Source organism: Molothrus ater, chromosome 2 (assembly GCF_012460135.2).
Source record: "Molothrus ater isolate BHLD 08-10-18 breed brown headed cowbird chromosome 2, BPBGC_Mater_1.1, whole genome shotgun sequence".
NCBI classification, from domain to species: domain Eukaryota; kingdom Metazoa; phylum Chordata; class Aves; order Passeriformes; family Icteridae; genus Molothrus; species Molothrus ater.
In genome coordinates, this window is record NC_050479.2 from 114,882,335 (window position 1) to 115,008,324 (window position 125,990).

At 47.9% G+C, this 125,990-nt stretch overlaps 1 protein-coding gene across 4 annotated transcripts; it reads right to left on the bottom strand.

The window, feature by feature from the left end:
• Nucleotides 1-4,006: 4,006 nt before the first annotated feature.
• On the bottom strand, nucleotides 4,007-105,979 carry GDPD5 (glycerophosphodiester phosphodiesterase domain containing 5). 4 transcript variants are annotated; one of them, XM_054518629.1, is made up of 18 exons: nucleotides 105,795-105,923; nucleotides 63,452-63,626; nucleotides 33,110-33,213; nucleotides 29,626-29,719; nucleotides 29,169-29,228; nucleotides 27,094-27,192; nucleotides 25,850-25,943; nucleotides 23,658-23,803; nucleotides 19,337-19,419; nucleotides 16,367-16,517; nucleotides 15,744-15,962; nucleotides 14,960-15,117; nucleotides 13,066-13,213; nucleotides 12,045-12,127; nucleotides 10,858-10,872; nucleotides 7,562-7,674; nucleotides 6,157-6,277; nucleotides 4,007-6,101 (listed from the first exon to the last, which is right to left on the bottom strand). In XM_054518629.1, the coding sequence occupies exons 2-17, from the start codon at nucleotides 63,566-63,568 to the stop codon at nucleotides 6,171-6,173; spliced, it is 1,791 nt and encodes a 596-aa protein (XP_054374604.1). In that variant the 5' UTR covers nucleotides 63,569-63,626; nucleotides 105,795-105,923; the 3' UTR covers nucleotides 4,007-6,101; nucleotides 6,157-6,170. The 4 variants fall into 4 exon arrangements, with proteins under 4 accessions (XP_054374604.1, XP_036260137.1, XP_036260136.1 ...); XM_036404244.2 differs by adding an exon at nucleotides 66,226-66,308 and having other exon boundaries at nucleotides 4,007-6,277; nucleotides 105,795-105,920; XM_036404243.2 differs by having other exon boundaries at nucleotides 4,007-6,277; nucleotides 105,795-105,979.
• Nucleotides 105,980-125,990: the final 20,011 nt, after the last annotated feature.

Sequence of the window (125,990 nt, forward strand, 5' to 3'; positions counted from 1 at the left end):
TTCTGTTTTTTTGGTTTTTTTTTTTTTTAGCTTAGCTGATGTAAAAACAGTGATGAATTGATGTTATTAATCACTACTGCTGTCCATTCAGATTTGCCATAGATGATAGCATTTCACGTTCCTTTGATCATCTGGGAATGTGAAGCTATTTGTTACAGCTATTTCTTTAAAAGTCTGTGTTTCTTAGTAGTCATGCTATACACAAGTGCAAGAACAACAAATTTTTTCCTCCTTTCTCCTGTTCTGATGGGTATCTATTTATCTGTGTATTTATACACCGAGTAAATTGAGATTTTTTTTTTTCATTTCTTTGCTTGAAATTCTCTGCAAAATTTGAGTTTTAGGTATGCAGACATGCATGATAACATAAAATATCATTTGATACTTGGTAGCAGAATAATCGGTCCCTGCCTTTTGTTCAGGCCACTGTCAATTTGCAGCCTTAGTTTTAGGGGTGGTTTGGGGTTTTCTTGGTGGATTTTTTTTTTTTTTTTTGAGTTTTTGTTTGTTTTTTTAAGGCCACTGAAATGACCATCATGCAAGGGACAAGTCACCCTGGTGCAATGAAAGCAAACAGGAAAAAAAAAAATTAAAGCTACTAAGTCATGTTGCCTATGCTGTTGGTGTTCTCTGACTTAAATACTTTGCTAGGAAGAGAATAATACTGCCTATAAAAAAAAATGTTCAGGAACTAGGATCTGATTTTTCAGGGTCTGGGGTTTTTTTTACTTTTTATTTATGGGCTTTTTTATTACTACAATTTTTTTCTTGCTATTTTCTCTAAGGCAGAAAAATATTAAATTTCCAGATTTTTGTAGCAATAAAAGGTATTGGCACATCTCCTTTATAATATGCTTAGTTTAGGCTGTCTGAGACTCAGCTCCGAAATTAAAAACCACCCTTTGCAAGCTGGTTTTTAGAGAGCTGATGAGTTAAATGAATCACCTGCTGAAGACACCTCATTCTCCTGATCGCCTGCAGCTGGCTCCTGGATAAAATGTGCACCCTAAACACCTGGGGCAGGGTTCAGTTGCTTAAGTATCCAGTCCTCAGTCTGCTTCATTTTCTTTGTTCCTTGCAAGGGCAGTTTGGAGCTGGTAAATCACGTAGGACTGGTAGATCCACACATCTCTGAAGCTGCAGGTAGGAACCCAGATTATGTGGGCAGGGAAAATGGTTTTTGATAAATTTGGGGTTTAAAAATGTTGCCAAAATAAGGCAGGAGCTTCTTTCCTCAGTGGAATCTGAAAAGGTGCAAAGTTTAATTCATTTTCTGCTGGGATTCTTCTAGGCTGACCTGAAAGGAAAGGCTTAAGGACTAAGAGGGAATTAAATTTTCTAAACTGTCTGGATTTCTCCATCCCACCTTTCTGTGTCTTTTTAATTCCATTTTTTATTCCTGCTATGACTATTTTTTATTTCTTACTCATTTTCTTAGTCCTTCCTCCCTCCTGTACCTCTCCTAAAGCTGCATTTCAGGGTCCACCTCAATTTCTTCACTCACTTCTGATTTCAATTCACTTCAATTTATTTTCTCTCTTACTTGGGTGCTAAGGGTCTAAATTATATGCAGAAAGAAAGCAAATATATCATATTGTGAAACTACATTTTCCTTGATGTCTGTGGACAAAAAACCCCACAAATACTTCATAGAATCATCACAGGATGGTTTGGACTAAAAGGGACCTTAAATATTGAATTATGAGGTTGATGGTGGTGGCTGTTTTGTGGGAGCAATTCTTGGATTTTGGTTGAATTTTGGAGGTGGAATCGAGCTGAGGAGGAAGGTGCAGAACCCCAGGAGTGGTGCCAGTGGAAAGAATCCCCCTCCTGTTTCTTCTGTCCTGGCACAAATTGGGTGACAGAAATTGGGTGACATTGAGCACATTTAGCTGAGCACCAGAGTGGGACTGCAGCTCCTGACCTGCAAGGACAGGGTGACTGTCACTGGCTTGTGATGCAAATTAAAATTCCCCCAACCTAATGAGCAAAGTCCGAGCTCGATCTCTGTCCTGGACATTTATCTGTGCCAGCTGTAGCTCAGCAATTTTCAGTTTGGATTGATTGCAAAGGCATGATGAGTAAGCTGAGAGGGAAAATGCACAGAAGTTTGTTTTGTGTATTTTATGGGCAGTAAGGGAATGCCAGTGTTGGCTTTTTGTTCTACCACGTTTATATATTTATTTATATATATAAAAAATATATAATATATAAATATATTATATATATAAATAAATAAAATAATAAATTTTATTATATATTATATAATAATATATAATATAATAACATAATTATTATAATAATACGTATAATAACATAATAAATAAAATAATATAATAAATATAATAATAATTATATATATTATATATACAATATAATAACGTAATTATTATAATAATGCTTATAATAACATAATAAATAAAATAATATAATAAATATAAAAAGAATATTATAATTAGATATTATAATATTAATAATATATTAATAATGTATTAATATTATAATTATATATTTTATATTATATATATAATTCTATATAAATAAATAATAAATTTAAATATATTTATATATATTTGAATTTGAAATTAAAAATGAATTTATATATATATAAATTCATTTATATATATATATATTAATTTTTAATTTCAAATTTAAATATATATATTTTTTATATATATTTAAAAAAAATATTTAATTCGTTTTAAAAATTATTATTGGGAGCACCTGCTGGATGTTTTAGGGTTGGAAACCGGGATCAGAGACTGAAAAAAAGCGAAGTGCAAAGAGCTGAGAAGGAAGGTGCAAGGCCCCGGGGTGTGGCGTGCTCTTGGAAGGCTGCAAGGAAGGAGAAAGGGAGATGGAGCATCTGTGTGTGTGTCCTGGCACATTTTTGTGTGTGAGGAATGTGCCAGACTCTGAGAATCCAAGTGTTGGTGGGGTGTGTGCAGTTTACAGGTTGTGAAGGAAAGAAAATTGTCCTTTGATTGTGGGGTGAACACAGGTTTGCAAATATAAGGGTTATGAGCAAGCCTTTTGTCCTCGTTTATCTCTGCAAGATGTAGCTGGAAACTTTTCAAGTTATCTCTTGAAAGGCCAGCGACAGCTTTGCATGCTGACACGTTTTACTTGTGTTTTTAGCTGGAAACGATTTGGTTTAGCGATCCCGGGAATATTTTGGGATGTGTAGCTGTAAGGGAGCTGTAAGTGAAGTGCGCAGCACAGCGGAGTGCTCGGATTTATCTTTTAGAAGCTTTTCCATGGGAAGAGCTGCTGGAAGTTGAAGGTTTGAAATCGGAAAAGCCGCAATTCCCGTTCTGCGCGGCGGGGAACGGGACCGGGGGCGGGGTCCGGGAGGGGACCCGGGGATGGCGCCGGCCCGCGGGCGCCGTCTGGCGGACACAGTGCGGCAGTGCAGAGCAGGGCCCTCCGGTGGGCGGCGGTGGAACTGCAGCGCCATTGGGGCTTTAATAAAGAATATTTATTTTATTTTTATTTTATTTTTATATGATTATTGTTTATATTATTATTGCTTTTATTTTTATTGATTTTATTTTTTTATTTGTTTATTTTCACTCGTGTTCACGTTGAGCCTCTCGCTGAACCCAAGAGATAAGCAATTTCTTGCCAATTTCTTGCTCCTACTGACCAACTGAACCCATCCCAAACCCCCTAAATAATTTGGAGGATTTTTTTTCCCCAACTTAGGCAGGGAATTCTTTTTGAGGAAAAAAAAAAAAACAAATTAAAAGATATGGGGTCTAAGGAGAAGAGAGGGGTTCTGCGTTAAATTAAAAAAGCACTGGGATAAGTAAATCTCTGGAATGTCTCATATTCTCTCCCAGCCTGGCTTTTGTGTGATTTGCTCTTGATTCCAACTGCTCCCAGGGGATTTTCAACCTTTGGGGCTAAAATGAGCTGCTGAGCCTGAAAGAAAATAATGGGATAACTCTCTGGATCAGGCAGTGGGAGCCTCTGTGTAGTACTATAACACAAAACAATGACAGACTGGCAGGGGAATACTGACAGTTTATTTCACAGAGCATTGCAGAGTTTATTTTGATCTAGCTCTAGTCTCATCAAAAACGTATCGTCCTCTGGGGTTTTTTTTCCAAAAAAAAGGTAGCAAATATTCAGGACAATAACAGTCAGTGCATTATGCATGAAATTTGGATCTTGTTAAAAAAAAAAAAAAGAAAAAGAAGTTAATTGTGAAAACAACTCTTTGTTGGTTTGCTTTTATCACTTCCAAGCTTTTAAGCATTTAACCTTTCAATAAAGTCATCTCCAAGGATAGAAACAGAACATGCAGGTGATCACCAACAGATGCTGAGGTTTAACAACATCTCTCCCTTGGCAATGACAATCCACCAGGAACGGTTCAATACAGCACCACATCAAAGGGAGAAGCAACTTCGTTCTCAAAATACCTTCAAATCCATCAAAGTCTCACACTTCTGCACAACGAGACACGCTGCATTTCATGGACTTGAGAGTACCATGGAGAAGGACAGTATTTGGGGAAGGTAAGAGGAGGGGCTTATTCCACTTACACACATAAAAACCTGGGGAAGATGCAATTGATTTTGGGTGGTGCTTTTTAAAGCATCAAAATTCACATTGTGATTATCAACATGTTTTTTTTCACATAGTTAAGTTGGCCACTTTTGCCCCCAACTCTTAAGACACTAAGCCCAAACGTCAGGGTTTCAAAATCCCACTGGATTTCAGCTTAAAAGGACAGAGCAGTTCCAAAACAAGAAGAAACTGCTCAGGGCTGTTTCTCTCGTGGCTTTGGGTGTGGAATGTGATGTATATCAGCATTCCCCAGACTGCATTCTCCTCTATTTTTTTTCATTTTTTACCTTTTTTTTTTTGTTATTGTTTACTTTTAACCTCTGGCACAAGATTTTGGGTTAAAGCCTTTTGCATTGGAACCTTGCTGATGGGAGCCTCTGCCTTGAGATCCCACCAGCATCTGCTGCAAGACCATCACTCCTTTGGAGGACACGAGTGTGCAGCTTTAAAGATCCTGCTTTTACAGCAAGGAGCAAAGGTCTCCTTGCAGGAATAAATTACACCCCAGGGCTGCTTTGCCTTCCAGACTATTTACAACTTCTTCACCCAGGGGCATCTCCTCGGCCCAGAGAGGGGGAAGCTCCCAGCGCACCACCACCTCCTCTCCCAGAAGGGAAGCAAGGAGTGACTGCAAATGCCACTTGGAGTGGCAGGCACTTCAGCCAGATCCCAGCAGTGACGGTGCCCATGGCATTGCCTGTCACAAGCCATTGGGGCTCCCAGCAGAGCCCAGCCTGGGGAGAAGAGAGAAAAAGGGGAAAAAAAAATAGAAATCAAGAACTGCTGCCAGCAGAGACCAATCTGCAGCCAATGCCCAGGATTTGCCTTTAAAACTCTGGCAGGACATTCCAAGAAGGCCATTCCCCATGGAGCAGCCAGGCTTTGGGGAAGGAGGATGGGACAAGGAGCAGGTGCCCAAGTGACTGAGCCAGTGCAAGCCCTTCCCTGGCTCTGAACCTCAGCAGGGAAGAGCAGCGAGAATTCCTCTCCCAGGCAATCTTCTCTTCTCCCAACAGCCTCCTGTTGCATCAGAGCTACAATTTCATTGCCCAGGAAAAGGGGAACGGGGGAAGAACAAAAGAAAAGAAACCATAACAAAATCAACACTTCACAAGAACATCACAACATTCAGCTACACAGTCGCTGCACCAGGGGAAGGACTGGATTAGGGAAAGGGGGAGAAATGGGACACAGGTCCAATGTGTTGCTCCCAAACCCCCCCAGGGGGACTCAGGCTCTCACATCAAGATCCAAAAACTTCAGCCATAAGGTTGAGGATTTAATGAACACAGTATTTCCACTCATGCCCTGGAAAAATTACACTCAAAAAAAAAAGACAAAAAATTCAGATTTTCTACATATTTACAAAAACAAGCCCCCCAGCCTCACAACCAGGGAGGTGGAGCAGCCAGTGGTGGGGAGTGGGAGCAGGTTTCTGCCCGAGCAGCAGTTCCTCAGAGGCTCCCATCCCAGGGAGGAAGGCAGGAGAGCACGGCTCTCGCTGCAGGAGCGTGACAGAGCCTCAGGTGGTGGCAGAGCCCTCAGGAGGTGACAGAGCCTCAGGTGGTGACGGAGCCTCAGGTGGTGGCAGAGCCTCAGTTGATGCGCAGCTTGGTGTCCGTGGGTGTCACCAGCTCGTTGGCAAAGCCGTTCTCGGAGCAGAAGGACAGCTCATCTGTGCTCTCCACGCCGTTGTTGATCTCTGGGAAGGGCACAGAAAGCAGGGAGGTCATCCCAGGAGCTTCCCCCTGGATGGGGAACGGAGCTGCTGAGCAGCCATGCAGTCCCAGCACGTGGCATCCCTCGGATCTGCTCTCATTTACAGCCAGTTCTGAACATGCTCTGCCTCCAGTCCGGAGCTCAGCTCTACATTTCAGCCTTTCAAAACCCAGCCAGCACCAGAGCAGAACTGGATCCCCTCTGCCTCCCCCACCCCCTACACCTGATGTCATTGTCACAGGCTGGGCAAGTCACCTGTGGGAGAGTGGTACTTTGAACCTAATCCCTGCCCAGCCTGGAAAAGGACTGGCTCCTCAGTCACTGGTTTCACTGGGAAAAACCTGCACCCACCAGTCTTTTAATGGTGAAACATCCACCCTAAGCAGGAATAATTGCTTCAGAGGCACAAAACTTCATTCTGAACTCCCCACCTCTATGGGTTTTTATGTCTAGGACATGTTAGGGAAGCTTAATTTTGCTGTGCCAAGCTGCTTTCCCTGTCTGGGTTCCCTGGATTTATACCTGATTTTCAGCACCTCTGGCTGACATTTCACACAGTAAGCAATGTTGCCTTTTTGCTCTGTCTGTGCCCAGAGCACTAAACCCTGATCCCTGCTGGGCATCTCCAGACCCTAAATACAAAAAAAGAAAACCCATAACAAAGCTCAGGGGGTGGGGGGATTATATTCACATTCCTTCAAAGGTGAGCTTTCCAGCTTCATGCACCACATTTAACCTTTTAAAGCTAAACATTTCCATCTTTGCTCACAGTTTTGCTATCTTTCTTAGAGGTGGAGTGTGATAGACACATTGCCAATGTGTTCCAACAGAAATAAACTCTGGGAGGAGCATGAGGATATCAGGAATGCCACAACCTCTAATGCCACTGAATTCCAGGTCTAGCCAACCTCATCACCATGTCTATGGTCACATGTGCCATTATCAGTGGGTTTTTTGGCCTCTGACAATGGTGAGTGGAGAAGATGTGGGACAGTGTGAGATGGGAAAACCTGGGAAGCTAAATGCAGGATTTCTGAGCTTATCAGTGCTGGGATGGGCCACAGAATCACAGAACAGTTTGGGCTGGAAAGGACCTTAAGATCATCCCATTCCAACCCCCATGAGCCTCGCCCATATCCCATGAGCGCAGTGCAGCAAGGTCAGCCCAGTCCCCTGACCCACAGCAGGAAAATACCCCTGAATCACGAGCAGCTCCTCCCTCAGTGGGGTGAGAGCTGAGGGAGGCACCCAGCAGCCCCATCCCTACCTGAGAAGATCAGCTTCTCCTTCATGATCTTGACGTCCTGGCTGGAGCGGCGCACGGCGGCGCTGAGCATGATCTGCTCAGGGTTGTAGGTCCTGATGCTGCCCAGGCGCCACCTGCAAGGCAGGAACAGCATCTCAGGGACTGGTTCTGCAGACACAGGAGCACCCTCAGTGCCAGAGACCCTTTGCTCCCTTGCACAGCCCCACGTGGCAGGAGGATGTTCAGAGATGAGTGACCTCAGGCATCTCTAAGCACCTTGAGCACCCTACTTCCACCTGGGAATTAAGCCCATGGATTCACAAATCCATGAACTAATTTCCACAAGGGCTGTAGCTGTCTCACAGCCCTCTCCAGTTGTGCAAAGGAGACAGAGGTGTTTAAACTTTTAGAGGGAGCAGAATAAGAGAACCAGCCAAGTAAAGAAACCACAAATTGATTTCCCTCACTGAGTGCCATGGCCAGGCTTGTGGGAGAAGAGAGCTCAGAGACAATTTAAAGTTTCAAACCTGAGACACAGCAAGGAAATGACCTCAGATTGTGACAGGGGAGGTTTAGATTTGGTATAGGAAATATTTCTGCCCCAAAAAATATTCCTGCCCAGGGCAGTGGCAGAGTGCCCATCTTTGGAGGGATTTAACAGCCACGTGGATGTGGCACTTGGGGACACTGAGAGCAGCCCTGTGGCAGATCCCCAGTAGGAGGGGAAGGTGGGCTGTTGGAATAGGGAAAACATGGCCTGGTGGGCTCAGCCAAGGCAGCTGTTCCCAAGATCCCATCACAAGGGGATGATGTTTAGGCCAGGCTTTCCCAGCCCACAGCCCACTGAGCCATCAGCAAATCCCAGTCTCCCTGCCAGAGCCAGGGATGCCCTGAAACTATTTGATGAAGAAACAGCAGGGATTTAGGGTGGCTTATGAGGTTTCTGATCTGCTGGCACCATCTAGTGGCTCACCCACACAAGCGAAGGTGACAAAACAATCACCTTCTCTTCTATTTCAAACCCCCTAGCCAGCCCCAGGAGCAGAAGATTTGAGGAGCCCACAAATCTCCAGCCTGGGTCTACAGCATCAACCTGACAAATCAACGTCCACAAAGCAGGTTCTGCAATTTTTTCCCCAGGTAAATGCAGCTGGTGTCAGTTTTGTAGGGTTCCCACCTCCTTCCCAAGTCCCAGTGCTTGACACTGGGTGACCTGAATCAGGCTTTGAGCAGGGTACAGATGAAGGCTACACAGAAAAGAAGGGGTGGGATGGCAACACGACACAACTCACAGACCCATGGACACAAGCAATGCAGAGGAAGCACAAGGAGGCAAAAACACTGAAGTATAAAACAATTAATTTTTTTTTTCTCTTCTATCATCATCATCATCTAAACTGAGCCACTCTGACCTGGAAGAACATATTTTTTGCCTTAGTATCCCCTGCAGGCAGATCCCACTAAGACCAATGTGATTGCAAGATCTCCCAGGATAAGACCCTCCTCAAACTCTAAATCAGGACCAAAACACATTGGTGCAAATCTTTTCTTTGCCCACCACAGCAGGATTTTCAGCATCAAGTCACTCTGTGGCCAAAAGTGACCCCTGACCCACAGATCCCAGCTATCCCAGGGAGGACAGGGGTCCCTCTGAGGCACAGAGAGCCCAGCGTCAAACATGTGCAGGGACCAAGGGCTTTTCTCCTGCTGCCCAGAGGAGCAGGCACTGCTCTGTGCTCTCCACCTCCCATGGTGGCTGTGGGCAGAGCCAGGGTGGTAAAACACACACAAGGAGATGATGGCTCCTCTCACAGAGGTGAGCCAGGAAAGGGTCACCCCATCTCTCAGGGGTCCTTTGAAATATCCTCTCAGAAGGGCCACCAGAACATTTAACCAGATGAAACTCCAACCAACACCACGTGAAACACTCTGTGCTGTGCTCAGAAGCCTTGGGGTCTCAGAAAGCTGGTTGAATAGAAAAGAGCACCTCTCCTACCCCCTTGGACTCTGTTGTGATGGCCCAGGTTTGGGACAGCAGCGTGCAAAAAGGCCAGAGAGACAGCAGGAAGGTCCTGTTCTGGGAGGCTGGCGTCAGAGCAGACCAGACGGACACGGGGTGGGAACAGACTAAAAAATACTGGGACAACAACACAGAGACAGCATACACCAGGTTAGGGCCACAGCCAGACCCTGGGGTCTGGGGAGGGGAGATGCTCAATGCCATGGAAAGGGGGAGGAGAGGAAAAATGGGGTTGTTTGGCACTGAGGTGGTAAGATGGAGCAAGCACAGAGCCAAGCCAGCTGCAGAGTCCCCCTCCTGTGCCTGCTCCTGCCTCAAGCCTGCCTCTCCTCATCCATGGGCAAGGGGAGAGAGAAGGGGAGACCACCCGACCTCCCTGCACCCACAGGAGGGCTCAGCCCAGCCCTGGTCTGGGGAGATGCCACAGGACCAGAACACCAGAGCACCTCATGGACACCTGCAGGGGCCAACCCTGACCCCGAGGCAGTGGGTGGGGGCAACCAAATGCTCAGGAGTGCAAGGCCATGGCACAGAGCAGGAGCAATGGAGAAGGGAACATGTGAAGAGCTCGGTCTGACTGGGGAGGGGGCAAAGACTAGTGCAGACAAGAGCCAGCACTTCCCTCCAAAGGGTGGGAATGACTGGTGAGGGAAGGGCCAAAATGAGGAGAAATCTGGGGTTCTGATGGCACCTCAAATCCAGCACCCCAGGCTCAGTTCCCTCCCCTGCTGCAGAGCTCTTTGTTTTCACACTGTATTTCCAGCTTCACTGTGGTGCACCTGGGGGAGATCCCAATTGATGAGCCAAACCTTTCCAGTTATCAGCCCCATTCATTCAGACAAGTGCTACTTTGTATAATTGAATAGATTCCATGATTTTCTTTGGGATAGAGGCTGGTCTCAAACATCTCTGGTAAATACAGGAAGGAAGGGGATATTTTGCATGGGATTATTCCCACAGAGAAAGCATTACACCCTCTGGGAATCTCCCAATTACAGTGTGGCCTCAGAACTGGCCTGTTTTAAAAGGCACTGACTTTGATCATTGTCACAGGAGGTCAGATTGCCTTCAAAACATCCACTGGCTTCAGCATCAGACTTCCCTGTTGCTCATGGCTATGGACTGTGCAATGCTCACACCCTCATGGTCCCCCTCCTGAAGCCAGATGTTGGAAAGCATCAGAAAAGCTGCATCCTGCCCTGACCATCTGCAGTGAAGCCATAGCAGAGAGGGAGAAAGAAAGAGAGAAAGGAAGGTTGAATGAAAAAGAGAAAGAGGAGGAAAGCACCAGAATTACCTGATCATGTGATAGCTGTGAGATGCCAGAATGCAGCAGAGAGAGAAAGAGGAGGAACATGCACAACAGTCAGAGCAGTAAGAAAATAAACAAGGCAAAGAGGCAAAAAAAGGTTAGTCAGAAGTCATCACAGTTGGTATTCCCCCTCTGGAGAGGCTGCCACGTTCCTGTCACTGGGGCTGGAGCAGAAGAGCAGGAGCAGTCCCTACCATGGCTGAGGAGACAGAAGCCATGCAGAGGACAGAGCACAAGCACATCAAAGCCTCTGCTCCCACCCACCCCCTCATCCTTGCATGAAGGAAGCAGCTCTGGTTTGCCCCAAAAAGGACTTGGGGAAAAAAACCAAAACAACCAAACTAAACCAACCAACCAAAAACACACCAAAAAATCAACCAAGACACTGAAGGCCAAATGCCAAGCCCCATTCCCCAGAGCTGAATCACATCAGCAGGTGGTAGTTGGGCAGTTCAGCTCTGATTCGGTTTTGACAAATCCTCACCCTGCTAGCAACTCTTTCATGTGGTGGAGAAACTGCAACAGCAGGGAAAAGGGTCTGTCCTGCACACGGCTCTTGGAAGAGAAAGCCCTTTACTGCAGAAAAGTCCAATTTCTGGAGTAGAGCTTCTCCTTCTTCTTTCTAACTAATTACCTGATTTGATTTGCAGAATCATAACATTTCCCACAGTAACTCCCTGCCTGTGGCAGGGGTGTTGGAACTAAATGATCCTTAAGGTCCCTTCCAACCCAAACCACTGCATGATTCCATAATATTTCTACATCCAAAGAGGAACAAACTGATATAAGACAACTGTAACAGATTCTTTTTGAACACTGTAGTGGTGGAATCTCAAAATCCCTCCCATTTTCTTCTTTTAAAGCATTGTAATGTCTTTGTCAACATTTTTTTCCCTAAAGCATTTACAGTTTCTCTTCCACATTTTTAAGGAGCAAAGAAAGGCATCTGACACTACTGATTTGTGATCTCTCATTCTTAAAAGGTGCATCCAATTCTCCATCCCACCTTGGGAGTGGAATTATTGTTTGCAAGGATTTTTTAATGAATATTTCCCCTGCTATTGCAATCCAAGAACTGAGGCTCAGGGTACTCCTCTCTCCCACCTCCACCCGACAATCTGGACAAAACCACAGGTCAGAAACACACAAGAGCAGAGCTGTAACAAACTTACTTCTGGAATATAAAAACTCCTACAATTACAAGAAATGAAATGAGATCAGACGTGATCCAGATTAGGTGGTACTCGTCTGGAGGCTGCAAGAAAACAGAAAACAGGAGCAGACCTTAAACATTTGGGTTTGTGCAACCACAGGGAGACCACACATGGCTGGAGTTACCACTGAGGAGCAAGAAAAGCACAGAGCTGCAGGGGTTAGGTATAAATCACAATATTTATGACCTTCCTAATGCCAGGCTGTCATCCAAAACTATCAGGGGAAACTGCAAACAGGAACAATTTGAAACTCTCCCTCCTTTTTGTGCGCTGACATTTTCTCAGAGCTCTCTGGGCTGAAAGTTTCCTATCTCAGCTGAACTTCAGGATGAGGGCAAGATGCTGTTTGGGAATCCAAGTCTGGGGGAAAATAGGGAAATATATCCATGTAGGTCCATTTTAAGTGCAGATGGGACCTTTTAGGCACAGCCCCATGCTGTAAATGTGATTTCTGTCCTTTCAGGCACTGGTAGCTCTGGTTCCAGTTGCCAATCTAAGTGGTCATCACACCAGCTGAACCACCATCACTGGGTCTCTGCTTATTGTCCAGCAATGGGGTAACCAGAGATAAATCCTCAATTTGGGATTCAGAACAGGCAAAAAACTCATTTTACAACTTGGCCAAGTCACAGAGGCCTGGTTTGCTGGTTCACCTGTGTGCCTGCTTCTCCTGCAATTCTAAACATCTGCTCAGCAGGTCTGCAAAGGTGCTCTTCCCTCAGAGGAGAACTGGAAAAATCACGTGGGTTAAATAGGGAGTGCAATGCAGTCTTCAAGAATCCCACCCAAAGTGATGGGATTGTGCAAGAGCAAGCTGATGGGATTGTGCAAGAGCAGCACCAATTCATTATCATCTCAGGGCTCAGCTGGACAGAGCAGGAAAACCCTCAATACCAGGCAAACCTCCCTGGAAAACCTCTCACCTCCACACCCTCCCAGTGCATTTCCTGGTGCCAGAGGCTCCCAGGGTGGTGCTTACCATGAGCCAGATGGGGAAAGGCACCTTGCGGAGGAGGTGGGAGCTGTCGGAGGTGACCGAGGGGACGCCGGCGCACCAGAGGATGGAGAACAGCCAGGGCTCGTTCACCGTGTACAGGTTCACACTCAGGTTGGCCATGGTGTAGTCCCTGCCAGGGCACACACAGGGTGACATGCAGGACCCCACCAAACCTCATCTCTTGCCATCATCCCCAGCTGAGTTTATGTGGTTTGAATTGTGGAAAGTAAGAGATTTTAACAGGGCATGGGCACCTTGTGATCAGCCCAAGGGCACTGCAGGGCAATGGTTTGATCCTGACAGCTTTCCTCACCTCTTGGCTGCTGTCTGGCACAGGCCACAGACCATCTCAGATGCTTCCCCAGGAATGATGGACATGGTGTGTTTCTGGAACAACCATCTCATCGTGCTGATGCGAAATTAGCATCTGCCTCAGACGCCTGTAACATTTCGGGGGCAATCTGCTTAATTAAACACTGGCAGACCTGTCTCCAGCATCACCTCCTGCAACTTCCATGCCCTTGGTTTGGGGACAATTGCAGAGCTACAGCTTCCAGTCTCCTGAGGTGATTTTCTAAGCAGCTAAAACTGTCAGCAGCAAACCAAGCACTGGCAATTACCTGGTACCCAGATAATTCACAGAAATTGCTCTGTTTCCTCATCTATGAAGGAGAAGCATCAACAATCTCCCTCACATGGGCAGCACAGATTAATCCCTGCAATTTAACACTGGCAGAACACTTTGAGGTGGAAGGTCACACAGAGCAAGACACGGACATCTCCCAGCTCTCAGCAGGAACAAGGTGCTCCAAAGGGGTGCTCAAGGCAGGGGTGGTTGCAGCAATGCTGCATCCAGGTGCTGGATTTGGGGGAGATTTGAGAGAACTGTGTTAAACCAGGGCTGCAGCAAAATTTGGCTGGGCACACAGAGTTCAAGAATCATTCAGGTGACGGCTCTTATTTTGGAGACAGCTCAGGTGGGCTTGATGGGAGACTGGGACTAAACTGGGATAGATGAGTGAGTGGGCATAGAGCCCTCTCCATGGGACAGAGCAAACAGGAGGAAAAATAAGCAGGGATTATCCTGCAGGTGAAGCACAACCTTGGTTTTAAGGGTGAGGAGCTGGACTGACTGCTGGCAGACAGACACAGCTGGATCACCCCAAACAGGGCCACACTCTCAAACAGCTGCAGGCTCAGCTCTTCCCTACATCAGCTCTAATACCCAGCCAGACAGCTCCTTTGGAGATTTCTCTTCTGCAAACCTGCTTAATTTAAATTTCAAAACCAGAAAAGCCCTACTAGAAACAATCTGCCCTCCCTGGAAAAGGGGGCAAAGCTGGGAGCTAAAACACCACACAGTTCACATACAGGCTCAGGCAGGACAGGAAGCCCTTGCTGTGCCAGGGCCATTACAGAGAAAAGCTGATCAGCCTAAATAGATGATACAGGACAGGAGTTTCTCCTTCTGAAAAGAGAAATTTCTGAAAGCATATCCAGACTTTGGGCTAATCAAAATTCCGTGCTAGCAGCCCTGGAGCAGACAAAGGGCAGCTGTTAATGAGGATGGAGCAGCACTCAGAGGGAACTCAGTGTGAAAGGCTTTCACTTTTCCCAGAACTGTGAGTGCAATAAGAATCAGCCAATTCATACATTTGTATTTCAAAGAAGCTCATCATATCCTGAGACAGCATGTAGAGATGCCAGAGGCAGCTGTGCATTCCCAGAAACAGCCTGGATTCTGGGTGATGGGCAGGGAAAAGCTTGCCCAGCTCAAGCTTCCAAGGGCAAATCCATCTGGAAAGATCCCTGTGTGCAGCCAGAGAGGCTGGGATGCTCAGGAAAGGATGCTGAGGGATGCTGAGGCTGGCAGTACCTGACCTCCTCGTTGGTGACCTTGGTGTAGCGCAGGTTGAGCTTCACGATGCCCTTCTCCCTCAGGCGCTCTGCGTCCAGCTTCAGGCCAGAAGTCTGCTGGAAACCAGGAGCAACCTGCCTGACCAGCTGCCTCTCCGTGTCTGGCAGCCACATCACCTGTGGGGGGAGCAAGAAAGGGCACAGGGTATGGCAAATGTGGTTCCCAAATCTGGGACCACTCCAGCCCAGGGCATGGAATTCCCTGAGCTCACACCATGATTCCAAAACACGTCAAATCAACAGCTCATGCTCAGCTGCAAGAGGTAAAGTGGGTCACGGAATCACAGAGTGGTTTGGGTAGAAAGGGACCTTTAAAGTCATCTCATTCCTTGCCATTCCAACACCTTTCTCTAGCTCCAAGCTCCAAGCAGCCTGGTCTTAGTAACTCAGTGACGCTCATCTACCAAAGCATCAGAGCAGCACAGAAACAGCCACGTGCATTTTCAACAGGGAAGCAAAAACCTGAGGGAGAAATCCCACTTCACATCCCCACATCTACATTTTAATGGTCCTTCTCTTGCTCTTCATCTCTATCTCTGTTGTGGCCTTAGTGGGGACTTAAAAAAAGAGGGAGAACCAGTTTCCTTATACCTAGAGAGAAAGAACCCCTCCTGAGCTGTACCAGGTACTCCATTCCAACCTCTGTGCCCAACACAACTTCCAGTGATGCCCCACTGGAGACACACAAGGATTCATGGAAACCATAAGGATTTTGGAAATTTCCCCAAGCCCACAGAACTCACAGCCTGCTGCCGAATCCCCGATGCCAGGATGGTTTCCAGGGTGATGTTGATGTAAGTGCTGTAGTAGGGATGAGCTGCTGGCAGGTCCTGGAAGTTCAGGATGAGGGATGTGTTGTCCTTGATCACCTCCAGCATATCTTCCAGCTTGCAGACTGACTGGTTGGCAGCCTCCAAGTAGTCAGCCCTTGAGAGAGACCCTGCTGTCCAGAAAGGGTCATTCTGGAAGCAAAGCACATCCCAGGATTACTGCCACAAAGCCCAGGATCCCCCAGTGCAAAGACTTTCTTACTTTTTCTTTGTGGAGATGACTGTCCCAAAATCAAATTTTTAAAAAAAGGGGAACAGTGTATAACAGGCTGTTTTTTCTGTCTTTTTTATAATCACATAAAAAAGTGATTATAACTGGAGGTCTTGAAGTTCTTTGTGGTGTCAGCCAGGCTTGAGGCCCCTTTTTCCAGAAGCGGCACAGAAAGACAACATGGCTTAAACGAAGCCTAAGTTTAGGAGAGACAGAACTAACCATGGTCCAGCTGCACCACACCACCAAGGAGATGGACCTACACCTTTCCCCCTCAAAGAGGAGCTGGGCAGGAGCTGTGATCCCATGGCTCCATGGCACCCACCTGCAGGAACCACTCGCCAGCGTTGAGCTTTTCCAGGTCAGTCCAGTTGAACATGGAGCAGTGCTCGTAGGCGCGCTCTGGGAACACCTCCTCCACGTTGGTTGTCCTCCTGAGAGTCTTGTCATGCATCAGAAAGGGCACCCCATCATAGCTGCAAACACAGACTCTCTTACAGGTGTGGAGGAGAGAAATTCCCCTTCCCACTCCAGCCTCTCTCACATCAAAATCCTTGGGAAGGTCTCAACCAGCCTAGAAAAATCCTCAGCATCCTCAAGAGGAAAAGCTCTCTTAGATACCTGCTGGGTGTTGGCAGTCACTGACACAACACTGTCCATGCCTCCCCACTGTCCACTTCTCCCCATTATCCCCTAGAATATGCAAAACTCAGGTGGCTTCGACAAGAACATCCACCCTGAATGCTCCTCAAAGCTTCTGCAGCTCCCAAAAACATCAGAGGTTTCCCTGGATGCACAGAGACACATAAACACACAGCAGGAAAGAAAGGGAATTTTCAAAGCCTCTTATATCAGGCTTTCAGCAAGATGCAAGGCTCCCAAACTACCAAAAATGCTCTGAAATTGCCTTCTCCAATTGAAAACTGGTTTCATGCTCACATGAGTTAAGTTCATGTTTAAAAAAAGAAAAAAAAAAAAAAAACAAAAAACCCACACCTCTCTGATGAAACTAAGCAGGCAAATGCATGCCCTGGGGTTTTTAAGTCATCTGGATATTACAGAACAATGGTCTGGAAAGCATGAAAAGCTCTTTAAACTGTCTTCCACTCCATTTTCTGTGACCAGATCAGTGGTGGAACCACACAGGGTAGTGACAGTTTTTATCAAAGGCAGGGGAACAGTTGTCTGCACCCAGGAATCAGGACAAACCCACCCTGGCAGCAGTGACATTTTCCAAAGCAAGGAGCCCATGTTCCTAACAGGAGACTCAGAAAGGTCTGAAAAATGATGGGGTGAAATAACAAATCCCATTTGAATTAGGAGATAACCCAAAGCTGTTTCCCAGAGGGAAAATGAAACCCAATTTTAGAGGATGGAGCAAATGTTGCCTCAGCTTTACCACTGAGGCAACATTTGCTCCATCCTCTAAAATTGTGAGAAGTCCCTTCTGACAAAGGTCACTGGCACCTTTATTTGCTATTTCTGGCCTGTGCTGTGCCACCTCCTTCCCCCAGCCCAAAGCAACCCGCTGACACGGCAATCCCACGCTGCTGCAGTCAAAGGGTTTAATAAATACAGTTAAAAATAAAATTAAAAAAAAAAAGACCTGCCAAGAAACTGCAGAATAAAGAGTGTGGAGTGTTTAAAAGTGTCAGGAGATTTCATAGAAGAGCAGAGAACTGCTAAGCCTTAACCACAGAGAAGAAATCCTCTGAGGCACTTGACATTTGCTCTCTCCTTTCCAATCCTTCCCTCCCAGCACCACTCAGGGCCAGCCACAGGGTCTTGGCAGCCCCAGGTTTGAAGCAGGAATTCAGAGACAGCAAGCAGAGCTTCAGAAGAAGAGATGTGGGAGGGGGTGGAAGAGAGAGAGGAACAGGCAGCAATTCTGGACTCCTGCTGCTTGGAGCAAAGCTGGCTTTCCAACTGCTTTGGGATGTGGGATGGGTGTGGAGCAGGATGTGATGGCTCTGAGTGCCTGTCCAAGTTGCTCCATGTCTAGAAGAACATGGCAATATTCCAGGAGGGATGGAGCCATCCAGCCACAGGTACAAAGAGCATCTCCTGAAGGATAAGGACAGCAAGGGGTGTTGTGCTGCAAACCCTCCCTGAGGGTGCTGCCAGCTGCACCAATATCCCACTTCTCAGTCTCAAAATCAATGGAATCCTCTTTTTCTGAAGGCACCTGGGTCTCTTGGAGAAGGCTCAGGAAATTGGGCCATCAAGGGCATTGTTGAAGCCTGGAGTGCTCCTCTGGGATGGCTGCTGAGTGGCAATGGAGAAGGATCTTGGAGCTTTTCCAGCTCTCCTCCTCCCAAAGCTCACCTTTCTCCTTGGCCAGTGTTAATGGATTCAGCCATGTGAGCCAAGTGCTCATCTGGGAGCTGGACACTCAAGTACTTGTCCCCTCACAGCAGCTGATAAACTCATTTTGGAAACAACAAAAATTGTGTAACATACATTCCAATTCATGCTCCATCCTTCCACAGTGACCTGCCACTCACCAGTGGGAAGAAATTCCTTCTGTTTTAAAATAATTTTCTCTCCAAAAAAAAAATGCAAAGTAAAAAGAAAGCAGTTCAAAATAAAACTTCCTTCTAGCAGGCAAAAATATCTGTCCATCAACACAAACCTTCAAAGCAGTCAGGGAAAAAAATAAAATATCTGCTTTGAGTCTTTCTTGTGTTTGTAAGTGGTACTGGGACAAACTGGGAGCAGGAATATTAAGGAACTATCAAACTCCTGGAACAAAGCACAGCTCTGGAAATAACCCTCTCTAAATTCTAATTGGTCTTGGCCACTCAGCTCAACATTTGCCAGCAGGAATGACTTTCTGACAGTCAGCATCCTCCTTCCCTAAAGATTAATGCCAGAGGAAGGGGAGAAGGAAGGGCTTCCTCCTGGTGTATTTTTGGGATGGTTTGTCAAGGTTGGTGAAAACTCTGCTGTGCAAATGAAGTCAAATGGGAATTTCTGCTCTGTCTTCACCTGGGGTATCCCAGGAGAAGTCACATTTAAGCAGTTCTGGCTGTGTTTTACTGGAATTAACCAGGCTCTAAGATAAACTACAGCCTTCTTGCAAATGAAGACAACAAAGAGATCCAGGTTCCCTCATTTGGACAAGCCCACCCTTCACCAGCACCTCAGTGAAATGACCAGCAGCATCTGACAGAGACAGGAGTTACTGGATGAGTTCTCCAGGACAGCTCTTCCCAGTGGGAAAAGCTGCAGTGCCCAGACTCTGGAAATGCTGACCATTCCTGCTTGGATCATCCACAGAGCAGCACTGACCCACCTCAGTACCACATCAGCCTGCACTCCAGACACCTTCTGCTCCACTGCCTTCTGGAAGGACATCAGAGTGTTCTCTGGTGCCAGCTGTCAGGAAAACATTAAAAAAAAATCAATGAGAGATCAGTAGCATGAGGAAAGTTTACAAAGCAGTGTCAGCAAGGATGCTGGGAGAAGGGTTTGGAGGTATCAGGGACCTAAAATGTTATTACTCCACATCTATATGTGCCCAAAAAATCCTGTCTCTTCCATACCACAGAGAACAACTAGATGACACATTCTGTAAGGTACATTTTACTCCCACTTCTGCTCACTCCATAAAGTCATCTGTTAATCTAAAAATCAGAGAGTTTCTCTAATAACAAATGTCCTAGTTAGTTTTACCAACAATTTAAAAAATAGCCTTAGGCCTAGAAAATGTATCCCTGTGGCTATCATAGAAAAGGACTCAGATTTTATTTGAAATTCCTCCCTGTTGAATGGAGCAGATGGTAACAGAATTAGAGCTTGTTTAAAATAAAAATGGTGTGAAGACAGATACTTTGCTGTTCCACAAAAGCAGTACAGTGTAGTTGCTCCCAAAACATCCATGAAACAGCAACAGGCAAACCAGAAAAAAAAAATATTGACAACTACATAAAGAAAACCTGTCAGGTTTCCTGCACTGAATCACATCAAAATAAGGTTATTTTTGAAAAATAAATTACTTTTTTCCCATTTTTTTTTCAGGTTTAGAGCACCTGTAACACCCTGTTTTTCCACCAGCAGGATAAGTTCCATCAGGGCACAATGAGCATTCACATCCCATGATTTACTGCAAAGGGGAATAATTAACAGCAAAGGCCCAGCTGCACCATGCAAGCAAGATACAATAATAAAATAATGTAAATAAGTATAAAAACTGGCTTAAGCACGTAGAGGGGCTGTAAGAGACATTTGTTTTCTGATCACTCACAGGCTCAGGTCAGCAAAGCTTTGGGGTAAAATAAAATAATCAGAGCAAATGTCAGCCCCAACCTTCACCCAGCTCTGGTATCTCAGCACGGGATCCCTCTGGCTCCAGCCACACATCAGCACAAGTTCATTTCTATGTTTGCCCAACAAAGGCAGCACAGAGCCACATTCTCTTCCCAAAGCAGCTCCCAGTCAAAGCCAGACTTGTTTGGGCCAGGACAGAGGCGACAGCCCTGGTGCCCAGCTGGGTCACCCAGGGTCGATCAAAGAGGAGCTCTGCACACATTCCCAGAGCTCTGCACACATTCCCAGAGCTGTCAGCAGAGAGCAGCAGCTACAAGGAGCTGGAGAATCCCAGCCACACTGCCTCACATCACCTTGGGCTGCTGTCACCAGCTTGGGTGTCCCTTCCCAAGGACCCAGGTTTCTGCAGGGTAACCCTGCAATGATCCCAGAAAAACCTCTCCTCCAAAGCAGGCTGGGAGAGCAGGGGTTGTTCAGCCGGGAGAAGAGGAGATTCTGGGAAAACTCAGCCTAAAGGGGCTCTGAGGAGACCTCACTGCAGCCTTGCAGTACTTAAAGGGGGGTTGGAAAAAAGGAGAGCACATTTCACACAGACAGGACACAGGGAATGGCTCCCACTGCCAGACGGTAGGGATGGATGGGATTTTGGGAAGGGATTGTTCCCTGGGAGGGTGGGCAGGCCCTGGCACAGGGTGCCCAGAGCAGCTGTGGCTGCCCCTGGATCCCTGGAAGTGCCCAAGGCCAGGCTGGATTTCCTCCCTGTTGAATGGAGCAACCCTGGGGTAAGGAAGGTGTCCCTGCCCATTCCAGAGCAGAGGAATGAGATGAGCTTTCAGGTCTCTTCCAACCCAAGCCATCCTGTGATTCTGTGATCAGAACCCTTCAGGCAAAGACAGATTTCCCTGTGAGCAGGTGCTGAGTCCCCAGGCTGTCACTCTGACAGGAATAATTGCCCCTCCCAGGGAGTCCATCCCAACCTACCCTCTGCTGAACCTCTGCACAAGGCACCGACACCCGTGACATAACTCAGCAAACATCAACCAGAAAGCCAGGAAAGCAAATTTAACCTTTCCCAACAAGGTCAGAGGCCTATCCCCAGAGATGGCACCACTCTGGAGGCAGGATTGCTCTGTACCAGGGGTTTATAAACCCTGAAATGTGAGGGGTTTTGTGAGAAAGGAAAATCTGAGATACAGCAATTTCCATCCTTCCAGCCTGTCTATTCCTCCAAGAAGGAGGGAGCTGAAGCCCCACATTAAGCACGTTTGAGGCAAAGATGCATCCACGTGGGGCAGCTGTTACAGGAATTAATTGCTGAGATTTCATTGTATTTTCTTAAAAAGGCTTTACAGCTAAACTCCCATAACTAAAAAAAATGTACAACCTTTCTGCTTGTATTTCTCTCTGTATCTCTCCAGGTTTTTTTAAGGCATACCTGCTTTAAAAATATATGCAGCTATGCTATGTGTAAAACCTAAATCCAGGTTTATAACAAGGGATACAACCAATTCCTTAAGGGAAAGAAACGCTGGGGCACAAAGCAATGATTTCCAAACCTCCTCTCTTTTATAAACCATGCCCAGGTACTGAGAGCCAGACAGACCCAGCTCAGGATTTCTAGCAGCTCTTCCTCCTCTCTGTGCTTGGTTTGAGAGACTCATCCCCTGCAAAAATCAGGCTACTATTCATTTCTTCCTGCTGCAGAGACACAGCAAGTCATTTCTAGAAAATTACAGCAAATGAACTCATTTTGGTTATTTTTGTGCTTAGAAATCCATTGCAAATGCATTCAAACAGAGACAGGAGCTTTGGAGACCTTCCTTAAAGAAGATTATGAAACTGTGTTAGAGCAGCACAGCCTGGCTGCAGCTGGACATCACCACATTTGTGTTTTTCCCTTAATTAAAAGGGTTTAAAAAAGAAACTCGTGGCATAATTTGGGAGGTTAATGAAGAAGCCTGGACAGAAGAACCAAATTTTATTCCAAACTAATTGCAGCCACTGCAAACCTCTGGCTGGTCTAGGGGAAAGTGTCCCTGCCCATGGCAAGGGGTTGGAACAAGGTGGTTTTGAAGGTCCCTTTCAGCCCAAACTACCCTGGGATTCTGTGATTATGCACTAAAGGATCTGATCTTTTGTTTCATCAACAAGATTTAAGGGTGTTTTCTTGTCCTTTTGGAAATATAGCCATAATTTTAATTTATTTTTCATTAATTTTTTTTCCTCTTTATCTCTCCTTTCCAGCATTAATCTCCTTGTGAGCCATGAACTGGACCAAAAAAACTCCACAAGGATTAAAGTGATATCTAAGAAATTAAATCTTAGAAAGGAAATCTTATCTAAGCATTTTATTTTGTGTAAAACAATGCCCTTTGGAAGTTCCCTGTGTGGGGTTTAGTGTGGGATCTGCCAGGCCATTGGTGCCCCCATCATGCCGGGTGAGTAACACACCAAGGCAGTCAGAGTTCTGTTTAAAACAGAAAATAAAATAATGTCTTTAATCCCCATATTTTAGAGAGCAACCATAACTAACCCTGCCCATAGCAGGGGCTCAGAACTCAATGATCTTCAAGGTTCCTTCCCACCCAAACCATTCTGGGGTTCTGTGACCCACATTTTCAGTAAATTCCTCAGCTAGACTGAAAGGAAGTGAAAAACCACAAAACAAACCAGAAAAAAAAAACAAAACCAAACCAACAAAACAAAACAACAAAAACCAACCCTACAATGGACAAGAGGATAAACTCATAAGCAAGAGCCATTAGGGATTTAATAACTAGAGGCAGGAGATGAGACCTCATTATTGTACTGCCCACACAAGAAAGCTGAAGCTTGATTTAATGAAAGAGGACCTGACCTGACACAGATTTATTTCCCAGACAAGCCCTTCTCCTGCTCTGGCAGAAGATGTTCATTGTGAGGGTTTGCTGCTATCAATCAGGCCAGCAGTCAGGTTAACTGCTCTTATTTTTAATATGTGTAAAGAAGCTGTGCAGCAAAGCCACTGCTTCTTGATTTCACCTGCACAAGCAGCACAAACCAAAGCTCTTTAGAAGCCTGAAGAAAAAAAAGCCACCCCAAACAGATGGTGGCAATGTTTGGGAAGAGAATGAAGATGGAAAAGAAGATGAAGGGAAGGATTCCACCATTCTATGAAAACCAGCAGCCAAAAGAATGCAGTGGCACAAATCAGCCTTCTGTTTGCACCTCAAACATCTGGGGGGTGACTTGACTCTGGGTTCAAGCCCTGCTTTATTTCCACAGCCATCCCAGGCAGCAGGAGTGCCTCCAAACTGTGTTTGTTGTACCCATCCCTGGAGAGTGGCAGCTCCAGGGTCACTACTCACCATGGGAGCCCCACGGTGCCCCAGGATGGCTGGCTTGGGTGCCAGGGCCTTCTTCTCCATGATGCAGGGCGAGGAGATGGCCAGGGGCACGAGGTAAAGTGCAACTACAACTGCCAGGTATGCAGTGAACATCAGCATCTGGGAGGCTGGGGTGGAGAGAGACACAAAGAGATGGTGAAAATGCTGGTCCTGACCTCCTCACATCACAGCAGCAAAGGCAAGATTCCTCTGTCTTCCTCTACTGATCTACTGTCAGTGTTTAGGAAAAAAAACATTAAAAAAAAAATAAATTCAAGTCCTGAAAGAGGTTTTCACTTCATTTTGTATTGGGGAAACAATAAGTCAAGTGAATTGCTTCAACCTTCAGAAATGTAGCTCAAAATGTTGTTGGCATTTCCACCCTTTGGGTGGGACAGCACCAAATTTTACCCTGCCTGACAAGGGAAATAATTCACCAGTCACACACAGCTAAAAATAAGCCATGGCACCACCTCAGTGCATTTAAAGTTTATATTGGTGGTTCACCAGCACCACCCACTTCAGCCAGGGCAAAGCCATTTCAGCTGCTTCTGCCTTGAGATTTGCACCAGAAAATTGCAATAATGCTTTACTGAGCAAGCTGGAGATGTTTAAACAAATCCCAGGGCTGTGACAGAGCTGCAGTGCTTGGGGCCAGATGAGCAGTTCTGCCTCCCATGCCACCCAAATTCCATTTATCAGTGACTTCCCACCAAGCCCAGACTCCCTGGGAATCTCTGGAAGGTGCTGACAACAGAATCCCCCCTGTGTCCCACAGATGTGTGTTCCTTCTAAAAAACAACAAGCACCTTTGAACACCTGAGATATCTGAAGCCACAGATGTTACAGCAAAATACTTGATTTTTAAAAATTTTTTAAAATTATTATTTATTTTGCAAACTCATGAAGGCTTTGGAACTCAAGGGATAACCTCCAAAAAGAAAAAGGAAAAAAAGAAAAAGAAAAGAAAAAAAAAAAAAGGAAAAAACCCCAAACCACTTAAAACAAATATTTGCAAGGGATGCAAGATAGAGAAGGTGGTGGTTTTTTTATTTTTAGGCCTAGCTCCGCTCCTGGCCACAGCTGATCTGGTTTCACTCATAAATAGGCTCCTTTTTGCTTCCAGCATCTAATAGGCTCATTCACACATGTTCCCACCAGGCAGAAAGTAACTCCAGGAACTCTGCCAGGGATTTTTTCCTCCATCACTCAGGGAGCCCTCCAGGAACTCAGTGACACCTTGCTCAGGGACCTCATGCTGTGTCCTGCACCTTGAAGGTGTCACCAGCACCCAAATCTGCAGGCAGACACAGAATGGGATCCTGACCAGGCTCTGAACATTCATTTTAACCAGAGCAAAAAAAAACCCATAAAAATTTGCTCAGGAAAAAAAAAAAAGCTGAAATGCCACAAAGAAATGGCAAGAATAGGCTTGCACCAAGACCTGCAGCTGTTTCCAAAATATTGAAATCCTGTTTTCCATTAAAAGCGACTGGAGGTTCTCACAGATATTTGGTTTTTCCCTTTAATTTCCAAACCACCATGTCTGCACCAAAAAGCCTGTAAATTCTTCCAGGTACGATAAATTCCATGAATCAAATGAGTCTGAAATAATCTTAAGATCAAGAGATAGCACTGTTTTTTCTTAAAAATATACAAAACAATCCAGGAACAGAAAGAGAGAAGGAAAACAGCTTCCTGGCTTATTGAAATAATTAAAAAAAAAAAAAAAAGGAAAAGGAAAAATGAGAAACAAGGGGGAAAAAGAGAAACAAGGGAGGGAAAAAGAGAAACAAGAGGGGGAACAGAAACAAGGAGGGGGAAAAAGAGAAACAAGGGGGAGAGAAACAAGGAGAAACAAGAGGGGGGAACAGAAACAAGGAGGGGAAAAGAGAAACAAGGGGGGGAAAGAAGAAATAAGGGGGGAAAAAGAGAAACAAGGAGGGGAAAAAGAGAAACAAGGGGGGGAAAAGAGAAACAAGGGGGGGAAAAGAGAAACAAGGGGGGGAAAAGAGAAACAAGGGAAAAAATAAAAAGAAAAAAGGTGGGGGGGAAAGAGAAATAAGGAAGGAAAAAAGAGATACAAGGGGGGAAAAAGAGAGCAGCAAGAGGGGAAAAAAGAGAGCCAAGAGGAGCAGCCACTGCCCACCCTGCAGGGACAAGGAGGTACTCACTGGCTTTCTCTGTCCGTGCAAACTGCCCTGCCACCAACCACGACAGAGCTGTGACAGCTGCCAGGGCTCCTATATGCAAGAAAGGGGCTGTGGCCTGCAGGGCACAAGAACAGGAGAGGAAAATGTGATTAAAAACACCCCAGCACCTTGAAAATGTGTTGTTTTTGCAGGTTCTGTTTTTGCTATTGCTTTCTTCCAAATGCTGACGTTGTCTCTGGCTTTTAGGCTGCTCTGAAGGGAAGGGAGGAAAGCTCTAATCCCCTTTTAGGGGAATTTCTCCCTCAATAACACAGATATTTGGGAAAAGGGCTGCTGGAGGGAGTCCAGAGGAGGCCACAGAGCTCCTGCAAGGGCTGGAGTCCCTCTGCTCTGGAACCAGGCTGGGGAGTTCACCTGGAAAAGGCTCCAGGGACAACTTATTGTGGCCTTTTAGGACTTAAAGGGTAAGAAAATGTGGACAGATTTTATTAGGGTCATTTTATTATGGTTTTAAACTGGAGTAGTCTAGGTTGAGACTAAAAAATTTCAGGATGAGGGTAGGGAGGCCCTGGCCCAGGGTGCCCAGAGCAGCTGTGGCTGCCCCTGAATCCCTGGCAGTGCCCAAGGCCAGGCTGGACAGGGCTGGAGCACCCTGGGCTAGTGGAAGCTGTCCCTGCCCATGGCAGGGGGTGGTACTGGATGGGCTTTAAGGTCCCTTCCCACCCAAACTCTTCTGGAATTCTCTGAACACACAGGACTGTATCAGCAGGGTGCAGCACCATGACACAAAGCTGGAGATGGATCATCTGAGTCGTGCTTCTGCTCTCCAGTTCCCTGCCTAAATCTTAAAAATACCCCAATAAAATGAAACACTTCTGAGAAATGTTAGTCACTTGTGTGAATGCCATTTCCACCCCCTGCATTTGCATAGATTTGCATACTCCCAAATACACGTCAGTGGTCACCTCTTAAGCAAAATGGGGAAAATATTTTCGGATTTCTTTTTTTGAGGAAGAGGTGAAAAAGCAACAGAGAGCAGATCCGTAATAAATTTAATTTGTAGGTATTTTCCTTTCATACTTTTCTTGCCCTGCAAGACACCACAAGTCTTCCTTAAAACAATTTTCTCATTGCCAAGATTTCAATCTGGGCTGTGACAACCATCAAGACAGAGTTTCACCCTACAGAAATACATAAATCCCATGGAATTCAGCTGCACTGGCCCCTTTCCTCCCCCCAGGGAAGCATCCATGCAAACAACTTACCTGCAGTGAAATAAAAACCATCTCCCACTCATCATCCCAAAGCTGTGCTATCGATGACATGGTCACCACAGTAGTTATCAAGGTTGTCACCAGGCCAATCTGCAACAAACCAGGAGGTATTTACAGGCTGGGGACTGTGGCTGTTATAAAAATTAGGTTGGGATATTTATTATAGGTTGGGAAATGGAGAGAGAAAAGCTTTGCATGTAATAAAAGGTCTGAAAAAAGACTCACGGGGAAGGAGGTTGGGCTCATGTGTTGTCATGTTAGAACAGCAGCTGGGGCTGGGGAAGGGACAGTGGTGGCATTGAGGTGACAGACCTCAGCCCCCCAGGACCTCCCCCTCTCATGGGAGCCTTCAGAGGTCTGAGCAAAGCAGTCAAAAACAAAACACGACCTTCATGGTGAAGGTAAAGAGTTCAAACCATGGAAAAGTGACACAGAAATAACTCCAGCTGCAAAGACTGGAAATCTGGGCTGCCTGTCTAAAAATAATTCCCCACTCTCTGCCTGTGTCTGGTATTCAGCCTCTGCTGTTCTGCCAGAGCCAAAGGATGCTGCTGCAGATCCAAAATCTGCAGGGGAGACTTGGCAGAAAACTGATCCTCAGAAATGAATGGATCATGTCAGGTGCACAGGGCTCCTCCAGGACCATTTCAGGTTTAATACCTAGAGCAACAAATAAAATCCCACATTGCCAACATTTACAGAATCCCTTTGGTACATGTAACCAGGATTTCTCTTTCTAGAGCCCTAATTCCCCTTGGTGTGGCCATCCTGTGTGGCACAGAGGTGTCAGGACACAAATCTCCACTCCTCCCTCCAATTTATTGCTTCTTCTCCTGCCCTCACACTCATCTCCCACTTGGCTTACATGCCTCTGCACAGAATTACAGGAGAAAATTGGAAGGATTTGGGTGCTTTGCCCATACCAGCCTTTCCCACACACTCTAATCTATATCTGAAGTTAATTCAGATCTAGATTATAGTTCCAAGAAAAATATTAACTTATTCCAGCCTTGTATCTCAACCTCCTTAGGAAGCTGAGGGAGGTGTGGGGAGGGGAGGAGATAGAGCCACACATCTGAGCTGTGATGAGAAGGTGGCTTCTTGGAAGAAGGGGAGGAAGGGTGGGAATCCAGAGGGTAAAAGTGATCACCAACACATCCCTGTTCTGGACTTACTCATCTAAGCCCACCAACATATCTGAAAAATACCATTTTCCCTGATGAAGAAATATATATCAGACTCAAGAACTGATCATTTATTTTGCAGCAGCAGTCAGACAGTCCCTGCCCCCTCTCTGATTGCATCCTCTTCCTCTGAGGAAGCATAGTTTCTATCATCTCTAAGGGAAAGAAAAAAAGGAAAAGAAAGGAAAAAAGGAAAAGGAAAGGAAAAAGGAAAAGAAAAAGGCAGGGTGGGGAAGTGTCTGCTGTCCCTGTCCTGGGAGGTTCAGGCTCTGATCCTACATCACATGCAGAATTTCAGGAGGAGCTGGGCATTGGCAGATTTAGCAGACTGCCAGCTACAATGGGATCCTGCCAACCCATTTTCTCTTCCTGTACACCTTTCCCCTCCCTTTCTGTGCTCCCAATATCTTTCCTTGTGTTTCACAGCAGTGTTTCTTAAACTGCTTCACACACAAATCCCCTTGGGCCCAGCAAACCTCACCCTGCACACTCTCAGCTTCAACACCTACATCTCCTTCTCCCAAGGCTTTCCCAGCTGGTCCTTCCAAGCACACTCTGAACAGCTTCACCTCTGCTCAGCCCCTCTCCAGGGCTGGGGTCAGCACAGAATGGAGCCCCAGAGAAGCTCCTGGAGCACCTGAACTGGGACTGAATCAGGATGCTCTAAGCACTGGTGTCTCTCCATCTCCACAGCAAGGGCCAAAAGCATTTCACCAAATTCTTTGCCCCCAGGCTCTGATGGCCTCTACTGAGCAGTTTGCACCCATGCACCACAGACATTTCATGCTTTTCCCAAGGACACAGTGACAGAAGTGCTACCCCCTGCCTGCTCCTCAGGCTCCAGCATTCCCGAGATCTGCTCCCCTTGGAGCTGAGATTTACCTTGTGCAGCCAGTGCAGGTTCATCTGCTGTCCCACAGCTATGTGACACAGTGCCAGGATCTGGGAGGGACAAACAGAGTCAGACAGAGGCACATCACCACCCTGAAGGGTTTGAGCATGCAGGGACGGTGCCACCTGGATGGACACCTCCCTGGAGTTCCCAGCACCCTGGGACACAGGGAAACTACTGCCACTTTTGCCCAGAAGTGGAAACTGGGCTATACCATGGGAAACAAAACTGTATTCCTCCTCTGAGGACATGTCTTTTCATCATCTGAGCTCAAAGACCATCAATTTCTCACTTTTGATTTTATGCAACTTCAGGCTAAGAGAAAGAGAAGGTGAGAGAAATCACTTCTCAGAGAAAACTCCTCAACTTGTAGATGGCCTGAGGAGCTCGTGGCCTTTTTAAAGCCAACACACAAAGCTCTAGGAAATGGGATTTCATTCTACTCACCAGTAACATTGTGATGTAGGTAAAGCCAGCAGCAGTTGTTACAAGGATTGGAATGGACCAGTCACTCCAATATCCCATTCGGTTATATAAAAACCTGGGGGAGAAGTGGGAAGGGCAGACTAAGAAGGGATTCAACACCAGAACAGCTCCACTGGGGTTAGACAAGACTTTAGAAAACTTTAGATCTTTCTCTAGAAAAGAGATAGGCAGCAAAAAGCACAAGTGACAACCCAGCGCTTTAATCCCTTATGGAAATTATCTGGATAGAGAGAGGCAGAGAAACCCCAGAACCCTTCTTGCAGCTTCTGACAGTTCAAACCTCACCTGGATTCAAATTTCTCCTCTGGATTTTTAGGAAAAAAAACCAAAACAACATCCCTAAATTGGCTTGGATCAGGGTTGACATTATCTCCATGCAAGCCCTTTGGCACAGCAAGGACATGATGGTTCTGGGGTGGAATTAGCTCATTCAATAAACTGGCTGGGGTTTTTTGGGGGTTTTTTTTGGCCTTTTTGCCTCTTGGTTTTTTTTTTTTTTTTTTTGGTCACAGACAGAAATGCTGCATTATATAAATGCAGGTCAAAGATTCAATCTCTTCCCCAGCACTCAAATCCAGCATCATTCATCAGCCAGAACCTCTGGTCTGTTTGGACAAACTCTGGGGTGATTTTTGGGGCTGTCCTGTGCAGAGCTAGGAGCTGGACTCCATGATATAATTCAGGATATTCTCTGATTCTCATTCTGTCCAGGAGCAAAGCTCCCTGTGGGACCTGGAAAGCAAATCCTTGGGCTCAACAGGCATGGCCCAGGTCCAGGTTCTGCTCAGGGAGTCAAAGAGCACAAACCCAGAGATCTGCAGGGATCCAGACGTGCTGTTAGGAAAAGAGAGGGAAGAAAGGAAGGAGGGCTCCTCTGAAGTCTTTGCTGATGCCACCACCCAGAGCTTCCTTAGCTCTCAGGCCATTTAAGCTTTTGTTCTGATGTCCCTTCAGTGTCCCTCTGAGAGCACCAGGCCTTCTCTTGATGTGCAATGACTGTTTTAAACTGCTGGGTCCATGGTAGCTAAGGAGCAGAGGAGCTTTCTCCAGAACCAAGGAAGAAAACATTTGCTACACAGACTTTAATTTTATGGTCCTGCTCCATGGGGAACAAAGGCAGGGTCACAAATTAGAGCATCCCCCACAACCTGCCTGAGCTAGAGTGAAGCCTTCTGGTGCAGTGCAAACCTCAGACAGTGCAGAGCTGAACTGTAATGCAATCAAGTGTAGACACCAAAAAGGAAAATGCCAAAAGCAATAAATTAAAAAAAAAAAATACTGAAGAGGCACAGAGCACCATCACTTACAAGGACCTCAATGTTAAAAGCCTGAAGCAATACATGCTGGCCCACAGTTTTGCCTTGTCCTCCTAAAACCCATTTCAATCCCAGAACAGCCCTTTGGTCCTTACAAGTTGAAATGACCTAACTGCTGCCCAAGCTGCCCGACACACAGGTAAAAAGATGAAAAACCTCCTCAAGGGTGGCAGAGGCAAAAGACCCTCAGAGATTTGGGTTGAAAAATCTCCTCCTAGAGGGTGGTGCAGAGCTGGAACAAGTCCCAGAGAGGAGGGAAGTCTTCCTCCACTCCCTCTCCACCTGGTGAGACAGGCTGAAGGTGACAGGAGCTAGGAGAGCTGCAGGGATGAACTCTGGAGGGCAGGAAGAGCTCAGCAGCTCCTCACCAATATCACAGCAACTCCTCCTCCCAGCTCCTCTGGAAAACCCTGGCTTGGTGTACTAGCTTGGTGTGCCATGCCCCAAAGAGCCCTTCCTATCCTCTGGGGGAGCTCCCAGCTTTCCAAGAAATCAGTGGAGCAGAGAGGAAGGCAGCAGGAGCAAGCAGCAAAGAAATCTTGTCCAAAAACACCACCCAGAAGTGACAACGACAGAGGAACATCAAAGGTGCTGTTTCTAAACGCCAGGACCTCACTTGTGCCTCATCAGCAACAGGTTCACAGCTCTGCTGGGAAGAAAATGATGCTTTCAAGTCCTTCTCACCCTGTCTGGCCCCAAACTGCTCTGTTTTCATGGAGCCCATGCAGCTGTGCTGGAAGGGAAGGGCCAGGCTCAGCCTGCACGGACCCAGTGGAAATTATTTCTCCCCGTGCCTGGAACTGGCATGGCTGTAATTAAAGCCTCACCCTGTGTTCTCCTCCTCCTACCCAGCCTTTCCACAGCTGTTTTCCAAACCCTGCTCGACCTCTGGTGGCGTGTGGAGCAGGGATCCAGCTGGGGTTACAGCACACACAGAGCACTGAGCCATTCTCAGCACTGAGTGGCAGTGTCTGAAATGCTGTTTGCCATCCACAGAGCCTCTTCCAGACCTGTGCTGCACAAAAGAGAATCCTTTCCCTCTTGGGACGTGCTTCCAGCACCCTGGCTTGCATGGCAGGGACAGGGCTTTGGGCTGCAGGTGACATCTGGATGTGTTAAATCCCAAATGCCTCTTGCATCCAGAGCAGACCTGCACATCTCCCCCCTGTTCCTGCAAGAATATTTGGGGACCCAAAACTTGGCAGCACTGCAGCTGCAGTGTCCATTCCCAGCATTCCCAGGGCTTTCCTTCATTTCTAAAGGAATGCTTTTAGCCCTCTCACAACTTTGAGCTCAGACAGAGCTGGTTTTGCACTGGAGCAATCACATCCTTTACTGAGGGTACAAACTGAAGAAGAGGAGGGCTCCAAAATACCACTTTAAAAAAGGCATTTTTATCATGCTGCTGTTACAAATAATACAGAACCATAGTAATGGTTTCACTTCACAGTGTGGGTGTGAGCAAAGAGAAAAAACCCATTTTCTCCTGGGAGGAGCCAGCTCACATCACCATGTTGGTAAACACTCTGCCTCACACAGCTCCAGCATCCAAAGCAGATGATTTATTTAAGGGATCAGCTCCCCACTGTGCTTTAAAATACACTTTACATTTTATGTTTGACAAGAAGGTGATGTCAAAGCAGTTTGGTTAGAATACAGCCCAAGGTGCTGTCAAAATGTTTTAAGATGCTGCCGATAATAAAAGGGAGAATAATTTCCAGCACTGGAAGGCAACTGGCAACACCCTAAATTCCAGCACATCCCACTGCAAAGCTCCTTTTCAGCTCCTTCCAACTTTGTATAATATTTTCCACACCCATGTGCTTCAGGCTGAATTTTTGCCATGGGTATTTTGTGGAATAGCTGCAGCCAAATTGCTCAGTCACTTTCAAATCCAGCCAACCATCAAGATAAACAAACAAAAACCCAGCCACCAAGTGGAGATGTGAGGCCACGTTACAGCTACACATAGATCAGGCAGAAGGAGCTCTCCTTGAGCCCCACTCCCCACCCCATTTTCCCTTTCTCATCATTACAGTCCCATCCAAAGGATCCAGATATATCCAAAGCTGCATCAAGCAGGTGCATGATGGCCAAAACCCCAATTTCCTGAGGGAAGCTCTACTCACCAGTTGATTTCATTGTAGTCATTGTGAACTTCCCACCAAAAGTAAAACCACACCAGGGTGAGGAAGAAGGATGAGGTGAGGATGAGGAACCAGAGGCGCTCCCACTGTGGAGGAAAAGAGAAATCAGTATCAGTAGAATCCCATTTGGTCCCAGCTATGGGCATTCATTGGAGTAAAGAGGCATTTCCAAAGGCAGATTTGGAAATGTTCCAGATTTCCCCAGGTCTGGGCAGAGGGCTCATTTATGTAGATTCATCTTATGGAAGGCTGGAAGAGCATTTCTCCAGCTGCCAGGGGAGAGGGGACATTTCTGGATATGGAGCTGGGGTTTTGTTTGGTGAGGGGTTTTTGTTGGTGGTTGTTTAGGTGGGGGTTTTTTTTGTTTTTTTGAGGCAATTGTTTAATTAACTTTTCCATTCTCATGCATCTTCCCCTCCTCTGGGTTTAGCCTAAATGAGTAGTTATCACATGGTGAAGATTACACAGCAGATTAGGGATGTTCCTACTCCTTATTCCTTCCCCTGAGGTGCTCAGATCCTGCAGAGCCAAACCACCCATCCCCAAAATTTATTCCTTCCCACCACCACATATTGCAAGTGTTTTGCAAACAGACCACACCGGCACCAACATTCAGCATGCAGGAGCATTTCAAATTCTACTCAACACACACACACAAAAGAAATCCTCCAAATAAATCTGTTCAGTGCCCCTGCTCCAATGCCATGGGTAAAATCCCAAACCACAAGGACATCAATCAGTGTCTTCAAACTGCCTCTCACCAGCACCATTTCCATGGGCTCCTGGTTGGTTTTTACTCCTTGGCCTTAAACAGTCCACAGGTGTTTTCATTTCAACACGGAAAACACTTAAATAAATTCTGCACGGAAAATATTCCAACAAATCCTCTCTTCCCACAATGAGCAAGGAAGGATGAAGACTGGAAGAGACTATGAGCAACTCTGCCACTGTAATTCCCTTCCAGACCCTGAGCACACATTGATTTTTTTGGAAAATGCTCTTTTCTCTGGTGAACTCTCCTGGCTTTTTTAATTATGCAAAACAATGTAACCAATATAGTGACAATAGAAACATTAAAAAATACTAGGTTTTGCCTCTCTTTCCATGGGAAGGGCTGGAGTTATCTACTTAACTGTGAATTATTTTTATAATTATTTTTAACTGTGACTATTTTTTAACGTGCATCACCCTGGATACTAATCCTGTGATACAGCTCCTCCTTGTATCCTCCATCATAGAAAAAAAAAGCCAAAATAAAGCAATAAAAAGGGTTGGAATTATTTCATTTTTGCTGTGCCAAAAATGATGTTTTCTGCTAGAAATTCCAAATTCTTGGCTGTATAACCCAAATCAAGACATCCAATTTTGCCCAGAAAAGCCAGGGCTGCCTCTGGATCCCTGGGAGTGTTCCAAAGGATGGACAGAGCTTGGAGCAGCCTGGGATAAGGAAGGTGTCCATGGCAGGGGTGGCACTGGATGGGCTTTAAGGTTCCTTCCAACCCAAACCATTCTCCTCCTTCTGGATGCCTTCCACTCTGCACATCCCCAAGATCTCAAACCTCAATTTCCCACTGTTTTTTGGGATTTTCTCTCCCCCTCTCCATTTGGGTCTAACACCTCCTTGCACATATAAGTTAAATATGGGTTATATTCCCACATATATTTGGGGTTTTCCAAGGCAAGGGAGGTTTTAGGTACCTTTTATGCCAAAGACCAACATTTCTACAAAAATCCCACCCTCCAGCCCTTTAAAGGTCACTCTGGGCTGAGCTTTGCTGATATTCATGCACTGGATGACACTGATTTGATAAACAAGCCAAGGAAAACATTTTAAAACCTTTGAGCTCTTCCCCCTGTATATATAAAGATAATTCCCCCCCTTATTTACATGCAGGCAGCAGAGCTTGTGGCAAGCTCTCCAAAAGCTATTTTGGGTCTGTCCTTGAGGGTGCCCTTGCCATGCCTTGCTGGTTTTGTGAAAACCCAGGCAAATTCTTCTGTCTCAAGGCATCCTTCAGTGAGTTCAGGCACATTTCTCAGTGGGTTTTCAGAAAAAACACAGAATATTTGATCTTTAAGGTCCCTTCCAACCATCCTCTGATTCAGTGATCAACAGACACAATCAGAAGGGCTCCAAAAGGAAATTAATGACAACAGAGACATTCTACCAAGTTGTAGATTGACAGATTTTAAAATTTTCATTAAAATCATAGAATCCTTAATAACAAATAAATATATAAATCAGTGTTTCACACACATTCTCCACCACTTTTGCACATCCCCAATCCCTACACTGTTCCAGCTCACGTTAGGGGTTTTGGGGAAAAAAAAACCAATCCACATATTAAAGGAATTTGCTGCAGAAGAGCCAGTGTTTGATTCATTTGTGACACTGGCTCATGGATTTTACCCACTCCTGTGCTTGAAGATTTAATCTTGTTTAAAACAGCACTGAAATTCATATCACAGGGGACAGATTTTCCAATTTAGGGATTAGTTTTGGTTAACTGAAGGCTCTGCCAGTCTCTTTTGCTGCAACTCCCCAAGCCACACAAAGCATTATTTACTGCAGTGCACAGGAAAGCAGAGAGGCTCAGGAAGTTTATTTTATTTATTGCAGGATCTGTGGGAGATGTTATGAGGTTTAACTATACACACACTCCCACCAACCCCTCCTACAAGGACTTTCTCAGTTCTATATTAGAAACAGGAATTTCTCACCTATTTCATTCCAGATGATCACACATATGCCAGGAGACACCTCCCAGCATGGTACCATTTGTGAACTAAAAAAATCCTTTGACCAGGAAATCCAGGCTATCTAAATTGCCTGCTTTCCTCCTAAAAAGCAGAGCAGCACTGTATCAGGATTCAGAGGGTGATTTGAACTTAGAACAGATAATCAACACTTAAGATCTTAAAAATCAAGACTGCCCAGAGTGAGACTGCATTGATCTGAAGTGGTTATCACTGCATTTACAGGTGCCTCTCTTCCTGAGGTTAATTCTATTAATCAGAGAATTAGAAAGGCTGGAAAAGAACTCCAAGATCATAAAGATCAACCATATAATTAATATTCTTCATATTATATATTTAGAGTAGTATAATTAATATTTATATAGTGATAGGATATATAAATTCAATATATTTATAATTAACATTGATTTAAATTACATAATTAAGATGGCTCTATCAGAAGTCTGTCCCAAACCCTGCCTGAGTCTTGCAGGCAAAACAGAGGGTTCAACATGTGAGACCATATTCAATTCCTTATTTTTCCCACATACAGTCCCCAGGGCTGCTGAAATGCTGCACCACGAGCTCAGCTGTCCCCTCACACTCCCTCTGGACCCAGCTGGGAAGCAGGGCCAGGACAACACTCTTGGCTCCAGGTCTGCTCCATGGAAGCCAAGGAAATGCAAGGCCAGAGCCAGCTGACTCCCTGACAGAGCCAACAGAGCAGAAGGATTTTGCTCCAGAGAAGCTGCTGGAGTGACCGCAGTTGACAGCAGTCCTGAAATGCCATCCTGCACCTGGTGCTGCTTGCTGGAGTCCTTCTCAGCTCATCCCAAGCAGGATTAGCATCCCTGAGATCCACCTACGTCTCCCAGCCTTGGGATGAAACAGCAGAACCCCTTCCTAAGCAAACCCACGCCTCCAGCATCCTCCCTGGCACCCAGAGAGCTTCAGAGGAACTGGGAGGAGAGAAGCCTGCTTTGAACTGGGAATGGGCCTGAGGAAATGCCTCTGCTGGATGGATTATGGCTCCATTCCCACAGGGATGAGCTCACAGCACACATTCCATCTACGTGGGTGAAGCTGGGTCCCTTCCAGGGTGTGCGTCCACAGGAGCTTTCCTGTGAAGGAACCCAAATGCCACTGCTGGAGTGTGCTGCAGTTCACTCCAGCACAGCTCAGAAGGGAACAGATGGATTTTATATTCCCTCCTGGATTCACATCCTCGTGTGAGGATTGGCTCACAACAAACCCACTGTGCCCAAAGCTCTCCCAGAGCAGCTGAAACCACAGTACAGTCTACCTAAAAGTTCCACCTAAAGAGAAAGAGTCCACCTAAAGAGAAAGAAAGATTCCACCTAAAGACTGCATCCTAAACACAGGGAGGAGGTTGTGGGTGCTTGGAATTGAGGAGATCCACCACAGAGCAGATGGATCTTATTCACTTAAAGATATTTTCTTTAAAAGACTGAGACCTGGAGAACATCAACAGCTTGGAGCCAAGCTGGTCTGGTGGAAGGTGTCCCTGCCCATGGCAAGGGTTAGAAGAAGATGATCCCTAAAGTCTCTTCCAATCCAAACCATTCCGTGGTTCTGTGAACTCTACAAGGAGCCACCACTGAGACTGGGCAGAGGAAACAACCCAAAGTTGTGTAGAAGTTTAAATCAGATGAGTGCAGCTATTGGGGCACAATTTTATTAAAAAAAATAAAAGGAAAAAGGGAAAAAAAAGAGTGGAAAAAAGGGAAAAAACTGTGGGGAAAAAAAAGAAAAAGAAAAACAGAGGAAAAAGGAGTAGAGAGGGGGAGGAGGAAGCCGACCCTCTTGTTTCTGGAGCTGCCAGTCATCCACCAGGAAAAAGGCTCTTATTCAAGCCAAAGTGCCTCTGGGAATTCATGGCTTCCAGTCCCTGTGGAGAACCCTACCCATTCTCTGTCTCCTGAGCACAGTGAACCTCCTGTTCATTCATTAAAATAATGAAATAACTAAATAAAAATCTAACTAGAACAGGAAGAAGCTGTCTTACCCCTCCTCTCCCCCTTCTTTTTTTTAATCAGAAAAACTCCAGTTTTGAAAAACAGAAGCCTTTTAGAGAAAATCGAGTATTTTAAAGCAATTTCTTGCTGAAGGGCATCTTGGCTTGAGGATGGAATTTCTGCTGAGAGGAAACTGGAAGGAGCCTGAGCCCTCCCACAAATCTGGCAGCACATTGGGCAGGGCATGCACAAGCAGATGGAAAACAGCAGCACATGGATCTTACCACACCAACAAAACCCAGTGTGGGAATCTTCCTCCAGCTCCATACTTCAAATCTCCCTGCTGGAAATTTTATGTGCAGACATCATTCAGAGATATCCAATATAACCACACCTTGAAATTTGGAAATGCAACAAGGTCAAAAGGTGTTTTATCTCCCTGCAGTGCATACCATCCTTGTGTCCTAAATATCCACCAGCTCAGGCACCTGCCTTTAGCAATTCAATGGGTTTTTTGAGGGGTCAGTCCTGAACAATTGCTCTCTACCTCAGGAGCAAATCCAGGAGCTGGAGCTGGACTGGAGCACCACCACCATCACTCAAGTGTGTTTTCAGACCATTTTAATTCACTCCTGGATGCAACAAAGAGTTTATTAAGGAGTCTGCACTCCAGACATTTTTTCTGGCATTTTCAAGAATCAATTTGCTGCAGGCATTTATCAGTATTAGTTTGGAGAGGAAAGGAGGAGAGGTAACATTTATCCAGCAAATACAAAGGGAAAACTGACAGCACAATTCCTCATTTCGGATAACCCAATCAGATCTTGTCCAAACAAACAAAACATTATCTTCAAGCAAGTTATTAAATCATCTCTGAGAATGAAAGATGACTCCATCTCCTAAGAGACCCAGAAACTGAGCATCACCAAGAACAAGTGTCAGCTGGAGTGTTTTGTCAATGGGAACACTTTAGTTCCTAAGGAGAAATTACAAACTTTCCTTATTAACTCTCAGTATGCGAATGCAGAGACCTTAAAGCAGTGGCTTGTACTGAATTCCCACCCTCCTCTGGCTTCTGCTCCAGGGTCTCACCACCACCCTCATGGGGAGAAATTTCCCTTCTGTCCAGCTGGAATTTCCCCTGATGCAGGTTGTGCCTGCTGCCTCTTGCCAAGGGCCATCCTGGCTCAAGTTCTCCAGGCCAAGCTGGACAGGGCTTGGAGCAACCCGGTCTAGTGGAAGGTGTCCCTGGCATGGCAGGGTGTTGGAACAGGAGGATCTTCAAGGTCCCTTCCAACAGCAAAAAATTATGATTCTGTGACCTTCTCTATCCTCTCCTTAGTTGCTGGGAGCAGCAAAATCCTCTCTTCCTACCTTCATCTGCATAACCCCAGCTCTCCACCCCTCCTCCTCTGTTCCTGTTCCAAACAGTTTGGTGGCCCCAGTGGGTTCACTTCTGTCAGTTCTATGGCTATAGGGAGCCCTCAGTGCTCAGATGAGTTTCCTCAAGTGTCCCTGGAGAGGAAAACCCACATCCGGCATTGCCATTGTTACAGCCCAGGGTGCCATCAGCCCTCACTGCCAAAAGCACATCCAGCAGCTCCATCTGGCACTGCAGAGGGGCAGAACTAATGGAAAGCACCTTGCACCCCAAGGATTTGAAGCATTAGTGAGCAGATCAATAGACTTGAGTAGCAAATAATGGCCTCACAGACCTCACGCACATCCAAGGCGCCTGGGCTGAAATTCCCTCACCTATGGCTGCAGAGGGATCAGGCTTTCATCCCTGTCTTGGACTGAAGATTCAGGAACCCAAGGGAGCAGGAGGAGCCTGCAAGACCCCACAGTGCATCAGGCAGCTCCCACAGGACTTTGTAACCTGTCCAAAGGCTTTGTTTTCTCTCCATCCAACAATCGTGACCATCTGGTGCAAAGCTCTGCTTGAACTCCTCCTCCACCTCTTGCTTTTTACTCCTCATCCTCAACTCTCTGCTTTCCCCCTGTCTTGGCTTAGTACTTTGTATTTCATAAGGAATGGGACTTTCCCCAGTTGCTACAGCCCTCCCCAGGAAGGAGAGGGAGTGACTGGAAGGATAAATTTGGGAGCACAACCAATTTGAGCCAGTCTGGTCACTTCAGAAACACTGCAGAGGTTTTTTACTCCTTGGTAACCCCCTGTGGTCTTGCATAAGAGGCACCTGCCAATCATTAAAGAAATGGGCAGAAAAAGGAAGAAATTGGGTCTGGCAGACAATGGGTCTGAAGCAAGGAGCAAAGAAAAGAAGAGAGAGAAAGAGAGAGAAAGAGAAAGAGAGAGAAAGAGAAAGAGAGAGAAAGAGAAAGAGAAAGAGAGAGAAAGAGAAAGAGAGAGAAAGAGAAAGAGAAAGAAAGAGAAAGAGAGAGAAAGAGAAAGAAAGCCCTGCTGCTGTGGCTGCTGAGGCTTCAACACTTAACCAGATGTTTCCTAAAGAAAGTCACTGCACATCTCAGGCACATCTTGTTTGATTATTACAAAGACTCAAAGCCTGGGCTAATAGTTCTCTGCACACCTTGTTAGAAGAGGCCATGAATGAGATTCCTGAGCTGTGACATGCTCCATTTACAATTCCATTTAGCAGGTCACAGAAAGGAGCAGAGAACATATTCCTGAAATATGTGCTCCTGCTGGGGCTGCTGGAGCTGAACTGCAGCTCAACAGATGCAACTAAAAGAGAGCCAAATCTCTAAAAATATCATTGTTACACTTTGTGAAACACCTCCAGCTCCCAGCCTCCAAAAACACAACCACAAAGGGTAGGGCTGATTCCCTCCAGGCTTGCAAAGCTGGGAGCAATGGGACAGTTTTGCTTGCCTGAACAGCAAGGAGAGGGATGAAGGGATGCAAACTGAGGGATAACCCAGCCTGACTGCCCCTCCCTCCCCACAGACTCTGCCAGAGCACCAGTTTCTCTCTAGCTGTCCATCACCCAACAAAGGCAGCACTCTGCTGCATCCCAGCATCCATCACACAAAGCACTGGCAAGCCTGGATGGCACGGAGATGGGAATTCCTGTGCTGTTCAGACAGCAGCACAGCTGGAGCCAGGGCTCTCTCTGGCTCTTGGAGGCCCCTGGGGACTTTCAGCAGCAATAATCACGTCCTGGACCAGCTCTGCTTCCAGCAATTACATCCTCACTCTTTCATTCAAGGCAGAGGTAAATAAAAATCCCTGAGGGAGCCTCTGATTCACGAGGAAACAGAAGAGAGTGAGAGGGGATCCCCAATCTATCCCCACAGCATGATTTACTCTACTTCCACAGCTCCTGATAACACGTTTTTAACCTACTGGGTTTTGCCCAGCCAACAAAATCAGTGCTTCTGGACAAACTCATGGAATAATCCAAGTATTCCAAACCCATTCCTGATGCTAATAAAGCACCATAATCTCTTTTTTACTTTCATACTTGGAGGTCAAGGGGAGACAGCTAATTTTTCCAGACTAAATAGGTCCAAAATTTTTTTTTTCAGTCTTTACTGATGAGCCTCATCTAGGGAAGGAAAAAAACCCCACAACTCAAGGTTCTTGCAGAGACCAAGTGGCTGAGGTCCAAGGCTTGCCTGAAGTGGGGCACCTTGCTGGGCACAGCATCCCTGCTGAGCTCTCATCAGCATCAAGCAGCAGGAGGATTTCATCCTCAGTGCCTCCTGAGGGTGTTATTCCTGCTAACTCATCCCAGGCTCCTGACAGTCCTTTGCAAAGGCACATGATGGTGTCGACTTGCATTCAGCTGACGGTTCACTTTAATTAAAGCACCAGCATCCTGGGGCAAGGGGGTTAAGATTAAAAACAGCTTTCATAAAAGCAGGCTAAATAAAAAAAATCTAAAAAAATCTATAAAAATCTATAATCTACCTAAGAAAACAGCCAATGAAGGCTGTTAAATGTAATGGTCTCAGTATTACATTTTACTCAAGTAATCTCAGAAAAAAATTATTATCAGCAGGAGGAACATTTTGTGCCCATCCTGGGGATTTTGGAAGGTGTTTCCTTAATGGTCAGCTGCTGGCTCCAGGTGGAAATAGGACATTTGGGCCCTATACCAAGCCTAGAAAAGATTGCAGTCTCTAAAAAGCCCAGCAAAGCTGTGACCCAACCACCCTGCACACCTCAATGGATCACTCAGTGCCAGGGGAACAGCTCCACTTTTGCCCATACTGATCCTATTTCTGTCCTGGCCCCAAACTGCTTTTGCCATTTGTCCAGTTCAGGCTCAGATGTGCCCCCAGCTCTCTCTTCTTGGGTGTTTATGAGTTTAATAAGCACAGCTTTACAGGAAGAACACTGGATGAAAGAAATCCTGAATATTTATTCCTATTTAAAGAGAACTACTGCATTTCAGAACTGCTTACAGGATTTCAGTCCCAAAATGTTCTATAAAATATCCTAAATAACCTGACATAGATGTCAAATAGATGCAAGGGCAAATGATTGGACTGGGAGAAGAAACAGACAGTAAGTTTATTCCTTGGACAATTTTCCCTCGCCTCTTACCCTTGGCAGCAAATGTCTGCAAGACAAGTTCTAAAAATACTATCTTGTCATGATGCTTGGCACAAAAGGAACAAAAATGAACCAAGGATTTCTGTGCTGGTTGAAAGGGCAAAAGCATCACTAGCCAGAGCTGGAAGACAAAATCCCTACAGGAAAAGAGGCAGTGAGTGCCATTCTTGGTACGAATATCCACTTTTTCTGGATTAAACCCCAGATTAGACCCAGTTTGGGTCAAGGAAAACCTTCCTTGGTTTGACCAACAAACAGCAGCCTGTGGAACCTCCACAGCAGCACATGCAGAAGGACAAAGCTAAACCAGGAGCAACAGCACCAAAAGGCAAACCAGAACATCTCCCCCATGGAAACCTACACAGCTTCTCTCCTCTCTCTCCATTGGTGGCACAAGTGGCAGGCAATGACATAGTAAAAAAGCCTTCTCAAGGGTTGATCATCGAGCAATTCTGCCTGAAGGGTCAGCTGGTCTCCAGCTGAGGACAGCAGCAAGGAAAATGCTAAAGCAGGAGGTGTCTAAATGCTTGTGTTATTCAGAAACAACTGGGAGGCACAAAAGCCAGGGCTAAAATAAGCAAGATTTATAGGCTAATAAAAGCTGCAGCCAAGAAGTGAAAGGTCTGACTTACACAAGGTCCCCTTCTCACTTCCCAGCAGCTCTGACACATCACACTCACATCACTGCTGTTGCAAGTGGGCATTTTCTGTGATGTTTATAAACTCTGGCATGGCAAAGTTGAATTATGTAACAACAACCCTGCCATGCGTGTCTGGACAGGAGCCAGGGCTTCCCCTGCAGCTATTTCCCCTCAGTACCCATCACCAGGGCTGAAAGGCAAGCAGCCAACTTGCAGACAAGAGAAACAAGTTGTTACCATCCTGTTTGAAGCAGGAGCAAGAGCCTCAGTGGTGAAAACCTGAAATGCCTCAGTGCCTGACTGAAAAAGGCCCTGGAACTGCTCCATCCCCTCCGTGCTCCTTCCAGGGCCAGGCAGCCCCTGAACGGTGCCAAGCCCAAAAGAGGGGCCCTGATCTATTAAATCTGGTTTATTTCTCCTAATTTAAAGTTGGAGCATCTGCAGCAAAAGCACAAAGGAGGCTTTGAGCAAGAGGCATGGCCAGGGAGATGAGGAGTTCCCAAGGGAGGAATTCCTGAGTCACCTTTCTGGAACCAGAGCAAATTTAACATTTCATAGAACCACAGGATGGTTTGGGATGGAATGGACCATGGGCAGGGACACCTTCCACTATTCCCAGGTTGCTCCAAGCCCCATCCAGCCCGGCCTTGGGCACTGCCAGGGATCCAGGGGCAGCCACAGCTGCTCTGGAACCTGTGCCAGGGCCTCAGCACCCTCACAGGGCAGAGTTCCTTCCCAGCATCCCAGACTGACAGAGGCAGGGGCATGGATGAGTTCATTCCCATTGTCCTGTCCCTCCACTCCATGGCTTGTCCCCAGTCCCTCTGCAGCTCTCCTGGAGCCCCTCCAGGCCCTGCAAGGGCTCTGAGCTCTCCCTGGAGCCTTCTCCTCTCCAGGTGAGCACCCCCAGCTCTCCCAGCCTGGCTCCAGCCCTGGAGCAGCCCTGGAGCCTCCCCTGGGCTCTCTCCAGCAGCTCCAGGTGCTGCTGCTGTGTCCCCAGGGCTGGGGCAGCTCTGCAGGTGGGGTCTCACCTGGGCACAGGGACAGAACCCCCCTTTTCCTGCTGCCCACACTGAGGATCAACCCAGGAATCTCCAGAGATGTCCAGTGAGTGCCCTTGGAAGCAAAGCAGCACCACAGGTGGCTGCTCTTTGGAGAGAAACCTCACTTCATTTCCTCACCTCAAAATCATTTGCAGTTCCAGAAAAGGCATTTTAATGTGGCTGATCTTCTCTGCTCTGTGGAAATGGGAATAATTATTGCTCTGCTCAAGAGCTGCACGTTGATTACCGCGATGGAAGGTGGCACAGAAATAACAAATCTGCCAAACTGCTGCTCCTGCACTCCACAGTCTGTCCAAGCAGCAGCACAGCCAGCCTGACTTTCCACTCCCCTTTCAGAGGACAACCTGAGAGGGCATTTTCTGGAAGTTCAAAACAGCTGGCACTGAAAACAACCCAAAGCTCAAGATTTTCCCTACTCCATCACTCACTGATTGCGAAACACGCCAGGAAAAAAGTGCTAATCCTGCAGCTCTGCCACGTGACTGTGGACAATTTGGATGAGCAAAATGCTTTTCACACTTTCACCTCTTTGCACAACCCAACATGGATTCAGCAAGTTGAGATAAAGCCCCTGTGGTGGCCAGGAGAGGGATGGACCAGACAGAGCCCAGCTTGGGGAAGAATGCAGGAAAGAATTCCCAAAGCATCACAGGTTTGCAGCCTGGGCTTTTACAGATAATGTAAATGTGGCTTTTGGCTTCATCTGGGATGGATGCTCATAAAAAATATTTCCAAGCACAGGAGTAGATCATACCCAGAGTGTCAACAGAACCAACCCAAAAGGGTTGGGTTTTATCCCAACCACACAACCTCTCTCCTGCTTATGGGACAGAATATGGCCCAAAATGAGGCACAACCTATGTGATACCAAGGCATAACACCTGCATTCCATGAGCCTTCTCCATCTTTCTCATGGAGGAAAGCAGCTCTTCCATCTACTGCTTGGAGGGGAAGCTTGGCAGACATCAAAATGCTCTAAAGGCTGCTGACCACACTCAGAACCAATTTTTTCTCTTCCTACTCTGTTCAGATAATAACAAACATCTTGGACCTGAAGGAAGGTAAGATAGATGCATAGTAAAGAAAAAAAAAATTGAATTTTCTGAAGTAATTTAATTTTTACCTGCCCTGCAAAGAAAGCTTTCCAGCCCATTTCTCTCCTTCTTCCTGCAAAAGCAAAAACTGCTCGTGCAGCAAAACCCATGGCAGGAAAGTCATCTGCAGAGTCACTGCAAAGTCATCTGTCACCTCTGTGAGCTTTGTCATCACAATGCCTAAGCAGGGTTTTGTACCACTGAGAAAGGAAATTTTGGGGAGGAATGGCCTTGAACTTGTTCTGCCTTTGGCTGGGCTGGGTTTTTTCCATGCATCTCAGAGCATCAAAACTGCTTCAGTGAGAAGCAGCTGGTGAGAAAAATATCCAGTTTTTCAATCAGCAGCTAAAGCAGTCCTGGCTCTTAATTATGACTAATTATATCAAGGCACATTTGGTATAAGACACCTGTTTATTTTTCAAAATGAGAATTCAGCCAGCATTGCCTACACAAAGCACAGGAAAAGTAAAAACTCATTTAGAAACCCACTTGAGGGTGTCAACTGTCTGCTTGCAGGACACCCACCCCAAAAAACTCAATCCCTTGCCACAGGAAATATCTGAATTATCCACAGCTCCCATTTCAGTAGGACTGATGGAATTTCTAAATATAGCACGTGCTAAGCCATATTTCCCATTTTTTACAGCCTCTTCAGCAGCCTGGTTATTCCTGCTCCAGATCTGCTGAGAGATTATCAGGAGTATTTCACAGAGATGCAGAAGGACTCTCTGTTCCTTCCTCTCCAAAGGCAGCCCAGGAAGCTCAGGGGTAGGAGCTGCATCTGCTGTTTCAGCCCACAGGCTCCAGAGGAACCTTGCCTTGGGTTTGCTCCAGCACCAAACAGGCTGCAGCTTTCAGAAGAGCCAGGAAAAAGGGAAAAGCAACAGCTCTGAAGCCAAGCAGGAGCATTCTCCCTGAGGGATGTGATCTTTTACATGTTCTTGCTGCATTTAGTACCCAAACAGGGCTGATTTGGTCCTTACCTGTCTCATCACAGGGGGCATTTCCCAAAGCATCTCCCAGCTGTGGCCAGCAGCTCTGGGAGCAACACAAAGAATGGCGAGGACAAAACCAGGGATGCCTGACATTAATTTTTTTTTTTTTCCCATCACACAAATCTTTGATGAGCAAAGCTTTCCTACCAATTGTTCATCCATCAAAGAAAAATACCAGAACTGGTTTTCTCCAGCCTAGGCCCACCCCTCCAAAACATCCTCCCTAAAGCAACAACTGCACTATGCCAGAGTGTAAAAAATCCTAAAAAACCTTAATAAAAGTAGTGTCAATAAATCTCCTGGCAGCAGGCTGTGGCCACAAGCCAACCTGATTTACAGCTGAGCTTGCAGGAGGCAAGAGAAAAAGGTGGAATATGCTCCCCCCTAACCTCAAATTAGGAAGCCACAGGGAGAAGTGCATATGGATGTTGGCATTCCCAGCAAGAGAATGGTTGCCAGAAGCAAGCAAAAAACCATCCAGTTTGGCCAAGAGAGCAGATCTGGACCATTTACAGCAGCAGATTGAGCTTGAGGTCAGTTATATGATCCATAAAAAAATTAAAAAGAATTTTAAAATCACATTTTGGAGTGTGTCCAGGGAAGGGAGTGGAGCTGGGAAGGGGCTGGAGCCCCAGAAGCAGCTGAGGGAGCTGGAAAGGGGCTCAGCCTGGAGAAAAGGAGGCTCAGGGGGGACCTTGTGGCTCTCTGGGGGTTTTACCTGGAGAATCTTGTCCAGAAATTTGGGCTGTGGCCATGAACAGCCTGATGTTTTCTCCTCACACACTCCCCTGTACCAGAAGGTCTCCAGCAGAAAATGGGGACTTCAGAGGAACTGGAAGATTGATTTCTGTGGCCAAGTCTTTTTGTTCTCGCTGTGTTCCACGCTGAGTGCAAAACTGAGTTATTAACATGCAGAGCTCCCAGCTCCCAGGGCTGATGCATGTGGGAAACCACCAGACAGACGTGGCAGCTGCCTGAGGTCGTGCAGGAATAGAAAATAAATCTGACAGAATCAAACAGTAGCTCGGAGAAGGCTGAACTCTGTTTCCTGCTGGCAGGTATTTAAAAAAAGCAAATAAACCTTATCAAAAGTACCTTGTCAAAACCGTGGCCTGTGGCACACAAACAAAATGCTTCTAAAAACAACCAAACAGACAAAAAAACTTCCTAAACAAAATAATAAACCCACCACACAGAAACATCAAACCCCCACAAACCAAAGCTCAACAAACACCAGTCACAGACTCAGAATCAGCAGGGCTTACAAACAGAATGGTTTGGGTTGGAAAATCCAGCTCCAAAGCCCTGCCATGGGGTAGAGGGGGTGGAAAACAGCTTGTATCATCACTGGACAGCACAACTCCCCCATCAGGAGCAATCACACCACGCTGCAGCCATGGATTCAGGAGACACCCTGGAACAAACCAGGGGCTGCCATATGGGATGAGCCAGCCCATAAAAGCAATTGCACCTTAGATGCTATTAAGCTTAATAAACTGCTCCTAAATTATTAGATCGGGCCTGATGTAATATCCCTGGCCTGCTTTGAGCAACAATCTATAGGTTTATTGCATTATAAATTAGAGTCAACAACTCAAGCAGGGCACAAATTAAAGACCTGCTTTGGAAGCAGAATTACCATAACACCATAAATAGCACCTCCCTTCTTTTATTACTCATTACATTGAGGCTGTGCTTTAACTTTTAAGATTTAAGATTAAATTTTTTTAAGAATCCTGCAGCTTGGGAATCTTCCCTCCAACAGCATCTTTTTAAACCAAATCATCTTTCTCTGCTGGCTGAGAGCACCAGGACCAACACCCCACCAGGAATTCAGCTGCTCCAACCTCCACCACTTCAGGTGCCTGCTCTTTCAGCTCAGTTTTCCTCTCCTCAGTGGTTTTTGTTTTTTTTTTTTTTTTTTTTTTTTTGTGTAACATATTCAAAGAAAACACCTCAGCCTTTCCAAAGGTGAACCATCACCAGATGCTCCCAAGGGAAAGTCACAGGAAGGGCACAGGAATCAGTAAATCTCCATCAAAGCTCAGGGAGCAGCCCAAAAGTGATAGGAGCATCTTGGAAACAACTGGATTGAACATCCCTGGACACAAAGTGAGGCCAGGGAAACACTGGGATTTTCCCTAAAAGTCACTCCCAGAAAGCTTTTCCAGAGGAATCATTACAATCAACAACTTCACACAACACCTAACATCCTTATTTTATTTTTGCCCCTATCCTGCAGTTCAGAAACAGGGAAAACCTGGAATTTTTCAGGGGTTCACAGCCATCTCTCTGCCTGTAAAAGGCACAATACTCTTTGTGAGCCATGAAAACACAAATATTTCCTTCTCAGGTTGATGCCACTACAGGGTCCTGCACGATTTAGAGACAAAAGCAATTCCATCAGGATAATCCAACCCATTCCATTTTCCCCACCAACCTTCTCATTGTCCCTACATGAAAAGCAGCTTTTCCAAGAGGATACTGATCTGGACAAGTTGGTTTTCCATATTCACAAAGCCTCTGAAGAGATAAAACAGTAACCCTGAGTTTGTCTTTCACACTCAGAGAGGCCACAAAACCAAAGCCTCTGTTCACAGACAGCAAATCAATCCTGACACCCTCTCCAGACCTCTGAGAAAATTAAAATCATTTTTAAACCCCAGCAAACTCTGACATCTGGAATTTGACTGCAACAGGACCCCAAGGAGGATAAATAGCTGCAATTTTGCAGGCAGCAGTGACAGCACACAGGTACAGAGGGCTCCTTTCCTACCACTGGAAATAATCAAATTCATATTTAAATCACCCTCCTCCCACCAAATTATATGAAAGCAAATCCACTGCAGAAAGTCCTAACAAATAAAAAGCAGCAGCCGAACACACAGGGAGCACATGATTTATTTCACAAGCATTCCTCACCAGTGTCAGTGTCCCTACATAGTAAACATGGCTTAATGATAGAGGTGAAGTCCTCCTTAAGCAAAATTTTGGGAAGCCAAGGAAAACAAACCCTAATCCTATTCAAGCCAGTGCTGTGATGACAGACAAAAGTGATTAAACAAAGCTCAAGATGTCCATACATGAATTATTAAACTCAAAGCCTCTTTTCCACCACTGCAAAAAGTATTTCATCCCAACCCTACAAGCAAGGCAAGAGTCCAAAAATTAGGCAGTGCCTGAACTGAATGATTTTTCCCCGAAGTATGTCCACATATTCGTTTTTTCTCCCCTTACTAACTCCTTCCTGGTGATCTTTTGAGGTGTTTGTAGAAGGTGGAACCTGCCAAGATCAAGACCTCCATCAAAAAGGCACCATAATTCAGAAAATATCAAATTTCCACCTGGGAAATGACTTTCCAGAGGTAACTGGGTGGCATTTAATGCATTTCCTGATTCTGAAGGGATTCCTCAAGCTATAACTTGTTCCAACAAGGAGGACAAAGCACATTCAGAGGAAACAATTATATCTGAAATTTTCATTTTCTGTTCTCCACCAGGAGTTCCCACCCAACTTTAACACCCAGCAGCCTCTGAGGAAGTCAGTCCTGAAAAAGCAAAATAGGAAAACAAAAAATATATAAAAACATGAATAGCAGAAGGAACACTGCCTGATTCTGAGAAGCACCATGAAATTTACCCAGATCTTTTCTTTATCCATCTCAAAGCAGGGCAAAATAAAATCTCTTTCTTAGTCTGGTGTTGTCTTTAAATCAGCATCATCAGGAACAAGAGGACAAGAACTCCTTGTCCTGAGCCAACTCTGGTGCACATGAACTATTTGAATTTAAAGCCTTTGAGCAGTCTGGTGGTACTGCAGCTCTGAGGAAAGGGATTTTTGGCTATTTCTCTCCTTTCAAGCAAATAGAAGAAAGGAGATCACAGAAAGAGGAAGAAAATCAGAACAGGTTAAAAAGGGAGGGAAAGAGGCACCAATTAAATAAAAACCACAAAGCAACATGAATCATTTCACTGCCAAGAAAAGGAAGAAAAAAGTTCACTCAGGGCAAGATTAGCTGTTGAACAAGCCTGTGCTGTTGGAAGCAATGCAGAAGTGGAGAAACTGGAGAGTTTCCTTGCGTTTCCTTTCCTCCTCTTGCTTTTTGTGCCCTCAGACACCCTGGAGGCTTCAAAGGCACTGTCCCCCCACCCATGGCCATCCCCAGGGAGCATTTCAGCACCAGGGCTGGCAGAAATTCCTCCTGGACCACATCCACTGCAGGCTTCCAAAGAAGGCAAGCCCAGCAGCAGCTTTAAAAATCCTTCTTGCCACCTCTGAAAAACCCTTCAACCGGTGGTAAAATTGTAATGGAGGCTTTAGAGCCATTTCAGCTTTTTACCTCTCTAATAGCTTTAAACATTGGTTGCAAGTGTGGAAAATCTCAAATTTAATTTGTTTTCAAGCCACAGAGGCACTGGACTAATAAGAAGCTGAGTGCTGGCTTCTCATAAAGCTGTTTTAGTGCTCATAACCACTTAATGTGCCAGCAGCAGCAGATGCTTCCCAGATTCCCCCTGGGGTGCAATATCCAGCTTGGTGCTGGGGTCCATTTACAGAGCACAGGTAAGAGCAGCATCTCAGGGGTAAAATGATTATTCCCATTTGGAGATATGGCAGAAAAAAAGGAGGAGACAACTCTTCATTTCCAAAGCTGTCCTCTAGTGCTTGGCAAGCCCTCAATAATTAGAAGGGGTGCAAGCCTTGAGAATAAAACAGATCCAAGAGCATCTCAAGCCCAAAAAGGGCTCAGAAAAGCAACCAGAAATTCCCTCCAGCCTCCACACTGACAGTGGTTTGTATATTTTTTTTTTTCACTGACAGTAAATATTAGGTAATTTTGCACTTTTGCTACTTTATAATAACACTCTTTTAAAAATGACCAGGTTTTTTGTAGTTAAAACATGGCCTTCTAATAGGCTCTACTTGTAAAGCAGCGAGGAGGTTTTTAAATAGTTTTTGTTTGAGCCCAATGACTCTTTCAAGTTTATCTTTTGATACACTTAGGATTTTCGGAAAATTTTGCAAAATCTTGGGATTTTGTGAGTTGTTCCCTTAGTGCCCCAGCTTGTATGGCTGCAATGTGTTGTGCAGCGCTTGTGAGTATTTGTGGCACTGCTGGTGCTGGTTTGGTACAGTCAGAATGACCCTTTCACACTCATTATTTGCATTATTTGCATTTTGTTGCACAAAGGCCACCCCCTGCAGTGCCAGGCTGCCCCATCCATCAGGTCTGGCAGTGACAGGAGCATTTCCAGGCAGCACCTGGCTCCAGGTGAGCCCATCCATCACTGCAGGCAGCCCCAGAGGCAAATGCGCTCCCTTGGGATGCCCCTGTGGGCAGCTCCCATGGAGTGACAGCCTGGAGAACAAGTGGGAATTGATAAGGAAAACAATTTGGGAGCACAGGCAGTGTATGAAGTCATGAATCACACCCAGACACAGAGGGTAAAGAACCCCTAAATGTTAACCCTGTTGCAAAATATAATTTTTGAGCAGCAGTCGGCAGCTGATTTAATTCCTTAAACCATCCTGACAACTCTGTGTGGCCTGGGTCATTTCTCCATCACTTTTCCCCAGCTGCTTTCATGCTCTCACACAGATCTGCTTTGAGGGAACAAGTCCAGCCCAGGAAAGCTTTGTTCCCAAGAGCAGAAAAAAAGTGTATTGCTGAATTTTGCAGGATTTTCTAGAAAAAGGAGTGAGAATAACAGAATCATACAAGAGCTGGAGGTTGTAGGGGACCTTTTAAAGCTCATCCAGGTCAACCTCTCCAGAAATGAGCAGGGACACCTTCCATCCACTGTCCCAGGCTGCTCCAAGCCCTGTCCAGCCTGGCCTTGGGCATTCCAGGGATCCAGGGGCAGCCACAGCTGCTCTGGGCACCCTGTGCCAGGGCCTCAGCACCCTCACAGGGAACAATTCTTGCCCAAAATCCCCAAAGTCCCTGCCCTCTGGCAGTCTGAAGCCATTCCCTGGGTCCTGTCCCTTGTCCCAAGTTCCTCTCCAGCTCTTTTGGAGCCTCTTTATTCAATGGAAAGGGACTGAAAGTGTCAAATGCCACTTCACTGACATGAAAAAGAAGCATTGAATTGACACCATTAAAGCCAAAGATTGGTGAGGTAAGGGCCAGACCAAGCCTGTGATTGATTCATCTCATCCTATCCATCATTCAGGGCTTTTAGTAAAATTAAAAAAAAAAAAAAACAAGCCCAGAGGAATTCTAAATATTACAAAAACCAGCACACAATGGCAAATCCCAAACCCATCCAGAAAACTGAATAAGGAACTTGGTTTGAAAGGAACCACCCAATGCAAACATTTGGGTTTATTTCACCCCAGAAGTGGTGACAGTTCAGCATGTGGGCTGTTGAATTAAGAGCATCATCCTACACCCAAAGCAGCACTTGGGGGGCTGAAATCCCAACAAATGCATTGCATCAGCTCTGCCCACATTCCAGAAGCGGGGAGAGGAAAGGCAAAGCTCCTCTGACTGCTGTGCTGCCTGAATTATGATGCTACCAGGAGCTATCCAGGCTGCCATGTCACACAGTTGAATTACAACCCCCTTTTCCCAGCACACATTCATCTCCAAGGATGGAGTGCTGGCACAGAATCCCAAGGGAAATACCCCTCATTAGCTGCTCTGACCCCACAGAACCAGCTCTGATCTAGCTGGAAATGAGACTGAGAGCCCTGACTGCACATGCCCCCTCAGGAAGGGGCTTCTGCAAGGATGTACAACAGAGCCAGGGCCAGAAAAGAGCTCCCAGTTCCTTCTCCTGCCAGTTCCCCCCGGTGCAGCTCATTTTGGGCTGCTCTGGCAGCAGGTCTGAGGTGGAGCCAGGAGAGGAGGTGAGGGGAAAAATGAGAGCAAGTGGAAAATATAAAGAAAAAACCCCAAACACCTGGAGATTGGCATTCCATAGAACCACAGAATGGACTGGGATGGAAGAGACCTTGCTGGTGTCACCACTGAGGAATTCTGAACGCCTGGGATCATCCTGCTCCCTGGTACCTGAGGCTTCCTGACAGCACCAACACTGTGTGCTGCTTTGGAGGTGAGTTGTGTGGCCCTGGGGCTGATGCCACCGGAATCCAGCTAATTTGGGGGTGCCAGGGTGTTCTCTGCAGCTTGAGCTGCTTTGCCTTCAAACCCAGGCTCTGGATAATTTTCCAAGTGGCACCTGAGCAGGGCTGACCTTTTTATAGGTGATTGATTGGCTCCTATAACAGTTATTTACACAATTTCTAATCCTAATTTCTAATCTGGGCACCCCACCCTCACAGCCAAGAATTCCTCCCCAAAATCCCATCTGTTTCCTCTGGCACTGGGAGCCATTCCCTGTGTCCTGTCCCTCCATCCCTTATCCTTAGTCCCTCTCCAGCTCTCTTGAAGCCCCTTCAGATATTGCTTTGTAATTAAGAACTGTTGCAAATCTGAAACTTGTGAAAGTAAATACCTCACTTACACCAATTAATTAATTATTCCCACTGAAGACAATTAAAACCCTGAAGCACAACAAGAGGCTCACTCCAGCTGCACTAAGTAACTAAAAGACAACTGTGAGCAGAATTTATCTTCAATCCCAAGGAAATTAATTTTCCAGCCATTCCTTATTCAGCCCTGTGGGCTCATCCCAGTGAAACTGGTACAAAGATGCCAAAATAAAAGCAGAGGTTGCTTTAAATTTTTTGTTTGCCATATCAGCCCAGGCTGAGCAGAAGGATTTCTTTTATTTGACTTTCTCAGTTTCCTTTCATACAACACACCAAGCCACCTCCCAATATATTTGATTTAATATATTTGCAGAGGGCAGATTGGCCCCATCCCTAAATCCTCCTATCACAAGAGCAGTAATAAAGTTTGAAGTAGTGGAAATCTCAGTTTTCAACAGCTGCTGGTGGTGAAAATTAACTGTAACTTCAGAACCACTTTTCTTTCAAATGAATTCCCACGTTCCACAATCATAAGCTGTCCAACTCAAAGAAGGCAGGAAAAGCAATTTTTTACTTATCCACCTGGGGCCAGTTCATCACAAAACAAAAAACAATCAACAAACAAAAAAATCTTTATGCAGCAACAGCCAAAAGGTAATGATCCTGAATTGGTTTCTACTCCCAAGCAGGTAAGCTCTGCCTGAGTCCTACAAAAGACTCAGAGCAGCTGAACAACATCCTAAATGAAAAAGTTTGTGAAAATACAATGCATGGAAGGAGGTCCCTGGGACCACCTCCAATTCTCCATTTCTCAGAGAGAGTGTGCTCAGGAATAACTGCAATTCCTTTTTATCTCTCTAAGAAGTCCGTGTGTCCACCCAAAGCAGTCTCACTAGAAAATTTCTCTTTCTCCAATTAAGATTCTTGTCAAGTTTTATCTATTACACTTGAAAGGCTTCTCCAGTCACTCTTCAGGGGAGCTGATGGACATCAGTTAATTAAAATCAAGAAGAAGAGACAAATACTGGATCAGATTGGATGCAACCACTGCACTGTTTTATTTCCTTGCCCTTCATCTTCCCTTCCTCTTTCCTAGGTTGTGTCTTATGTTTTCCCAGAATCCTTTTTCACAGAATCCCACACTGGGCTGGGTTGGAAGTGACCTTTAAGATCACCCAGTGCCACCCCCTGCCATGGCAGGGACACCTTCCACTGTCCCAGGCTGCTCCAAGCCCCGTCCAGCCTGGCCTTGGGCACTGCCAGGGATCCAGGGACAGCCACAGCTGCTCTGGGCACCCTGTGCCAGGGCCTCACACCCTCACAGGGAACAATTCCTGCCCAATATCCCATCTGCATTCAAGCCCAGATGGCCACAAGGCAGGAGGGAGCAGGAAGGAGCCCAGAGCAGGGCAGGCTGATCCCCTGCTCCTCCCAAAGCCCATCCCTGACCAGCACAGACAGGATGTGGGGCAGCATGACCTCGACTGTGACCCAGCTGGCAAGTCCTGAGTGCTCACATTTTGCTCCACAAAGTGCTGTCCCATCCCAACACAGCCTTATTTATCCCCCAGGATGGTCCAGAGGGCAAAGACACATCTGGTGACAAAAGCTACTGAATGGGCCAATGTGCCAAAGGCAACCCAGTGACCTGAAGACCTAAAATAAAAAAAAAAAAAATTAAGAGCAAGGCAAAACTGAAGTGCCTCTCTCTTTCAAGGGGAAAATTGATAAAATCGGGGTCTTCCCCAGCTTCCACAGGCACAGCTGACACCAACAGAGACTGCCTGAAACAGTGGACATGTCAGATTTACCAGCATGAGGTTAGGGCTTGTCTTCCCAGAAACAAGGCTGCACTTGTTCCTGTATCTGCCAGACAAGGGGATGCTTTGTGCAAGTCAAAGAAATCATGTATTTTTTCTAATACTTGACATATGGAAGGGATTTACCTATTTTTCCCAAAGAGACATTTAAATGGGTTCAGTGCACTGCCAGAGGGAAACCAAATGAAGCCACAAAGCCCAGCAGCAGCTGAGTGTCCAAAGCCAGCATCTCTCTGGAGAGCGGGCAGAAGCTTGGCTCATTTACTCATTACTCTTTTTTAAATCTCAAGGGTGAAGCATTGGGGAAAGAAAATAAACAATCAGCCATCCTGGGAGTAAATTTAAATGCTGGAGCTGGCTCATCACACAAAAACTTTCATATTTCAAGCCCAGCACATGACAGACACTGGTCCATCATAGGTTCCACTTTGCCTTGTACTGTTTATCCCTCCCTTCTGGCTGGAGAAGCAGGAATCCCTGATGGCAGCAGCAAAATAATTTGGTCAGGTTTGAGCACACAGCTACTAAATCCTGCAAACACACACAGAGTAAATCTGCATCAACCTCAAGGGGAAAAAAAGGCAGTGAAATGAGAGTTCCTTTCCAGATACTGCTCAGCTACACCCCCACTTCTGACACAACCTGAGCGTGCTGGGGAAGGAACAGACCCAGACAAGGAGGCACAGCCACCACAGAGGGCTGGTTTGTCAGGATGTGGGGTGGTTTGAGTGGTGACAAACCAGACATGGCACCACAGCAGCTCTGAATTACAGGAACCAGGTTTGTTTTTCCAGAAAGGCTACAAAAAGTCACGTGAGAAAATGTCAAACGTGAAGGGACAGCAGTGAGCAAGAATGAAAGAGCTTTGTGGTGAAAGGAGCAAAGAGCCAACATATCAACACCAAAACCACCCATCTCTCCCCCCAAGCACCATCAGATGGGACATTGGGAAGGAATTGTTCCCTGGGAGGGTGGGCAGGCCCTGGCACAGGGTGCCCAGAGCAGCTGTGGCTGCCCCTGGATCCCTGGAAGTGTCTAAGGCCAGGCTGGATGGGGCTTGGAGCAACCTGGGATAGGGGAAGGTTGGAATTACCTCATCTTTGAGGTCTCTTCTTGATTACAATCAAGAGAAGGGTCGGTTTCTGCTGAAAGGGACAAGGATTGGGGTCTCTTTTCTCTCCCTTTGCTAAGCATGCAGCTTGGTTGGGAATTTGAGTCCAGCAAAGACACTTTGGCATAAAGGGGATGTTAAAGTCTCCAGCCTTCTGCTGTTCCCATCACCTTAGAATCAAGAGCCTGGTGCCTGCCCAGCAGCCTCAGACACCCCCAACTGATGGGCAAGGAGATAAGAGCTGCTCTCCTTGGACCCAGGGCCATCTTTGGCACAGGCAGCATTATCTGAACAACCACCCAAACTCCACTTGCTGGTCACTGGCACTGCTTTTTGTCACCCAAAAGTCAACCTTGACTTTACAGCCAGCTTCAGGAGAGCTCACAAGGAAGTTGATTCAGTTTCTAGGAGTCACAGGCTGCAAGTGCACACTTCAAACAAAGCCTCAGTTGTTTCATTTTTTTTTTGTTCCATAATTCTCCCTGCAAAAGGGCCTCATTTGACTTCACTGAAGTCAATTGACTCTCAAGTGCTTGCTGACATCATCTGCAAATAAGTATCTGCCAAATAAAGGCTCAGAACTGCACATCAAGAGGAAATTATGGGTCCAGACTAGTTCACCAGCTTTGCTTTTAACACCTCACTGTAGACATGGCACAAAGGCAAAAAAAATTAGAATCATTTTCAAGGTTGAGATGAGTACAAAGAGAAGCAATCAAAAAACAATTAAAACCTCTAGCCATTGCTGGTTATACCCTTGAAATCCCATTCTGGAGCTAGGCCGCGCTTCTTCTGGAAACAACCTGGAGAAAAAGTTTAAATCTGCAACCAAACACTCCTAAATCCAAGTTTCCTTTCCCAGAGGAACACACAAGACAGCAAACAAAAATCACAGATCAGCTTCACAGCCAACAAAGAGTCATTATAGTTTTCAGCTTTGCTAATCAATTTTGTTAATAAGATGTGTCAGCAGCACAGAGGTTCCCAATTCCTAAAACCACAAGCATTCCTGGAACCCCAGCACTTTGGATCCCCACCCAGACTTCCCAGGCAGCAGAATCCTCTCCAAAACAACAGCCTGGCAGATGACTGAAATGCCCTATGACCAATGCCAGGAAAGCCACACCCCACAGATTTCAGGTTGTTCCCTTCCCTGCTGACCATTATTTCAGAGAGGGGCATTTGGCAAGGGCCTGGAAGAACAGGACAGAGGAGAATGGCTTTAAACTGACAGAGGGCAGGGTTAGATGGGATGTTGGGAATTAGGAATTGTTCCCTGTGAGGGTGGGCAGGCACTGGCACAGAGCAGCTGTGGCTGCCCCTGGATCCCTGGAAGTGCCCAAGGCCAGGGTGGATGGGGCTTGGAGCAACCTGGAATGGTGGAAGGTGGAATTAGGTGGTCTTTAAGGTCCTTCTCAACCCAAGCCATTCTATGATCTACTCCCAGACTGGTTCCTTCCCCAAATTCCAGCTTTCCACCCTCTTCCACCTTTCTCAAGGATCATCACCACAAACTAACCCTGCTCCTTCCTATTCCTTCCATTTCATTCATTTACTCCCACTGGGGCCAGGTTTCCTTCTTATCTAGTTAATTTTTGTGGTCATTTTGGAGCCACAAGCATCCTTGAGGCACTTCCACAAAGTCTACTTTTATGAGAGACAGAAAAAAACACCTTCAACTTGGATATGAAAAAAAGAAAGGATGATAAAAAGCCTTTTCCATTGGCCCCTGCACCCTCCCAGTGCATCCACAACCCAGTAAGGACACACTGCAAAGTTGCTCTCCAACATTTTCTGCTCTGTCACAGCCCAGCAGTGCTGGGATCTATTCCAGAACACCTGGGAATTCACGAGAGAGGCTGGAAAAGCAGAGTTGGTGAAGTAGGAGACTGGCAAATTCAATCCCAAATGTAAAGTAAATCACTGGAGTCCAGCTCAAGGGCAGCAAGGTCACATTCACTTCCCTCTGGGTGAGGAAAATCAAGGCTCCTCTGGAAAAGGGCCACAATTTTTCACTATTCTGTCAAGATCAGAGAGAGAACTTCTGACATCCAGACTCCCACAAGTCAAACTTCCATGATGTCAATGCCATTTCACTTCTCTCATTTTCTCTCCTCAAAATTCACACTCATGGCTCCACACATGGGAAAGGACTAAATGTCTGAGTAAAGACCAACACAATGAATTAACCTGGGATTAACAGGATCACAGGTTCCCATTGCCTCTTTGGAAAAGGGAGTTACATAATTCTATTGTATAACTCCAACTATAACAACAACTACACAGCTGAGAGGAAGAACATTTGTCTAGGAAAACAAGCAGAAAAATCACTTCAATTTTTTCCCCTTCTTGGAGGGAATTCAGAAAATATTGTACCTTGATGCTGTGTAAAAAATCTCCAGCAATAGCTGTAAGATTGTTTCAGTCACAAGCCCAAAATCTGGCACCACAGCAGCTGCTGTGCAGAAAATTAACTGTATCCCAGTCAAAACCAGTACAGGGAACTCACAGGGAGAGTCTGGAAAGGCTTTCCCATATGAGTTAAACCAGGAGTTGATTGAGCATATTCAAACCAGTCAAGATGTTATGAGAGTGGCTGCACCTTGGAGTGGAGGAGCATTGCTGTACCCAGGTGTCCAGGAGGAAGAAATCCCTGTAAAAACACATGGCTGGCTCTAAGGGCCCAAAAACCCCTCCTTGCCCCCCTTTTCTTCCCCCTTTTTCCAGCTGCAGCTCAGTTCAGAGCTGGCTGTTCAGAGCCCAAAGCCACATTTTGCAGATGCTGTGCAGGAAAAACCTTTGACACCTCTAAAGCTTTAGAAATCCCAGGGCATGTTAATCACCCAGTCTGAGCCCATAATCCCAGCCCAGGCCCCACAGTCAATGGGTTTTGCAGACTCTCCCCCACTGGCATTCTGCACCACAAATTCAGCATCAGTCACACATCCTCCCCCTGACAATATTTAGGGTGCACCACAAGATTAGGCTCTAACCCTGTGGCTTTTGGGGGTTTCCAGGACTTGGGATTTCCCATCCTTCAAAGCAGCTTTGCTGAAATGGGGAACCTTTTTGACACAGAGCAAGCTGGTTCACCCCAACCTTTCTAGGAGGGTGTGGAAATCAAACTGAAGCAAGGTCCTGGCAGGTTAATCCCAGTTCCTGAGGCTGAAGCACCTCTCTCTGCTCCTTGCCAGTCCTCCACAGGATCCTGCCCTGTCTGAGAGAGGTCTTGCTCCTTCATGAAGGCCAAAATATGCTATTCCCAGTTAAAACCAGTAACACCCTGCCAAGTCTGGTCTGAAGGCACCACACAAAGCAAATGCAATTCCTGCCTGGCTCAGCTGTCACAGTTTCCCTGGACAATCATCCACCTCTCACAACCTCCCTGTAAAGTAAAGGGCTCAAAGGTGAATTTTACAAGATGTTTAAGTGATGCAGAAAACCCTAAACACAGCCTGGTTTTGCTTTCATTTCCAAGCATCATGGAGGAAAAAAAAATAGAATCATAGAATAGTTTGAGTTGAAAAAGACCTTTAAAGATCATCTAGTCCAGACCCCTCTAATGAGGGGGCACCCTCAGGAACAATAAGGAAAAAACACATTGATATTTGAGGGGACGACTGGATTTCCCTGCATTTAGCCCGTCAAGCCAACATGATTGGACACATCCATTCATGGGGACTCAGCTCTGAGTCACTGCTCACATCCAATGCTTCAGTGCCCAGCCTCAAATCAAACAACCTTGAAAGAGCCCCTCTCCCTCAAGAGCTCCTGTGCCTTCAGGCCTGTGGTCTGAAACCCTCACAAATTGAAAAACTCACAGAAAAGGGCAAATGAAGCCATCCTCTAATAGCAGACTGCAGCAAAGCAAGCAATTTCTGTGACCAGTGACCTCTGGCCATTTGGGAATCAGCCCTGACAAAGTCCCAGCTCCAAAGCCCGTGGCTTAGATCATCTGTTCAGGTCATTTCACAGCTCTGGCCAAGCGGGAATTACAAGAGCATTTCACCAGAGAGTGAATTAATACACACAGCCCAGACACAGCCCTGCAATTCATTATGCTGATGGATCACAGCTCTTCACTTATCTCTGCACAAAAGGACCCCAAAAAGCCATCAGAAGCCTCAGCTGGAGGTCATGTGATGCATTTAAGCAAATGGACTATCTGGAATCACACACATTTCACTTGAAGGGCATGAATCCTGACAGGGACTGCCCAATTCATAGGAAGGAAGGGGTTGATATATCATTTATAGATCTGCAGCTACATGAGCAGCAGCAGATAAAGGTAGGGAGAGGCTTTACTGGATATTTCCCCTCCCACATCCTCACAGTTCAGACAACTTGCAATTAAGAAGAGGATTAGGAGATTTGTGTTAGAGAGAAAGACCATGTTTGATAGCTCAGCCCAGACAGTCAATAAAAGTGGCTTCTTTTTACCGGATAGATTTAAAAATTATCATTGCTATTTCTTTTGGGAGGGAATTTTTGTCCCCTCTCCCAATATCATCCACCAGGATGATAATTGCTGTGTACAAACAACAGAGGTTTGGAAGCAATAATTAAAAAAAAAAAGAGCTTCCATGCACTGACTTCATCATATCCTTGGTTGAATATGTGATGAACAAGCTGTGGTTAGATCAGAAATTCCTTCCTCACACCAGCTACAGAGATTATAATGATCTGAATCTCAGCAAGACCATTTCTCCACCTTCATGTGTCTGTCATTTAAAAAAACATTTTAAAAAAAGTGTAAGAGGATCTTGCCATTAAAGCTGAGGGCCCACAATAGAAAAAAGGAATTTTGCAAATGTTCAAAATTTTAAAAGGAGATCAGAGTATATTGGTTGTGTGCCTCCAGCCCCTCTCTTCATTCTCAAAGGTCAGAGAAAAGCAAAGGATAATGAAAATTCCAGCAAGCTACCTCTCAAAAATATCCCTAGAACTCAGGTGTCCAATTAAAATTCTCATTTTCATGTAATTTTTTAACGTGGAGTAGGAAGCTTGATGTACATACATTTGAAGGAAAAAGAGAGGAATCATTAAAATTCTGGCTGTTGAGGTGCAGCACAATTCAGACAACAAACATTCACAGGCATCAGCTGAAGATATCATGGAGGCGAGTTGGGTCGTGATCCAAATTTGGATGAAAGCCTTTTATTCTGGGGAGTTTGATGTTTTAACAAGAAAGCAGATAACACACCCTGCAGCTCATTTTAGGCTTTCTTCTCCTACTCCTGGCTGCTGTCTCCATCTCTCTTTTACCAAAGTGGAAGTTGAGGCCTCACAAAGACTTTAAAAAGACCAGCTCACACTGAACATATTTTAAAGCCTGGATCAGCTACCTTTAAACACAATGAATTCCTTTCCAGCACTAGCAAAAGGCAATGGAAATCCCAAGCAGACTTGGAAAGCTGCCGCTGATATTTTTTGGTAACACAAGCAGAGGCAGATTTCACTGAAAAATTTGTGGCAACTTTTCTGTAATTTTTTTGCTAAGAACTACAATATTCTGCTGGCTTGAAGTGGTCACCCAGACCAAGCTGAAAGCAGAGGGAAAACAGCATCAACATTCCTACTTTGCAAAAGGAAATTTGTTTTTAGTCTGCACAAACTCAAGGCGTGACTTTCCAATCCACAGGGGAGCTCCTGGCCAAGCTGCGCCACCAACAACGGCTGCAATTCACAACCAGGAGCATTTCTGGCACAGGATCTGCCACACAGCCCTGTTTGCTCCCTCACAGCTGCTTTTCCAAGGGGAAAAGCACTCCAGAGCCAAGAAGATCCCTGGTTATAGGCTTAAAAACAGAACAGAGGAGCCAAGCGATAGGAGAGCGAAATTAAGCATTCACAAGGCAACCAAAGGGTCCCCTGGGAGCACTTCCAAATGAAACAGGATTTAAGAAGGAAAAAAGCCCCAAATTTAACTTGTAAGCACACTTTAAAAAGCCATCCCAGGCAACATGGGACCACAGGAGAACAGAAAAACAAAATCTTTACCCAGATGATGTAACAGGGTGCTTTTGACAGCAATGTTTTCACACTTTTCTTATCAACACATCACAAGACCTCATCTCCCAGCCCATAACAAAAGGGGAGGGGCAAGTTGAGCCTGGATGCCCTCTGGCAGAGCTCCTACAATCTGTATTTATCCAGGGGAGGGAAGAGTCACCTCCAACAGCTTTTCCACTTACCCCCAGCTTGCTCTCACCTTCTGTTGCCTTCCATTGAACCCCAGAAGGGTTTGGGCTGGAAGGGACCTTAAAGATCATCCAGTGCCACCCCTGCCATGGGCAGGGACACCTTCCACTGTCCCAGGCTGCTCCAAGCCCTGTCCAGCCTGGCCTTGGACACTTCCAAGGATCCAGGGCCAGCCATAGCTGCTCTGGGCGCCCTTTTCCCCTACCTACAAACTCACTGTCACACACAAGAACAAGATCATAAGGGTTGAAAAAGACCTCCAACATCACTAAGTCCCTTCTGGGGCCAAATACCAGCATCAAGAACAGAATCATAAGGGTTGAAAAAGACCTCCAAGATCACCAAGTCCCTTCTGGACCCACTGCAACTACACCACGAAGGCAGGGATTCTGCAGAAACACAATTTACATAACCAGCCAAGGGTGCTGCAAGCACCAGCAGGAGTAAAAAACCACAAGGAAAGTGTTCCCCTTTAGCACAATATAAACAGATTTGGGCACTTTCAATCCCCTGGAGCCCCATGACCAACCTCACTGTCCCCATCTCTACATCAATCATATGGGGACAGCCTCATGCCATGGTCAACAGCTCCCATCAAACATCCAAGCCAATAAATAAGAAAAAAACCAAATCTTTCATCCTTCCAACCAAGAGCTACAAGCCAGCATGAGAGGGAAGGGGTGGCAGCAGCTGCTGTCCCCTGCTCACCTTGGTGGTGTCATCATGTGACCGCTGGTACCGTTTCCAGCGGCAGCCGTAGATCCCGGTCAGACAGGACAGACATAGCTGGGGCTCGTAGTACTGCAGGGGTTGGTGTTTAACCATGCTCCTTCCAGCCCCTCCAGAGCCAGCTGCCACTAATCCATCAGCTCCTGGGAGCGCCCTGGGGCAAAGCAGAGAAAACAACAACAACAAAAAAAAAGGAAATTAAAATCCCCAGCGATATTTCAATATGTTAACAAGCAATTTAATAATAAACCATGTCCTCTGGCTACTGAGAGCAGGGATGAGAATCAGATCTGTCCCCAGCCCTGCCAACATCTCCCACTCATTACTCAACAAGACCAAGAAGTTTAATTAGTTTGCAAGTTTTGTTTCCTCCTGCAGCTTCTCCCACACCACCAAATGCAAAGTGTACATCAGGGAAAGCCACGTGAGGACAGAAGCAGCAGGATGAGGATCTGCACCAGGTGATTGGGTTCCTATGAATGACTGAAGTGTAAAACAACAGAGCTGCTGCAAGAACAATCTGAAAATCGGTTCAGAGACCTCCACAAAGATGAAGCTGAGCCAAGCTAAAGCAGTTTAGTGTCAGCATCCCAGGGAGCCTGCAAAACAGTCCCAGACGAGGAATAAACGTTTCCACGCCTCCTGCAGAAAGGGCATCACAGAATCAGGGACTGTCCTGAGCTGGAAGGGATCCAGCAAGGACCAAACTTCTGGACAACCCCAAGAATATGGAATACAGAGTGTGTATACACAAAATGTATACTATAGCTATTACCCTCTCCCTTTATAAACCTCTCAAGCACTCACAGGATGCAGAGCTGGATGCTGTGCTTAATCCCACACCACAGGTTTCCCACAGCTTCCTGCAGCCCAGGTGTGCACCCACAGCCCCATACTGCTGCTCTGTGCATCATTAGCAGGCTGGCAGTGGAGTTTGGCAGCAGCTGAGCTTGCACAGTGCTTGCCCCCCTTTCCTGAGAGTGCAGGGCTGTGTGCAGGGTGTGAAAATCCAGCCTCTCCAGGGGAAACACTTTGCTTCCTTACAGGTGGGATTCCCAGGGCTCAGGTCTTGGGCAAAGCTGTGACAGCTGAGCAGCAACACCCTCACTGGCATCACAAAGCATGGCTGGGCTTAGGGAGATAAACCAGCCACCTAAAAGCTTTTCCTTGACACATCCCATGGAAGGAAGCCTCCAAAAGCAGGGCTGACTGTATTTTTCACTCCAGCTGATGCACCAGGGGATGCTGCAGGCAGTGCAGACACAGTGCTGGAGTCTGGAAATGTCAGCAGGGACACAGAGAGCTCACCCCTCCCAGCCCCTGTCTGTCTGTGTCCGTTCACACTCTGTGCTGACAGCCCAGGGCGGCCTTGCTCTGACACTTTAATCAGGACTCAGCATCCCAGAGGCAGGAGGTTTTTGTGGCTCCAGAGCTGTCACCAGGCTGTCCCCAGAGCCCTGTGCCCTCATCTCCCTCAGACACAGAGGCAGCTTTGTGCTTTCAGCAGAGCTCCCCGTGCTGCTCGGGGCGCTGACACGAGGTGGGCACAACCCACAGGTCCATGTGTGGCCAGCCCAGCTCCCCACGTGGCTCTGCTCGTCCCCTGGAGGTGACAGGCAGGACAGAGGGACAGGCACAGCCAGCCTGGCAGAGCTGTTTGCTGCTCATGTCCCCCCCATGCTGCTGTGCCACCTCTATGGCCTCGTGTCGGGGTCGCCTCCCTGTGCCCGGGTTCCACCTCTCCTCTTGCTGTTTATAGAGCTCAGCATCAGTCCCTGCTCAAGCTGCCTCCCCATCTTCAGCTTCCAGACCATCCCTAGGAAATGAGCCTCCCCCTCTGCCTCCCCACAAAACCTGTCACCATGGCACAGAAGCACTGAGGATGTGCAAAACTGGAGATGCTGTTTAAAGCTCTTGGGCTAAACCCCCCTCTCTGCCCTGAAGATTCCAACTGTGGAGTGATGTACAAGATGCTGAGGGCTCTGTGCAAGATGTAAAAATCACTCACAGCCCATTAACAACTCCCCAGCCAAAGCCCTTATTCCCACCCTGAAAGCTTAGAAGGCTGTAGCTGTTCCAAGTAAGCCTGCACTAATTCCTCTCCAAAGGACAGCATCTCTCCTGCTTTCCACCTCTTCCTGCTTTACTCATGCAAGGCAGGAGGGCAGACAGGCCAGCTCCATCCACAAAAGCTTTCACTGGTGGTTTTTTTTTTTTTTTTTTTCATTTGATCACTTTGACAGGAGAGAATTCCTTCCCTGGGAGGGTGGAACAGGGTGCCCAGAGGAGCTGTGGCTGTCCCTGGATCCCTGGCAGTGCCCAAGGGAAAAGACAGATGAAAAGGCTCTCTAAGACACCAAGTGAAGCTCCCACCCTGGTTCCTCTCATTGCAAAGGCAGGCACTGTGGGAGCCCAGAATTCCAGGCTGCTCTCCACAAAAACTCAGGAAAAGCACAATGACCAAAAAAAACAAAAACCAAAAAACCTGAGTTTAAAAAAATCCACTCCTAAATACATTGTAATTGCATGAGGCACAACCAACAAGCCTAAAATCACTCCCCTCTTCTCCATGAGCATCACAACCAGATCCATCAAAGCCCAAAACAGGTGGGAAAGGACAAAACCCAGCAGCCACCCTCCCCTCCATGCACACAGACACCTGAGCAGTAACAGGAGCTGCAGGGAGAGAAACCACACTGATACCATCTGCCCAGAGAGCCTGGCTTGGCCAAGAGCATGGGCTCAATACTTACTGCTCCTGCTTCCAGAAACAGAGTCCAGGGAGCAGCAGAAAGTCTGCAGCACCTCCCAGTCACTGTTCCCATGCCATCTCCAGCTGCCGAGGGGGAGAGAGCAGCCCATGAATGATTCAGCCCACTGCTGGTTAGCATTACATACAGAAATGAAAACAGGAAGCAAGACAACAGGCATTAATTATTCAAATCCAGCAACGTGCACCAGGAGGGAGGGGGGGGGGGGGGCAGGAAAGAAATAAAACAGAAAACACAAACCCACTCATGCTCTCAACCTTGACTTTCAAGATGCATCATCTGCCAATGGCTGTGAGCGTCTCAGAGCTGAATAACCAGCTCACTTGTCCAAAAAGGGGGAGCAGGGTAGATTCCATCTAGAAATACAATGGGAGCATTTTCCAAAGGCTTCAGGATGCCTAATTAGCACACACTGCACTTCTGAGATACTGAAGTGGAGGTATTGGTTACACATTATTCCTTTCCAAACAGCTTTGGAGGGAAAAAAAAAAAATAAAGAAGGGAGAATTGGAGTTGCACATTTAAAAGTGAAGCTCTCTGGGGAGATCTGGCCTAAAAATTTTTGATTTTTGTCTCTCTGGGTTAACTGCTCCATCCCTATAGTCTCAGGGCAATATTCAGAAACCTGGACTGGAGAGGGAAGGCAGCAATCAAGACCAATCACTAAAGCATCTCAGTGGCCTCATTTTAGTGAGGGGAAGAGCAACAGCACAAGTCCTGAAGTGCTCTGAGTAAATAGTGGGGATGCAGCTCCAGAGGAGCAGGTTCAACAACCTTTCCCAAGGCTTGCTGCAGCCCAAGCCCTCCCCTTTGATCCCCCTTCAAGCAGACTGAGGGGAGACCTCACTGCAGGTACAGCTTCCCCATGAGAGGAAGAGGAGGGGCAGGCACTGATCTCTGCTCTATGGGACAGAGACAGGACCCAGGGAACAGCTGGAGCTGTGCCAGGGCAGGGTCAGGTTGGATTTAGGGAAAGGTTCTTCCCCAGAGGTGCTGGGCACTGCCCAGGCTCCCCAGGGAATGGGCACAGAGCTCCAGAAGCTCCCAGGGATTCCCAGGGTGGGATTTGGGGTGTCTGTGCAGGGACAGGAGTTGGAACTGATCCCCGTGGGTCCCTTCCAGCTCAGGATATTCTGTGGTTTTTAAAAGCCAAGCAGCATTCCTGCCCTTCCAGCCACACCATGGAGAGCCCTGCTCTGAACACCCACCACAGTTTGCTCAGGAGGGTTTGGATCAGCACCTCCAAAACAAAACCCAAAGCACAGCCAAGGATGCTTCAATGGAGGCTTACAAATAATGAAATCATGGCACCATTAAGGCTGGAGAAGCCTCCTAAGGTCATGGAGTCCAACCATGAGCCCAGCACTGCCAGGTCCACACCAGCCCATGGAATCCTGAAGCCTCAGGAGACGTCGGAGCAGAGCTGAGCATTTGGAGAGAGGCAGACACACAATTTTCTCCAATAACCCCACCACCCATGCAGATGTGGAAGACACCTGTGGTGTCCCCACAGGATCTCCAGCTGCCAAGGCATGGCTGGGAAGACCCATCCAATGGAAAACCTTGGCCTTCCACAAGGTTCCAGAGAGGAGAAACTGGGGAGAACGAGGAGAAGAAGCAGGTGCTCCCCCCACACCTGGAGAGGCTCAAAACCAAAGCAAGCCCTGAGCACACAGGCTCCCATCTCCCAAAATTCAGGCCCAAGGAAACTCACCCCACTTGCAAATAGAAATAAACATGAAAAAATACAGGGGTATTTGAGGTTAATTTTTTATGTTAACTCATTTTAAAAAGAGCCTTGGCAGATTCTGCTGATTTCCATATTAAAAGAAGTGTTTTTCCACTTGTTGGTGACTCCTGGGATCACTGTTTATCAAGAATCTCTGTAAATTCAACATCTCTATCTCTACTAAAACTTGTATCAATCTAATTATGCCTAAAACCCTGTTAAGCAAATAATTCCCTATGCCAATTAGGTGAGAACATGCCTGATAATCAATTAGCCCTATTGATATGCTTGTAAGGCTGCTTGTCAGTCGTTTCCCTAATTATACTGGAAAATCCTGATTTTCCTTAAATACTTTCTAAAAAATTAACCTATTCCAGAGCAAACTCTACAGTTCTGTGCACAAAAAAAAGAAAAATGGAAGAGAAATCTCTATGGCCCAGCCAGGGCTGAAATCATTATCTAAATTCTTGGGATTTGCATGCACTCTCCATTGGTTTTCATACACGTTTTTTTATTAATACACTGGACTCATCCAAGCCAAAGTAATGCAATTTCACTTTCCCCAATGTGGAAAATGGAAATGGAAGAGGGTCAATATCCCCATCTGTTTAATAACAAGCTATTACTGAGGGCTGTTTGCTCTGGCCACTCCCATGGGAGGAAATTGAGATGCACACACACACACACACACTGAGCACCATTTTCCACATTTTGCTGGCACAAACCCAAAGCATCTCAGCTTGCAAGATCCAAGATTTCATTTCAAGGCAGGAATGGGACACCCCAAAGCCAGAAAACAGCCTCAGGTGATTAATTTTAGGGGTGGAGGATGCCCAGGCAACGACCCAGCAGGGTTATTCTTCCCTACATGTTGTTATTCCCCACTCTGGAAATCAGGTTGGGCCAGAGGTTTCCCACTCACTTTTTCCAGGCTGAAAACATTCATTTTTATACTGATAATACTGCACAAACAAAAGCACCAGATATATATCAAAACTTCAGTCAGCATCTATTTTTTTTCCCCGTGGCAAACAAGCAAAAAAGATGAACTGCAGGAAAGCATCCTCTGCCATGTGCACATGGACATATGGAATATTTTGGATGAGAGCTGAGGCAGGAAAGCACAACAGCCTTGTCCTTAAAGCTGAGTGCTGCTGCCTCAATGACAGAAAATAAGAGTGGAGGGAAAAACAAATTTAAAAAATGAAAGAAAAGTCTACGGGCCATGTGCTGGTCTGGCAGAGCACTCAGGAGGGGAACATCCCTGAGATCCCAAAAATCCATGGCTACATCCCAACCCAGGGAGAGCCTGCAGAGCCACTTGGATTCTCCAAAGTGGGAAGGGATAACACAAACACACACATCCCAAATAGGGTCTGGCTGATGTGGAGCCCCTGTGGGTCTGACCTGTTGTTTATTTTTCTTAAATGTTTTCTATAAAAAAAAAAAATTACAGCTTTGAAACTAGGGCAGCGTGTAGTTTGGGGGTTGTGCACTTCCAGTTAATGAAAATTCAGACTTCAAAAGATAAATACTTCAAAGGGATTAGAAAAGAAAAACTTAGACTTTAATCTCCCTAAATAAATAAGCACAGGACGGACTAACGCCCTCTGCAACAGAGCTTCTTAATGTTTTCCACAAAGTGAGGCAGGACTGGGTGCCTGCAACTTTGAAAGGGTGGAAGAAGAGGAACAGGGCACAGGAAAAACCTGTATAAACTTCTGGCAGAGCAATAATTAAACACAATCTCTGCTTTCTGCACCAACCCTGCAGGTCAAGGTGTTGGCACAGCTCTGAAATCCCAAAATCTCCTGCAGATCCAAAAATCCCAGGTGAGTCCACGAGCAGGTTCTGAAGTAAATCCAAGCAGGAAAGCACAGGTGGGACATGAGGAAAAACATGGGACACTTCAGGTCCCCTCTGCCAAAGAATTTCTGACAACCTGAGTATAAAAAGAGCTTCATCTTCTGGGGGCTGCTGGAGAGATGGGCAACAACTTGTGAATTTCTCATATCTTTAATTCTAATAAGGCTCTTGGCTTTTAGAAGCAGCAAAGAGAAATGTGAAGCAGCCCCAAGTGTGTGAAATCACATTTTTAGCAAAGACAGTCAAACCCTTCCACCTCTCCAAGTCTATGTCAGGTGGAGTCCCCTTGGGACAGCATTCCAGAAACACTCAGAGCAGCACAAGAAGCCAGCAGTTCAACAGCTAAAAATCTAAAATAGCAGCTAAGGTGAGGTGAGACACCACCAGGAGCCTGACAGGGCTGTTGATCTCGGCAGAAGACAGGAAAGTGGAGGGAATCTGAGCCACAAACCCAAAGGGACAGGCAGGAAAGCACCAAACTGGGAGAAGAGGGATGGCAAGGGAGTGTCTTGAGGAAAAGACCCCATGTTCAGCCTCTGTCTGAAGAGCCTCAGACAGAGAATGTCCTCTGATGTTGGTATGGTCTGGGTGATGACAAAAAATCAGCAGGGCTCCACAGAGCCCAGGTGAGAAAAAGACAGGGAAACCCATCACAGGAACAATGAGAAGACAACAGCTGGATGCTAAACAAAACCTATGCACCAACAAGGAATTTAAAAGTGTTTAAAGACTAAAAAAGGTTAAAGAACACTTTTCCTTTCCACAAAATCCAGGAGCTTTGCCATCCTCACCAAGCTGCAAACCAGAAGTCTGCACCAAGCCTTACCCATTACCAGCAGGTTTTTGCTGAGAAATTAAGTGGAAACAGAGCTGGGCTTGAACATGCACACCCTGAGAAGCAGCTTGCTCTTCAGACAAGCATTTCTCCCTCTCCTGGTTTTCCCTTTCCAAACACAGCCCCCAACAGTTGCCCATGGATGGTGCCAGCAGCTGGAGCAGGAGCCTGTCCCACACATTCCCTACTGAAAACCTGGCTCCTGCCAGCAGGGAAAGAAAACTGCACCAACAACCCCAGGAAGGCTCATCTGAGACGGAGCCAAGTGCCTCCACACCCACTGCAGGCACTGGAATGGAAACAGCAAGGGAGGGAAAGGAAAAAAAAGGAAAACAAACCCAGCAAGAGTCATTTTCCAATCGATACCCTGCACATCTGCTGTGCAACTGCTACCCAGAGAATTAGGCATGAATGTTTCTGGCTTAATGAGAGGTGGAAAGTCCTAGTTAAATGGATTACAAGCTCTTTATTTCCTATGATTGATTCCTTCCATACGGCTGCAGGAGACATTACTCACGAAAATAAATGTTCTCAAGTAGCAGAGGAGCTAAATAAATAAAGAAGAAAAACTTGCTTTGCTTTCCTGAGCAACCTGGGGTAGTGGAAGGTGTCCCTGCCCAGGGCACGGGGTGAAACTGGGTGGGCTTTGAGGTCCATGGGGTAACTGATGAAGTCCAGGAGAGGTTCAAGAAGTAAAGTCAGCCTTTCATCACCTCCACTACAGCTTTGTGATAGCTTGAAAAACATAGAAACAAAAATGATATTGGAAAATGAGATGTATTCACTCTCCATCCCCTCCTCCACCCCTGTGGCACACAAGATACTTGATTTCTGCCAGAGGAAGGCTAACATCCACTTTATCCCTCTTCTGTTCCAAAGAAGCAGAGGTTTGCCTCGTGTTCCTAAAGCCTCACCCCAGTTATTACTGGGTTCTTTTCCAGTTCTGTACAAATCAGTCTCTGCTCAATGCAAGGAGACAGACAGGAGAGCTTCCCTGTCATGAAGGAAAGGAAAATTGCATCCAAAGAAACAAATGGGTAACAAGAGACAGGTTTCAACCCCAACCCCATTCCAGAGTCACTCAGCTCAGGTGAATGCCTGTCCTGACTGGGATTCCTGTATCCTGCCAAAAGCTGGTGTTGATCTTTAGGAGAATGTGAATAAGGACAAAAGGATTTCACTCTGTTTGCTGCAGCATAAATCTTTCAGGAGAAAGGAATTTTCTCAATTGACCTGGCAAGGAGTTGCATCAGTCTGAAATGCTCCTTGCTTTCCAAAAAGCATCTCCAAATGTGGGCTAAGGTCACCCTGACACAGGAGGGATGGGGACAGAGGGTGAGGTCAGGAAGGGACCCACCCCTCCAGACACAGGGGCACTCCCAGAGTTAGCAGAGGAGGCTCACAGACATTTCCAGCTCTGCCTGGAGAGTCCTGCTCTAACAAAAAACACAAAAACAAGACTCCATCTGCCAGTTACATCAGCTCCTTGCTTGTTTTCCTTATGGAAAGGCCCAGTCATGAGGGATTCACAAACTCATTTAGTGATGCAAACCCAAGGCCTATTAGTCCAAGTGCTTTCAGTCATTTTTGAGAGCTTTTAATAGGATGAGCATTGATTCTCTGACCATTAACTCACTGTGTCCTGGTGCCCTTTTCCCAGCACCAGTGACACTCTTCCAGATTGGCACATTATCAGCACAATGGGGTTTTCAGAATAATTGTGGTTAGAGTGAAACAGGGACACCTGCAGACATCACAGCCAGGTTTTCTCACAGGCTGCCCAAAGAAGCTGTGGCTGCCCCAATCTTGGAATTGTTCAAGCTTGGATGGGACTTGGAGCAACCTGGGATGGTGGAAAGTGTCCCTGCCCATGGCAGGGGGTGGCACTGGGAGAGCTTTAAGGTCCCTCAAACTATTCTGGGATTGATATCAAAGGTCTCCAAAACCATATGGGGGGGTTAGGATGAGCCTAGGGGCTGGAGATGCTGGCACAGAGCTCTCTCCATCTGGGATCCCTCAAAACACTGCTCTCATCCAGGGCATTATTTATGGACCTCAGCCTCATGCTCCAGAGAACATGATCTCAAGGCAAGACCTCCAAGGGTCCATTAACCCATAGCACTTTGGTGGGAATTGCTCCCAGCCCAGAGCAGTTTATCCAAACATCTGGAGGAGCTAAATCCCACAGGAGCCCAGAGGCCAGGATGCAACAGCATTTCTCTCTCCTTCTCTGCACCACTCTAAGCTTTCTAGGAAAAGGCCTATTTAGAAGTTCATTTTTTTAAAAGTAGCTTTGTGACATTGAAGAAGCAAAAAATAATACAAATATCCAAGAGATTTGGAGCAGGGCAGGGTGCTCAGCAGCACAGACTCCACACCAGCTATGCAAACATCCCTCAGTCAGTGAGACTGACCACAAGGACACATCCATTCACCACAGTGACCTTCCCTGTCCATCCTAAAAACACATCCATGGCACCAGCACACTGCTCAGGGCAGATCTTCGAGTACCACACAAGCAAAGAATTGAATAAAAAGACTTCCTGCACATCTTTTGATGAGCCAGCCCTAAGCAAACATGACAAAAGCAAATTTTTTAAGGCTACACTTGCTCTGAAGACAGAACCCCCTGCCCAGGTGGGTCAGGCATCTCCCCCTGGAACACAGACCAGAAAGCAGCCACATCCCAGGGAAGCAGAGAAGAGCTTGCCAGAGCACAGAACTCTCACAGAAAAGCTGCTATTATTATTAGTCTCGTACACATTTATTTAAGAGGTTCTCAGGAAGATGAGCCCATGGAACTTTCACATGAACACAGCATTTCCAGGATTCAATGGCTTTTATCCTGCTTCCAGAAAGCCACTCTGGGTTTTCACCCATCAGATTAAGATCCTGCCTTGAGAGCAACTACTGTCTGGGTAGGAGACAAGCAGCTTTTCCTTCCACCAGCCAAAATATCTTTATTTCCAGCTTATTTTCCTACCAAAACACAGGGTGATTGCATAAGTGCCTCTGTTCCTGTTCCTTGCTTTCTCCCACCTTTCCTTCCCTCCCCAGGCAGCAATTCCCTGGAGCTCCAGCCTCCTCCAGCCCAGCTGGAATGCTCTCCAAGAGTTATTGCTGGGTGGGAAAAGATCAAATAAACCTCCCCCCAAAGAAAGAGCAGCTCTAGCCCAGGCTGCTGTCAGAGACTAATCAGCAAGTACAGCTGGAAAGAGGAAGGGATGGAAGTGGGAAGATTAAAGATTTGAAATAAATCCCAAAGAAACCAGACTGAGCTTGCTCTTGAGTCAATATTTTTTGGTTAAGTAGGAAAACATTGAGAGCTTTGAATAATTGACTTCACACTCAGTAATTTGCTGGCCAAGCCAGTTCCTGCCACTGTTTTAAACAGAGTGAAAAGGTCCTGAAAAATGTTGGGATGTTCATCAAATTACAAGAAAGATTTACACCTAAAAAATGATTGCTGCGAGTGGGAAATTTCAGCAAGAAATTTCAGGATGAGGATTTATAAGCATTAGAGGCAAATAAAACAAAAAACAAAAACAAACCAAAACCAAACAAAAACAAACAAACAAAACCACAATCAAACCAACAACCAACCAAGAAAACCATAATCAAACCAACAACCAACCAATAAAACAAACAAAAAACCCCCAAACAAACAAACAAACCCTCACCCAAACCCAAAGGAAACCAAAAAGAACATCAGCAATACCCTTCTTTTTGCTAGAATGGTTCTTACACATTGCTGAAAACTAACTTTAAAATTGCTCTTCCCTGGATGAGCACACCAGGGTTTAAAGCCACCAGTATCCAGACTGGATAAACCAGAATTCCACAGGAAAAGAGCTGGCCAGGAAAGAAAGAAAATGAAAGGTAGAGAAGTGGAGGGGTTTTTTTTCCCCTGAAAAAATGTTGATTTCCAGACCAGCAAAGTATAACTGGGTGCAGAAAATAGGAGAAATCTTTTTGCTGTATGAAAGCAGAAGGAAATGGCACAACAAATCACCAGGTGAATCTGTCATAGGGAAGGGGGAAAAGGGAAATAATTGGAAAGGGGGGGGAGAGTCAAGCCTTTTGTTTCCAAATCTGGCAATGTAGCACTTTGTCCGTGTTTCAGGAATAATTTTCAACAGAAAAGAGGAATCCATGAAAGTTTTCAAGGAAGGGTGGTTTTAAGGTCTCTTCCAGCCCACCCCATTCCATGATCCTCTGGATCTGAACATTCATTCTCCTTCAATGCAGTCAGTGCCAGGCCTCCAATTCCCCCTGCATCCCTTGGCATGGGAGCATCCTGGTCTAGCTGAGGCATGGCCAGAACTTGAGGAGGTTTTTTTTTGTCCTCCCCAGCCAGGACACAATTTATAAACAGCTGGGGTATCCTCACATCAAGATCAGAGTCCAAGATTGGGTTTGTCTGGCTCAGGGCTCATGTGAGTCCTTTGAATTTCTGTCAATCTCCAGGTTATTACCTCCAGCAGGTTCTCCTTTGGAGCCTGATCCTATTTTTGGGCTCTCTGGGCTTATCAGCAACCTTTCCCTAGTGTGCTTTTTTTATTTCCCCTCCTGCCCATGGCAGCTCTCCCTTAAGCTGGTTTAGAACAGTTATGTAAGAGTCCTGCAGGGTCATAAGGGGAAGGAGGCACTTTCTTCCCTGACCTCAATCCTGGCACGATCAGCACCTCCGCCAGACCTTTACCAACCCCAGCCTTACTGCAACTCCTTAGTTCAGGGACAGAAACCAAGCTCTTCACCTTCCAAACTCAGAATTTGAGGCATGAGGTCACAGCATTTACCTAGGCAGGCTGTGATTGATTCTCCTGAAAAGGCACCACCTGAAGCAGAGTCTGCCTCTGCCCAGTGCAGCTCTTCAGCCAAGAAAGCTGAGAAGAAACAAATCCATGGGTCCTCAAGGCAGCAAGATTCAGACCAATAAATCCTAAAGAGGGATGAGACAGAAGATGCCTCACTCATGGGAAAAAAAAGTAATTTTATTCTCCGTACCAGCTAAGGGCAACTGAGTTAAACTGGTTGCCTTCCTTGGCTCTAAGCCCACAGGTGAGAGACATGAATTAAACTTTCTGTGTTCTCTCTGTCCTTTCCAGATCAATAAAAGGCTGGAAAGGAATAAAAAGAAATCCAGTGATTTTACTATTTTTATCTCTAAGGGGGAGAAAAATAGGCAACTGCTGGAAGGCACCTTTTCCAACCAATTCTTGATTTAATTTTGTGTATTTTTGTGAATTCTGTTGGAAATTGCCTATAGTAAAAATAAAGTTTAAAAATACTAAAAAAAGCCAGCTAAAATATAAAAATACTAAAATAAAAATTTTAAAATAAAGTAAGACAGACTCAGACCCCTTGGCTCACACTCTTTTGATACAGAGTGGGGTTGTGGTGGTTCCTACTCATCCTCCATCCAGTGCTTCTGGAGTCAGTCTGCACATCCTTCATCCATCATCACACCAGGCTCTGGCAATCCACAGGATCCAGCTGCCAATTCCATCAGCTTGCTCTGAAGATAATTCCTGAGCTAACCTGAGCAGGTGGTTGGAGTGCTGAGCTCCCTCCCAAGCTGAACTATTTATTCTGTGATTTTCTACAAGCAGGAATCACTTTCTTCAAGGAATGTAAGGAAGTGACTGGAAAGAGGACTAAGCAGGAATTTTGTATTTTACCCCTCTCCTTCCAGTGAAGGAGCTAAGCCTTTCTTCAAGTTTTCAAACAACCTGAGGTTTACAGCCCATATCTGAACTCCAGCAGAGCGAGGCTGCTCAGGTTGGAAATCTTTTTTTCCAGCAGAAACCCTTCAAGCCAGCAATTGGCCAAACTGCTGCAAGCCATCATCTTCTCCCTCTTTAATCCTGGCTATTCACTTCCAGCTTCTTGAGGAGTTTTACATATTCCAGCAAGCTGAGGGTTTGGGCCATGCTGCTTGCCAAGAAGGTTCATTTTTCTTCTGAGGAGCCTGTGAGACTTCAGTTCAAGTCCTCACCCCCCAGCTTGGCTCATCCTCAGCAGCACTTTAAAGAGGGTGAGAACATGTTCACTGAGCTAAAAACAAACACACTGTCCCAGTATTTCTGGTAAAATCCACTTGGATTCCAGGTATTCCCAAAAGGACTTTTTGCTGTCCAACCTTCTGCCCAGCCCTTGAGAACTTCCAAGTTTTCTCTTTTTTTTTTGTTGCCAGTTGGTGCAGACTGACTAAAGCCCTAAAAAACCTTTCCCATTTGTGTTTTGGCAGACAGCTGGGCTGAGTTTCTATTCCAGGGACATTACCCAAGTGCTTTCCTCACACCCCACCCACGCTTGGGTCCCCAGATCTGTTGGGCTTCGCGAGCGCCGGCAGAGCGAGGACGCGGAGGCGGCTCCGTGTCTCGTCTGGCTCTGTCTCTCAAGAGGCTCCTTCACAGCTTAAGGACATTTCCTCCTCCACACCAGATCATCCTTTGCCACCCAACACCTGTTCAGCCCCCAGGTGTGAAGCCACAGCTCACCCCAGCTCCAGAGGTCTCTCCCTGCAACAGGTGGCTCAGGTTTTGTGGGGGCTGGAGCGTGATTCCTCTGAAATCTCTCCTTCAGCTCAGCAGAGGCATTTTAAACACCAGCTTCTGAATGTTCCCTCCTCAACTAAGGTGGCTGATCCCAGTCCCACATCCAGCCAACACCACAGAACAGCTGCTGGAGGTCACATCCTAAAGTCCCTGCACAGGGAGCTCCCTGCCATGTGCTGGAGAAAGCTCATCCAGCCCAAAAATCCCAGAATTCCAGCACAGGTGGGTGCCAGGAAAGAGGTACAGAGGAGGCCATGGAGATGCTCCAGGGAGAGCTCAGAGCCCTTGCAGGGCCTAAAGGGGCTCCAGGAGAGCTGGAGAGGGACTGGGGACAAGGGATGGAGGGACAGGACAGAGGGCAGGGTTAGATGGGATATTGGGAAGGAAGTCTTCCCTGTGAGGCTCTGGCACAGGGTGCCCAGAGCAGCTGTGGCTGCCCCTTGGAAGTGTCCAAGACCAGGTTGGACAGGGCTTGGAGCAGCCTGGGACAGTGGAAGGTGTCCCCTACCCATGGGAGGGGTGGAATGGGATGATTCTGAAGCTCCCTTCCAACCCAAACCATTCCACGAACGTTTTTAAAGCTTCCAGCCCTGGTTTAGTCTCTCCACTCCAGAAACCACAGGCTCCAGGTTGATCTCTGGGAAAGTTTCCAAAGAGAAAAGGCTGCTCAGCTTTCAGACAGGAACAGCCAGTGGTGATGCCAGGGAAACACTTTTCCTTTATTCTGTAGTAGGATCAAAAGAGCTGGGCTGACCCTCAGCTGGGAAACCCCAACCCTGTGGCAGCAGCTTTCACCTCAGCTTCCCCAGCTCCTGTTCCCTGGTCAGAGACTTCAGGAAGAGGACAAGATGCAGAGTAATGGGATTCTTCGTCAAGATAAGGAGAGAAGGAAAGGTGGAGATTGAGGATTATATTCATATTTTTATTTATATTTTTTCATTATCACTATTTTTAAGAGGAGTGAGCTAAGTGGCTACAAACTTAAGCATCTTGAAAGAGCCAATCTCTCTAATTTTCAGAACTTCCTCCTGTTATTGACATCACTTTAGGATGAGCAAAATACACAAACAAAAACAACCTCAGAGCTTCAGCTCCAAGCCTCTGCCAAAACCCAGGGACATTACTGGAGGAACGAGCAGAGCACAAAGGAGACAACAAATCACCAGAAGTGTTTCACTACTGACTCATATCATGTTGAAGAGCCAACCACATCATCTTTTTTGCCCCAAAAGAAAACATAAACCATTTCACCACCTCAAACAGAAAAAAAAAAAAACCCAAAAAACCCAAAAAAACCCCGAGCAGGTACAGGATCAGCTCCAGCAGAGCCAGTGCCAACACCCACCAGCCAATCCCAGCTGATTTTCATTTTTCATTTCATTTTTTTAATTCACATTCATGCTTTGTACCAGCTGTGGAGGCTGAGGCACTGCACTCCCCAAACCAGAGCTGTCAGCAGCTTTTCTCCTTCTTTATGGGGCAAACACACTCCCCAAGAGTTTCTCACTACTGAGCTCTTTATTTTTAGCTTGGCAGCCAAGAGTCATTTTCAGGATCATCCCCATTTCTGTATTCTGTATTCTGACAAGCCTGAATTTTTGTTTTAAGTTACAGTGCAGTTTATTAGTCCAAAGGATCTCCAGTTATTGCCTGGCAGGAGCCGAGCTGATACCCATTCATCATCCCCTGACTTACAAGACAAGATTGTACAAGGAAGCCAAAGTTCCCATTGATTTCCTGCTAAAATCAGCTCCTAGAGACAGAAAAGGCTTCATGGTGTATTTTCATCTTGTGGGGCTTTGGAATTCTGCTCACAAAGTGGCCAAGGCTTCACCACAGAGCAGCCCAAGCCTTCTGCCTGCTGTCACCCACAGAGAGGAGATTCCAGATCCAGGCAGAGGACGGCAGGTTTAGTTTAAGATTTAGTTTAAGCCAGAGGATAAACTGGTTTACTTAAACCTCACCTGGAGGTGAAGAACAGGTCAGCACAGCCCAAGAAAGCTCTTTATGGAGACAGGAATGTTGAGTGAAGGGTAACCAGAGCTTTGCAGCACTCTGGTCTGACCACAGCATGATCCAGGGATTCCAGCCACACTCCACATTTCCAAAAACAACACTCAATTCCCCCTTTTGGTAGCTGAAAGCAGGAGTACACAATGGAGGAAGAATATTACAGCCTAAAATCCAAGGGGAACAGCAGGACATCCATGGGCTTAATGCAAACAGCAGGTACAGAAGGGAACAAAGAAACCAAAAGTGATTTCACTGCAGCTCCCAAATCTACCCTCCAATAAAGTTCATCCAACTTAAAAGTAGGATTTAACTCAAAAGTTAAGCCCAAAGATTTGGATTTAGCTTGAAAAAGACTCGACCTTCTGTTTACTTCTACTCAGCCTTCTGACTGCCAAGGCTTGAACACACCAAAGCCCCAAGGAAAGAGATCAAACAGCAAAGGCAGAACGGGGAAAAGCTCAGCTCCCAAAAGATCCTCCCTGAGCAGAGCCCTCTCAGAGCTGCTGACACCTTTTGGCAGCTGAAGGGGGCACAGTGGGAGCAGACATGACAATTCCTGCTCTTTGCACAAGCCTCAGACAGATCCAGGTGGCAGCTCCACCAGCCCGAAGCAGACACAGCAGAAACAGCCTGAAATCTCCTTGGGAAAAGAGAGTTTTTGGCTAAAAACACAGACTTGTTACAAGAAACACAAAGCAAAATCTCAGTGAAGTATTTAAAAATACTTTTAAAATATGACTTTAAAAATATAGTGAAAAAGCATTAAAATAACAATTGTGTCACAGCAGTTCTGTCCCTTTTACCATCTACCTGCCTTCAGACCACACAATTTGCTTCATTTCAGACTGACAATGATGCACATGAAGCCTCTGGAGGATTTAACCACAAAAATCACCTCCACAGATGGAGAAAGACCAGAATCGTGCAGCAGGTCTGTCTCGCCATCACCCTCTGGAAAACCACCCCATCTCAGGATGTTACATTCACTTTTTTTTCTTTGCCAGATTACTGAAAAATCTGCCAGAGATGCTGAATCACACATGAATCATCACAGAATTGTTTGGGTTGGGAGAGATCTTAAAGCTCATCCAGCCCCACCCCTGCCATGGCAGGGACACCTTCCACTGTCCCAGGCTGCTCCAAGCCCCAGTGTCCAACCTTGGGCACTTCCAGGGATCCAGGGGCAGCCACAGCTTTCCTGTCCCATCAAATCAAAGCTCTTTTTTCTCACAGTGCACAAAACCACACCAAAATCTTCCTTGCCTGCCCTCCAGCAACGCTTGGATGCTTCTCTGGTTGCCACAATCCTTCATGTGCTCCATCTCTCCTCCCCCACCCAATCAGGACATTGCAAAACAGAAAAAAATCAACCCCAAAAAAACCCATACAGAGAAGCACTGAAAAGAAATCTCACCATCCCAGTCTGCAGCACAGATGATTTCACCCCAATTACTCGCTCTTGTCATGCAAAACAAGAAATTACAGGAGAAAATTCAACTCCCGATCCAGACAACACAGCAGCCAAAAATGAAGACGCTGCCCCAAGCATTTCTTTCAGAGTTTTACATGCTGGGATTGGTCTGTCAGCATGTGAGGAGTCTCCCAGAAGTGTTTTTGAAAGGAAGGCTGATATTAAAGACCAATTATACATCTGAATTTGAGCCTTCACCCTCTGATTCAGGGGAGCCCGAGGAACACACGCAGGCACAGGAACAAGGAGTTTAAAAGAGGGAAAAAAAAAAAAAAGGGAAAAAACGTTCAAGTTATGTGGAGAATCTGGGCAAAGAATGCAAATTCTGACCTACTTCTCCCTCCTGACTGGGAGAGGGCACGAGGCAGCTGCTACTGCTGCTCTGCAGGCACAGGAGAGGAGCAGGAGCCCTGCCAAAACTGCTCCTGTCCCCAAGCCATGCCTCATCTGCAAGGTGAAGGCCACCATCCCTCTGCCCGGGCAACAAGGCCACAACCCCCAGAGCTCAGCAGCACCATCCTCCAGGGAGCTGGGAGGGCTGGAACCTTCCCACAAAAAAAACCCCTTCCCTCCAAGCCAGTCCCCAAGGTGGGAAGGGGACAGGGACAAAGCCACGGACACATTGGGCTGATGCAGTGCCAGCTGCATGGAAAGCCAAGATCTCCATGAGGGCCATCCACTGTCCCAGGGGAAGGGGAATTCCAGAGGGGAGGAAGTTGGGCTCAGCAGCCCCTCGAGCAGAGGAGGATTCCCAGTTTTATTATCCGAGCTCTCAGCCACAGCTTCATGAGCTGCCTGCCCAGGAGCCACTGATCCCCTGCTGGAAAATCCTGTCCTCAGCTACTCCTCATCCCAGCAGGCTGGAGCCCAGTCAGCCCAGCTCCTGATCCCAACTGGAACCAGTGGAAAGATTCACCCAGTCCCCTCCATCTCAGAAGGGTCAAGCTTTCTGTGCCCTCCCAAAACCAGAGTGATCTTCAGAAGCCATGAGAAGTCTTCCTCTCCCTCAGGTGCCAAAATACTCATCTGATCTCACACAGGACAGGAGCTGGCCAGGCTAACCCCCAGCTTAGGGCAGAGAGTTCAAGATGTGTCACTGCAAAAGGTTTTTATTAAAGCACTGAGCTGTGGCAGCACAAGGTGACAATAAAAGCAGCCCAGAACAGGAGCCATCAGTGTCGCCCCAACCTTGGAGCAGCCTGGATTAGTGGAAGGTGTCCCTGCCCATGCTAGGGGGTGGATGGAAGGCCATGGTCTTTAAGGTCCCTTCCAACCCAAATTACTACATGGCTCTGAAACTGTCCCCAGTGATGGATTTCCATAAAAACATTGAGTTTTCATCATAAAATTCCTGTAATATATCATACACCTTCATCTTTTAATGATGCAGTCTAAGGTGTAGGATCCAGCATCCCCCAAACCTCCTCTTGGCATAAATGAAATTATAGATAGAGCCATAAAATCCTTGCTGCACTGGCTGGGAATTTCAATTTCAGTCCAAAGCCTGCTGCAAACTCAGATTATAGAGAAGGCTTTGTTCAGCCAGTCTCCTCCTTTTCCCTTAGGAAACCTGTATGTCAAAAGACCAATAAATGCTGGTAATTTATAATGTGGAAAGGCAGAACTGAGATGTAAGCTGAGTTTATGTTTGAAATGGTCACAGAGCCCTGGGATGGCAAGTCAGAATTGTTGTTCTCTGTTTGTACACACATAAATACCCAGGGATGAAAGAATGACAAGAAGAGAAGAATTATCAGCACCACAGGAGCATGGAGCAGAAAAATGTTGTTCAGATTTAAAGGCTGTTCAGGGATTGTACTGCAAGAAAATCAAAAATTCAAAGAAAAACATTATAAGGAATAAGATCATTTCAATTTGCAGTCTGTTTATCAGCACTGATTAAGGAAAGATTTGATTTATCCTAAAGGAGAGCAGGTGAATCACCACAAGGCTTTAACATTCTCTTCCACCATTCACAGCTGCCATACCCTGGGCTCTGGAAGCATGTGTGGTATAATTTTGATGTTTAAATAAACCAGAAACACACAGATAGCATTTGGGTTTCTTCCAGCTTCCCAAACATCCAAGAAATCCTGCTCATCACCACCTATGAAGACACCCAAAGCACACCCTGCCAGGTGATTCCTCACTTCCCTCTGGCCTCTCCCTAGGGTTTGGAACATTCCAACACCTCCTGAATAACTGCCTTGTTCTTGCCTTTTCTGTACAACTGCAGGCAGGGAAACTTCCTTCAGCTCTATGGGATGCAGATTACAAAAAACTCCTTCACCCTACAGAAAAAAAGAGCTGGAATATTAAATAAAACATCTAATATTTCCCACCAAAACCAGACTATAAACAGCCTGAGGGTTTAGACAAGTAACTGGGATGTGGGAGAGACTTCCAAACCTGTTTTCTTCCCAGGTGAACTTCCTGCCTAACCCATGAACACATTTCCTACACAACCCAAGAGGGAGGGAGCTCTCAGCTCCAGGCTGGAGTCCCCAAGCACTTTAAGCCCCCGGCTTTGTGATGCTTGCAGGTGTCTCAAGGAGATCTGTCCCAGCAGACATTTGGGAAGTGAAGAAATTTAACTCCATGTGGATTTTCTTTGGGTTGAAGAGTTTAAGACACCCAACTTACATATAAAGAATGGGAGGAGGGAAAAAAGTGTTCCATGTTCGGTGCCTCCATTTCTAAGGAGGTGGTGGGAGATCCACTGAGGAAGAAGTAGAGACAATCACACCCCAATCACCCCCAAAAAAGTTCTTTTCTTGCAGCACCACCACCTGACAGAGGAGCACAACAGGACAGCTCAAAGCAGCCAGGGAGGGAGGCAAAGCCAAGATCACCCTGATCCTGCTCCATGAAAACGTGGCAATTGTTGCTCCAGGGAAGACACAGCAATTTTTGTGCCACAGGAAATTTAGTGCCTGCTGGACAAAGCACTGCCCGAAGCTTTGGGTCATTCTGCCCTGGACGTGTCCTCAAGCTTCTCTCCATAACTGAGGGCAGAGCTTTGACTGAAGGCAGAGTTCTCCAGGACTCTGACTGAGGATTTCAGGAATTCCAACCCATCAGATTCAAAAATGGAGCTGGAAATAGGAGCCACAAGCTCATCACAATGTGCCTCAAAAGGCTGGGCCCTTGCCTCTTCTTCCATATCATCCCTAGACTTTCTTTCAGCCAGAGAATGTGACCAGTTCTCAGGGAAAAAAGGCTTCATAACCATCCTTCCTTTTCTCCAAATTCCCCAAAACTCAGCTGGGATCTTTTCCCAGCTTTTTCCAAAGGATTGTTACTGCTACATTGGCTGTATTTGAATTCAGGCACTAATGCACATGGGCTGCCTTTGGGACTCCCCACAGCCTGTGCCAGGACTGGACAACCTTTTCCATGAAAAATATTTTTCTCATCTCCAACCTAAACCTCCCCTGGAAGAACTTGAGGCTGTTTCCTCTCGTTCTATTATTTGTTACCCTGGGAGAAGACATTGATCTCCCTTCACCACTTGGGAGACAAAGGCACATCAACCCTTCCATAACATTTTGAGGGAGATAAGGATGGAAATTAACTCCCCAGCATATCTGCTGCAATGTTAATTAACTGTGTCTCTTATAGACCTGGCAGTTTTAGGAATCTGAACTGCCTCAGGTTTTAACAAGAAGGTCACTTCTGCATCTACTAAGAAAGCTGGATTTTGTTCCTCTCTGCTTTTAGCCTTGTTAGACTCAGAGTTAAAGTCTTTTCACATAGCTTAGAGCAAGATGCTGTGCTGTGGACACAGTGGAAGAGGAGATTTTAAGTCACCATCCCCATTTCCCTTTCTGCATCCTTCTGAGACAGACTCGTTCCACCCTCTGAAATTTTCATTAAACCAAGGAGGACCAATGACCTTTTTCTGCAGCCCCAACAAGAGCAGCATTCACTAACAAGAGACAGTGGTAGTGGGGAACCAACACAGCACAAACATTCCCTGTTTTGCCACTTTAATCCCTCCAGCATATTCCAGAACACTCACCAGCCAAATATTAGATTTTCACTTGCACTGGACAATAATTAGGACACCCAAGTTTCCAAGAGTCAATGAAATAGTGTGAAACCCACCAAAAGTTTCCAAGAGTCAATGAAATAGTGTGAAACCACCAAAAGTCTCAAGTTGGCCTTCTGTGAGCAGTTCTGTGTCCCACCAAGGACCAGAAATGCTGTGTTCAAGGCTCTGCCTTTGCTAAGTTCTCCTTAATCTGCCCCAGAGGTTCATAATCAGAAGAAATTCTTCCCTGTGAGGGTGGTGAGGCCCTGGCACAGGGTGCCCAGAGAAGCTGTGACTGCCCCTGGATCCCTGGAAGTGTCCAAGGCCAGGCTGGATGGGGCTTAGAGCAACCTGGGATGGTAGAAGGTGTCTGACCATGGAAATGGATGAGCTTTAAGGTCTCTCCAAACCCAAACATCTCAACATGTTCTATAAAAAAAAAAAACAAAACAAAAAACCAAACCCCAAAAAACAAAAAACCCCAAAACAAAGCAGGTTCTCCAAGAGGCCAAAAAGAGGAAGAAGTTAATTTATAAAGACGGTGATTTATGTGCTGCAGGCACACACTGGGCAGGGGAGGAGGATAAATTAGCACCAACATCCCAAGCTGACACATCTCTGCTTCTGGCCTGCTGTCACCTCTGGGACAGGGATCCAACTGCCACAGCAGACACTGTGACTCCAGCCCAGCGTCTGGGGGCGTGCCAGCCCCGGTGATTAACTCCTGCTGTTAATTACAGGATGTAAACAGTGCCCTCAGCTGACCCACAGCCAGCTCAGGCCTTGGCAGCTCAGGCTGTGCCCTCGTGGTTGCACATGTGCCACTGTCCCTGCAGTCCCCTCCCTGCTGGGACATGGGGAATGGCACCAGCTGCCCTTGGCACCCTGAACTCCTACCCCAGCTCCTTCCACCCAGCAGGGGAATAAACCTCCTCAGTGCTGAGAGCTCCCAGGGCTCCTGTCCCAAATAACAAGGCAGGATTGAAGCCTTGTGGCAGCCCCAGCACCCGAGGGACTCACAGCCCAAATACCTCAAGGGACTCAGGCCAGTGCTGCCCAAGCTGCTGGGGATGGACACACTGGGAGAGCCCTGCAAGGCAGGAACTGGGAATACTGGTGGATGAACAGCCCTGGCCATGTGCTCTGGCACCCAGGAACCTCCATGCCCTGGGCTGAGGGGGATTCTGTCCCTGTGCCCAGGTGAGACCCCACCTGCAGAGCTGCCCCAGCCCTGGGGACACAGCACCAGCAGCACCTGGAGCTGCTGGAGAGAGCCCAGAGGAGGCTCCAGGGCTGGAGCCAGGCTGGGAGAGCTGGGGGTGCTCACCTGGAGAGGAGAAGGCTCCAGGGAGAGCTCAGAGCCCTTGCAGGGCCTGAAGGGGCTCCAGGAGAGCTGCAGAGGGACTGGGGACAAGGGATGGAGGGACAGGACACAGGGAATGGCTCCCACTGCCAGAGGGCAGGGATGGATGGGATAGTGGGAATTAGGAATTCCTGGCTGTTTCATCCCTGGAAGTGTCCAAGGCCAGGTTGGACAGGGCTTGGAGTAATCTGGGATAGGGGAAGGTGTCCCTGCCATGGCAGGGGTGGATCACCATCACCACTGGATGATGTTTAAAGGCCCATTCCAACCTGATAGCCTCTGATCCCTGAACCAATTCCAGTCCATAGAGTCCACAGAGGGTGGTGCTTCACTCACCACAAGATCCTTAAACACTTTCAAAGTTTCCTGTGCCACAGGAGCCCCCCTGCTGTCACTGAGCTATTGAACAAAAAGGACCCCTCAGGCAGCACCCTGCAAGGGCTGCCAGGCTGGAGCAAGGCAGGCAGCACTGGCAGCCCAACACGTGTCACTGTGACCTTCTGCTGCTCCAGGAACAGCATTCCTCCAGAGGCACCACCAGATAACACAGAGACAAGGGCACCCAAGAAGTTATTCCTGGCAAACATTTGTTCAGTGCCTTTCCTTGCTGTAATATTCCCAAACTTCTTTTTGGTTTTTCATCTAAATTCCTCAGAGAAGAGCAGATCTCTCCAGCCCAGGAGATACCCAGCTCTGGGAGTGAATAAACCAATGTGCAGTTTTACAAACACACTCTGAGGTTCTCCACCAAAGGAAAAGCAAACAAATGTTCTCCTATCTCCCAGGAAGTTTGTCCTGGTGTTAGCTTTCCTCCCAGCCTTTCTGTAGGCAGCTTTTAAAACATGAGCAAAGCCCTGTTTCATGTTAAATTCATAACCAGGAGGCAGAGTCAGGATTCCCAGGCTGCTTTTTGAGCTGCAAACACTGAGAAGAGCAGATGAGAGCTGGTGGTGATGGGTTGAGTATTCCACCTGTGGCATGGGGCATCCCCGTCACCCATCCCACAGGGCTGGGAAGGTCTCAGGGGCAAAATGACTTAGAATAATGGGATGGTTGGGCTTGGAAGGGACCTCAAAGCCCATCCAGACTGACCTGTGCCATGGACAGGGACACCTTCCACTGTCCCACACTGCTTCGAGCTCCATCCAGCTGTTACCAGCACAAACCATCACAGTCAAGCCTGTCTGAGCTCAGATCACAGCTTCCTCCCAACTCAGGGTATTCTGTGAACGTTTCAAAGGTGCTATCAGCACACCTGTGGGCTTCTTAAGCACCCCTCTCCTTCCAAAAGTTCAGTTTAAAAACAGATTTCTCCCAGAGGATGCACCACAAGCTGCCCTCAGGTCAAACGAGCTGGGCACAGCTAAGGTCAGCCTGGTGTTTATCTCCCTCAAAGCTGCCTGTCCTCAGCAAGCCAGGCTCCACTCTCCAAACACTGCATTAGTGTGGATCAGCCAGAGCAGCACAGGGCCACCCCCAGCTGTCACCTCGAGGGCACCTGGCTCGTGCCAGCACCGTGCAGGGGACAGCAGGGCACAGAGATGCTTCTGATTCAGGATGGAGGGGTCTTTGCATGAGGGACCCGTGGCACTACAGCCCTTGAGCAGCTCTGGTTCAGAACACAAAGCTAAAAAACAAATAAATTTAAAACAAAACCACAGAATTTGGGAGTCGTTTTTAGCAACAGAAATATTTCAGTTTCCCCTCGGCGCTTTCGCATTCACCCGCGGCTAATCTCTGCTCAGACACTCTCTGGTGCCACTGATTTTGTGTAAATCCAGGGATTAAAGGGGGTTATCCAGAGGGCCAAGGGCAGCCTGAACAAACAGGAGCTGGACCACAGTCCCTGCAGCCCCATGGAACTCAGTCCCTATCCCAAGGATGTGACACAAAGGTTCCCCCTGCAGCACCCAGCTAAGGCTGGCACCTCTGCCATGGCTGTCGGGGACCAAACCAGGGACAGGACAGCAGCCAAAACCTCCCCAGCAGAGGCAAGGAACCTCCTGGAGCCCTCACATGGTCCCACCAAGGAACCTCCTGGAGCCCTCACATGGTCCCACCAAGAGCAGCAGGTCCAACACAGCCAGCACACAGCTCCAAGGCATAAATCTTGATAATAATCACAATCTTTTAAAGCCTAAAGGATCCCACACTAGGAAGACCAAGTTTCCTAGATTTTTAATGGGTGGCTGCTTTTAAGAGCAAATTCCACTAAGATTTATTGCAAAAATAAGAAATAAAGTTGTATTGAAACAGAATCATTAAAGCTCGGAAAGGCCTCTAAGACTGAGTCCAGCTATTAACCAGCACCACAGTGTTGTGCCACAAATCCACACAACTTCTGAGCCCTTCCAGGGGCTGTGATTCCACCATTCCCCATATCAGCCTGCCCCAATGCCTGACCACTCCTCCAGGGAAGAAATTTCTCCTCACATCCAACCTAAACTTCCCCCAGCACTTCCTCCCATCCTGTCACTTGTTATGTTTGGGACACAAGTATCACACACCAATGCAAGAGGTCTCCAAACAACTGGGGATGGGGATGTTTATCTGTTAACTCTGTTCCTTCCTACACCTCTGGATCAGCTCTGCACTGAACACTTTCCAAAAGTCCCTTCCCTGGGGCCCAAACTCTGGGGCAAGAAAATAAAAGGGACACAAGAGAAGTGCAAACAACTTCTGCAGAGTCAGCAGCGAGTTCTGGCACCTGAACTGATGGATTTGTTTTCTTCTGAGGGACTGGAATGGAAGGAAGAGGATCAGTGCTTCAGAAAATCAACACTGCCACAGCTGGATCTGTGGAGCATTGCTGATCCAAAGCAGGCCCCAGATTTATTTGCCATTTCTGGACATTTCCAGTGCTGTTATCCCTCAGACAAAAGCAGCAGTGCTTAGAAGAGTGCCCAGTACTCCACAGTCCCAAATTTCTGCCATCTTCCTCCAGCAAGGAATGCCACAGGGAACACCACCATGGGAGTTGTGGTCTCCCAAGAGGAGGGAAGGAGGGATCTCCCCTGCTTCCCAGAAGTCAGCCAAGAGCCCCAGATCCTCTGCCTGGCCAGCACCACCTCAACACTGCAGTGTCTGGCCCCCTGCTGAAGACAGAGTCACCATTTCCCCCAGATCTCCTCTAAAACTGCTCCCAGAAGCAATTTCTTTATTTATTATCTTAATTAGAAACAACATTAAGGAATCACAGAGAACAGCCCAACAGTTCTGCTGCAGCAGCCACCACAATCCCAGCTCCCACAGCATCTCCATCACTCCAGTGCTCCCCTCAGTGAGCTCTCAGTGCAAAAAGTCATTTGTGCAACCACTCCTGTGCCCTGGGACAGCACCAAACAGTTTGGACACTAAACACTGGCTAAAAATACAGCTGGCTTTGGACCAGGTGCAGGTAAAGCCTCAGTGACTGGGCTGCAGCAAGGACAGATGCTCAGATGACACTGGGACAGGATTTTATCATCTGTCAAGTCAGCAAACAGCAGCACTCCCAGACAGCTCCCCAATCAATAATCATTTCAGGGGGTTACCTGCAGTTCCTAACCACAGCCTGTGAAAAGGGCACAGAAAGGAGGGGGTTTTTTTTCAGACTTGCATGCAAGAACATCCTTTACCACTGCCCAAGGGAAAGAGGCTTTCAATATCCACCACAGGCTTCTAGTTTATCCTGAAGCGCCAGGTTTCCATCAGAGCACCTCTTCAGTTCAGACTGTTAATTACTGTGTTTACAGTGGGTGTTGGCCTTATCTACAGGATGACAGTCCTGCCTCTGCTGAAGCATGATAGAATCCCCTAAAACAGGTTCTCATCAGCTGTTGTTTCATCAGACCACATGATTTCCACTTCAGCAGAGAGGGCAGAGCCCCCCAGGCTGCTGCTGCCTTTCCATGAGCCCTCCAAAGCCTTTCATGGAATATTCACCCAACTGCCTTTCCCTTTCCTCCCTGGCACAAAATACCAGCAGCTCCCTGCAGGAAGCTCCTCTGATAAAGGCTGGAAGGACCTGGAAGTTCTTATCTGGAGTCTGGGGGATATTTTCCAAAAGAAACAGCTCATAGTGGAATTACTGCAGTATCAGGTGGTTACTTACATCCTTGAGCCTGGAATATCCACTGGTTTATCATTCCTGCATCTGGCACATGGAATTGTTCAGTTCTGACTTAAATTCACAGTGAAGTCCAAGTGGAGAGATCAGCATCTCTCCCATGCTGCTCTAAGACAGATTTTCCTTGGAAATGCTCCTGAAGGACAAATCCAATCTTATCTCTTGATGACTTCCAGGAATGGGGCAGCCACAGCTTCTTTGTGCAACCTGTGCCAGGGCCCAGTCACTGTCTTGGGATTCTTGGGCATTGAAAAATAACATCAATTAAAAAAATTAATCTTGTCTCCCAAAATGGATGCATTTGAAAAGTTTTGAAATTAGGCTGGCCACAAAAAGACCTTTTTTTTTTCTCCCTAAGGAAGAAACTGGCTCTCCCAGGAGGAGACTACATGGACTCAAGGGATGAAACTTAAGTCTATTTGATTTTGCAGTCACATGTAGAATCAGGAATCACTGAGGTTGGAAATGCCCTCCAGGACCATAGAGTCATTAACCCAGCCCTGCCAAGTTCAAGGGTGAAGCTAGAAGCTGCTCTGACACTTAATTCCCTCCATCAGCACTAAAACATCTGGGTTTGGCCACCCTGTGATGAGGATCTGGGCAGAAATAACAAAGAAAAACAAGAGAGCTGAGCAGGTAAAGCAGAGACTAAATCTGAGCCCATCCATCATCATCAGGAGAGCTCTTCCCACGATGGGGAGGAAGGGGAAGGAGCCGTGGGGAACAATTGCTCCAGGGAAGGGGAAGCAGCATTGTTTGAGAGATTTAACAGAAAAGCCAATATAAACCAATCCCCCACCCCTCAAAAAAAGGAAAGAAAAAACATTCTCATAGCCTTTGGGAAGGCTCAGCTCCACCTTGACATCACACCCCCCTCTGAGCCAGAAGGGAAGAGAAGCCGCTTTGTTTGGCTTTTTTTCCCCCCAAGCTGCATTACCAGCCCTTTTCCCCAGGAAGGAAACCTTCCACACTCCCCTTCCCCTCCAGCCTCTCCTTATTCCAGCCCCCCAGGAGCCCTGACAGTGCAAGGAAACAGGAGAAAATGCAGCAGCTCCCCACTGGGCCAGGAACTCAAATCCTGGGACAGGAGGACCTCTGCAAGCCTTGCAGGAGCTTCCATGGGAAAGCAAGCAGACCTTTCACTGAGACAATTCCTCTCTTTCCAGCAGGGAAGAGCTGAGGGACAGCTGGGAGAGACAGGGCTGTGCACATCCCATGTGGAAGCAATCAAACTCCTGGCTCTGTCTCACTTATCTCCAAGCTTCCCTGCTGTAACAGGATTGCAGCTGAATTTTACTCCACTTAAGCCCTTCCCAAAATACCTGTGCTCCTTTGAGGTACTTCTTCCCCTCATCAGAAGCTCTGCAGAAATTAAATCCTATTAGTGCATAAGTCTCATGCAATAACTGTGACATTCTGGGGATTTTCACTGGCAGGCTCAGCAAAAACCTTACCAGAGGAGAAGTCCTTGAAATGCCAGACATCCAAGGCATCTGAGGCTTCTTTCTGTGCCCAGGATTTAGTGCTAATCCCAGAGCTCCCCAGCTCTGCACTGCTGCATCTCAGCCCTGTCCCACCCTCCTTCCCTACCTTGGATCACTTGTGTCCCATCCCTGGAGGTGTCCAAGGCCAGGCTGGACAGGGCTTGGAGTAACCTGGGCTAGAGGAAGGTGTCCTGATAATTTCAAAGTCCTTCCCACCTAAACCAGTCTGTGATTCCATTATTCCCAACCCCTCAAAGGAGAGGATTTTAATGGATCTCAAATGCTGCAGGAGCCTCCAAAGTTCTTCACCACTTCCTTTTTTTAAGTGATGGGAACATCAAATCTTTGCACCTCTTCCCAAAGCAAAGTGGACACACCTGCTTATCATCAAGCAGCCCCATTATCTCTAAACCTTTCCCTACAAATGCCCTGTGTTCCAATGCTACAGCAGCAACACCAGGGCACACCCCACTCCTTCCATACTCCCAAGTTCCTAGAGATGCTCTGGAAATGGGCTTTCCCCCAACAGGCACCAACTGGGCAGATTTATCTGGGCTGCCCTGGCCCAGCAAGGAGAGGGACACGCCAGAAGCACAGATGTTACCCAGCTCCACTCCCCAGGTTAGGGAGGCTGAGAGCCAGGCCCTGGAAAGCAAAACCCCTTTTCTGAAGTTCTCCCCACTTCTTTCCCTGCACAGAGGCAGAGCCCTGTTTCCAGGGAACATTTTCCACCCAAATGTGAAGGGAAGCAGCACATGATCCAACTCTGCCATCTGCTTTCCAAGGGGCTTTGTCCTCTGAAAACTCACCAACCAAACAAAAAACACCCCCAAAACAACAAGGCCTCCCTTCCTTAACCATAATTGGAAGCCCTGCAATAACTTTGGGAGGCAGAAGTCCTTAAAGGGCAGATATTTGCTGTCCATTACCTGAGACATCTTTCTAGGCTTCATTAAGCACATCACAAATTCACTTTTGTCAGTGGAAGTACAGATGGCATTTGAGCTAAAGATGAAGATCCCATTTCCTTCCTCTAAAGCAAAAGGCAAACATCAGCAAGGGCTGCTGGGGTTAACCTTTAATTATTGCACAAGAAGCCCCAGTCCACAGCTCTAACAGGCTCTTCAGGCCTCAGAGCCCTCTCAGGGCCTAAAAGCTCCAGGAGAGCTGGAGAGGGACTGGGGACAAGGGATGGAGGGACAGGACACAGGGCATGGCTCCCACTGCCAGAGGGCAGGGTTAGGTGGGATATTGGGAAGGAATTGCTCCCTGTGAGAGTGGTGAGGCCCTGACACAGGGTGCCCAGAGAAGCTGTGGCTTCCTCATTCCTTGGGAGTGTCCAAGGCCAGGTTGGACAGGGCTTGGAGCACCCTGGATGATGAGCTGAGCTCATCATTAAGGTCCCTTCGAAATCAAATTCTGTGATTCAAGGATTGCTCCCACTGCAGGGAGAGCTTGGACCCCAAAGAAAAGGGCTGTAAATGAGACACAGCCAGCTCAGGGCCAGCCAATGCTGCATTTCATCCCATCCCAAAAGGAATTAAACCAGTTGATAAATAGAATTGAGGCTTTGGGACAGATGTGAGGGAGGCAAGTTGTGAAGCCAAGTGTGCATGGAGAGTGAGCACACGACAGGGGAAGAGGGAATCTCTTCAGGTCTTGTCCCTCAGATCCCAAACCACAGCTGAGCTGTGACATCCCCTCTCCCAGAGAAGCCTCCAGCTGTGGGATCTGGCACCAGGTCACCAGAGGATGCTTTATCACACCTTGCTTAGCACCTCCCAAGAAAAAACCCGGACAAAACACATCCAAGTGAGGGTTTTCCTCATGGCCAGGCTTCCCAAGAGTGGGAATAATCCCTGCCTGGGACTGGCTCTGCACAGAGCTCAGTTCCTCCTGTGAGCATCCAGGCAGTGGCAGCCCTGCACCTTTCCACTTCCCTGCTGTAAAATTGAGTTATTCTGAGCTCAGAACTGACACCAAGTCAAGCTCCATCTGCTTCCACCACGATAAAGATTCCTCTGAGGTTGCTCTGCTGAGCTGCCACAGCTCCCAAGTTCAGGGTTTATTTTGGGCTGGGTGCAAGGCAGAGTTTTTGTGCTTTTTAAGTGCTCAGCCCAGTGCTATGCACAGCATCAGCAAGTGGGGAGTCTGGAGCAAGGAGAAAAGCACAACCATGACAGGAAAAACTCAGGACATGGCTCTTTCCAAAGCCATTTTTTGCCACATGGAAGTTCCACAATTTCAGCAGAGCCAGAGGAGCATCCCACCCACACAATTTAATTCAGAGCTTGTTTTAAACTAAGCTGTTAAAAAACTATCAAGAGGTGCAACAGCAGGATAAGAAAGCAAATGCCACAGCAGCATTATCTTTGTGCCCAACAAGAAGCAGGATGAAAAAGACTCAAGGAATGTATTTCTGAAAGCAGAGAGGTTTTATGGAGAGCTGGAGGAGCAGAGAAAGCCGAGCAGCAGCACAGCAGGTGGGCAGGCAGGGACTCAGGAGCAGGATTTGCTCCAGACAGAGACAAATCACCAGCCACCAAGAGCTTGGGTGACAAATCCATTTGTGCTGGATAAATAAGGACAGCCAAGCCAAGCCAAGCTTGCTCGTGGCCAAAACCAGCAGCAGGTCAAGGGCTGCCTGCAGAGTCACTGCCCTGGGTGACAGCTCAGAGGTGACACGTCCCTGTCACTGTCACAGCACCCTGTGGGAAGCTCTGCTGCACCCCCAGCTCCTTCAGAGCCCAAATCAGCACTGACATTTCTAGAGATGCTGTCAGCAGCACCGTTTGGGCAGCCACCCATCCATGCACTGCCTGTGGGCTGGGCACAACCCTCAGCTCTGCTCTGGGGCTGCTCACCTGGAGAGGAGAAAGAGCCAAAGAGAGCTCAGAGCCCCTTCCTGTGCCTAAAGGGGCTCCAGGAGAGCTGGAGAGGGACTGGGGACAGAGGATGAAGGGGACAGGACACAGGGAATGGCTTCCATGCCAGAGGGCAGGGATGAGGTCAGGATCTTGCTGGACCAGCAGTGCAAGGTCCTGGACTGCCAGGAAAACATAAACCTGAGTGACACACAGAGTTCTGTCACTGCTGTCCCCAGCCTGGCAGCAAATAAACCCACACCACAGGGAAGACCTCCGGGAGATGACATCTATCATAAATAGAATTGAGGAAAGAGAAAAATTCCTTTATTCTCACCTTTTAGTCTGGATGGACTGATTACTTTGGGGACACTGGATATTCCCTTGGGGACTGGACCCAGAGCAGCCTCAAACTCTCTCCTGACAAATCAATTTTCACTTTATTCTGGTTTTTTCACCCCAAGAACAGCTCATAGGTTGTCCTAAGGAGACCCATGTTCAGTGTGAAGCAGCACATTTTTGCCAACAATCTTTCAGAGATCTGAGTGGTGCTGTTGGTGTTCCACCCCCAGAGGGAGGTTATTCCTGGGAACCAGCAGGAGCTTATTCCTGGGATCTCCTGTGCTCAGCATCCCCCCTTCACGGGAAAGGGCCACTTCCAGATGGAAATCCAACACATTCCCTGCTCCCAAATCGTTCACAGAGCACCCCAGAGCCTGGGAACCAGGGCTGGGGGGAGCAGCAGGGGCAGGTTCAGCTGCCAGACACCTCCACATTCCAATGGCTCTCAGGGAAAACTGGCCAAAACCAGCTCAGACACCTCCACCCAGCCCCATAAAACTGGGATTTTACTCCTATCCCATTTATCCATGGGATAAATGCCTCCTCCACACCCCTCAGTCACTGCAAGCAGGGAGCTGAGTGGGTTTGGAGAGCTCTGTTACACTCCCAGGTCACCAAAGTGCACTCAGGATGAATACAAACAACATTCAGGGAATGGGTTTTAGTTGCACAACACCCCTGGTGAGCAGCATCCCATGAGCTGGTGAAGCACTCCCTGTGTCACTGCTGCAGTAGCAGCAGGATTTTACAATTGCCACCCCCACACCCTGGTGGTCCCAAAGATGCTTTGGGAGCTGGGATTGTTGGCTCAGGCTAAACCAGAGCCCTGTGCCAAACACCTCCCCCTGCAGAGCTCCCAGAGCTGTTTTGGGCAGGTTGTGGCCAAAACTGAAGGTATTTCTGGTATCTGCTGAATGTCCATCATGGCATCATCCCCATTTTCCATGGGGAAAAACCTGCTAGAAAGGAAAAGGGAAGGAGAAAAACTACTACAGATTGCATGATTCCATTTTGTCAGTGGGCCTGTGTCAGTGATCACGGCAAAGAGCGACAATTAAAGCAGAGCAAAAATTCTGTAGTTAAATGCTGGAACCAGGCAGAGGCTCCCAGACAGCATTTTCCAGACCCCCTCTCCCACCTCAGCCTGCACCACCCCCTAAAACCTAACAATCAAAGGGGTTCTATCAGAAGGCAAAGAGCAGCACTCACAGAGGTGGATTAATGGGAACAAACCCAAAGGAAGAAATCAATCTCTATATCTGCCTTTCTACAGTAGCCAAGAGTTCACACCCTCACCTTGCCCCATCAAAGCAGTGCCATGTCCTTTATTTTTTTTAAATAGCTAGAAAATATACCTATTTTCTTGGCCAAAAGCACTGATGGCTGCAAGGAAAAGAGGGATGATCCCAAATCTTTTCAATATCTGACACCTTTCCTTCCAGAGTTATCATCAGAGCATCACCCTAAGTTATTTCACATTATCTGAGGACAAGTAACAAATGATTTCTTTGTGGTGCTCCAGTGTTTCTCCATTTAAAAGGTAGGATAAAAAGCTCAGTCCTTCCCTGTTCCCATGGAGAAACAGGAGGGAGATGGCACAAGCAAGAGCAAAACCTCCAGAGCTCCAGGATGATCATGGCAGACAGTTCTTAATTTGATTTTTCATCACTTTAGCGTTCTCTAAAAGCCAGACAAGTGGCAAACCCTTTTTTCTCTTTTTGCCACATCTGTAAATGATGGGCAAAATGGAAAGATCAGACTCTACAAAAGGCTTCAGGTCTAAAACAAGAAAAATATTTAAATACGAAAAATAAGAAAAATATTTAAATAAAGTATTTTTAAATAAAAATGCCCTCATGTTGCATGGCAGGGAGAGGATTTATTACTGCTGGGACACAGGCTGCCTTCCCAAATTCCCAATCCTCCCACCTGGCAGAGAGCCCTGGGGGGAATCCAGACACCTCAGCAGTCCCTGTACATCCACTCACAGCATCATTTACTTCCAAGCTCAGCCACTTGCAGCAATATTTATTTTTGTAATCCCAGCTCCAGTACCTCAGCCCAGCACTTGTTCTCAACAGCTCTGCCATTTAGCAAGCATTAAACCTGATGGGGCATGAGACAGAACAGGGTTTTCCTCACAGCCCTGTCCAAGAGCTGACAGCCACAAGTCTTTTAGGCAGTATTTATTTCATACCTTTCCTTCACAGGAAAAAAAACCCAAAAAAACAACACAAAAAAACAGAAAAAAATAAATGTAACAGCCTTTTGGAATCAAACATATGGGATCAGTCACCAAATGTGGCCAATTTGGGAGCAGAATATCTCATAAGCTTCAGGCAATGCTGAAATACAGCAGTAAGTTTTAGGGTGGCCAGACAAAAGCAAGCAGGCTGCCCCACAGTTGTATTTCACTTCCAGCTTGAAGTTTCCAGAAAACCCCTTCTAAAAAGAAGGAATGGGGTCAGGGGTCCAGTTTGCAGCTCTCCATGTTAAAAGGAGATTTGAGGTCACTGCAACCCCTTCCCTCTGTGTTTCCTGGCTGTGGTTTTTAAACCAGAGAAATGTGGCAGTGCCTCAGTCCTGAGGGGTTGGAGCTCTCAGAAGCACCAAGGATGCTCCTTCTCCCCATCTTTACAGTCAATCCAGATACAACCATCAGCAGATCAAGTCTGGGAGAAACCAGATGGCTTTGCTACATCAGGCACTGGAATTGCACAGCCCCAGGAACTCCTGTTCCCAATTATTTTAATTCTGGCCCTTTGGGATCAGGCTGCTCTGACAAAGCCCAGGCAGAGGCACCAGGGGCTGATAAAGCCCATGAGCTGCTCACACAGCTGAGAGCAGCAAGTGCTAGCTGGGAAAATTGGGAACAATTTGGGAGCTTCAGGGTTAGGCTGACCTTGGGCACAGCAGCAGGGAACAGCAACCAGAATTTGCTCCCGCTTTTGTCCAAACCCATCTCCTCAGCAGCTCCAGGCAGGGCTGATTTTCCTCAGATTAAGCCCAGCTCAGGCAGCCCAAAGCCTGGCTTTGAGAGGGACAGGACACAGGGAATGGCCTCCCATGGCCAGATGGGATTTTGGGAAGGAATTCTTGGCTGTGAGGGTGGGCAGGTCCTGGCACAGGTGCCCAGAGAAGCTGTGGCTGCACCTGGATCCCTGGCAGTGTCCAAGGCCAAGCAATTCTCTTCACCCTTTGGCACCTTCAATCCAAAGTTTTCCCACCCTTGCAGAGGTCAGAGCCCTGAGGTGATGCAGGAAATCTGTGCTCCCTGCACTGGTGTTCAAAACCACCAGGATTTCCTTCTCTGAGCAAAGAGCAGCCTGGAGAGATGCAAGAATCCCTAAACTTAACTCACAGCATCCTTAAGTTTGGAAAACACCTCTAAGATCTTCGAGTCCAACCAGTAACCTGACTCTGCTGGGTCCAGCACTAAACCATGTCCCCAAGTGCCACATCTGCACCTCTTTTTGGAGATGTGACACCTCCAATCCAGCCTGTTCAATCCATGCTGAGAGCAGCCACCACCTCATTACCCACACAGAGAGCACACAACCACCAGGCAGCTGCCTTCCAGTTCACCCAAAATTGGATCTGAAACCTTGCAGTTCACAAACCTCGATCCCAAAATTAGATTTGAAAACTTTGAAAACCAAACCAAACACCCCAAAAACCCACAAAAAAAACCCAGGAAAAAACCAAGAAAAAACAAAACCAAGAAAAAACAAAACCAAGAAAACACAGGAAAAACAAAAAAAAACAGGAAAAAAAAAAACAGGAAAAAAACCAACAGAAAAAAAATCACATTGCAGGGGGACTTACAGAGCAGCAGCAGCAGTCCCAACACAATTGCTGCTTGGATGTGGTGTGCTGAGGGAGCCAGGGCAGCCTCATCCCTGAAGCCCTGCTGATATTCAGGTTTAATAGTGCTGATAAGGGCAAGCTGGAACAGCTCTTACGCACTGCAGGTTTTATCTGTGGCACAGCACACTTGTTACAGACCCTCTCTTATCAGCACTGCAAATATCAGCCCAGATAAGGGGAGGCACAAAATGCCTGGGAAGGTGCACAAACTGGAGCAGGCACGTTGGGGTTTTTGACCCCTTTGGCCTCGGCTGCTCTTGTTCCTCACCTTGTGTTCCCCCCACAGCTCCACATCCAGCCCCAAACTGCTCCAGGAGAGGAGCAGAGCAGGATTCAAGCCAGTCCTTAGGATCTGTCCCTCCAGGGAACCCTGCAGATGAGCTGCAAAGTTCAGGGAAGTAAGGAAAAAGCCATTATTTCCCCTGAGCTGGGAGAGAAGTCAAAAGAGCAAAGTGATTTCCTCACGGGTCCAATACAGCTCAGTATAACCAATGACCCCAGAAATTTGGATTTAAGGACACTGTTGAACCCCTTCTGTCATGAGAGTGAGCTGAGCCTTTCAGAAACATAGAGGACACAAAAATTCAAGCTTATTGTGCTGCTAGAAGTGGATCTGTACCTGCTCATCACAGGGCAGCTCTGAAAGCCTGGACGCCAGGTTAGAGCTTCCCAACAAGCCTCCAGGCTTCCCTCCTGAGCCACATTCCCACTCTAACCCTGGGGTGGCCATCACATCAGCTCCGGGAGGGATTTGCAGCCCAGCAGGAGCTCCCAGGTCCAATCCAATCTTGCCATGAACAAGCCAGCCTTCCTCCTGGCACCTCTCAGCAGCAGGGAGCATCCAAAGGAGCCATCCCCCTGCCCCAAGGGACACTAAGGCAGAGATTCCCTTCCCAGAACGATTCTCTGCAGCTGCTGAGGCTCAGCAAAGGCCAGGACAAGGCTTGGAGCTGAAACCTGCCCAGGTACACATCCAGGGAAGGACAATCACCTCCCACACTGCTCCATCCCTCTAATCCCACAAGCAGCTTTATATCTCTTGGCAGAGCAGAACCGTCCCAGGAGCCCTGGCAGGGTTTGTGTTTGGGGAACTCACAGCCCAGTGACCTTGTGAGGCACTAAGGGCTCTCCCTGCCAGCTTCAGGCACACCAGAGCAGCTTTATTCCCACCACATCAACATCTCAACATCTTCAGCTGTCTCACAGCACATTCCTTTAGCACACAGCTCTCCCAGAGCAGGAGCCTGGAGATCCAAATAAAAAAAAAAAACAAAAAAAAACCAAAAACAAACACATCCCTACGCAGAGGAGACAGATTAGGGAACAGTTGTGATAAGGGACAGCATCTCCAGCCGAGCTGTCAACCTTGCACTTTAAATCAGCCTTTTAATGAGGGCTGCAAGCTCTCTGCCTCTGGGTGATTAACTCCCAGCTAAAGAGGAGCTGAGCTGCTTCATTCTGAAAGCAGATCCTGCCTCCAGCATCCAGGAAGGAGCAGGAAAGCAGGAGATGATCCTGCAAGCTGTCAGCCACCACCAACTGACGCCAAAGCCCATGCAGGGAGGGGAAATCACCCCAAAAACGAGAGCCTGCCACCACTCTGTATTCACAGAGCATCAAATACAGCAGAGCAAGTGGGGTGGGAGCTCCCAGTTCCCAGCTCCAGGGCACAGGGAAAAAGGAGACAGCAATATCTGTATTTTTGGCAGGCATTTTGGTATCTAAGAGCTGGAAAACAGGGATTACAAATCCAGTGTCCCAAGTGCAGAGCAATCCTTGATGATGAGTATAATTTGCATGTGAACGGGAACACATCTAAAAATAGGTGTTTGAGAAAGTCTCATCTCACCTCTTGGCTTGATGAATTCCAGGGCTCCCAAATCCCCCAAATGCACAGATCTCAAGGACTGTTCAGGCACTATTGCTGTGCAGATCTCTAAGATCAGCCATGGATGGAGAAATCCACCCAAATATCAGAGAGTGCCCCCAGCACAGGGGTAAATCCCTGTAAACAAACCTAAGCCCTCCCAGGGACTGGGTTTAAGCTGTAACCTGGGAAGCCCCCAGCCCTATCCTGCTCCTTGGGGAAGCACTGGGGATATAGATCCCAGTTTTATCCCCATTCCCCAAGGTTTTTCTCAGACAAGAGCCCTGCAGTCAGCACACGGGGCTGAGATGGGGTCACACACAGGGACACCCCCAAGACCCACATCCCTCCCTCCTGGCAAGGTCCAGGGCAATTTCACAGCACAGCAAGCCAGCCTTGAGCCTCAAATCCTCTCCAAGCTCTTAAGCGCCCTGCTCAGGATTAGTCCTGCTTCCCAAGAATCCTGTGGAACACTCTGAGCATCCTCTGGCCCCGTCAGGTGCCAATTCCCAAGCCAGGAAATTGAATGCATTTTGTTTTGCTGCAGTTCTGCAGAACACTGACTTGATTTTAGACTTGATTTATGATTAGGTGACTGTCAGCTCAAGAGATTCATCAATACCAGCTAAGTGGCCCAAATATAATCTCCTAGAGTGGCTCAGGAGAACACGTGGATGTTGGAGGGTACAACCAGTCCATTACATCTTTTTAAAGGCTACACCCAAAAATACCTATTAGAGGAAACTCTGGATTTCACCTTGGACTATTTCAGTCACATACAAGCTGCTTTCCCTGGGCAAACGTGAGCCTGAAACTCAGCACAGCTAAAAACAGCCAAGGACCAGAATATTTCTGCTCTGTGCATTTCACCTCGGGCTGGGGGAGGGACAAGTTTCATTTCACCTCTGCGAGGAGGAAGGGGAAGCAAAACACAGGGGCCGGATATTTATGAAGAGGATTTACAAGTTGCAGCAGCATTTTAAAAGAAGCAGCAGGATTTAAAATAAATAAATAAATTAAAGGCAAGCTGACATCTAAGGGGGAAAGTGGGAGACAAAAAAGCTGCTTTGGCACAGCACCACGTGGTAAAACTCTGAAAGTGAAACAGATTCTTCTGAGCATTCCCAGCCAAGAAGAGAATAAACTTACAGTTCATCACCTCCAGGATCCAGCAGCCTGGACCCCAAGCTCCTCATGGAAAGTGTGGCTCCAACAGAGAGAGAGATGCAGAGAGGAAAGGAGGGTTCAGGTCTGTCATAACTAAGGAATTACACTACAATCAGTCCAGGCTCTTTCCAAGGAAGAGATTAACCATCAGCAGGGCTCTGCACAGATGGGGACAGAGCTGGTGCCCAGCTTTGTGCAGCACCCCAGGAAAGGTGCAATTTCTCCCTCTCCTATCCTAGTTCATCCTTCATCCAGCAGGGAGAAAAAAAGAAATAAAACCAGATCAAGAGTCACACCCACAAAAAATAGTCCAAAAAAAAAAAACATTTTCATTTTTCATCATCAGGACCAATCCTGCCCAAAGACCAGGAGAACAACAAAAAAGACAGAGCTCAATCCCAACCTGAAATGGATTCCAAACGTGGAAACATGGAATGCATGGAGGCACAGGCACAAAAACCTTCCCAGGCTGCCACCCCAGAAGCTCCTTGTTTGAACACCCTTCAGAGGAACACTCTGTACCTTGAAACCACTCCCTAGCAGAAATCTTCTACAAATATTTAACTGCATATAAAAAATTAAACCTTTTTTTTTGTTGTTTGTCAGGCTATTGAGCAATGACAGACTACTGCACCAAATATTCAGGCAGTTGTCCTGCCAGTATCTGTGGGTACTTCTGGAGGAAGTGGAGAGAACACAGTGGTTTGCTAAAGAGGAAAAAGCAGCAAAGCCAAACACCAATGTGCAGCAATTTAATTTTTTTTTTAAGTCAAGACATGCATTAAAGTAGCTGTATCTAATCACTGTTAGAGGAGCTGGCAGGCAAAGGCAACTGCCATAAAGTCTTTCAAATCCCTTTTCCCAGCATCATGCTGAGAACGTTCCTGCAAAGGGCTGTTAGGCACCGGGAGCAGGGCTGGAGGGGGAATATTTGGTGTGGGAAGAAGGGAGGGGGATGAGGTGCCTGGCTCCTAAACCCACCCTGGGGCAGAGCTCCTCTGGAGGAGGCGGCAGCTCCGTGTGCTCCTCAGCACGGACAAGGAATGGGCTCCTTGGTGTGACACTGCCCTCTCCTGAGCACAGGGGACTGCTCAGCTCACACCCAGCCCAGAACAAGGATTTTGGGGAGCCCTGAAACACCCTGCAACAAATAAAGTGAGACACCACTCACCCACAGCAGCTCCAGCAGAACCCACAGCAACTCCAGCAGAACCCACAGCAGCACCACTGGCTGGGGTGCAGGACAAGACTCAAATACCCCAATTTGAGCTTGTTGGACCCTAATTAGCAGCAGCTGCAGCCTAATGAAGCAAAGTGGCTGCCAGGTGGATCCCATCTCTTCATCTCAGAGGGTGGAACTGGAGGAATTTTAAGGTCCCTTTCAACCCAAACCATCCCACAAATATCAGAGTGAAGGTGCAAAGCATCTCAGGGATAGGAGCACAACCTCTGTGGGTGCTTCATTTCAAGAAAAAGGAGATTAAAACCAGCACTGCAGACTCCAAAGAAAGCATATTGTACCCCACTGTGTTGTAGGAAAGCTGCTCTCAGGAGGAGCCCTAAGTGCCCCTCCAGGTCCAGCCCCACCTTCCCACACAAGCCCTGAGCTGCACCAGGAGTATTTCAAAGGTGCAGTCATTGCCTTTTATCTTCACCCTCGGGAAGACTCACAGAGCAAGTCAAAGGACAATATTCCCCCCAGGTGTGTCTGGTTAAAGGGCACCCAGACCTAACTTCCAGCACCTGTGAGCATCAAAGTGCCTCTAACAGAAATCAGGGTGAAGGAGCCACCTGCTCCCTGCATCTTTAACCTCCAACTACAACAGCACTTGCACCTGTGAGTTACTCCAACCCACATGTTAAAAACCCACAAAAAACACCCCTAAATATACTGATTTTGGCATGGTGAATTCAAGGCAGTTACTTGAGATCAAATACACCTGGGTACACACTTAATGGGTAAAAGTACAACAAAGGGTTGTCCCTTCACAGCTGTTTCTGTGTCTCGTTATAACCTTCCTGGTTTATCAAGTAATTTATTGCTTTGCTAAAAACCAAACTCTTTGTCATTAATTCTGAGCCAGCAGTTTCTGAATCTACAACATGACACCAAATCAATTGATCTGACCAAGACTCATTTTCCTTCCAAGACAAACACCAGGCGTGCTTTGCCGAATTCATCACAGGGAAAAGTGTAACAAGCAGAACATGCTCATTTAGTAAAAAAAGTACAGCTTGACAGAGACACCCACTCTAAAATTAACTCTGCCATCAAAGCAGAGCTTCTATTTGCCTCTGAAGAAGCACCTCCTAAATCACAGAGAAATATTCTGCAGCTCCACATTGCTGGGGTATCAGCGCGAAGATGTTTCAAAGCTTGGCAGAGGAGGATATGTTAAAATAGCAGGCTTTAAGGAGTCAGGATGCATCACTGCTCAGGTGGATAAAGGCTGGCTAATGAATTAATGGACCATTTTCCATAGCAATCTGATGAGGAAAATGGACATGCCAGACAAAATGCGAGGCAGGAAATCCATTTACCTCAGCTTTTCCCCGGCCACACCTGCCAAGTGTAAGCTGGCAATTTGTAAGGGGGAAAGAAGAGAGAAGGCTGTTATCCTGTATGGGTGATCCAAACCCCAAAAAAGCTCTCTAAGAAGCAGCACCACTCTGACTTGTACTTGCTAATCAGCAGCAATCTAAATTTCCTGGCAGCAGGAGCATCCTGAGGAGACTCCAGCACCCTGGATTTAACGTTCTCCGTGTACAATGTAACTTTCTAATGGAGAAAAATCTGCACCTTCCCACCAGGACAAAGAGCCAGCAAAGAGAACCATAATTCATTATTTTGTAAGTTCCACATGCAGCATGGCTCTGCCTGTTCCTGACACCTATCCCTAATCCCTCTCCAGCCCCAAAATAACCCTTAAGCCAACACGATTACACACAACAAGAGCGGCTGTAAGGACCCAGCCCTAAAATCCCAGAGCACGGCGAGTTCCACACAGCCAGGTTTTTCCTGGCTGGAGAATCCCCATTTCCATCTTGCCAGGGGTGAAATTTCACAGCTTCCACACCAGGAATTGCTCCAGCAGCCCTTTTCCAGAGCAAGGCTCACATGCCGACTGCAACTCCTCCATGCCCAGTTTTCCGGGCGGGGAACAGACAGGACGTGGGTGAGGGTTTCAATAAAACAGCAACGGGACGATTTTCCCCCCTCTGTTTTCCCTCAATTACTCTTTTTTTGAATTAGTTTCTTTGCCAAGCATCAAGAGAAAGTGACACCCTCTTATAGTCACCTTTTTTCACCCTCCCTGCTCAGTGCTTGCTGGACATTTGGTGTCTTTAAGCTGCCGGGGAATGTTGCCAGGAGCCATCCAGGACATCCCTGAGCATCCTCAGGGAGCTGGATGGGCGCTGAGCGCTCCTCCAGCTGGACCAGCAACAATAAATAAATAAATCCCTCTCGGGATTGTGCTGCCTCAGGATTTTACAGCTCCGGACGACAGCGGGGTGAAGCCCTGGAACGACGGGACGCTGCAGATGCCATCATTTCACACCAAAACGGAGCGCTCCCTGTTAAACACGCAGGGCCCGAGGAGAACAGCGCTGTCCGGATCCACACCCAGACACTTTGGGGGTCTCGGGGACCGGAGGGGGCTCCCCGGGACCTCTCCCCGGGTGGGTGCCCACCCACATCCCCCAGCACCGGGAGCACCCGCTCGCATCCCCGACTTGGCTCGGGATGCTGGCGGCCCGAGGTGGGGAGGGGGCACACAGGGCAAGGAAACACCAACACCTTTGGGGCACGCAAAAGAAACACCTTTAGGGACAAAGCAACGCGACTCCGGACAGAGCAGCACCTTCTGGAGGTGAAACCAACCCGGCAGCGCTGTCCCACCCGCAGCCGCTCAGCATCACCCCGCAGCCCGCAGGGGGATGCGGGCAGCCACCAGCCCAGCCGCCCTCCCCTCCCCTTTACCTGCAGCCGCCGGGAAATGCGCCAGGTTGCCGAGCCCCGCGGAAGGGCAGCCCGGCCCCGGCGGCAGGGCAGTGCCAGGGCCGGCAGCGAAGGGCGCAGGGACGGCGCTGGCACGGCCGCGGCCCCGGCCCCGCAGCCCAGCCCGGCTCGGCTCGGGAGCGGGGCGGGCGCTGGGCCGGGCGGCTCCGCCCCGGGCGGCGCGGGAGGAGCGCAGGGACGGCAGCAGCAGCAGCAGCAGGAGGAGGAGGAGGAGAAGAAGAAAAGGAAGCTGCACCCAACTGTGGGGAGTTCTTCTCTTTTGGGCTGCGAGCGAACCCCGCAAGGGTTCCGATTTTGGGGGGCAAGGGAAGGGTTGGAGCACTCCTTGGCGCTGTGCCGGGGGTTTGGGAATGCTGAGCCCCTAAAGGGCAGCGAGCACCCGGGAATCACAGAATGAGTTGGGGTGGAAGGGAACTTAAGGATCATAGCGTTCCAACCCCCCTTTCCACTGTCCCGGGTTGTTCCAAGCCCGTCCAGCCTGGCGTTGGACACTTGCAGGGATGGGGCAGGCACAGCTCTGGGTAGGAGGGATGTTCTGTGCTCCTACCGGGGTAGATAAAAACAGCCAGGTGGAGGTTTGAGCTTTGCAGCCTCCTGATTTCTCCCCACTTTTCCAACTCACCATTTTTTCCTACCCCCTTTATCACCTACACCTGGTCCTACGTTAGATCCTGAACTCCCAAGTGTGCAGATGGACCTGATCTCCACACTGATGCCACCCTGCTGTAGCATTCTGGGGGAAGGATGAGTGTTTTGTTGGATCTACACCATGCTCAGGACTTGTTTTCCTCACACTGCAGCAGCTCAGGTTATTTGGGATGAGAAGGATGCCCAGGCCTGCCCAGCACAGTGGCCAAAACTCAGCCTGTGTCCTGGCTGTGAATCCTTTGCCCTTCTTGATGCAAGGTGACAAAACACTTGGCTGACAGCAATAGATTCATTTTTTTCCCTGTAAATTGGCCATTTCCCACTTTTTTGGCCCAGCCCTGAAGTAGAGACTGATCCAAGCAGAGCAAAAGGAACGGATGTGCTGTCAAAATAACCAGCAAGCACAAGCCAAATGCCAGACTCCTCTTTACTGAGGCAGACTAAGCCGAGAGGTCACTGGCAACTGGCTCTTTTCCTCAGAGAAACAGAAATAATCCTGCTGCACCCAGCAGTAAGGAAAGACTGGAGGTGAAAAACCAGAATTTAGATTCTGATCCAAGCAATGACCAGCACGGCAGAGGAGCTGTGGGGTTGAGGTACAGGCAGCTGTCCTGGCAGCCCTTTGCCAAGTGCTTCTCCTTCCAGCACTGCTGACTGGAGATATTTCAGAATCACAAGCCTGAGAGCTGTGATTCCCTTAAATCCTGATGGAAATCTCTCCTGTGGGAGCATTTTATTTACTGTGGTTGTAGGTCCACAGCAGAGCTTTAGGATGTGTTTTCCTGCAGGCTTGGGGTAGATGTGCGGGAGGGGACGGGACAGATGCAGATATTCCAAGGCACATAACAAAGTCTGGTGCCTTTGCCAAACTTTAAACATCCTTGGTTTTGTGCCTAAGGATTGCCTTTTAACTTCAGCAGAAAGAGTTCAGCCCTTTGTAAGATCAAGGGGAAAATCTTTTTTTCTGGCACCAAGAGGAAATACTCTTCAAACTCGTGAGGTGCCAGAAATCCTGCAGATGCTCCCAGCACCAGCCAGTCAGTTCCTTACAGCATCCATTTGCTGAGAAAATGCCTCTGAAAAGAGACAGAGTTTGCACATTTTCAGAATATTTCTGTGACTTGGCCGGTTGAATCTGACACAGGATCCTGCCAGGATGCAGGGCTGGGGAAGGATTTGTTCTCCAGTCACTCCAAGCAGCTGTGAGGACAAGGACAAAGCAAAGATGAGCAGAGGGACCACCTTTGCCCCCTGAAAGCAGCACTTTGGCTGCTAAGGGCCATGCAGTTTCAAAGAAAAGCCACTGAAGGAAATTGACCATGAATTTCCATGCAGCCTCTAGGAAAACAGATGCAATTTTGGACAGGGAAGGTTGGTTTCAGATTTATAAGCTCCTTGTCCTGTGCTGAGAGCCTTGAATGCTCAAAGTTACTTTAAATATCTCCCTTTGGCATGGGCGGGAATTCTGCTGTGCTCATTCCTCACATTTCCAGCCAGCTTCACTTCCAAAGGATGCAGCTGTAAAGGCCTCCTGGAAACCCCTGGTGACACTCCCTGTGTGTGATTCCCTGTTTAAACTCCTCCTTTAGGACCTGGCTCAGCTCTAAACTAGGGCTGACTTTGGGCATTTCACACCACATCCTGAAAGTGTTTTGTTATGTGCTTATGGAAGGGAAAATTCCTCCAGAAGGGACATTTCTGTTTCCTGGCAGGGAAATAAGAGGCTGGCAGCTCAGAAGGGCATCAAGGCAAATGCTCAGAGGAGTCACTGCTCTGGTCTTTGGTTGGGATGGATGGGCAGGGAGATGCTGCAGTTTCCTACAAGAGTGGGATCAGGAGGAATGGGCTGATTAATCCTTAAACTCAGCACCAGCCTCCTCCAAGAAAAAAGTGCTGTTCTATCCCCTCTGTGGGCAGAAAAACCCCTTTTCCTCCTCCCAGGCTCACAGGGGGGAAGTCTTTGCTGGAGAAACACCCTCCTGAGCAGTCCAGAAGACCCAGACATGGCTATGGACACTTCCAGAGATGCAGGGGCAGCCACAGCTTCTCTGGGCACCCTGTGCCAGGGCCTGCCCACCCTCACAGGGAAAACTCCCTTCCCAATCTCCCATCCATGCCTGCCCTCTGGCAGTGGGAGCCATTCCCTGTGTGCTGTCCCTCCATCCCTTGTCCCCAGTCCCTCTGCAGCTCTCCTGGAGCCCCTTCAGGCCCTGCAAGGGCTCTGAGCTCTCCCTGGAGCCTTCTCAGAGATGTCAGAGCATGTTGGATGTTCTCTTCTCTGCATTTGCTGCTGCACTCCTGGGCAAAACAAGGCAGGGTCTGGTGACAGCACAGCAGACTCCCTATGGCTTTTTGGGGGGCAGAGCAAGAAACCCCTGCTCAGTTGCTGCCACACCTGGCTGGGAGATTCCAACATTCAGTTTCACAGAGAGAAACTCAAGGCCGCAGGAAGGCAGGCTGGATTTCCTGGGGGATGCCTGGCAGGATCAGAGCTGTGCCCGTGTCTGTGCCCGTGCACAGGAGCCGGGGACGCAAATCCCGGCTGGGGCTGCCCCGGAGCAGCCCGGGCAGGGGAAGAAGCGTGCGGAGGGACACACCATTGTTCTGCCCCTGCAGCTCCTGGGGAATGCAGGGCAAACAGGAGGGAGCTCGCTGCTTTCCTGTGTTTGTGCTGCCAGTATTTTCATTAAGGTCCTTTTTCCTACCTCTTTCTGCAAGGCCTTTGTGCCTCTAGTAAGCACAAGGAAGGTGTTGATTGTAAGCGTCCCCTCAGGCATAATTATTTTACCATAATAGCATTTACAGGGAGGGCTTGCAGAGCCATTTTCCTGTTACATCTTCTGTATTTCAACCTCTCTTTCACTTTTTTTTTGCCTCCTCAAGCTGCCCCAACAAGCCCTTGCAAGGTCTTCATCCCTGCAGCAGAAGCCATGGTGAACTGTGAGCCCTGAAGAGATAGCTGAGGGTGAAAATAGGAATATTTGATGTTACCCAGCAACTGGAAACGAAGGTATCTTCTGTCCACCAAGTCGGGAAACATTGTTTGCACAATAGCTGTGTGTGCCTGCTCTGGGGGAGTTACCAGCAACCCCTTCCAGGAGATAAGAGGGATGCACATAAACAGGAGCAGCAGAGATTATTGGAGCAGGTAAATCAGGACCTTGTCACCCTCAGCATCCCCTGATGATTGCACTGAACTCTTGCAGTGTGGGGGAGGAAATAGTGATGGCTCAGTCATAACAGGTAAATAAATATGAAATAAATACAATAAATATAAAATTGAGAAGACCTGGAGGAGCCAGGAACAGTTTTTTTTGGTGGTGGTGACCCACTGGCAAGCTGAGGAATGTCTGTCTCCATCGATGTTTCTAGGATAAAGAGCACCCTGTGTGCCCTCCTGTCCCTCTGAAGCCCTAAAAGACATTCCCCTGTACCATTGTCTTGGGCAAACAATGCCTGGACTGGCCCCACAGCCCTTCAAAGGGCTGGAGAAACACGGATCTGTTCAGTGCATCCAGAGCCCTCTGGATGGAGGGGAGCTGGGCAGTGTCCTGACAAAGACAGTCACTGCCACAAGTGACTGAGCTGATGACAAAACTTGGTCCTGTATCCCAAGCTTGTGACCTTTTATTTGCTGGCATTTTTTTCCCCACAATAAATACACAGTTCCTGCTCTCAGTATCAAGCTTAGGATAAACACAAGTTTCCTGAGGATAAAAGAAAAACCCATAGTTAAAAATCATGTTGATGTGGTACTTCACAGTACAGTTTAGGGACATGGTGGGATTTGGTCAAAGATTAAACCTGATGATCTTGGAGGTCTTTTCCAGACTTAATGATTCCATGATTCCAGATATATTGGGAGAACTTCAGGGCATGTAAGTGAAGCCATCTCTGAACTAACTGGTTTTAAATTAAACTTTGTTTAACAGCATTTTCTAGTGCAGTCCACTTAACAAACAAATGCAGCTGACACAGCTAGGATGGAAATATATTTCTCATTATGTGGTGCAAGACTTGCCTGCCCTGTGAGAAGGAGCCTTACCAAAAAATGCTTCTGATAACATCTGACCAGAAGAGTCAGAGAGGATGAGTGTGGAGGCCAAACCTTGCTTGCACCAAAATCCCAGTGGGATTTGCTGGAGGAGCAGCCATCACATCCACCCTGGCAGGCAAATCCCAGCGCTCTCCCTGGCTGCCCCGTGCACACAGGGCTGCTTTGTTCCCTCTGCTCCCTGCCCACCCAGCCCTCTTCTCTTCTCTTCACCAACACATTCATCAGAGCCTTTTGGCTGAGGCCTTTGTTCTGTGCCTGCACAGGAAGGTCTGGGCTCGTGGTTCACATTCCTGGTGCCAGCACGGGATGATCTTTATTGACAAACCCATTATTGATCCAGCTCCCTCCAGGAGGACTTTCACCTCCTCCCGCTCTGGCCACACTGTGGATTTGCAGGTGATGTTTGGATACAAACACAGATAGGCTCACAATGCAACCCTTCAGGGATGTGTCCTGCTCCAGTTAATATTAAACACCTTTGGAGATATCTCTGCATTTCCCCAGGCTGGGAGGAACCTGCTGCATTCTTCTCATAGCTTCTCTGCAGGTACTGAAACAAAATCCCTGACCTGCATCCCTGAACAAAGCCCCTCTTATTCAGCCAGGTCAGGGGGAGCATCAGTTTTCTGATCCTCTCCATCTCAGAGTTTTCTTGGATGGAAATGTGGGGTTTTACCCCATCACAGGGGATGAGAAACACATCCCAGCCTCAGCTTAGCCTGCCTGAGATGGAGCATGTGTGCACAAACACTGCTAAAATTAAACCCCTGGAGTTCAAAACCTCACTGTCTGAAAAATGTTACATGAATCCATTTCCCTCTATTTTTAATAAAACAATTAAAAAAAAAACCAGCAAATTTTCTTCCCGTTACAAAATAATGTTGTTCCAGCAGTTTATAAAAATTTTTACAAATTTAATCTGTAAATTGCTTTTTGATGGATGAAGCACAGCACCTGCATTCAGCTTTCCAAGCATCAGTAACTGTACACAAACACCCTTCTCTGTTAAAGCCATTTTGGGGTGCCTTTGGCCCAGGAGGGATTTGTTAACTTGGAAAGATGAGTCCTTCTTGCACAACACCAGCTTTTGGGTGAGCACCTTACAACAGCCATGGGTTCAGAGATCCATGGAATATTCTGAGAGCAGCCAGGCCTGCTCCCAGCCTGTGGTCAGGGCAGGGCTGAGCAAAGCAGCACCAGAACATCCCACATCTCTGGGATGGGCTGCACCCCCAGCTGCAAGGACAAGCCCCTGTCTGGGGGATGGATTTTTCCAGCCTCAAAGATGGAAAGCATTCTGCCTTCATCTGCTGGAGGACAAAATCCACCAGCAGATGATGCTTCGTGCTGGGCTCCATGGAGGAGAGGTGAGGGTAAGCAAGACCTGAATGTCCTGCCCTCCTTTCTCCAAATGAATCCAAACCACCTCCCAAGCCAGGCCTGGATCACTGTGAAGATGTCAAGGTCCACACAAAAATCCTTCATCCCACCAGGTTTAGGAAAGCCCCCAAAATGCTCATTTGGGTCCATTTCAGTTCAGCTCTTGGATCCCAGGTCAGGGATGTGCTGCCATCCAGGAGGTTTCACAGCCCAGAACCTGTTGGGCTTGTCTTGCTCCAGCTTCCTGCTCAACCTGCCAGGAGCTGATCCCAGGAGGAGACATTCCAGCCAGGCAGCCTCCTCAGCTGCATGGAGAGAGCAGAGGAACACTTCCAGCCTTTCCTCCTGGGCCAGACCTGCCCTGGGTTCTGCTGGATTCACCTTGAGCTTCCTCTCCTCTTCCTGGCCTTGGAGGCTTCTCCCTGCTCCAAATCTCTCTGGAGTTTCTGCTGCTGCAAATGCATCTCTTCATCCTCCTGTTGCCAATCCAGCCCAGAAGTTGCATTTCCCACTTTAAAACCTCAGCTGGGTCCAAGGTCCACCCCAGAATGGTCCTCACTCTTCGACACCATGAAGGGACCAGCACCAACGCCCTCATTTTCAGCAGCACAGCAGAGGCAGAGCCAGGGAATCTCCACTCCTCGGGGCAGATTTCCCCTCCTGGTTTGTGGGACAAGCCAGAGAGGCCTCGAGGTGTTTGCCTTGACCCTGAGGTGACGTCTGGGGTGGAAAGGTCACACCCAAGACACTTGCAGTGCTTCCCCTCCGAGCCCAGCAGCCACCAGCAAGCTGTGCTGGGCACTGGGGCTGTAATGAGGAGAGCAAATATTATCCTCCAGAGGTGTCACCAGCTGCTGCTGCTTTGAAATGCTGGGAGAAAAGCCTCCTTAAATAGTTGGGATTCCTCCCACCAGCACAAGGATGAGAGGAATAATATTTGGGAGAGGAACACACCCCGAATGAGGGCGTCTGGGTGAGGGTGGGAAGCAGAGAGCAGCCGGCATCTCCTGGCCACAGATGGTTCCCATCAAGAGGAATTTTTTCTTGTTAATCCCAAAACAAGCTCGAGATGTATTTTTATTACAGTGTTAAGAGGAGAGAAAAAGAAAGTCTGACATGACCCCCTGTTTTTCTGGCCTCACTCCCTGCTCAGCCTCTGCTCTGAGCAAGCACAGAAAATTTAGTTCATGTTAAAGGCAGGGACTCTGGGAAGAGAAAATCCTGAGGTGGTTCTAGCTCTTCTTGATATGGGAATTTATCCCATTCAAGCTGGAAATGGAGGTAAAAATCTAAAGCCTGGGTTTGTATTTGAAGTATCCTGTGGTGCTCTCTGGGGTTCATCAAGGCACAGAGGACAAGGTGCCTGTGGGGATGTCAGCAAGGGTGTTCACTCTCCCCTTTAAATCTTAAACCTGCTTTGAGCACCAGGGATGGACTCCTGAGCCAATCCACTCCCGAAGCCTCCATGAGCTCAGGAGCACCTCTAGCTCAAAAAAGCCCCAAAATAGTGATAAAAATTGCAATCAGTGGGAGGACTGGGAATTCATTCTCCTCAAAAGACATCCCAAAAGCCCTGCTTTGAGAACTTGCCTGGCATTCCTCCACGGCCTCCCTGGCTGTTGAATGCCCTGGTTCCACAAACCTGCTCTGAGGGAGCTGCCAAGAGGAACCCCTTGGCATGTCCCAGGAAGTTTCCAAGGACAGCCATGGGCTGGGGATGTGGAACCCCTCCCAGATAACCAGCTGTGGGCCATCTGAAAGGATTCACATGAAAGCAGGGCCAGGAAATAACTTTTTCTCATGGAGTGACACTTGTGGTCCATGGTGGTGGCCCTGCTGGAAGCACCCTACAAGGTGGTGACCTCTCAATGGGAATTTTCTTTCAGACAGAACTTCCTGGGATATTTACACCCCCAGATGAGGCTGGGCATCCCCCCCTCCTCTCTGGCAACTCCCTGGAGTGACTCAGGATGTGCAAACACTGACTCATCCCAACGTCCCAGGAGCACTGAGCTTCCCACACACACCAAGACAGGGTGGTGGGAGAAGGGAAAGGCTCCACTCAGCCTCCCCTGTGCCCTGAGGGAGGGCTGCAGATGCATCAGCAAGGTGGGGCACTCAGGGCAGGCTGGGGCAGCCAAGGACCCTCTGCACAGGGATACAGAGATAAGGGCACCCTGCTGTGGGACCTGCTGCCCAGTATGAGGAAAATGGATTGGGAGGCTCAGGATTGGTTTAGGAAGGAGGATTTGAAGAGCTGAGGAAGAGGATCAGGAAATGCAGGGTTGGTGTCTGGGCAGCTGCAAAGGGTGGTGGCACTTGCAAAGTCAGCTTGGCTGCACAAATCCTGGATTTCATCAGGATGTGATTATTCCATACAAGGACAGAAATATGTGGATCCTGCAGCAAACAGCACTACTGAAAAAGCTGCCAAGCTCTCCAGTCTGTGACCACCCACTGCAAATCCTGCTGAAAAACTGGAGGAACCTGGATCTGCTCACCAGGGATGAGGTGGATGGTTCTCCTGGAGATCTGAAATTTAAATGGACATTCAGATGCATAATTGGCCATCCTAAAAAAGCTGTTTCCTCACGCCACTGCACACTGTGGGGACAGAGCTCCCTGACCTGTTTTCTGTGTGAGCCAGAGCACATTTGGCATTTCTCCTCCCTTAGTCCTGGGAAATGGTCAAGTCCAACTCCAGTCCCTGCACGGACACGCCAACAATCCCACCCTGGGCATCACTGGGAGCTGTGTGGGGCTGTGCCCATTCCCTGGGCAGTCTGGGCAGTGCCAGCACTCTGGGGGAGAACCTTTCCCTAAATCCAACCCAAACCTGCCCTGGCACAGCTCCAGCTGTTCCCTGGGGTCCTGTCAGACACCAGGGTCCTTTCCATGCCATTCCAAGGAGGCAGGATGGAGCTGGGACAGATCTCCAGGTGACACCTGAGGAAGTGAGGGCTCCTGAGTGTTTTCCCTTAACAGCAGAAGCAGAAGGGATGTGAGATGTGACATCCCTGCCCATTGCTGGCCATTAAAGATTACAGCCCAGGCAGGCCACAAGGATTGTAGGAGTCAATCCCATTTAAGCCTTTCTATTTAAAGAAATAAACTACCCAGGAAAAAAGCAGCCTAAGATTAGAAACACACAGGATTTCCTCAAATTCCAGCCATCAGCCCCAGATTCAGCCTGAGGGGGTGGTTTGTTATTCTCCCAGAACATGAATCCTGCACCCCAGCAAAGCTTGGATCATGCTGTGCAGCTCCATCACAGGCCCAAAAACCACACTCAAAACTGGTTTAGTGCCACTTCCTCTCTGCCTAAACCATCTCCAGTATTCCTTGATTAAAAATAGTTTTTCAGGTAGAGAGTTTTGGCTTTTTGCACAAGCAGGGGATGTTTCCTGCAAATTCCACATTGCTCAGGAGGATGCTCCTGTGCAGGAGAATCTTTCAGAGAATTTAATGCTAAGCAGGGAAGGGAAGGGTGGGAAGAAGAAATAAATGGTTTGAGTTTTTTTTCTTGTTTTGGGTAGAAAAAGAACTCAGAGACCACCCAGTGCCACCTCTGCCATGGGCAGGGACATCTTCCACTGTCTCAGGTTGTTCCAAACCCTGTCCAGCCTGGCCTTGGGCACTGCCAGGGATCCAGGGGCAGCCCCAGCTGCTCTGGGCACCCTGTGCCAGGGCCTGCCCACCCTCACAGGGAGGAAGTTCTTGCCAATATCTAATCTAAAATCTCTCCCCTCATTTAAAATGACACAAAGGATGTGGGTAAACCAGACAAAGTCACCCTGTGCTTTGTGCCTCACCAGCCAGGAATTGAGAAGCCATTTGGGATTTGATACCTGGCTCTGCTGCTTCTCCCTAAGCTGGGTGAAACTCCAGCCTAACTTACCAACTCTAGCCTGTCCCTAAAGGAATTCCCCAAAGGAATAAGGGATCCCTTCTGCCCCAGCACTGCAGCAGGATGGGAGCAGTTGCTTTTTCCAGGCACAGCACGAGGGGGTGACTCATTCCTGGCAGGAATTTCCCTCTCACCCATCCCCTCCTGCCCCTCTCTCAGCCTGGAGATTTTCCCCCACAGCAACAAGGGGTGAGGGCAGCTTAAGATCAGCCAAGAAGCAGAGACCTTCCCTGAATCCCCTGAATTCAGCTGAGAATCTGTCCAGGAGGTCTCCACTCCCTCCCAGCTGTGTGTTTTGGGAAGGAGGGAAGGGGAATTCTGGAATAATGGGCAGAGCTGCCCCATCAGGAGGGTGGGGAGACTGGGCATCAAAAGAGACACATCTCATGTGCCAATATTGTCCCTGTGGTGGCATTGAGGTGCAGCCAGGGCTGGGAAGGGCACGTGAGGGAGCTCAGCCCTCCCAGGAAACCTCAGCTCAGCTGCATGTGCACAAACAGGTCCAGCAGGAGCCATCCAGGATCACCACACAGCCAGGTAGCCCATGATTCATGGGATACCCATCTGCTGAAGCTACAAGCACTCACTTTCCACCTCCAGTTCTCCTCCAGGCCAAGTGGCAAAGCCACAGGGGCAGAAGGTGCCTCTTGCCAGGGCCACCAAGCAGGAGCTGCCAGGGCTGGCTGCAGGAGACCTTAACTCAGCTTCACACCACAGCAATGGTTCCAGCCCTGTGGGATTCAGGAGGCCCAGGGTAGCCTTGGGGGCACACATGAATTTCTCAAAGTATAAAACCTGGAATGAGATCTTGGAAAGCTGGAGATGGAAGGAGGGAGTCCAAAGGAGGACCTGGTTTTCAGGAAAATAACAGAGAATCACAGACTGGTTTGGGTTGAAGGAACCTTAAAGCTTATCCAATTTCATGGGCAGGGACACCTTCCACTGTCCCAGGTTGCTTCAAACCATGTCCAGCCTGGCTTTGGACACTTCCAGGGATCCAGGAGCAGCCACAGCTTCTCTGGGCACCCTGTGCCAGGGCTCCCCACCTTCACAGCCAAGAATTCCTTCCAAATACCCCATCTAAATCCACCCTCTTTTGGTTCATAACCTCATCCTACAACTGCTTACCCTGACAGATGCAGCAGCTCAGGATACAGGAAGGGCAGAGATGTGCCCCCCTCTCCAGGTGTGCTTTTCCTTTACCAGTTATCCCAAACACACCAAGTCTCCCTTTTTTTCTCCCATTCTGGGCAGCCACAGCTTGGCCATCAGTGGAAAATGATTCCTTGAGTGAGTGTGGCTGGATCAGCTGACTGGGCTGGCTGCAAATCTCGTGGTCACACAGCTCTAAATGTGCAGCAGTGCCTGCCTAAGCCTTTCCGTTTATAGGATGGAGAGGGGAGCTGGGAGTGTGGAAATAAATCCTTTGGAAGCAGAAGGGGTTTGGAGACAGAACAGGACTCCCCAAGGGAAACACATGGGGGTGCAGAGAGGGTGGGCAGCAAGCACAGATGGAGCTGATGGAGCATCACCAACTCTGTGCTTCTGATGAGCTGAGGTCAGAGAAGGGCACAGAGCTCTGGGAACTGGGATGAGAGAGCTGGGCTGGGGAGGCAGTGTTGGGGTGCTCACAGGAGTGTGAAACCCCTCCCTGCCTCCCTCCTGCAGCCTGGCTCATCTCTCTGACCCCTGGGCTCCCCACAGGAGCAGAACTCTGGCTCTAGAATAAATCCCAGCTGTCTCCCAGCTCTTCCCCGGGCGAGCTGCCATGCCATGATAAAGCAGCTCCTCCCTCCAGGGCAAGCCCCTGAGCTGCAGCTCCTTGGGAAGGCAGTCTGGTGATGGACTGTGTCAGGGAATAACAAATGCCTTTAATTCCCCCTTCATCCAGCAGCTCCCTGTGGGAGGCAGCGTGTCCTGAAGGAAGGCAAGAGGAAGGCATCTGGAGCTGTGTGCACAGGCACTCAGATGCCTGGTAAATCACCCCAGCCAGGCTCCAAGAACCCTGACAGGCTCCAGTTTCTCTCTCCTGGATAGATACAGGGTAAAGCTTGCTGCTTCACTTGGTTATCCCAATGCAAGGGGCTCTACGCAATCCCTGAGTTACTCTGCAGAGATTTTCCTCGCTGCTGGCAATTGCAAATTCAGGAGAGGAGGGGATCTGAGCAGGAACTGCTGCTGAGGTTTCATCTCAAATATCCATTCCCTGAGCATGAATGTTTTGTGTCAGATCTGTAGGGGTTTTTCAGGTGGATCAGTGGGGTTTGCTGGCATTGGCACCAGCACCACTGGGGCTGTCAGCTCTGATCATGCACAGCTTGGGGCTTGCATGATGAGAACAGGCTTGGGCTCCATCCAGCTCAGATCCAGTTAATTAAAGGAAATAAAACACTTCCCTACAAGCCAAACCCCTTTTCTGGGTGCTGTTTACTGGGAGGCTGCAGCTCTGGACCAGAGCTGAGTGGGAGACCTGAAGGGTATCACTGCAAACCCCCCCTGGGGGCTCCAGCCTCGTGTCCTGTAGGAAGCCAGCCCTTCCCATTCCCTGCTAAAGGGATTGGCTGCTGCTTGTGCACTCTGGCACATCCCTGGGGACACATGGACATGGCCCTGAAACAGAGCAGCTGTGGCTGCCCTGGATCCCTGGCAGTGTCCCAGGCCAGGCTGGACAGGGCTTGGAGCACCCTGAGACAGGAGAAGGTGTCCCTGCCATGGCAGGGGGTGGCACTGGTCGAGCTTTAAGGTCCCTTCTGACCCAAACCATTCTATGCCATAATGACTGTGTGCTTTTATATGAGAGCTGCTCGGAGTCACTCCCATCCCCACAGTCCTTCTGCCAAGATTCTCCTGTAGATCTTTGTCTCTCTCTTTCCTTCCCTGGAAAGAGAAAGACAAGGAAAGATTCCTGGCATGGGAAAGAAAAGACCAGTTCACATAATCCTCATGGCAATTGAGATTTGGGCAGCCTGGGGAACCCTCTTCAGGAGAAGAGGATCCTGCAGATCCCTCAAAGAGAAGGAGAAGGACTCCCTCTCTCTGCTCCCAGGCAGAATAGCAACTTTGAAACTGAAACCTGGAAAGACATAAGGACTCTCCTGGCATGCTGCTCAGGCACCCATGCCATGCTCCCACAGTTTGGGGTTATCTATACTATTTCTATGATAATAAATTACAGTTGAAATTATATTTGACAGAGTCTGAAATAAGTTAAGTTCCTCTTCCAGGCCAGGTTGGACAGGGCTTGGAGCAACCTGGGATAGTGGAAGGTGTCCCTGTCCATGGCAGGGCGTAGCACTGGGTGATCTTTAAGGTCCTTTCCAACCCAAAACAAGAAAAAACAACAAACAAGCAAAAATGCCAGGGGTTTCTACATCCATCTTTCCTTCTCTTTTTCCCTCCTGACCATGCTAGCCTTGTTATCTCTCTTGGCTTTTCTCCTTCCAGCAGGAAGGACTGGCCTGGAGGAGCATCATTCCCAGGGCAAGTGGAAGGGAAATCATCCCTCCCTGGCAGAGAGGGGCTCCCAGGACGCACTGCTGCGGCACATCCCGGGGCTGTGCCGTGGAGACCGAGCCCTTCCTGCTCCTCCTCCCGGGACTGGTGGCTGGGGAAGGCTGGAGCCAGCCCGGGATGGTGCCGGAGCCGGGCAGCGGGGGGAGCAGCGAGACCGGGACAGGGGGACGGGAGCAGGATGGAATGTCCCTGCCCGCCTGGGGAGAGATTCCCTGGATTCCCCGGGGCTCGGTGGGGTGGGTTTGGGTTTGGGGATGTCATGGAGCTGGGTGGGATCCTGGCTGGGCACTGCTCCCTGGGGAACCCTCAAAAGGGGAGCAGTGCCAGGGCCACGGGGGAGTCTCTGCAGGGGAAGCTGTGCCCAGGGCTGGTGTGGGTGGGAGCCGGGTCCAAACGAGTCCTGCAGAGCCCTAAGTGGATCTGTGTGCTCCCAGCTCTCTGTAGCTCCTGAATCCCAGCCAGTCCCTCTCTGTCTCCACTATTTTTAAATCCATCTATTTCCGCTGGTCTCTCTGCTTTGGTGCAGCCTTTTCCACACTGACACTTCTGCAGCCCAGAAATCCTAAATATTCTCATTCTCCCAAGTGTTTAAGCACCAGCTGCACTGGGGAGCAGGGGAGCTCAGGGACAGCAGTGCAGGGGCTGTGCTGTTTATTGTGGGTTCATGGCACTTTCTGAAGCATGGGAAACTCATGGCCACAGCCACACAGAGCCAGAAGTGTATTCCCAGTGCAGGATTCAGGGCGTGGGATTGGAGCTGGGACCGGAGACAGAAACCCTGGTGGCAGTCAAGGCTGGAGAAGGTTCCTCACCATGATCCCACCCTCAAGGACAATGCTCCTGCTACCCCAGGGACGCAGGGCTGGCACCAAGGCACACAATTATCTGATTAGCTGAAGCCAGAGCACTGGGATTTTCCAGCTAATGGGACAACGCAGGTGATGAGGCCCTAAAGGACCTCTGGAGTGCACGGTGCCATGAGCCCAGTGCTTCTCATGCCCACAAGGATTTGTCTGCACTGACTCTGCACCAGCCCTGTGGTGCCCAAGATTCCTGCAGGGCTTTTTCAGTGTCCCCCCACTCTGCCCCATTTCATACCTGCTTCTACAGGGTGACCATGCACCTTCCTGCAAATGCCAGGGAAGTCAGGAAAGCTTCAGGCAGTGATGAATTGCTGGATTCATGGTACATGGTGAATCAGAGACAGAGCCCAGAGTGGATTCATTGTGCACCCCACATTTGATGAACTTGCCTCCAGCAGATCCAACTATTCTATTAACTGGAATTAGGGAGAAAATCATAGTTAAATTGTTAATTCATCAAGACAAGTGCCATCACAGTCACTGGAGATATTTCTGAATTTGGGGAGGTCAATTTGGAAAATGAAGACAATTTTACAATGAACAAATCGTACAGCTTCTCCATTATTTTGCATGTCCAGCACACAGCTTTGTCATTGGAAACTACAATAACCAGAACTGGGTATTCCATATCCAACAGAAACCCTTGGAAGTTCAGGATTTGAGTGCTTCCCTCCCACTGAACTGCAGCCACAATTGCATCCTGAAATGTTCAAAATTCAGGAGCTGCCTTAAGTAGTTTGCTGCTGCTTCTCTGTGTTCAGGCAGCAAAGGAGCTTGAAATAATTCCCAAGTGGATGGGGCTAAGCCAGCTCCATGCAGGAGAGGAGGAGGGCAGCTGTAAGAGGCTTTGATTCACACATGTCTTTGTAACCACAGCATCCCCTGGGTCCCAAACCAGGAGTGATCCCAGGGGGATTCAGCTCTTGACGTCAAAGCCAACAGAGTCCAGAAGTGCAAATGATTTCAAAGACTGAATCCAAGCTGTTTGTGCACAGCTGGGAAACATCCAGCACCTTCCTGAAGGGAATCAGGAGTGAAACAACGATCCTCATTCATGTAAACCTCCCACCCCACCTCTCCCAAGCACCTCTGCCCCAGGCTGAACAAGAAACCTTCTGTACAAAGCCAAATTCAGCAGCTCTGATGCCTCCTCCAGTGTTGGGAACAGCCTGTCAGATCCAGGGACATGCAGGAGATGTTCAGTGTGCTGAGTGCTGGGCCAGGAGCTTGGAGTGTGCAGAGAGAGGCAGCTCCTGCATCTCTTCCCACTGTGGGAAGCACAGTTTGGGCATCCATATTGGAGAAAGGCATCAATCACAGGCTACAAAAACACAAAGCAGAGCCTGTTCCTGCCTGGGGTTTGCAGCACAGTAACCAGGAGAGAGAAGACAGGGATACAGAGGCTGCTCTGTAAATCCAGAGGACCCTTGGCCATGAGATCCATCTCTGCTGGATGAGATTGGAGCTGGGATAATCCCACACAGAGCAGCTCCACATCCTGGGGTCCCAGCCCTCAGCAGAGTGTCTGTGCAGAGAGGGAGAAGATGCCTCTGGGACTCCCTCTCAAGTCCTCAGCATCCTTGTGGAGAGGAAAGCAGCACAAACCAGCCTGGCTCTGATTGTGCCCCAAACTCACCTTCCATGCCTCAGTCTCCCCATCTTTTACAGAGGATAATCAGCCTTGCCCACCTTTATAAAATCCTGGGCCATCTGCAGATGCAGCTCTGATGTGATGAGTCAGATCTGCCTCATGTGATTCAGCTGGCAGATCCCATCCAACAGCCACGGAGCTCCCCTTGCTCCAGGATCCATATCTGCTGTTCTTACTGCCAAGTGCATGACTGTTCCCAAAACTAAACATGCCTGTGAGTTTCTAAATGCATTTGGGAAGACCAGCTTCATTCTGAAACAGAGAAACTTTCACTGGGCCATCCACAATTTTCCTCCCTGCAAGTTACAAAAGACGGAAAACGGAAAACAGAGAGTGAGTTTTGTTTCTAAAATTAACATCCCTGAGGCAGGAATGTGGCTCTGCAACACCAGGAGCTGTGGCAGGACAGGGATATGACCCTGGAAAAGTCTTTAATGTGTGGATACAGCCCAGTGGCAGCTGGAATAAAATGTGAGTGTCTCCTTCTGAAGCTCTCAGGAGCGGGTGTCGCTCTGCAAGAACGCAGCAGGGTTGCATCATGTGGATTCCTTGAATCTTCCAGAAATCTGCCACTTCTTCCCTGCCACATTTTCATGGGTAATCTATAAAGTAGCTGGGAAAAACACACTGCAATTTTCTGCTGGCATATTTGAAGCAGGCAGGAATATTCAGGCTAAGTGGGGTTTCATCACACATGGAAGATGTCACATTTTTCCTAAGGGACTCTGGCCTTGGAGATCCATCCTGGAATACATCCTGGCCTCTTGCAGACACATCCTAAATTTCCATGTTATGGGTTAAGCCCCCTACCCAATCTGGACCTATGGCAAGGGACATCTGCCTCCCAGGTTGGGTGCATTTTGTCATGCCAAGCAAAGCTGCAGCAGCTCAGATCTGGACACAAACTGGTTTGGTCCCACCAGATCAGCAGAACATCCCCAGGGTTGGGGCAACCATAGTCCTTGGAAACTAGGGAAGGATGAAACCCCTTTTCCTGTTTGGTTTTACACTAAAGCAGATTTCAGATTAGATCTTGGGCAGGAATTGTTCCCTGTGAGGGTGGTGAGGCCCTGGCACAGGGTGCCCAGAGAAGCTGTGGCTGCCCCTGGATCCCTGGAAGAGTCCAAGGTCAGGATGCATGGGGCTTGGATCAGCCTGGGATAGTGGAAGGTGTCCCTGCCCATGGCAGGGGTGGCACTGGATAGGCTTTAACATTACTTCCAACCCAAACCAGTCTGAGATCCCGTGATTCCTGCTGCATCTCTCTGGGCAGCTTTTGTGCTGCCTCTGCAAGAGCAGAATAGACAAAGAGGCTGCCAAGGCCCCTCCTAAGCATCCCTTTGCTTACACATGCTCAGCACTTGGCTGAGGAGGAGGAGTGCACACGCTGTTTGTTCCTGCTGGGCCACTGCCCAGCGTGTCCTTCCTGGGATTCATCCCTCCCCTCCTCCTTTCCTGTCTTCACCCCCCAAAGTCCTCAGGACAGCAAACCCAGCAGCCCCAGCCCTGTCCTGCACTCAGCCCTCTCTTTCCTCTGCCATCAAGAGTGGCAGTTTTAGCACTTGGCTTCTTGGGAATCTGATTTCCAACAAGGAAAAGACTTTTAGGGACAGCAGTAGGACTGAGGAGACAGGCAGTTGTGTGACACACTTGCACACACAGCACAGGCTGGGCCCATCCCGCCTCCAGCCCTGAGCAGTGCTGTGCTGGAAGCAGAAGATTGGCTGCTGAGGATCCCTCTGCAAGCCAGGCTGGGGTTTAGGGGCGGTTCTGTTCCCTCAGCTGGCTCCAGAATAAACTGTTTCCTTTTACATCCTGGTTTCCTGAGGGGGGAGCGTGTGGGGCTGAGCCTCCTCTCAGCTTCCACCAAATGTGAAGGGCAGGCAGAGCTCAGACCTTTCACATTCCCATATGCTCCTGGAAAATGCCAGGAAGAGAAGAGGGAGAGCTCATTGCAGCTTTAAACAAGAAAGGTGCCCCACCACAGTTCCAGAGCAGATTGACCACCTGGGCCTTCTCTGCTTGTGCTTTGTAATAAAGGGTGAAAACCTGGAATTGGACATTCCTTGATGCCTGTTTCCAGTGAGGAAACTGATGTTGCAGCATCCCAAAGCCCTGGTGCTCTCACATCCTGTCCTTGAGATGGCCCCTGAGCCTGTGGGACTGATGTGGCTGACAATCCAAGCACTTGCTTTTCCTTTTGGCTGCTTTTTGGGAAGATCCAGCCAGTCCCAGTCACTGAGAGGCAGAAGGGACAGGGTAAGGAGTGCACATCACCAGTGCTCATCTTAGAATCACAGAGTTTAAGGTTGAAAACGTCCTCTAGGACCACTGGGTCCAAACATTAGCCTGGAAAGGGCATCCTGGAGTCCTCTTGGCTTGCCACAACCCCACACCAGCGCTCCTGGATCAGTGTAGGAACAGCTCCGGACCTCACAGCCCCGTGGGTCCTCCCAAGGGATTGCAAATCCCTGCTGCCACATCCACAAGGATTCCATCTCCTCCTGCCACAGCCCAGCTCCCAGGAAGGTGTGGGATGCATGGGCCTGCAATCCAACCTGCCACCACCCATGCTAGCCCTCTGCTGAGGCCACACAGATGTCATTCTTTCCACCCAAAAGCACCAGAGGAATTCCACCCCCCTGCCTCGCTGTGTTGGCAGGAAACCCTGTGGATTTTGAACCTTTTTCTGGGAGTATTAAGCAGGGATTACAAACTGGGATCAAGGGAATCTCTCTCTGCTGTGCCCTGTGGGAAAGCTGCAGCTGCAGCCTCTGTAGCCTGTCCTCCCTGGTTTGTGCACTGTGACATACCTGGATGATGCCATGGATGGGGAATTTGCTCCACAGCAATCAGGTCTTTTCCTCTTCCTTTTCCTCCTCCAGCACACCTGCTGAGGAAGCAAAAGGAGATCAGTGCTTTGCAGAGGATCCACAAATTTGTCGCTTTAGGACATGTAAACCCAGTGAGCTCCCTGGAAGCCTGGGGCTGGCATGCCCAGCTCTGGAACAGCAGGCTGGCACAGGAGTTTGGCTCTCACTGCTGCACTCCAGACAGGCCAGGGCACGGATCCACAGGATGCAGCCTTTCAGCTCCACTGCAATCCTTTGTGTGCTGTCTGCTCACACAAAGCTGGGCCCTCCCAGCTCCAGCCAGGCCAGAGCTGGGCATGGCTGAGAGCCAGAGAGGGAGAGAAGGGCTGGGATCCCACTCCAGTGCAGGGCACTGCTGCCAGCAAAGCCACGGCTCCACGGTGCCTGCGGCTGCAGGAGTGAGCTCGCAGTGCCAAAGGAGGGTGTGCAGAGAGGAAATTAAAGTGCTGAACCCAAACTTGTCCTTGGGCTGAGCCTTGAAGCAGAATTCCCCCAAAATCTTTGCATGTGAGGACCTGGAGAAGTAGGCAAGCCCTGACTAGCTCTAGAGCAGAGAGGGATCCAGGGAGAGCTCAGAGCCTCTTCCACTGCCTAAAGGGAGCTCCTGAAAAAGAGGGAGAGGGATTTTTTTGTAAGGGCAGAAAGTGACAGGACAAGGGGGAATAGCTTCCCACTGCCAGAGGACAGGGTTAGAGGAGATATTGGGAAGGAATTGTTCCCTGTCTGAGTGGTGACACCCTGGCTCAGGGTACCCAGAGAAGCTGTGGCTGCCCCTGGATCCATGGAAATGCCAAAGGCCAGGTTGGACAGGGCTTGGAGCAAGGTGGGACAGTGGAAGGATGGTCTTAAGGCTGCCCATGGGGTGGTTTTAAGGCTCCTCAGTGCAGGCTCCCAGCATCCCTGCCCTCCTCAGCCATGATCCTGGAAAGCAGAGATCCTGCACCAGCACTGCCTCACAGCAGCACAGATGGCAGACTGTCTCCAGCACAGGAAAACAGGATGAGTCTCCTGGGTCACTGCAAGGTGAGAGTGCAAAGCTGCTGGAGTTTATATTTAAAAGTCCTGTCCAAAGAACACACAGCATCTGCTTTCGTAGAAATGAACCACTCCTTCAATAGATAATCAAGTGAATTAGTAACACTGCTTGAAACAAGAAGCCAAACAACCAGCACAGCACCAATCTGGATGTTTCATGGCTGAGCATGGATTGTTTCCCACAGAACTGGACCACTGGTACAGCTGGATTTCACTGCTCTCCATCCCAG

What these genes read in the sequence shown, in the direction of transcription:
- GDPD5 (XM_036404243.2), bottom strand. Translation starts at nt 63,568, where the DNA reads ATGGTTAAACACCAACCCCTGCAGTACTACGAGCCCCAGCTATGTCTG. An exon ending in CACATGATGACACCACCAAG is followed by an intron (nt 33,214 to 63,451) that starts GTGAGCAGGGGA and finishes TTTCCTCCACAG; the next exon opens with TGGGAGCGCCTCTGGTTCCT. An exon ending in GGCACCGTGGGGCTCCCATG is followed by an intron (nt 19,420 to 23,657) that starts GTGAGTAGTGAC and finishes TTTTCCTGACAG; the next exon opens with CTGGCACCAGAGAACACTCT.